General features: G+C 36.8%; 7 protein-coding genes across 16 annotated transcripts; 3 read left to right on the top strand and 4 right to left on the bottom strand.

Annotated features, from left to right (window-relative positions):
• Positions 1–1,438: 1,438 nt before the first annotated feature.
• Positions 1,439–8,797, bottom strand: CLEC12B (C-type lectin domain family 12 member B). 2 transcript variants are annotated; one of them, XM_045555279.1, is made up of 6 exons: positions 8,615–8,797; positions 6,716–6,817; positions 4,896–5,114; positions 4,255–4,409; positions 3,934–4,049; positions 1,439–1,630 (listed from the first exon to the last, which is right to left on the bottom strand). In XM_045555279.1, the coding sequence occupies exons 1-6, from the start codon at positions 8,718–8,720 to the stop codon at positions 1,480–1,482; spliced, it is 849 nt and encodes a 282-aa protein (XP_045411235.1). In that variant the 5' UTR covers positions 8,721–8,797; the 3' UTR covers positions 1,439–1,479. The 2 variants fall into 2 exon arrangements, with proteins under 2 accessions (XP_045411235.1, XP_045411236.1); XM_045555280.1 differs by having other exon boundaries at positions 1,439–1,543.
• Positions 8,798–19,914: 11,117 nt separating this feature from the next.
• CLEC1B (C-type lectin domain family 1 member B) lies at positions 19,915–26,317 on the top strand. 3 transcript variants are annotated; one of them, XM_045555276.1, is made up of 7 exons: positions 19,915–20,103; positions 20,689–20,787; positions 21,768–21,887; positions 22,044–22,195; positions 23,790–23,896; positions 24,380–24,479; positions 26,072–26,156. In XM_045555276.1, the coding sequence occupies exons 1-7, from the start codon at positions 20,040–20,042 to the stop codon at positions 26,075–26,077; spliced, it is 648 nt and encodes a 215-aa protein (XP_045411232.1). In that variant the 5' UTR covers positions 19,915–20,039; the 3' UTR covers positions 26,078–26,156. The 3 variants fall into 3 exon arrangements, with proteins under 3 accessions (XP_045411232.1, XP_045411234.1, XP_045411231.1); XM_045555275.1 differs by lacking the exon at positions 24,380–24,479 and having other exon boundaries at positions 19,917–20,103; positions 26,072–26,317; XM_045555278.1 differs by lacking the exons at positions 20,689–20,787; positions 24,380–24,479 and having other exon boundaries at positions 19,916–20,103; positions 26,072–26,317.
• Positions 26,318–32,826: 6,509 nt separating this feature from the next.
• Positions 32,827–47,690, top strand: CLEC9A (C-type lectin domain containing 9A). The gene is made up of 6 exons (XM_045554352.1): positions 32,827–32,917; positions 34,365–34,445; positions 43,223–43,369; positions 45,115–45,266; positions 46,466–46,587; positions 47,551–47,690. The coding sequence occupies exons 1-6, from the start codon at positions 32,827–32,829 to the stop codon at positions 47,681–47,683; spliced, it is 726 nt and encodes a 241-aa protein (XP_045410308.1). The 3' UTR covers positions 47,684–47,690.
• Positions 47,691–52,174: 4,484 nt separating this feature from the next.
• CLEC1A (C-type lectin domain family 1 member A) lies at positions 52,175–73,150 on the bottom strand. Of its 2 annotated transcripts, XM_045554344.1 has the most exons (6): positions 72,842–73,149; positions 61,569–61,667; positions 60,023–60,199; positions 56,488–56,639; positions 54,372–54,490; positions 52,175–53,192 (listed from the first exon to the last, which is right to left on the bottom strand). In XM_045554344.1, the coding sequence occupies exons 1-6, from the start codon at positions 73,050–73,052 to the stop codon at positions 53,042–53,044; spliced, it is 909 nt and encodes a 302-aa protein (XP_045410300.1). In that variant the 5' UTR covers positions 73,053–73,149; the 3' UTR covers positions 52,175–53,041. The 2 variants fall into 2 exon arrangements, with proteins under 2 accessions (XP_045410300.1, XP_045410302.1); XM_045554346.1 differs by lacking the exon at positions 61,569–61,667 and having other exon boundaries at positions 72,842–73,150.
• Positions 73,151–76,632: 3,482 nt separating this feature from the next.
• Positions 76,633–93,211, bottom strand: CLEC7A (C-type lectin domain containing 7A). 5 transcript variants are annotated; one of them, XM_045554347.1, is made up of 6 exons: positions 92,918–93,211; positions 91,166–91,264; positions 90,033–90,170; positions 87,993–88,153; positions 87,466–87,584; positions 76,633–77,835 (listed from the first exon to the last, which is right to left on the bottom strand). In XM_045554347.1, the coding sequence occupies exons 1-6, from the start codon at positions 93,018–93,020 to the stop codon at positions 77,703–77,705; spliced, it is 753 nt and encodes a 250-aa protein (XP_045410303.1). In that variant the 5' UTR covers positions 93,021–93,211; the 3' UTR covers positions 76,633–77,702. The 5 variants fall into 5 exon arrangements, with proteins under 5 accessions (XP_045410303.1, XP_045410304.1, XP_045410305.1 ...); XM_045554348.1 differs by lacking the exon at positions 90,033–90,170; XM_045554350.1 differs by lacking the exon at positions 87,466–87,584 and having other exon boundaries at positions 77,758–77,835.
• A 17,802-nt stretch (positions 93,212–111,013) lies between these two features.
• On the bottom strand, positions 111,014–121,449 carry OLR1 (oxidized low density lipoprotein receptor 1). Of its 2 annotated transcripts, XM_045554343.1 has the most exons (6): positions 121,246–121,449; positions 118,184–118,285; positions 116,679–116,924; positions 113,030–113,169; positions 112,594–112,709; positions 111,014–112,284 (listed from the first exon to the last, which is right to left on the bottom strand). In XM_045554343.1, the coding sequence occupies exons 1-6, from the start codon at positions 121,331–121,333 to the stop codon at positions 112,140–112,142; spliced, it is 837 nt and encodes a 278-aa protein (XP_045410299.1). In that variant the 5' UTR covers positions 121,334–121,449; the 3' UTR covers positions 111,014–112,139. The 2 variants fall into 2 exon arrangements, with proteins under 2 accessions (XP_045410299.1, XP_045410298.1); XM_045554342.1 differs by lacking the exon at positions 121,246–121,449 and having other exon boundaries at positions 118,184–118,493.
• Positions 121,450–126,897: 5,448 nt separating this feature from the next.
• On the top strand, positions 126,898–136,140 carry TMEM52B (transmembrane protein 52B). The gene is made up of 5 exons (XM_045555274.1): positions 126,898–127,461; positions 129,576–129,619; positions 132,202–132,240; positions 132,765–132,934; positions 134,211–136,140. The coding sequence occupies exons 1-5, from the start codon at positions 127,408–127,410 to the stop codon at positions 134,453–134,455; spliced, it is 552 nt and encodes a 183-aa protein (XP_045411230.1). The 5' UTR covers positions 126,898–127,407; the 3' UTR covers positions 134,456–136,140.
• The last annotated feature ends 8,039 nt before the right edge of the window (positions 136,141–144,179 follow it).

Here is a 144,179-nt window from a genome sequence, read left to right as displayed (position 1 = left end):
TCTTAAGGGCTGCTTCCTCTTCTAGCATAAAGAGCCAGGAAAAGAGCTATATTTACTCTTCACCTGCCACCAAAATTCCCAAAGTTAAGGTACTTAAGGTCTACAATATGCTACATTTCTGTCACCTGAATTAGAAACTCTATTGTCATCAGAAATATAGGAAAGAAATCTAGATACATATTAATTCTGTAACATAGTCATATAAACATACCGTGACAAAATGTACAACTTTCCTTTGGTCCTACTATGATAAATTCAAATGTCAAATATATCACAAATGAGGGCCTAGAGGTGAGGAATCAACCTTTTTATAGAGTCATAAAAGAATTTATTTTATTTCTCACTGGCAACCTAGAATATAAGTACTTAGAAACAAATAGTCCAAAGTAACAAAATGAATATATCACATTTTTCTCTTTACTTTGTATTCATTTGGGAATGGACACTTAGACTGCTTCCATGTGTTGGCTCTTGTGTATAATGCTGCAATGAGCATAGGAGTTCAGGTATCTCTTCCAAATTGTGATGTCAATTCCATTGGCTATATTCAATTCCATGGGATTGCTGGCTCACATGGTACACACAATGAAATATTATTTGGCCTTAAAAAAGAAAGAAGTCCTGTCATCTGTGACAATATGGATGAACCTGGAGGATATTATGCTAAGTGAAATAAATCAGATACAGAAGCATAAATACTACATGATACCACCTGTATGAGGAATCTAAAATAGTCAAACTCACAGAAGCAGAGAGTTGAATGGTGGTTGTCAGGGGCTGGGAGAAGAGGGAAATGGGAGGTATTGGCAAAAGGGTACAAAGTTTCAGATATAAATATGTCCTAGAGATCCGCTGTACATCATGGTGTCCATAGATAGCAATACTGTACTGTATAGTTAAAATTTACTATGAAGGTATTAATAAATCTTATGTTAAGTGTTCTTGTCACACAAAAATAATAATAATAAAGAAGGCAGGAGGAAACATTTTAGAGATAATGGATATGTTGTTTATGGCATCGGTTATGGTGATTATTTCACATGTGTATACTTATCTCCAAACCCATCAAGCTGTATACATTACATATGTACAGCTTTTTTATATCAATTATACTTCAATAAAGTGGTTAAAAAAATACCTAAGAATGAGGCAAGCAAGTAAGAAGAGCAAGCCTGGTGGCCTCAAAGCAGCCCGGCCCAGACCAGACCAACAAGCAGGGTGTATGGAGGGAGAGAGAAGTACACAAAGCCAAAAACTGCTGAGGACAGATTTAATTGGGAAGGGTAAAATAGGGCCATAGAACAGCTATGCCCCTAGGTCCTGGGGAATAATTATAAGTCTTATTAATAAGAACATTATCAGACAACAAAGTGGAGAATGTTCTGTGAAACAAGTTCATTTGCCTGATGGTTTAAACACAGTCATTTTTTAAGCTGTTTCACAAGTCTCTTACTTCCTGGAGAATTTGCAAGAAGCATATTAATCCAAATCTTCAATCTTCATTAGGGCAGCTGTCTTCTCACAAATCCAAGAAATTTCAGCACTACAGCGAGAAATATAAATATTTCCTTTTTGAAAATAAGCACATCCTCGGGATCCATTGATCTGGGCAAGTTTTTTGGTACTAAATCTGAAAATCAATTGATTTAAAATTAAGTCTAAACTTTGCACTTGAAACTTGATCACCATTTAGTATTCTCAGTTGCCCTTGCAACCAATGTCATGTACCTGAATATTGAGAGACTTCTGCCTCCACAAAGCCTCAAAATCCCTGAAGCTGGCACATCGGAATTCTTTAAGTTAATCATGATCCCAACCAAGTAGAATTCTTTAAGAAGAATACTTAAATTCTGGGCTAAGAATGTGTATTTTCTCTATTAACATGGAGTGTATTGATAAAAATCTACCCATCCCAGATTATATTATTATAGAAGTACTAGAATTCTTTACTTTGAAACTTTATGAAGAAAAACAGAAAAATAAAAGCACACTCTATATAAAAGTTATTTCACTTTACTACGAACAATATAATTTTGCATGTATTTATATATATGTGGGGGGTAAAGAGAGAACAAGACCGAGGTTAAGAGAGGAAATGGATGACTATACACCGTGGTTCTGGTAATAGGCACCTATTTCTCCACCAAGAAATAGTCTCCTTAAGTAATGTCATTAGAAAATTATGGTTGTCAAGTCTGAATCTTTTGTGTGCCCTACATTGCTTTTTTTTTCCAAATGACCTGCTTTACACTGCCATATTTTGTTCTTGCCTCATGACTAGGTTTACTAAACCTTCATTTTAGCACATGCACTTGCTTACAGTGGCCTAAGGAAATGGCTATGTAACCCTGAACCTCAGTCTTACCAACCTGAGTATGATGCCCTGGTTGATCTGACAGCTGCATGTCTCAGGGGGTCAATGTCTGTAGGCCATGAACCCTGCTGTAGGGGCCGCCTCCTCCACTTCGATTAGAGTGGATGGGGCAGGGCCAAAGACAATTAGCATCCCTTTAAGACAAGGGATACATCTTCTTAGGTTCCAAAATGCAGACTGAGCTCATTACGTGATGTCATGGTACTGCTCCTGTAAACCCTCAGTTTTGTAGCAACACCTCAGATTAATTTTAATCATTTCGTGCCCATGTTGCTCCAGTTATGAGAAAGTAACAGTAATTTTTGTTTGTTTGTGTATTACTCTGCATGTGATTTTTGCTGTTATTATTTGTGTGAAACCAGACCAGTTAATTTGTTATGACTAATGGCAACTATACAGTGGGAGATTGGTGTTTAATTAGAAATAGCCATGACAAAACTTTGGGTAATGGATGAACATAAAGTATATCCAGGGAGAAAAAGAATAGACCTGTTATTGTTTGTTTTTCAAGGAATTTGGTGAGATACAGCTGAAACATAGTATCTTTGACAGAAGATGGGTGATCATAATTCAGTTTAAGAAAACTTTGACAACATGCTTTAAAGATTAGAACAGGAGTGGGGGGGTTCAGTTAATGATTTGTTGGAGGAGGGAGGTAGATTAAAAAAAAATCATTATACCCAGAAGGATCAGTGATCTTAAATTTTATCTAATATAAAAGATATATTTAAAAGATGAATAAAATTGTCATTTAAATATAGTTATGATGGGGCTATTTCTCAAAATTTGGGGTTTTATAGTCTCTAAAAGAATTTTGCAAAACTATGGGCTCCCTTATCCATTTTTAAGTTGATGTTTATTTTTTCATAACTTTAAATAGTTTTAAAAAAGTGTAATTTTCCAAATGTTATATATTTTATATGTACTTTAAATATTTTCATCAAAACCTTAAAGTGGCATATTTAGTCCATTTTAACTCATAAAAGACATGTGACATAAATTCTAATTGGCAAGTCCTCAATATGAAACTAATCAGTCAATTCAGACTTACTGTCTGTTAGAAAATGGCTGATAATTTTTCTATATAAATGAATGTAAGTTCTTATGACAACCACTACCCTTCTGGATTGTAAGTGATTGAAAAACCAAGATAACTGAGCGACTGAGCACATGGTCCCTACAGTGTCATTCATGAGCTGAGTGACTTTGGGCAAGTTGTTTAATCTCTCAGTGATAATATTTTTACCCATAAAATGGGGATATAACAGTGCTTTCCTCAAGGTTTAATATTTATTAAGTACTTGATCATACTCAGTATTACATGAATCTGTTAAATAAAGAAATGAATTTAAACTAAAAGATATAGTTCAGTTCCTTGCCATAAATTTCTCACACAGATGAAATCAGGTACCCATCTTTTCAATATTTGCTCCTGGAGATCCTTTTGCTTTGTATGTTGTACTCTTCTTGTTGCATCCATATTTAGAATTATTGAAATAATTATTAATTTTCTTGGGGTCCCACGGAAAGTTCCCCTGCCCCAATACTTATAGACTTACAAGGATGGAGAGGGAATAGAGCCATCCTCCCATAGCCAGCTTCTGCCAGAGGGGTCCCATGATAATCCCAACCAAAAGAAAGAAAACAAAGGTAATGGCTGTGACTTAAGAAAATCCTGAGAGAGAAAACAGAGAAAAAATGTTATGTGAGAGCCACACTGCAGTTTGAAGAGGTAAGATAGATGAGAACCTTCACTAAGTTCATTTATTAATTCTCATTCAAAATGCACTGAATTCCCATAATGTGAATCAGAAATTTCATTTATTTACCTTTCATTGTATGGATAATTTCTATAACTAGGGAAGGAGACTCAATCCTACCTTTTCTTCCAAGCTGTCTATCTTCACCAAGGTGGAGTTCTTGTCTCTGTAGTTCTTTCTACTGTTAGCCCAGGTTTTCTCTTCATTTGTTGTAAAATAATAGCAACTGTTTTGGTACCATTGCCATGTCTTAGGACAAGGATTACACCTGTGGTCTAAAAAAAAAAATTACACCCAATAGTACAAGCTCAACAACTCTGGAGCGACTGGAGAAGGCTTTGGAAACTAGATCATTTAATTGAACAATAGAGTCTGAGAGCCAGTTCCCGGAAAACACACTGCTTTTGGAGCTTCTGAAAATTAAGTCACCCCTGGTTATAGGATAGGGCAATGGGGATTCTCTTTTCAGTGCTCAGTCTTCTGGCCTCAGAATTACTAGCTATGCTTTTAACTTTTCATAACAATAGGATCACTCACAAACAGTTGATAAAATGAATGGTTGAAGTATCCAGATTAGAATCATTCAAGATACTTCCTAAATTTACTTGTGTTTTCAAAAATATTAACTTAATGTGTAGATTTCCTTGTACTATCATTACGGGTCATTGAATGACATAGTTGGAGGTGGCTGGGACACATGGTCAACTTAAACCAGGGCAACAGATCCCATTTGACCAGTCTGCAGGTCTGTGTCTCATTACCTGAAGTGTGACTGATGAGCTCTTGGCAGAGTTTAATGGCCATTTGTCTCTGCTTCTTCAATGGATTGGAGATCTGCAATTTGAGAAATTCCTCCTCCACAGGAAAGTTATTGCCACTGCCAAGTTGCTGGGATAAATTGTCCTGCTGCTGGTGGATGATTTTCTGAAGTTGACTCAATTTCTCTGAATCTGAGTTCATTTCACTGGACATCTGTAAAACTCCAATACATAACAGGAGACAAGTTCACATATTCTTCCATTCTCATTATAGCAATAGATAATTCTCTTGACATAGAAATATTTCTTAAATTACTCAATAAATATTAATAGCTCTTAATATTTGAGATATCATGGAAGAAACATGCCAGATGACTTTCTATTCCAAAGTGTTTATAGCTCATCTTTATAATTTTATTTATATTTTAATTATTGTCCTATATTAAAATAATAAATTAACAATTATATACCTCTGATATTTCATTTACAGCAGTGCCAGTCACTTTGCCATTCATTTTGGCAGAATGATTTTATTTTTGTTTTATTTTATTTGGAGTTGGTTGGTATAATTGTTTTAATAGAAACAGAATTATTTGGGACAATAGGTATCTCAAAGTATGATCTAAAGACTACCTGCATCACAATTACTTGGGGTACTTGTTTAAAAATTAAAAATAAATAAATAAAGCAGATCTGAATGAAACACCAGATCATTTCTTGTTCTGCATCCATAAAATCTGCATTTTTAATAAGCACTTCAGGTGATTCATCAGCATAATCAATTTAAGGACCATTGCACTAAAAGCACTGCATTTTAGATGAAAAAGTTCACCCTTCCATAGTTAACAAATGAACACATATTATTGTATCTTTGTTTATTTTTAAATATACATCAGTGTAGAAGATCAACTGCTTGCTAATCCTCATAATGATTGCCTACTGAATACCTGTTACTTCAGCTATTAATAGAACATTATATTTCTTTTCAAAAAAAAAGCAAGCTACATCATTCAATTCTTTTTATATGTCCAAAGAGGTATGTCCACATCCTAATTATCCATTAGATCTTACACAGATAAAAAGAAATGAATATAGTAAAGGAGATGTATCATTCAACAAATTAACTTTCTTGACTGCAAGTCCCCTGAAAGTGAATACCATGCCAATTCACTAGTTTGTATATCATAGACTTAACAACATTCTATAAATTGTGTATTCTCAGGATGTTTTTCCATTTACTGTTAGTCCAGAACTCCCTACTGAGGAGTGGTGCTTCCATTGTTATGTGGACATGGTCCAGTGCTCCATCTACTTGGTAAGCTGTATCAGGCCACTCCTCCTCCTTGTCTGTATGTCTTTGTCACTCATAGAAATCAGGCTATTGCTGCTACTTAGAAGTTTTCTCTACACTAGAAAGGTCTTGAGTGAGCAGATTAAGCTAGACTTGTGCTAAGCCTTAGAGGTAAATGAAATCGCGTGCGCTTCCTTGAATTTATCTCCCTGGGTTATTCCTCACCATTGGAATGATAAGTGGATGTGTGTTTAGGCTCCTTTTTCTAACCAGTAACTAGAAAAATAAGAGCTTTCTTCCCAGTCCAGTTTAGCTTATCAAGATAAAACAATAAACTTAGGGCACAATCCTCATAATATTAAAGTATGTCTCTTGCTGGTCTATCTTAAAGATAGGAAGAATGGGAGATACGTGGTAGCAGAATATTATCGGATTCAGGATGCAAGCACCTGCCTGTAATCTAACAGGAATTTACACAGTTTGCAAATGTGTTTCCCAGTCACCTTTTTTGGTTTGATGCAAATATACTCACACATAATCCCCAAGGTCACCGGCCCAATCAGCAGCAGCATCAGGCAAAGAATCAGCAGGCTCAGGGCAGTGCGGCGCCAGGTGGGAGACAGAGCTGGGCGCCCTGCAAAAAGCCAGCGGAGGAAATGGCGAAGAGAACTGCTCTGTGCTTGTCACACTTTGGGTTGTTTATTTCTCCCATTTAGGAAACGTCCAGATATTAAAATTTCTCTATTGCTTCTTCAATACCCCTATTTAGATAATACCTAATAAGAGGTGCAGTGGGGGCCCCACCGTCAGTTCCGCATTTCTCTACCACTCTTTCCTTTAAAAGTAAGTTTCTCCTAAGTTTTACCTTTTTATTTTACATCATCACCCACCATTCTTCCTTGTTTATTGACTTCATGAATAAGACATTGTAAACACTGTCTCTCTGGACGATGCTGACAATAGGAGAGACCCCGGGTTTTTGAGATTACAATCTCCATAAGGCGGTTGTTCAACCTGCCTTATAAAAGTGGGTTCTACTTTTAAAGGTGACTTTTATCTATTAAAAATAACTTTCATTTATTATCTTTGCTTTTTGGGGCCTAATAAATGAAGAATGAATACTGAGTAAAAGAGTGAATTTATTCTACAGTCTAACCTACAAACAGCAGAAAAGACCAGAAAGCCAGTGGATAACCCTTCAGACTTTAGCATCTTATTTTTTTCGAATACAAATGGTTCTCAGATTTTTTTCCCACCTGCCTATTTTTTGATTTAGGTCTGAATAGTATATCTAGCCCAATGTTTTAGACATATTAATAAAATCTCCAGGTTTACTATCGCAGATGCCATATCCACATGTTTCTCCCCCTCAGGGGTTAGCATTAGAATTTGAAAACAAAGCAAAACAAGCCAAAAACGTGCTATCACCTTTATCAGACACATGCAAAGTCTATTCCCATCAGCTTTTTGTATATCCTTCAAGTGACACACATACACACACACACACACACACACACACACACACACACAAATTAAAAAGAAATCTAGATAGCAGGGAAAACAGTTCTTATGATTCAGATGAACTGTTGACAGGTCTCCTGAAGGTAAAGGTTGTAGTCCTCTATATTAACTCAGAGTCCTGACCACAAAGACTGCTGTTTCTTCCACTTAGGCATAAGGAAATGAGCTAAGAGCAGCACTGAGTCTGGGCTCCATTATTTACCAGTTGTATGAACTTGGTTAAATCATTCAATTTCTTTCGGCCTCAGTTTTGTCTTCCATGCAATGGAGAAAATATTAGTGTTATTCCAATATTATTGTTAATTTAGTTCGCAATTATATTTTGATAAATATATGATATAAAGTACATAAAATACTATACAGATATTGTTATTATTGATTCAGCATTACAAATTGTAATTTCATCTGCCCTAAACATTTTTTAAACACTTATAAAAGAGAAACTAGCTCTTGTCCTTTCCTGATCTGCTCATTCTCTATTTTTTCTCTTTGGTTACCACCTAAAAGAAACATTTCCTCCACTCTATTTTAGAAGCCTCCAATCCGGTTTCTAAAAGAATATTCCCTTGGCATCTCTACAAGGTATAAATATCAAGGATTATATTTATAAAAAGAAATCACTTAGTCCCCAAACTCAATCTCCGGCATTTCCAGTCAAAATTTTTCGCTACAACACATGGCTTCATGAAACATGGTGATATCACACAATTTAAAGAGGTTCTGAAAGCCATGTATTTTCTTCTCAGCATTGGGAACATTCACTCTGCTAATATATTCCACAACTGTTTGCCCCCAATCTGGAGACTCCACGGCACACTTCTCTTTAGCGTTGGCATCAAAGCCAGCACCTCAAAGCATTTAGCACTTGTCCATTCCCCAAGGACACAGCTTGCTGTGTCTGAACTCCTACCTCTTTTTCTTAGGTTATTTCCATCCCAATTATTTCTTGTTCCAGCAGAATCCTGAAATGTGAGTGTTGCGTAGGTCACGTCTTTGGACACTGTAGAAGAAAGCATTACTATAAATTATGTAATTAATGTTTCAATATCTTCAGGAACAAGAACAGGCTGTTCTTTTCAAGGCTGGGGGCTTTTTTTTTCCCCTTCCCTTCTCCTTTCACAAGAGAAGTATTCTTTTATTTCAAAATATTAAGGGGGTGCAAATGTTTGTCTTACATGAATATCTTTCCAAATGCTTAAGTCAGGGCTTTTAGTTTGTCCATCGCCCAAAATGTTCATTGTAGGTGATAGGTAGAGTTTTACCCCTCCTCTCTTCTTGATTTCCAATGACTTTTATATCTCCTTGTGTCCATGTGTGCCCATCAATTAGCTCCCAATTATTAGAGAATACTTGTGGTATTTGTATTTCCATTCCTGAGACACTTCACTTAGGATAATGGTCTCCAGCTCCATCCAAGTTGCTATAAAAGACATTATTTCATTCCTTTTTATGGCTGAGTAGTACTTCATGGTGTGTGTGTGTGTGTGACGTTTTCTTGATCCACTCATGAATTGATGGGCACTGAAATTGATTCCACATCTTTGCAATTGTGAATTGTGCAGCAATAAACATTTGAATGTGGGCATCTTTTTGATAAAATAATTTATTTGCCTTTGGGTAGATACACAGTAGAGGGATTGCTGGGTCAAATGGTAAGTTATTTATCTATTTCTTTGAAGAAGAAATTTTGTTTCCCATAGAGGTTGTACTAATTTGCAGTCCCACCAACAGTGTATAAGCATTCCCATCTCTCTGCATCCTCACCAGCTTCCATTGTTTTTTGACGTTTTAATAATGGTCATTCTTATGAGGGTAAGGTGATATGTTATTGTAGTTTTAATTTGCATTTTTCTGATGATTAGTGATGTTGACCATTTCTTCATGTTTCTTGGCCATTTTTCTTCTTTTGAAAAGCTTCTGCTCATGTCTTTTGCCCACTTTTTAATGGGGTTGTTTGTTTCTTGCTGATTTGTTTGAGTTCTTTGTAGATTCTGGATAGCAGCCCTTTATTGGATGTATAGTTTGCAAATATTTTCTCCCATTCAGTAGACTGTCTATTTACTCTGTTGACTATTTCTTTTGCTGTGCAGAGCTTTTTGATTTAATGAAATTCCATGTATTTATGTTTTTGTTGCTGTATTTTCAAGGCTGCGAGCTTTTACATAGACAGTCAACAACTGACCCAAGACATCCCAATGCTCCTCTGTAAGAACAGAATGACAATCCATTTCTCTCAAGAGAAAGTGAAAGAAGTGAAATATTCTCCTTTGAAATTAGAGTGTTACAGGTCTCAAACTGTTTGCTCTTTTAGCATTGTTCCTTGCTGTAAGGCAAAGAACGGGAGTGTAGAGGCTGAGCAGAAATTGAAATATCGTGGGGAATTCCCTTGATCCTCAGGGTAGAGGCTGCTCTGAATGTTTCAGAAAGAAGTCAGGTTATCTTCTTTACATGTGTCTAAGGCTATCTAATTCTGTACAGAGACATCGGATCTAGTTTATACCCAACCCTAACAGATATCAAGCAGAAATACACACACCAAGACAGGAAGAGCTGTGTCACACACATAGGGCTGCTGTTATAACAAATCCAAACATGTGTGTGTGTGTGTGTGTGTGTGTGTGTGTGTGTGTGTAACAGTGTTGATAATCAGGATAATAGGGCATAGAGAAGAAATTGATAGCTATTAAACCTGGGGATGAATGGGAGTTCCCTTCTGGCATGGTTGAGAAATTTCCTAATGGAACAATCTTAGAATAATCCTCCTGCAGATTAAAGTGGATAATCAGGACAAGATTTTAAAAATAATGACCTGAAGTTTCAGGGGAGTGAAAAAAAGCAGGCCGATTAAAGAGAGAATGAGATTGGCACACGTTAAGGTGTTTTTTGTTTTGTTTTTAATTTATTTGTCATTTAATTTGAGAGCAGCCCACACCCATTGCCCTGCAGGGCAGCTTCAACTCCTATAGAAAACATGCAGTCTCTCAGGCATGAAAAAGCAGAAGATGCAACCTCAGCTACAAATAGTGCTGGAATAACTGGATATCCGTATGGAACACTGGATATGGGAGATCTCTAGAATGCTTTTAGGCCTTTAAGACTCTTTAAGCTATAATTTATTTACATTTCATTTTTAAAAATTTGGTAAAATAGACAACCTCTGTCTTCCTTTACTTTGGCCTAAAAATGCCCTGAATAGATAAGTCCAGCAAAATTTGAAGGAAACTCACTGCACAAGGATTTACACGAAGATACTATAAATTTCAACCACATAATGTGAGCAATAAAGAGTTGATAATTTTTATATAAAGTATTCTGGGTCTTATTTGGAACAGGAGAAAAAACAACACATTGCACATATAGTTGGTCATTGAATCACAACAGCCATGGGACTTACAGAGATCTTAAAGGCTTGCATCTACTTCTAGATGCAATCACTTTCCAAAAAATTGCTATTTTATATAAGGAAGTAAATTGTTGTTAAGAATCTGTGGTAGGCAGAATAATAGCCCCCAAGGATATCCATGTTCTAACCCCCTAAACCTCTGAATATGGCAGTTCATCATGACAAGGGACACTGCAGATGTTATTATGGTTACAGACCTCAAGATGAAGAAATTATCTGAGATTGTCCAGGTGGACCCAATTTAATCATGAGTTGTTAAAATTGGAGAACCCTTCTGAGATGTGGTCAGAGAACGATGCGGCAACAAGGCACAGTCAGAGAGATACAACGTTGCTGGCTGAAGATGGAGGAAGGGAGCCAGGAGCCAAGGAATTCAGTCTAGAAGATGGAAAGGTAAGGAAACAGATCCCCCCACAGAGACATCCCTGCCAACAGCCTTGCTTTTAGCCCAGTGAGACCTGTCAGATTTTTGACCTATAAAACCATAGGATAATAAATTTGTGTTGTTTAAGCTGCTAGAATTGTGGTAATTTGCTAAAGCAGCAATAGGAAACTAACACAGAACCCAAGAAAATGTTTGGGGACTATACACGAGCAAGGGAAGGAAGCAATCTCCTCTAAAGTTATCCTTTGAGGCAAGGTGGGAGAAAATTGGGGGAGGATTTGCCATGGGTTTTGTGTTTTCAGATGACTGGGGAGTGATCTAAAACCTCCAAGGCCAACCTCTGTGTGAAGATTCTCCCAGTCAAAAGTCTCCAGAAGGAGGCACACCTACCCCAGAGGTGTGAAAAAGTCACAGAAAGGCAATGTAATAGTGCACCCTTTAGTAACATTTGTGCATCATCTTCACACACATAAATGTACATATGTTGATTGTTCACGTTCATATGTTTTCAAACTAATGGAGTGTTCAATTAAAAAAAATGTTTGGAGCCTCTAGTTCATACATCAACAAAACTCCACTACCAAAAATGTGGAAATAAAGACTAAGTCTATGCTGATGTTTACTATTCTAGGTCAATTATGGAAAGATAGAGACCATGGAAATGATGAAAAGTTATATTAAACAGGTGATTACAAAAATTAAAATTAAAGATGTTTTTCTCTCTCACCTCTGGTCTTTCACTTTCACCAAATTTTGCAAACACAGAGTTTTTGTTCTCATTTCCCTGATTCTTTCACATACCCTAAAGTTTCCTAAGAAAGTACTAGATCTTTCAATATCTTCCATGTAACACCGCTCATGCAAAACAATGATGGAGAATCTCCCGTGGCTCCTGATTATTTTTAAGAGGGAGAAGAGTGATCATACCTCTCACATACTTCCTACTATTATGATCCTAAAGGGTTGTATCATCTATTATTAGTTATTATTTTATTAGTTTACAAATTACTACAATACTTTTCTCCCTTAAAAACTTCTAGCATCTCTGTAGCTCATTTTATCAGTCACACTATCCAAAAAAACCACCTTGCTGCAGTCATCTACCAAATTCTAGGATATTCATCCACATTCTTTTACTATTTTTTCAACTGTCTTAAATCTTCTTGTTCACTTCCACTCTCATGATTACCAGTGATTTCCATACCCATGTAGATGATAATTCCAATACCCTGGGTTCTCTGTTCTTGGAGTTACCTCCAATAACCTTGCCCACACCCACAAATCAGCTGTGCACCCCCACAAATCAGCCATCACCAAATGATCATACTTCAGAACTATGGTGTTCATTATTGTAGTCAGTAAGCACATATGGCTGTTTAAACTTTAGTTAAAATCAAATAAAATTAAAAATTTATTTCCTGAGTCACACCAGTCATATTTCAAGTCCTTAATAGCCACAAGTGGCATTGGTCACAGAATTGGACAGTGCTTTTACTTTCACCAGATTTTTGTGATGATTTCTATCTCTTGCTCTGTCTGGCATCATCCATTTTTCCAATTTTTTTTAATCTTTACTACTTCATTCACTGTAACCTACAAATATGATATAGTATCTCCCATTTTAAAAACAAGCAAAAAAAAATCTCTTGTTTACTACTTCCCTCCACACACACAGACACAAAAGATCATTCCAATTCTCTAATTTTCTTAACAATAAAAGGGTTCAAAAAGCTGTTTACACCAGGTGTATCCTCCTACTTTTCATGAACCCACTCTAATTAGGCTTTTTCCCTATTTTTATAAAAATGCTCCTATCAACATCATCATTAACGTCCATATTAACCTGCATATAACTAACCTTCAATGGCTATTTCTCAGGATTCATCTTACCCTATAAGCATCATTTGACATAACAGATTATTACCTTTTCATAAAATACTTTCTTCTCCAAAATAGTGTGTTCCCCAGGACACAATTTCCTTGGTTTTCCTTTCACTTCACTCACTACCCAATCCTCCCTCAGATTCACTAATTCCTCCTCAACTGAATGCAAAATGTTGGGTCCCAGAGCTCAGCTCTTTGCCCTCCTTTTTCTGTTTTTCTCATCCCCACAGGAGCTATTGAGCTCTCGTACACTCATGGCTTGAGGTAACAGCCACATATCAGTGATGGCCAAGTTTGTATTGATATCTCTATGCCAGTGCTCGATCTCCAGGATCATATACCTGAATGGATTCTTGGCATATTTACTTAGATATTTTATAGGATTTTCAAACTTACATCATAAAAATGAGTAACCCTTTCCAATGTGTTTCCCCATCTAATAAATGAAAGCTCCATATCTACAGTTCCTCATTCCAAAACTTGCAATCACCTTTGACTATTCTTGCTGTTCTTACAGGAATAAAATCCATCAGAAAATACTGTTCACTGTGGAAAATAAGGGAACACAGGTATTAAATGTGAAAGTGTTATTGATTTAGAATACATTAAAAGAAATTCTGAGTTTACATGACAGGAGGTTTTATTCTCACACTGTTCTTCAACAATCGTTCCCTTCCCACGTAGTATGCCTAAAATAGGGGTCCTAATTGAATAGTACCCAGAGAATGGCCAGAATGGGAATTCATTCAGAATTGTTTACCAAAAAACAGTAGGGAAAGGCGAAGATTAAAGTCAGAGTTACCGAAGACTGAAAGAAAACAAAATAAACTAAAAGCAGAATGAAAATACATGGCCACAAGGAGGAGACAGAGGATGTGAATATAGGATGGAATTTATTTTGAAATGTGTATTCATTCAATCAGGTGAGTGTACCTAATCAGGATAATAAAATACCCTGATTAAAATAAAGGGCTGTGAAGACAGACTGATTGATTCAAATCCTGGATGAATACTTACTTGCCCTGTGACTTTTGGCAAGTTACTGAACCCCTGTGCTTTATTTTTCTTATTGGTAAAATTGGCATAAATATAGTACATATCAAAAAGGTAATTGATAAAAGCATATAGAAGCAGCAATAAATGGCAGCTGTCACATTATTATAGCAGAAGTTTGAATTATTCTGAATTATCTTAAAACAGGAAGAAACCTGCGCAGTTGTCCAAGCACTTACAGTGAAGCTTAACAAACCAATCCAAATGAGCCCCACCAGGGGCTGCCCCAAGCCTGTCCAGTACAGCTCTATTACATCATTTTCCTTCCTTTATAGTAGTTATAGTGTGAAATTATCTTGCCCTTTGCTTTCTATGCTTCTTCACTATCTGTGTTCAACACCCTCTACTATAATATAAGCTCGATAAGAGCACAACTCGTGTGTGTTTCATTCACCACTTGCTCCCCAGAAAATAGAATCATGTTTGGGACATCCGCAGTGATCAATAAATGTATGTTAAAATAGCTGAGTAATGAATTGTCCCTGCCATGAAGTTTTATAGTGATTTTAATAGGAAAATACAACACCTTATATCTTAATATATTGTGACATGAATCCTCAGTTCAAATGTGCTTCTCTCAATCACAGCATACTTACTAAAACTTGCAGTCTTTTATTCAGATGTTTGCCATGCCTGTTAAACATTGCCTTCTCCTTTCTCTTCTTATGCAATCTCTACCTTCCCTTCAAACATTAACTCAAAATCTAACATATTCAATTTGATTATTATTTAGCTTTTTACTTACATATGTTTTATATGCATATGCCTGATTAACTCAGTGGTATGTATGGATGCAGTCTAACACATGTCTCCGTTCATTTTCCCTAATATGTGTAACAAAATTCTCTGCCATAGTTGTTTGATAGTTATTCATTGTTTAGTTCATTAACTTAGCAAAGCTCATTCTATTTTTGAGTCCACATGTTTAATATTTCTAAAAATGAAAGAAAAAACATTAATTTTACTTTTTTTTTGCATGATAGGAAATCCTACCCTTTTCCAAAAATAAACATAATTAACATGTGTGTGGAAGGCTGGTGTCAACAGTGAACCAACACTGGTTGGTTCAATATATAGCCATCACTGTATATTGATCAGTTATCAACAGTGTTATGCATTCCACTAATTTCCATTCTTACTGCATCTATTTTTTTGTCATCACAATCCTGTTGCCTTTTCCCATTCTTCAGCCACAAACAGAGATAATGGGTCTGGATAATAACTAAATTTAAAAGATATCATAATGTAGTGAAAGGAATTTGGAAACTGGATAGATGGTATTACTTTTTACAAGAAGTATGATCATAAAAATGTTCCCAAATTCCTTAAACTTCTCTTCCCACATGTGTAAAATCAGGATGATAACGCCCATTGGACATATATTTATTCATTCCTTCAACAAATATTTATTGGGTAGTATATAGTAAGTCCTCACTTAATGTTGTTGACAGGTTCTTGGAAACTACATCTTTAAGCAAAATGACCTATGACAAAACAAATTTGACAATGGGCAAATTGATATAAACAAGAGTTACATTCCTATGGCATATTTCTGGTCACAAAAACATCACCAAACTTCTAAATAAAGACTCAAAACAATTCTAATATTAAACAGTGAAATCAGTGTGATCTACACATAGATTTAAAATAATTATTTACTCAATGTTTGGTGAATCAGTGAGTGTTGGTGGTCATAGCGTGGTAGGTTGAATCAAGAAAATGATTGTAATGTGAAAATTGTCAGGAGTCCCTCCTCCCACCACAGCTCAGCAACAAACAATCGCAAATAGAGTGGGCTCTCTGAGTGCTTTCAGACCACAGCGCTTACTGTCATGCATTTGTATAATTATCGCCTACTTTAGGAGATTTTTAATAATCATTTGTATTCATTCATTCATTCATTCATTCTCCAATCTGCTTATTCCAGTACAGGGTGTCAGGTGTCTGGAGCCTGTCCCAGCAGCTCAGGACACAAGATGAGAACCAGCCCTGGCCAGGATGCCACACACACTCACACACACTCACACTGAGGCCCTATAGACATGCCACTTCACCTCACATGCACAGCGTTGGGATGCAGGAAGATACTAGAGTGCTCAGAGAAAAACCCACCCAGACATAGGGAGAATGTGCCTCACACACAGTGGCCCCAACTGAGGAAGTGATTTTTTTTTTCATAAAGGCTTGAAGGAAAGGACATGGAACAAAATGACATTATTGGAGAACCTGCTATGACTGCACAAATGACAGAAATTTAGATATATAAGACAGAGCACATTGGTACTTTGAGATAGAAGTCTGCCAACCTCTTCGTTTGCCAGCAAATTAATGAACTCCTCTTTCCTTCTCCTAAAAATAAATAAATATAAATATATATATACATAAAAGACAGCTCTATGTGAATCAGACAATGGTAAGTGTTATGGACAAGAGTGAAGCAAGGCAGAGGGACCAGAACGTGGGCTGGTATGCAGTGGGGTTGGGGAGGGATGTTCTAAATGTTAAAGGAATAGAGATTAGACAGCTAAAATCTAAAACTCTCTGCTTTGCAAGGCTTAGTATCATGGCTTTCTCCATAAATATTTAGCACCAATTTCAGTGTCTGAATCATAATTAATATTAGTTAAATATTAATATTTGCTTTAAAACAAAAGCTAATATATTTAAAGTGCCTCAACCTCTAAAATATGAAATGAATAAAATTTCTTATTTCAATTTCAGACTCACCAGGTAATTTGGAATAAAAGACTTTCTTCCAGCTATATTTCCTGAATCAAGAAAAGGAAGAGGAAATAAAATATTCAGGCAGAAATAAAATATGTTAATAATGGGCTTTGTGGGGTTGTTAAACGATACCTAGCAAAGTCCCTGGATTTTGGAAAGGGGTAAAGAAATGTTTGTTCTATCCATCTCTTTGTCCTGCGGTTCTCTGCTTCAGTTTTGCCGAACTCAGCTTACACGTATAGGGTATGTGGAGAGAGACCACAATTAAGATTCAATGGTGTCAGGGGCTCCTTTGATCCTGAGAGTCTCTATATTCACATAGCATGTTTCTACCACTGCAAAATCACATTTGGTGGATACAAACAAAGGCAAGTATATATTTTGTGGGTCATAGATCTAGAAATAAGACCCTCAGACTGTGGCTGGAGTTATCAAAGGCCCAAAAAGCAACAATAAATTACAATGAGAAGGAGGCAGGAACCCAAGGAAAATCCAGATATAGAAAAGGAAAACCATCTGAAACTGTGTTACTTGTTTCAGATTCCCCTGGTGTTAAATACACAGTTCCAACCATTAAAGAATCAACAACAGCCTGGCATATTCCTGGTGCTTTACAAGAATAAATGGGACATTTTTTATAATTAAATCAATTGCTCAAGACTTAGAGAATGTGGAAACCTCAACAAAGCAAGCTAGTTGTTATGTTTAAAACCTTCTTAAAGTTTATGTTAATTGAGTAAGAAAACAGTCACAATAATTAAAAAAATTTCTAAATGTCCTTGGATGTCACCTTTACATATCTGATTCAATTTAGCTGATTTAATTTTCAGAAGTACCTATTTGGTTACTAAGAGAAACAGTAAAGCTTTATAGAAATAGTGAACTATAACCTCTACATCCATTTTCTTTTCTCTCTGTTACTTAATCACAATTATTTATTCAATTATGTTTCATTGTCTCTGTATATTTTAGGAAAAATATACTAAAGTAAGGCAGTGACAAAAAGAACATAAAAGAGACGGGCTATGTTGAGAAAATAAGCCTCGGGACTTGATGATGAGTAGATGTGGGCAGAGGAAGACAGGGAGAGTCCAACCCCAGTCTGACCCCAATCTCCCAGGAAAGGCTGAGAATTGAAGGAAGGATGAGCAGTTCCCTTTGGCTAAAACAGAAGCTACACGCACAGAAGCAATGGTAGATGCGTGGTGGAATAACTGTCTGAATTTACCCAGCTGATGATTGGGAACAAAAAATGGGTGTGGAGATTTAAAGATTTTTTTTTTTTTTTTTTATTTCAGCTCATCATGGGGGTACATAAGTTCAGGTCATATACATTGTCCATGTCCCGCCCATCCCCCCAAGTCAGAGTCCCAAGCGCGTCCATTCTCATTGGAGATTTAAAGATTTTTTATTTTTAGTACTTTTATTAAATTTGGTACTTATTTGAAGTAAGTGAAAATTTTGATTCTGCATTGGCTTTTGGTAAAAACATTTGAATCATACTAAGTTCGAGTTTTCTATAATCAGGCATGGTCATGTTTGTTTTGTTTATTATTCTCCTCATTCTCAAAATACTTTGAGGTGTGTAGGGAAAGAAATTTTTAAATAGAATATTATTTTAAGTGAATTGACAAAGAATTTAGAATGAAGGAGATAGCAGAAAGGAAAAATGTATGTATAAGATATGCCACAGGGCAAGTTAGTTAACAAAATACCCGCCCTGGCAGCCCACATACTTACTATATTGAAAAGTCTAACATTTTATTAACTGAAGAAAAAAATCAAAATAAGATCATTTATAAGATAAATGCCTACTAGTTAGTCAGAAGAAGGGAAATTTTACTAGCCATGGAGGTTTAACAAAAATATCTGCCGTAAAACTACACACCAGCGACTCTAATGACTAAAAATAGACCATCTCCTCACCAACATTCCTACAATAAGTACAGCAGCTAGCTTTCTATTAGTGTCCTTATGACTTTCAATGTCAGCTAAAATAATAACTTAAAAGTCCACTTTATAAAATTAAATGTGTGCAGTACATATTGCATTGTGATATAAAGGGCAGTATGAAACCACTCTTTCTCAAATAGTTCTTCATGTAAGCACCACTATGCTTGAAATTAAATGATTTTATTCAATTAAGATATGTCCATTTCAGGGAATTCACTTTAAAGCGCAAGCATTACTGCAAGACAATACACAGTCACTAACTATTATTTCACTTCATTTGATTGTCTTCCTTTAATGTCTAAACCTAAGCAATCTGAGGCCTGTCTTATGTGAAGCCCACAAATTTTTGACAAACTGACTTATAAAAGATACAAGAATTTGCATAAATTCTAGGTCATAATTAAGAGTGGTCTCTTCCAACACAAGACCATGCAACATCTAACTTAGCCGCATTTCAAATCAAGTTTTATTAGACTTGCTCCTTGCCCCTCATGATGGCATAGACTGTATACCTGCTGGTGTTTTATACATGAATTTTCATTAAAAATCACTTCATTTGAACAATACAATTTAAACCCTGCGTGGGTTAAGACGTAACATAAACTTTTGTTCTTTAAAAGGATACACACGAGGGAATATCCCTTTATTCACAGTTGAACACAAGGAAACAGGAAACAAATGCCCTATCTACTCCTTTACCACAAGTTATTATTATTTTTGTGTTTTTGTGTTCAAGGTTCGCGTATCTCTGAGCAGCTATAAAAGGACTTCCTGGAAAACAAAAACCAAAAATAACATGTGTCCCAACTCACATGGTTCTATCCTACCAGAGAGAGGAAGCTCACACACTGGCACATACTGAAACTGCAAGAGTGGACACGACATTTTGTAAAGTCATTGAACCCTGAGCTCTCTTGCAGTACAAAGGAAGCCATGCAGGATGAAGACGGATACGTCACCTTAAACGTTAAAGCTCGAAAGCCAACTCTCACCTCAGGTAAGAATGCCCAGAGCCAGAAATTGCAAATTAATTAGTGAAATGGGTCAATCCTTTATTCTCTTTCTCTACTAGTGATAACACATACAGTTTTATTTTATTTTTTTCCTGAATGATGTTCTTTCTCTATGGCATGTGAGTAGTGTCTACAAAGGCTCATACAAACTTATTCAGAATATAAACATAAAATACATGAGCAGGGAACAGTTGAATGCTGCGGGGTATAGAAGGAAAGATATAAGGGGAGAGAATGTTTGGAAATTCTAATGTCAGCAGATGGTGTGATTTTTCCATTTTTTATGGCGGTGGGCAAAAAACAAAACAAAGACAGACACACCAGGCCTGAACACTGGCTATGGTTTGGCTTGGACAGGGACAGTCCACTGTGGGTGGGGATGGATGTGTGGCATGGGAGTGGGTGGTGCTTATTGCTGATGGTCAGCAAGGGAGCACAGGTGAGATCTGCCAATCCAACGAAGCTGGTTATATTACCTGGAAAATCTCCAGAGGGCGGAGGTGGAGTGACCCTGCTCCAGGGGTAGGCCATAGTGTCTGCTCCTTGACATGGTTGTTGTATGCCTACAGTTGAGCCTGCTTCCTCCCCCTGGTGGCGTGCGGTGGCTTTGATTCTGCTGGTCTTGTGCCTGGGGATGGTCGTTGGCATGGTGGCTCTGGGGATTATGTGTAAGTATTGACTCCGTGCCAAAGATTTGCTCGAGGAAGGCAATGCTGATGAATCATGGTGGATCTCACTGAGCCTCTTAACTGTCACTATTTGTCACTATTACAATAGTTCTGTATATAGCTGTCAAGATAGTCTCAATAAAGGAGAACTCTGACCTTTCCCTTCTGATTAAAATCGCTTTTAAAATTTTCTTATGAATTAAAAATTATTTATAAGAATTTGAAACTAGCCTTTAAAATCATCCTCTGTATGAATCGAAACTATCTTTTCAAACATTTTTTTCCTCTCTCTCTATTACGTATCCTAAAAACCAGCCAAAGTGGAGTTTTCTCAATTTCATAAATAAATCCTATGTCACCTTCTCTGAAATTTTGCTCATTTTATTCCCTCTACCTAAAATTTCCTCCTTCGCATCTTGTTTACTGAAATAATTAGGTTTTATTTTTCTTGTAAGTCTCATGGCCCTCCATGTTACATTGTGGTCTGTGTAGTTGATTATTTTTCATAAGCTATTTAAGAATCTTTCATTTACCATCTTTTATTTACCTGAATATCACAAGAACTTTAAGCATAACAAGAAGTTAATATGCATTCTTAAATGAATAAATATTTTGGCATTACACAAAGAACAGAAAATAGCAGAGGTCATTCATCTTTATGAACTCTGCTGAGAAATCCATATTCAAGGAAATGTCAAAACAACCATTTTGGGAGTGTTATTTGACCTTAGGCTTTTCTTATTTGTAATCAAATAGATCATTTACTATTGGGGGTGGCCTCCTGGTGTCACTTTTGCATATTTATTAATTTGTTCTTTATATTCCCCTTCTCCCTTACCCCTTTTCAGCACTCATTTACTCATGTAGCTAGTGAACTCTCTCTATTGGCAATTCTACCGAAATGAGACTTCCTTGAAGGATCTTTGCATCATTCTCAAAATCTTGATTACAAATTGTTATTATCTAATTTTTACATCTAGCTGTCACGCAGCAAAACTACCTACAAGCTCAGAATGAAAATCTCTCAGGAACTCTACAACAATTAGCAAAGCACGTCTGCCAAAATTTATTGAAACAATTGGAAAAAGAGGGCACTTTCAGTAAGTACGGTTTGGTGACCTCTTCTTCTTCCCGACTCCTGAAGTATTTATGTGATAGTAACCCAGGGAATCTTGAGATCAGCAGGAAATTGGAATGTGGGGAAAATGTAATCCCGATTAAAATAAAAGGGTTCCTGTGCTTGGTTTCTCCTTTAGGCCATAAATGCAGCCCCTGTGACACAAACTGGAGATATCATGGAGATAGTTGCTATGGGTTCTTCAGGCGCAACTTGACGTGGGAAGAGAGTAAGCAGTACTGCACTGACATGAATGCTACTCTCCTGAAGATTGCCAATGAGAACATTCTGGTAAGGAGATTCCTATGTCAAATATTTTGGAGGCATAGGGAAAAAAATTTTAAATGCATTGCTTGAACTTTTGGGGTTATTTTTACGTCTTCCTTATGTCTTTCAGTTTATGCTAATGTAACAACTTTATCAAATTTAGTAAGAATTACAGAACTCAAATACTCAATCCAGTCATATTCTACAGAATTGCTATAGTTGATCAGTAAAATTCCCTTGTACCTTCCTGAGCGCTAAAGTACACAGTGGGTCAGACTTGAAGAGTCAGCTCAGTGATGTTCATGACCATTCGTATTTCCTGCTATTCTGACCTGCTACACCATCTACTTTCTCTTTTTCTGGGCTCAGACTTATAGAGAAGAAATTCAGTTAAACAAATGAACTCTTCTTTCCACTAAGGCAAAATAGGGGGATTCCCCAAAATCTCAACTCCATTACAAAAAGATTAACTGGAGACATATAAGCATGTCCTGAATGTTAATACCTTAGGCTGACACCAGGCTTAAGATTTATAACTAAAAGAAGTAATGTAATTTTTTGAGAAATGAAGAATAGTTGAATTTCAGATAGAATTTCAGGTAGAATTTATCTGTCAGGTCCTATAGCAAAGTATATAATGTGTATATATTTTAAAGAAAAGATCAGGAATTAACAGAAAGGTTGTTGGTGGTTCAAGCTTTAAGAAACAAGCTGTCAAAAGTGACTATCACACAATACCTCCTGAGCAATGCCATTTTGACTCTCACATATCTGTCTAGAAGCTCAAGTCTAGACTTTTATTTGCCAAGAATGCATTCACACCTGTTATTCTGGCAGGCCTGAAAGTGTAATGAGCATTTGGCCTCCTTTTAATTCTATTACCTATAAATTGATTGATTGATTCATCCATTAATTCAACAAATATGTGCTGGAGCTATTCCAGGGCCTGGACCTATGCAGTTAATAAAATAGAAAAAAAAAAAATCCTTAAACTCAAGGAGCTTATATTCTAGTTAGAGCAACAGGCAAGGAACAAAACAAATATGTACGGTAGATAGTGACAATTGCTGAGTTTAAAAAAGTAAATCAGGAAAGGTAGATGTATGTTATTTGTAAATCTCTTTGAGAAAGATATCATGTACTTCTTCTTTACCCAATCAACTAAAACAAATTAATACTTCTATATGTAAGATTTCATAGGCAAGCTAAGCAATAAAACCAAACCAGGTAGAGCTTAACTCTAGGGAATATAAAGTTTGTCAACAATGTATTTTTTTTTTCTTCTATAATCGTTTACCATTTATCCCATTTAAATCAATTTGTAGTCTATTTGGAAGTCTGATCTTCAGTTGATTGAAGATATAAGTATATATTACAAACACATAAGATTATCATATCAGCAATTTTGTGTACAATTTTTCCTGCATCTTACTGTTTTTTTAAGTTCTAAAACAAGTCAACTTGGTACAATTTAAAATATCAAATCCATTAATATTAATATATACATATAAACCAACTTTCTTTTTGCCAAAAGTCTTACCATGAAGCCTTGTCTTTATGTCATTAGCTACAACTGTGGAAGCATTCTGACCACCATGTTTATTTATGTCTGCAATAGCAATACCTCAAAGCCAGGACTAGTTTAATTCGTTGGATTGGATTGTCCCGCCAGAACTCTAATGGTGTCTGGATGTGGGAAGATGGCTCGGTTCTCTCCAAAAATATGTAAGTCACTGGACACTCAGCATAAAAGGCACTACTAGAAATTTGTATTCCTGAGATCTCTTTCCTTTTGAATACAAGTTGCTTAAAAGTTGGGAGATGTCTCTATACCCTGCTGTGTGTTATATAAGCAGCAGCTGAATCACTCACACAATACTTCCAGCAAGAGAACACTGGTAAGAAGACAATTCTACTTTCCCCTCCCCCCCATCCTTCTGTATTTATCCAAGCCACAATCCACTTTTAATCTTGATATTTTTTCCACTCATTTCTACATTCAGCTTTACTGCTGGAGCATCGTGCTTGCGTGCGTGTGTGTGTGTGTGTGTGTGTGTGTGTGTGTGTGTGTGTGTGTTTATCTTGCTCTGATTCTCTCCACAAACTTTAGAACAAAATTTTCATCCTCATTATTTCATGGTTGAAAGTTATTTTTCTTTTACTTTGACTTTTCAGTATCATTTTGCCTACTCTTCTATCCACTCCAAGAATTAGGTACACTGTTGTTCACAAGAAAATTCCAGCTTCCATGAAAGGCGACTCCATCCTTCCACGGACAATGCAGGCAAAGGGGCTGATCGCGTTAAGAGTTGAGTGGTTTACTATGGCTTTCCAACCTCTAGTCTCAACACCTTTTGTTCACCTCATATATCCAAACTGCAGTCTGTCTCCAATAAAACCTTAAACTGATAGCCAAAATTTGTACACAATCTGATGATTACCTAAATTATTAATTAAGATATTCTACAAATCCGTACTAAGTATTCGTTAGGTAGGTGGAGCCCAGGATACTACAGCCACAGCAAGCTGCTTCACAAACCTTGGGATTTATCATCCATCACTTGCTACCTCATTCACAGTGTAGCAGAAAAATTGGCGTTCTCTCTCTTCTTTCAACAGATCAAAATTCTGGTGTTGTCTTAAGGCTTTCGTACTCACTGCTTCTTTCTCCTAGAATGCTCTGCCTTCACACTCCCTGGCTGGCTCCACCTCATGACTCCATTCCTTGTTTAAACCTCGCTTCTTCAAGTGAGGCCAACTCTAATTACCCAAACGAAACTAGCCTCCCTTCCACCCTCATCCACAGCCTATCGCACTGTTTTGTTACTTCACAGCTCTTACCACTCTCTGAAATGTTTTTGTTTATTTATTTATGGGATTCTTACAATAAACCCCACTGTTATATAAAAATCCCCAACAGAAAAGACCTTGTCTTTGTTTCTTTCTTTCTTTTTTTTTTTTAAAGAGACAGGGTCTTGCTCTGTCACGCAGGCTGGAGTGCAGTGGCACCATCATAGCTCATTGAACTCTTGAACTCCTGGCTCAAGTGATCCTCTTGCTTCAGCCTCCCAAATAATTGGGACTACAGGTGCACCACCATGCCTGGCTAATTTTTCTTATTCTCTGTAGAGATAGTGTCTCACTGTGCTGCCCAGGCTAGTCTCAAATTCCTGGCCTGAAGCAATCCTCCCACCTTGGCCTCCCAAAGTGCTGGGATTATAGGCCTGAGCCACCACATCTGGCCAACCTTGTCTTTTATTTTAACCAATCTATTCTTAGCATGTAGAACAACATTGGCACATAGTTGGTGTTCCATAGATAGTTGGCAAATAAAGTAATAAGTATATTCCCTGTCCTCTCGTTGGAATCAGTCTAGTAGGGAATATAGACAAGTTAACAGGCAATTAAAATACAGGGTGCTGTCTTAGATCTACCAGCCTACAACATAAATTCTAGTTCAAAAATATTTAATCAACTTACTTTTCCCTTAGCTTATTCCCATCCTGTGCAGCTACTTTCCTTACAGGGCTCTCCTATCTCCTCTCTGTTCATCTAAATCCTGCTCTTTCTTCAATACTGAATTAAAGTCTGATCTTGTAGGTAAAGCCTTTTCCCGTCATTTCAGAGCCATATCCCCCCCTCTTCCTATGAACTCCTATTGTACCCAGGGTTCCCTTGCTCCTTAATCTTATGCTATATGAAATTGCTATTAGGCTTTTCAAAAAACATACATACCTTGTACTTCCAACCATATTGGAAGTTTCTTCAATGAGAATCTATTTTTTTTTACTATTTTTCCCATAGTCTCCACTTTGTACAACAAAATACTATACACAGAGTTTGATTACCGATTGTTTATTTAGTTTTCAAAGGAATTTATTCTACCTTTTCCATTCACAGGTTTGAACTTTCTGGAGATGCAAAAGAAAATATGAATTGTGCTTATTTTCATAATGGGAAGATATACCCTACTTTCTGTACGAACAAACTTTATTTAATGTGTGAGAGGAAGGCTGGCATGGCAAAATTTGATCAACTATTTTAATGCAAAGAAATGGACATGACATCACAGACAAGTACTTGACTGCACAATAAAAGATCTGGATGAAGAAATCCCTAGCCATAAAATTGCTTTTTTCATCCTTTCTTCTGCTTGGAATCATTTTTTATATTAACTTTACTATCAAAACCACTTACCTAGTCCCTTCTCTGAATATCCAGAAGGCAACATGCAAGTTCATCATTTGCTTCCCAATTACTCTATTTTCCATTAATTTTCTTTCTTCTTGTCTTTTGTTCCTAATTATATAAACATAATACGATTCACTGCATCTTCTGATTTACACATATAAAATTAAAATTAGGACAAGAAAAGTTAGGGCTTAATTGACTTAAGTTGTGCAAAATATCTAAGCTTGAAATCTTTGCAAAATATCTAAGTTTAAAAGACAGCATAAGATAATAATAAGAATACTAAACTTGGAATCAGTAGAATAATTTAGACAACGTGGTCACTTAATTGAAGTACAAGCACGAGCCAATCATGTAGTCTCTTTAACTTCCATTTTTCTCATGTTTAAAATAGGATAATAACATTCACCTTTTATACCGTACAGCTCTACAGCCTAAAATAAAACTGTGGAGTGTTAACTATAGCAGAGACTCCATGGAAGCAGACACATGACTTCTCTTTTACTATTCTGTGGCCAGCAGCAAGCACAGTTCCTGGCTCACAGGAAACAGAGAAATGTTTGCTTCTCATTACATGAGATAGTTCATTAGAAATATCTCATTCAGTAAAACACTACATAAATACAATTACTATTTTCAAGTCCACCTCTAGGGAAACTCAACAGCAGTAATTTTCTGTGCAAATGAAAGAAAATAACATTTGCAAGGAACCTCATAGGGTTTGTAAAATCAATAAATGCTTCTTAACAGGGCTGGTAGACATGAAAATAAATGACAGTGCTTTATCTAGTTCTTTTCCTAACAGGCCTGCATTTGGTTTTCGCTGAGAAAGTCAGGACATATTTATAGAATGCCTGGAGAGGCAGCCTTTGACAGGATCACAGGAAAAAATTGCATTTCTTTTCCACAGCTTCCCTTCTTCAACTACTGTGAATACAATTTGTAAACATGATTCTCAAACATCTCAACTAAGGAGTTTGTTAAAGCACAAAGATGTTCAAACACAAACACTGGCGGCCCTTACTCAGAAGGCTGAAGAGACACAGAGACCTGTGTTTTTAACAAGCACCTCCACGTGTTTCTGACACAAGTGCTCTTCAACACATTTTGAGAAACATTACTTTAGACCTTTCTCTCTAAGTGGCTTTGAGTAAGTAATTTAGTCTCTTTAAAACTCAGCTTTCCATCTGTGAAATGTGTTTGATATCAGTACCTTACTCATAAGGTGATTATGAGGATCATTTTATATAATTATATAAAGTAACAATCAGAGTACTAAGCGTGTAATAAATACTAAATACATGTGTTGCTTTTATATCGTGTGTGCTAACACCAAAGGCACTTGAATCTTTACCTTGTTTTAGACTATCAATAAATAAGCAGACTTTGAAGGCTGAGGAACAATAACAGAAATCCCTCAGATTTTGTTCACCACTTCAAATGTCCAGAGATCTTGGATTTGGGCAGATGGTATCGTTATTTTCTTATTTTTAATTGTTTGTTTAGAGAAACCAAATAGGAGCTGATAATTCAGAAAACTGTCTAAAGATGACCCATATTTCTGGACTATATTGTTTCATCTCCCCAAAATGGAAGAGCATATATTCATGCATCACTGTGGCACACATAGACTTAGAAGAATAAGGTCTGAGTGCATGGCAAAAACAGCATTAAAAAGTGAAAACAATTCAAACTGTGCCTACAAAGATTCTTTATTCTGGTACTCACATCTAAAGCACCTGACACATGAAATCAGAATAGCACAGATATTAATAGCACACACTCTGTGATCAGACAACCTAGTTCCAGAATTATTTCTTTAAGAGATGAGGTATCACTACGTTGCCCAGGCTGTCCTTGAACTCCTGGGCTAAAGCAATCCTTCTGCCTCAGCCTGGGATTATAGATGTTCACCACTACACCCCGCCAGACCACTTAGTTTCAAATAATAAGTCTTCCACCCACTATCTAAGTGAATGTCAGCAAAATCTGAATTTTCTGCGCCTCAATTTACAATTAAGTTACAGGTATACCTAAAGGTCCTGCAGGTTCAGTCCTAGATATGCCAATAAAGCAAATATTGCAGTAAAGTGAATCACACTAATTTTTGGGTTCCCCAGTGCATAGTAATGTTTACACTATGCTGTAGTCTATTAAGTGTGAAATAACATTATGTCTAAAAAAGAGTGTACATACCTTAATTAAAAATATTTTGTTGCTGAAAAATATTAATGAATATCTGAGTATTTAGCTAGTCATAATTTTTTACTGGTGGAGGGTCTTGCCTTAATGTTGATGGCTGATGACTAATCAGGGTGGTGGTTGCTGAAGGTTGGGGTGGCCGTGGCAATTTCTTAAAATAAGACAGTGATGAAGTTTGGCACATCAATTGACTCTTTTGCAAAATTTTTCTCTGAAGCATGCAGTGCTATTGATAGCATTTTACCCAAAGTAGAACCTCTTTCAACATTGGAATGAATTCTCTCAACCCCTGCCACTGCTTTATCAACTACATCTATGTAATATTCTACATTCTTTGTTGTCATTTCAACAATGTCCACAGCATCTTCACTAGAATTAGATTCCATCTCAAGAAACCATTTTCTTTGCTTGTCCATAAAAAGCACTTCATCATCCAGACAGTTTTGTCCTGAGATTGCAATAATGTGGGCCCGTCTTCAGGCTCCACTTCTAATTCTAGTTCTCTTGCTGTCGCCACCACATCAACAGTTACCTTCTCCACTGAACCAATGAGTTAGTTCTTGAACCCCTCAAAGTCATCTATAAAGGTTGGAATCAACTTCTTCCAAACTCCCATTAATGTTCATATTTTGACCTCCTCCCATGAATCATGAGTGTTCTTAATGGCATCTAGAATGGTGAATCCTTTTCTGAAGATTTTCAATTCACTTTGCCAAGATCCATCAGAGGCAATCACTATCTATAGCAGTTATAGCTCTACAAAATGTATTTCTTATATAACAAGACTTGAAAGTCAAAATGACTCCTTGATCCTTGTGTTGAAGAATGGATGCTGTGTTAGCAGGCATAAAAATAATATTAATCTCCTTGTACATCTCCATCAGAGCTCTTGAGTGACTAAGTGCATTGTCAATGAATAGTGATATTTTGAAAGAAATCTTTTTTTCTGAGTAATCTCAACAGTTGGCTTAAAATAGTCAGTAAACCATGCTGTAAACAGATGAGCAGATGCACTGTCACCAGACTTTGTTGTTCCATTTATAGAGAACAAGCAGAGTACATTTAGCACACTTCTTAAGGGCCATAGAAATTTTGAAATAATAATTGACTATCGGCTCTAGCTTAAAGTTACCAGATGCATTAGCCCTTAAGGGTCAACCTATACTTTGAAGATTTGAAGCCAAGCATTGATTTCTCCCCTCTGGCTGTGAGAGATGGCATCTTCTTCCAATATAAGACTGTTTCGTTAACACTGAAAATCTGTTGTTTAGTATAGCCAGCCTCATCCATTATCTTAGCTAGATCTGGATAACTTGCTGCCACTTCTGCATCCACACTTGCTGTTTCACTGTGCACTATTATGTTAGGGAGACGGGTTCCTTTATTCAGCTTCACAAATCAACTTCTGCTAGCTTTAAACTTTTCTTCCTCAGCTTTCTTACCTCTCACAGAATTCACAGAATTGGAGAGAGTTAGGGCCTTGCTCTGGGTTAGGCTTTGGCTTAAGAAAATGTTGTGGCTGGTATGATCTGCTATTTGGACCACTAAAACATTCTCCATATCAGCAATTAGGCTATCATGCTTTCTTATCATTTATATGATGATGGGAGTAGCCCTTTTAATGTCCTTCAAGAACTTTTCCTTTACATTCACAACTTGGTTGATTGTTTTGTGCCAGAGACCTAGTTTTCAGCCTATCTCAGATTTCAACATACCTTCCTCACTAAGCTTAATCATTTCTAGTTTGTTAATTAAAGTGAGAGATGTGTGACTCTTCCTGTCACCTGAACACGTACAGGCCAGCCATTGTAGGGTTACTGGTTGGCCTGATTTTAATATTGTTGTGTCTCAGAGAATAGGGATACCCAGACAGAGGGTAAGAGATGGGGGAATGGCTGGTCAGTGGAGCAGCCAGAACTCACACTCATTTATCAGTTAAGTTCACCATCTTATATGGGGGTGGTTTGTGGTGCCCCAAACAATTACTACATTAACATCAAAGATCACTGATTAGAGATCACGTAACAGACATTTAATAATGAAAAAGTTTGAAATGTTACAAGAATTACCAAAATGTGACAGAGAGACACAAAGTAATCACATGCTGTTAAAAAAAAATGTTTAAAAAATGGCACTGATAAACTTGCTTGATGCAGTGTTGCCACAAGCCTTCAATTTGTAAAACATGCAGTATCTTCAAAGCACAATAAAGCAAAGCACAATAAAGTGAGACATGCCTGTATTCTCTACCAACGGTAGTACTTAATTCATAGAGATATTGAGGAAATTAAAATCATTCATGTGAAAGTTGTTTAAAATTGTACCTAGAATGTAATGTACAATAACAGGTAGTATGATTAAACCCATCAAAAGTAATATGAATAATATATTAATCCTTTATTGGGAAAAGCCAATGGCTCCCCCAAATAATTTTTTCAGAGAATACAATATATTTGAAAAAAAATCATATGTTTCCAAGCCTGGTCTTTAGGGCTGATAAAATTTGAGAGCAATTGGAAATTAATAACAACTTATTGAACTTCATTTCTGTGTTCCTGACATTAGTCTCAATGCACATTTTGTATGCTTATAGTTCCTTCCTATTTTTCTATTCAGAATAGAAATTATCCCATTTTAAAGGCTATGTGGGGTTAAATCACATTATTTTTTCAGACCAGAATCTCTGGTTATATGAACATCATATGAAATATTTGAGAATGTGCTGCATATTCTCCATTTGCCCCTGGAGATTCTCTCCTCCCCAACCTGTGCTTTAGGAGGCAGAACTCAAATAAACACATTAGCTGGGAAAACTTGGCCTCCGGCTCCCAGTTAATTCAGCCAATGGAAGGCACTGGCAGTGGTCAGTGTTTAATCCATTGGTTCACTCCCTACCACGCCTTGGTTTGGCAAAGGCTGCATGTTCTATGTCTTTGTCCGTGGCCCTTGTCAGGCAGGTCACAAAGTTTCAATAATCACCCTGCACTTGATCCTTAGGCCTAGGAGTGGTAACAGCTTCCCAACTCTTTTTTTTTCCTTTAATCCTTTCTAAAGCTTTATAATCAGTCCTTTTACAAAAGGTCCTTATTCCACCTCTCGAGTGTGCTATTTGTTTCCTTCTGGGAGCCTGATTATCATAGAGGACAATGACATAGAGAGCAATGATCCAGTGAGACACAAAACAAAAGAGAACATCACAGTTTTGCAGATTACTGGGACTTGCAGACTATGTTACTGAGACATGACCTTTGGCCATAAGGCCAAGTGGCCAAAAGCTGAATGATGATTAAAGTATAAAATTTCTCAATACCAATACTGTAGTTACAGGATTTGGCAGAAATGGCTATCTGTACAGTAAATAATTCATGCTTTCCTACTAGAGTGAAATTGTCATGAAAGGCTTGCTGCCCGGGCAAAAATTACATTTTTCTAGCTCAACCTTTATATCCAAATATGGGCATGGCATTGGTGGATGCAGATGTGACACACGTTCTGTGATATGGCTTTCAGGAAGCAGGTGTGGATTTGCCATTGCCTATTTTCTTTTCCAGTGGATAAAAGTAGAGGACTTCAATGTCTCACAAGAGGGAAGAATCCCAGGTCCCATTTGGAGGAAAGCTATTTATTCCCACTAACCAGGATAACAGGTGTTAAAATGTTATGTGAGTGAGATATAAACTTTTATTGTGTTAAACAACTGACATTTTGAGGTTTACTTATCATGGCAACTAGCATAATATACAGTATGGAAATTGATTTTAGGGATGAAATCCCTTCCTAGCTTTCTTGTTTAAGGCTGCACAGTCATCTACCACTCTTCACATCCTAGTTTGCCCAATGTGAGCTATCTTCAGATTTTCATTATCCAGGTCATCCCTATGCTTCGTGTCCTATACCAAATATGTGTGCATTTTTTGGGTTTATATCTTTTTCTTCTTAACTGTGATCCAGTGCTATCAACTGCAACATCTGCTGCATTTTGGAAACCAGAGCAAAAATGTTCTATCATTGGCCATTTTGAGTTCAGTTCTTTCCCATTTCTCATTTCCTCCTTTACCAAGTTGGGCTTTGGGTTAAACTTCATAAACTTCCACTTTCTGGATGAAGATGCCTCTATTGTACCCTTAAACCCAAACATCTTTTCTACTATTGTGAAAAAGTAACCAATTTCATTTCTTTCTCCAACCTGCTCCTAACCACAAGAGGTGTTATTTGTGTCAGCCTCCCTTGGGGACTGCTTCACCTGTCAAAGTATCTCAGACATGCACGAGGAAGAAACATACGCCTCTTTGCAGTGGGATAATCCAACACCAAACCCTAACGAGAAATGTCTGTCTGCCACCAAATGTTCAGGTAAACAGTTCTAATTATTTTGTATAAGACTTTTAGAGTTTATGTTTTGTTTTCTTTTCTATCATGAGCCTAAAGATATTTCTTCTAATCTGAGAAAACCTTCCTAAGAGTATTATAATGTGCAGGAAATGCTAAATGAAATCAGTGGAGAAGGAGTAAGGAAAGGTGAAAAAGGAAAAACAATGGACTTGACAAATATGTGGTATGTTCTTTCTCTCTCTCTCTCTCTCTCTCTCTGGAAAAGCAAAGAATTCCTAGATTTGAAAAATAAGTGGAAAAGTCATATAATTTTAATTATTTTAGCTACTGCCTAAAACACTCTGCAAAATTATCTGATAAATACTAAGAAATAAAAAGAAAACAAAGGTTGAAAAATAGACAAGATCTCATTGGCCTGGAGGTGTCTGCTATAGTGATCAGTTCTGTCTTTATTACTTAATGTCTGTATTAGTTTCTTTTTGCTAGTGTAACAAATCACCATAGACTTAGAGAATTAATACAACACAAATTTATTAACTTATAGTACTAAAAGGCAAATGTTAAAATGGTTTGCACTGGCCCAAAACCAAGGTGTTGGCAGTGCTCTAGGGAAGAATGATTTCCCTTATTTTTTCTAGTTTCTAAAGCTCCATTTGTTGCCTTCCTTTGCTCACAGTCCTTTCTTCCATCTTCAAAGCCAACAGCACAATATTGTCAAACGTTTCTCTGCCTCCATCATCACATCATATTTTGTCCCTCTAATCTCCTGCCCCCTGTTTGTAATCCCCAAATCCTTGACTTAATGACATCTTCAGAGTCCCTTTGCCACATAAGGTAACATTTAGAGGTTCCAGGGATTAGGACATGGACATCTTGGGCAGGGGCATCATTCTGCCTACCACAATATCCAAAGATGCATTTTATCTACTTTTCTCTGATTGGTATTATGAATATAACAAATCACACATTCTTCATTTTTTTCTCCCTAAAGAGTTAGAAAATTGGCTGGAAAAATATTTCCTTATCCACATTGCATATTTAAAAGGAAATATCTTTGAATTAATCATATTCAAGTGACACTGGAAAGAGATGGGGAGATGAGAGACAGCATTCTTGCCCTCAAAAATTAAAAGCTTGATACCTGGCTCATGATAATCCCTAAAAGATTGTTGGAAAAGAATACATATAATTAGTTAGTAAGCTGTGACATATAAATAAGGATAACAGAAGTATATTATTAAATTTGTTCAATTTACCACTTTCCTAATCACATGTATTTCAAATTACAACTGTATTTCTAAGTATTCTCTTTTTCCTGTTACACACAGTTAAAAATTCCAGGCCTCAACAATTCTCCAGTAGGAATGCCCGATGTTAATTCCTTCTGTTTCTCAGTCTCATCCCATCCCTACCCAACCCTTCATCTACTTTCTCTAACACAATTTCATTGTCCCAATTTCATGTTTAGGAACATGGTATCTTGTGATGGGGATTTCATGTATTTTCTGCATAGGATTATTAACAACATCCATTGTCTTGGGCATCAAATGTAAGTACAAAATGATATCTTCAAAATAATCTACATACATATATGTATTATATATTACATATAGCTTTATACAGAATTATATATATATATCTTTATACATAAAACTTTGTAATTTATAAATGAAGAATCAGTTAAGAAATATCTGCATGCATATAAATGGTATAAAATAATGCCTTCCAAATTTAAATTATAGGGCATTTATTTGATATAACTCTGAGCAGTTGGCTGCCACTGATAACTTTCAATGATCAGTTGCATGTTATTTAACTCAAATCTAATGCCATAGGTCTCTGGAAAAAACAATGCAAATAATTACTTATATTCTGATTCAACTTGTGAGTCATGTTAGCATGCCAAAGCATACAATTTCAAAGATTTTAGGGTATACTCTTTTGTTTCTAATATATATTTATTCTAAACTTGACTTTTTCAGATTAATGTGTTTCACTTTTTATTAGGCAAGATGCGATTTAAAATGTTTAATGCAAACCCGAGAGCTTTGTTTGGACCATATTTAACCACTTTGCTTTATTCCTTTTAGTTCAAATTGGAGACATGTCTTCCTGTCTGGCAAGTGAAATTTTTATAAATATAATAATTACAGAGTGGCAGATTCCAGAAAAAGAACTAAGAACCTCTAACATCACTCATGCTAGCACTAAGAAAATATGCCTAGAAAGACAGAGCTGAAAGTTATTATTTGGATAATTTTTCTTTTTTGTTTGCTTTGGCATATTATTTCCCAATCTACAAAGCATCAGCTGGAAAGGAAGAATTATGATTTCTGAGAATGAGGAAGGGAAAATTCCAATTTGCTTTCACAAAGTACAGGAAGCTTTCTCTTGTTCATGTAATTTTATGAGGGTAATTTTCCTGCTGGTTTTTAGAGTAATGTTTTAGAATTATTAAAAGCTCAATCCTGTAATTGTTACCATGTCTATCTCCTCAAATAAAATTTCACAACCCAGCAAAAATGTTAGAAGTTCCAGAAAACTTTCCTTATTTCTCTCTACCCTTCCTCTGTAGTTTACTTTAAAAAACTATTTTAAGCAAATGCTAGTCCATTTTTTAAGAGCTCACATATTCAATATTTGTTTATCAAACACACTTGAAATAAATCAATTGAAAGAGACCAAACAGATAAGTCAGTCAACATCTAGTAATCCAGTTTCTCCTACAAAAACTGAGGATTTTAAATGACATATTGCCAAGCTCCATTCTAACTCTACAATATTTAACTTGCATTGCAAATATCAAAAGATATGATCATATTAATTCTATATAATTAATTTCACAGTTGTTTTACAAATATTAACTATTTGGAGTGAAAAGATAAACTTCAAGTACAAAAAGCATTTTCAATTGAAAACAGAATTAAGATGCAACATCTTGCAGCACTATTATCAAGTGAATGGGATATATAATTTGTTTTTTAATATTAAAATAAATCTATAGTCTACATTTGGCAACTAATACATAGCCAAAAATCATATAATACATACTAAGGATGTTTATAAAAGTACACTGTACATTTTTTATGTTCTTAAAAAGCTTGCTATCCAGTGTATACATAAATTTGTCTTCTTCTCTAATACAAGAAATCTGTTTATATAAACCATAACAATCATGTTCCTAAGAAACTCTGAGTTATCGTAAACTGTATTAATTTTGACCCAGCAATACCACTTTTGAAATTTCTCCTATAGATAAACCTGCACATGTAGCAATATGGAAAAAAAAAAACAAGATTGGGAAAAACTCAGTTGTGCACTATCAGTAAGAGACCATTTAAATAAACAATGGTATATCCATACAATAGAATACCATGAAGCAAAATTCATAAATAAATACAAAGAAAGAAAGAATGTTACATCCAATTCTCTTAATGAAAACTTGCATTGAAAGAAAATGTCAAAACCTATATTTAAATTATATACATATGTACCTTAGAAATGGAACTTTTCTGAAAATTATATCTTTTTATTCAAAATTATCATTACATGAATGTAATGAATATACTTATCACATATTGTTCACACATATTATTAAAAGTGAGTTTATACATATCTGACAATAGAAGAACTGGTAAAATTAATCATATTATATTTACATAAAAGAATTGCAATGCAATTGGTATTTAGTTTATATAAATTGCAATGCAGTAATTTAAAGAAGTCTTTTAAAACCATTGTTATTGACATGGAGATATGGTTATGCAATATTTTCCCATGATAGAAGCAGATTTTAAAAAGCCATCTATAGAAAAATATATTTTCTTCCTAAAATTGTATGTAAAATATATGTAAAATATATGTATATATACATATATAGAAAAAAGTTTCAGTAGATATAAACTAAATACCAAAAACCCTTACTTAAGTGGAAGGTTTCAAGGTAAATAGACTTAATTTCTAGATTTCTTATTATTTTTCATTTTTTGCTTTTTTTTGCCATCTTACTTATGCTAATTGATTTTTATTTTAAAAACTCTTTAGTGTAAAACATTTCCTAAGAAATCAGATTTTTAATTTGTTTTCACTGTTTATTTTCACTTTCCTAATTCATCAATTAGGTATAATGTATAATATCTTATAACAAATATTTTTATTTTAGGGGTTTTGAAAGTATTTTGTTATTTTTCCCTGGTAATTACATTGTTTAGTCTTTATTCTTCACTTGCTGCAAATTGTTTACAACCTCAACCTCAATAAAGGTGCAGTATTTTGCTTCCTATTTATGGTAAAACTCTAAAGAAAGGTCTCATTTCCCTTTTTCCAGTTTTATTACAGTTTTGTGTAGTACAAGCTATTCAGACTATTCTGACAGTATTATAATAAACAAAGCAATGACAGTTTTTAAAATATAGCTAATCTAGAAAAAATCCTCAAAATTTAAAATTTTAGTATTATATTTCAAATTTCTAAAAGGAAGATTATTATTTTTCAATGTTTAAACATGCCATATTCTTAATGGGATAAAATAAAGACCATCACTGTCCTACTTTCTACTCTAGTTAGCTCCAACCTCTTGTTAAGAAAAGGGAAAATAATTCAAGCAACTGTCAACCTGGGTTTTTTGTATTATCCGTAGATGAACAGAGTATAAACATCTACTTTCTCTAATCCATGGCTCTTACTTTCTGGTATTTTCTTCTCAGCAGCAATGCTGATGAGTAAAACAGATCAGAATATGCAGATATGTAATGGAATGTTTTATTATGTATGCTGACTTGACCAGTTAATGAGAAGATGAACAATACGCAGATGCAAATTGCTTTTTTTCACATGTAAATTGTATTCATCCACTTCATGACAATATTTTCTATTAAGTGCACAGCCAAGTTATATCCAAGTCTCCCTCTGAGGCAGAGCCAACTAGATCTTATGTGGACCAACTTAAATAATATTCACTTCATTCGCATTATTCTAATAATCTGTTACCCTAAAGCGGCACCATGAAAGAAGTGTAGTTTGACTAGCACAGTTACCATGAACAAGTTCAGCCTGTCTTGAACAGATTCCTTTTTTGATCTTGGTTACTTCATTTTTGTGGTTAAAGAAATGAAAGTCATCTTACAGTTCTGCCTATTTATTCTCCCTTTTGTTTTTCTATTTCTCTCTAAAAGACCTGATTATTACTCCTAAAGGCCTGATAGGTATGGGTATTTTTTAATTTTTAATTCACTAATTGATTTTCTTGATACTATTCCCTCTTTCTTTTATAACAGCATGTCACTTAACAGCTGCAAGTATTAATATACAATAAACTTATTTTAAACAAATTATATAACTCTCTTCTGTGTAGTAAGTGCAGCAGGCATAGCTTCTCAACGAAAAACTAATGGATGTGGTGAGCAAGGTCACAGAATACAAAGTAAACATACAAAAGTCAATTGTGTTTCTATATACTAGCAATGAACATGTGGACACCAAAATTAAAAATGCAGAACCATTTATATCTGTTCAAAAGAAATGAACAAATGTAAATAAAATATTTAAAAATGAACAAATACGAAAAAATATAAATTTTCCTTCAGTTGATATACAGCTTTAATGAAATTTCTGTCCAAATCTCACCAAGATTTGTTATAGATAATAGACAAGATTATTCTAAAACGTATATGGAAAGTCAAAAGAACTAAAAAACTTAAAACAATTTTAAAAGCAAGAATAAAGTAGGTGGGATCAATCTACCTGATTTTAAAACTTATCACAGAACTATATTAATCAAGGCTAGGTATATTAGTGGGCAGATAGACAGCAATAAAATGCAAGAAAGAATCCAGAAATAGACTCATACAAATATTCCCAACTGATTTTTGACCCAGGTGCAGAATCAATCCAATAGAGAAGGATATCCTTTTTAACAAATGGTGCTGGAGAATTTAGATATCCATAAGAAAAAAAAAAACTCAAAATGGATCATAGCCTTAAATATAGAGCATACAACTATAAAATTTTTAGAAAATATAGGATAACATCTTCAGTCTAAGGGTAGGTGAAGAGTTCTTGGGGCTTGGCATTGATAGAATGATTAATAAAAGGAAAAAATTGATAAGCTGAATGGATCTCATCAAAATTAAACACATGTATTCTGCAAAAGACACTCGGAAGAGGATAAAAAGAAAAGTTACAGACTGGGAGTAAATACTTGTGAACCAATATCTGACAAAAGGCTGGAATCTAGACTCAAAACTCAACAGTAAAAGACCAAACCATCCAATTAGAAAATGAAAAAAAGACATGAAAAAACATTTCACCAGAGAGGTTATACAGATATTAAATAAGTACAAGAAAAGATGTTTAACATCATTAGCCATTATAGAAATGCAAATTAAAACCACAGTGAGATAGCACTACACACCTATCAGAATGGATAAAATAAAAACTAGGGACAACATCAAATGCTTGTAAAGCTACAGAGAAGCCAGATCACTTACCCATTCCTGGTGGGAATGTATTAATAAAATGCCTTAGCCACTCTGGAAAATAGTGCAGCAATTTCTTAAAAATCTAAACTTTACACTTCCTTACAACACAACAATTGCATTCCTGAGCATTTCCCTCAGATAAATGAAAATTTATGTTCACACAAAATCCTGTACACAAATGTTTATAGCAGCTTTACTTGTAATGACCAAAACCTGGAAACTACCCAGATGTCCTTTAGTGGATGAATGATTAAACAGATTGTGGTAATCTATATCATGGAATTCTGTTTAACAATAAAATATGGATGAACTATCTATTTATACAATAATCTGGATGAATCTTCAGAGAATTATTCTGAGTGGATAAAGCCAATCACAAAAGTTTACATACTGTAAGATCCCATTTATATAATATTGTTGAAATGAGAAAAATTATAGAAATGAAACATAGGTAAGTGACTGCCAGGAGTTAAGGAGGGGTGAGGGCAAGAGGGAAGTGGGCATGCTTATAAAGGTACAATAAGATGGGTCCTCATGGTGCTGGAGAAGCTGTGTGTCTTCATTGTATCAGTATCAATATCCTGGCTGTGGCATTGAGCTACATTTTGGCAGATGACACTGTTGGCAGAAAAGTTCATCAAGGGCATGTGGGATCTCCCCTCATTATTCCCTACAGCTGTATGTTAATCCACAGTTTCCTCAAATTAAAATTTTAGTTAAAAAGTAAGGACAGGAAGGGTTGGTAAATGGGTACAAAAATGTAGTTGGAATAACATCTAATGTTTGGTAATACAATAGGATGACAATAGTTAAAAATTTAACTAGTTAACTAAAGGAATGGATTTATGATAGAATGTTCTCAATGCAAAGAAGCAATAAATGTTGAGGTGATGGATGTCACAATTACTCTGATTTGACCGTTATAGATTGTATGCTTGTATTAAAAAAATCACATGTATCCCATAAATATGTGCAACTATTATGTATCTATAAAAATTTAGAAAATGAGTGCAAGAAACTTTTGTATGGTGGATATGTTCATCATCAAGATTGTGGAGATGATTTACAATATGAGCATATGCTTGAAAATGTATCAAATTGTACCCTTTAAATAGGTGTAATTTCATACCTCAGTAAAGCTTCAACAAATTACAACAGCTATGACCTGCTCTACACTACCCTTAAAAAGAATTTAACACATCTACTGAGCTGAAGAGTAAATTAATGAACTAGAAGATAAAGCAGAAGTAATATACAAAATGCAGAGGAGTTGTAAAAAGATGGCAAACTATAGAAAAGAGGGTGAGAGACACAGCATACGTGAGGAAGATTAGCGTATGTGTAATAGTTGACCCAAAAGTATTAATAAAACAGAGTTGGACAAATGTAATGTTATAAGACATTTTGGATAAAAATTTTACAAAATTTATTAAAAACATGAAGCTACAAGCTTAAGAAATTCTATAAAAATCAGACAGGATAAATAAAATCAATACTCATGTCAAGAAAAATATTTAAAAGATAGGAATTGGTAGATAATTCGTAACATAATTTTTAAAAAGAACTGGCTTAATAAGCTAGCCCAAAAAGTAAGAAAAGAAAACAAAAAATAATATAAAGAACAAGATATTGAAATAAATTATAAAGCTAAAATAATTAAGGTCATGTGGTGCTGACATATGACTAGAGAAGCAGACAGATTGAATATAATTAAAACGGAAATATACCCAAGTAGTTTATTAGAAATTTGGAGTAAGTTACAGATGGTAACTAAAAGAGTATGGAGGAGTTATTCAGTAAATAGCATATGAGACAACTGTGTAGCCATATGGGGATTGAGGATGTACCTTCCAATTTACAACACAAGAAATTGCAGCTACGTGAAAATGCAAGTGTAAATATATACTTATAAAGTATAAATCTTACATATAAAATTCTTTTACTAAAAATGACTTTAAAAATATTGTATGTATGTGAGATAGACTACCACAAGCAAAGCCAAAAAACAAACTGGAGAAATGTAACTGATGCTCATATCATATAAAAATCTAACATCACCAATATGGAAGTGCACTAACAGTATGAGACAGCAGGGTTGGTTGCTACAAAAGCCTCACTGGACCCAAAATTACGGTGCTTACAAATCTACAGTTTATTACAAGATAAGGATACATTTTAACAACAGCATTAAAGTAAAAATATGTGTCAGCCAATGTCTGTCTCACAAGGAGGGGCCTGGAGAGGTCAGGTGCAAGCACCTTTCCTTGCTCTGTGAGTGTCCTACCAGGACACACTTTCTCTCTTGGATCAGGAACTACTGACACGCACATAGGAATCCTTAGTACCAAGGAGCCCAAAATGGATTCTCAGTGGGGGATTGTTATGATATATTAATATTTTGCTGATCACATAAGCATATTCTGCTCGGGAACCAAGTTCAGCAGAAGCATTTTCTCAGGGTCTCCTAATCAGGGCAAAGCATCAATCATATTGTCATCAATAAACACTGCTGACAAGCTAGTATAATCTGGCCCCCAAATTCTCAGACCCATGATTACAAAGCTACACTGTAAATCTATATGTTTTTTGCCTTGTTTAGAGGTCAGTGCCATGTGGGAACTCTAGAAACACTGCTCAGGCTGATTCTAAGTCTGCCGAAATTAATTATAACAGCACAGTAAGACAATAAGGAAAAGACTAGAAATGGGGAAAAATTACAAAGGATATACTCATACACTTCACAGAAAAGGAAATACATCTAACTTATATATATATATGTGTGTGTGTATATATATATATATATGAAAAGTTTCAGACTCAAACATAAAAAGATAACTGCAAATCATATGATATTGAGATACCATTTGCAACAACATTTTTGGAGGGTAATTTGGAAACACCTAATACAATTTAAATGCACACAAACTTTGACCTAGCAACTTATTTTAAAAATATACTTGAACATGTATGAGATTATGTATGACTAAAGTTCTTTATGCTGTATTTCCTTCTGTAGTATAAAAAGATTACAAATAATCTAAAAGGCAATGGAAAATTACTAAAGTCAATCATGATGCTTCTACACAATGGAATCCTAAGAATGAGAAAGCTCTTTATGTACTGATATGAAACTCTGTCCAAGTATATTTTAAGTGATAAAATAAACGGTGCAAAACCATATAAACATATTTTTACCATTTATGTAAAGGGGAAAGAGGGAATTTTATATTCATTAGCTTTCATTTGTAAAATTTCACTTCATTTATAAAATTCAAGGTAGAATAAAAAAGAAATTGGTAAGCCTGGCTGTTTTGGGGAAGTGAAATTGAGTGAATAAAGAAACAGGGTGGGCTCGGTGCGATGGCTCACACCTGTAGTCCTAGTACTCTGGGAGGCTGAGGCAGGAGGATCACTTGAGGTCAGGAGCTGGAGACCAGCCTGAGCAAGAGCAAGGCCCCGTCTCAACCAAAAATAAAAAACAATTATCCAAACACTGTGGTGTGCACCGGTATTCCCAGCTACTTGGGAGGCTGAGGCAGGAGGATCACTTGCCCAGGAGTTGGAGGTTGCAGTGAGCTATAATGACAGCACTGCACTCTAGCCACTGGGGTGACAGAGTGACACTCTGTCTAAAAAACAAACAAGGTGGCAAAGAAACGTATTTCTCTGTGTATCCTTTATAGTTTTTGATTCTTGAACAATGTAAATTTTAAGCAAAAACCTAAAATAATGCAAATTCAAGTCTCAAAAATAATCAGTACTTTGCAGTTGTCTTTAGTCTGTGTTGAAGAATTATTGTGTTATAAAATGTAAGTATTTTGTTAGAAATGATTGCTGTTGTTTGAAGTGTTCCAGGTGTCCACTCTTGCTATGAAGCAGCAAGAAAAACTCATGCAACAGGACAGAGCATTGCTAAACTTTACACAATGGAAGAGAAACGATCCCCTTCAGATGAAATATTGCCTAACCTTGATGAAAAATTCTCTTAGTTCAGGTAACCGATATGAAATAAGTTTCTACTCTGCATATCCAAATGTATGCATCAACTCCTCAAAAGAAATAGTGACACATTTTATTCACTGCCAAATTGTTAGCCAGGATTTTATAATAGGAGAGACATAATTTTGAACAGTTCAACTTTATTTATAAGCTCCAATAGTATATGTGAAAACCATTAAGGTTCCCCAAAAATGCAACTAAAGGAAATATCAAATGCTAAAGTGCTCTGTGTGCAATTAGGAAGTCAGATTTAAAAAAATAAAAATTATCCAGTCACCCAAATTAGTAAGTATATCTTTAAGTCTAGCTCCAAATTTCCCAATATATTTAGTTTAGACATTACTTTAGATTCAAGTCTAGATAATTTTGAGAAGAAAAATTCATTTTGAAAATGAGAATATTTACCATAAAATTATTATAACAATGCAGGATTCATCTTTTTTAAAAAATTCTATAGTTATTCCAGTTTAATTTTTTATATTCCTTATAAGCATTTTAAACCATAAACAGTCTATTTCTAATTGTTGTTCTACCTGTTTGTCAAGTATCCTATGGTTACTTAATTAGCATCTATTAATACTTGTACATACGGTTTAGAAAATTAACTTCCCTGTAGTAGATGTCATTTACATAACTGCTAATGAGAGAGGTCAAAAATCTACTCTAGTTCCTTCTGATTGAAATTCAATCAAGTAAATGTTTGACAAACTCACTTTGTGGCCCAACAATGTTTTTATATATAGCAGGCTTTTGCAAGCTTGAGTTAGGCCCATCTCTGAGCCACTAGCCTTGAAAACAGTGACAATATCTACTGTGTTCTCCAACACCTCAAATATCATCGTCAACATTATTTATGGTATAAATTTAATGACGTTCAGGATACTTATTAGCATGGATGCCAAACCAGGGATATAGAATAGCCCTAAAAAACTCAACATCTGCGCCATGGGCACTAATACTGTTTCTTGCCCTAAAAAGAAGGTAAGAAGGTCTCTCTCCAAAAACCAGAGTTCTGGAAGTTTCAGTCCTTCCCTTTATAAAATTGTGCCAGAGCCACCTGGTCAAACTCTTGCTCTTTGATTCCCCTTTTATACATTTGATCATCCTTCTTTTGTGAATACATTCTTTCTTAAGGCAGGTTCTATAAAACTGATTAAAAATTAAGGCTTACTTATTAGAGTCCTAAAATAATGATGTTGTTCATTTACATTCTTCTTTGATTTTCCTCACCTACTCATTTTCAAATCACTCCTTAAGGTACATTATTTGTTTTTCCCATTATATAAGAAATATTTTCTTGTTTTACTCTCAGACTTTAAACATTAACTTAAGACTTATTACTTAACCCATCAAATAGGCCAGGACATGTCCAGCTAAATTGGGCCAGTAAGATTAACAGACATAAAACAATAAGTAAACAAGTGATGACTACAAATGTTGTGAATTCAAAGAAAGGAAAGATTGATACAACCAGAATAATCAGATAATCTTTATAGAACAGAAAAAATTCAGGTAATTTTATCCCCAAATTAATTTTATTTTAAACTAATTTAAAGACTCATTGCAGGTAGAAATTGCTATATAAATCTTACTGTATTCTGCTTCAGAGAGCTGAAATTGATAAGTGCTACATCATGTGAACCATTCTGTTAAAGTGTTCAGTTTCTCTAAGGGTTATTTTGGGAAAATATGCTACTGATATTTTACAATGATAACAAAGAAAAATGTTTGTATTCAAAGCCTGTAATTGCAGCCCTTGTCCAGACAGCTGGATTCAGAATGGAGAAAGTTGTTACCATGTATTTGAAGATTGGCAAACTTGGCACACCAGTAAAGAGAAATGTTCAAAGGCCGGTTCCACACTTCTACAAATAGGCAGCAAAGAAGAAATGGTAAACACTATTTTATGGTCTCACATTATTCTGAAAATACCATGTTACTTGTTAAAAGAAAGCACAAATTCTCATCAGATAGAATTCCTTAATATTCTTTAACAGTGGTATATTTGTTAAAAGAAAGGTTTAAAAGAGACCTTTAAAGTAGTAATTAGTATGGTTTGTTTTCCCTTTCATAAGAGAAACATAAAAACAGTATGGTTATTTAGAAATCAAGGAGACCATGTTAGTTCTGTGTCCTTCGTTAATAAAAAAGGGTTGGGAATAAGGGGAATACCATTTTCTGGCATGCTAATCCACTTCAAGATATATGTGCATTACAATTGCACATATATTTTAAATGTATTATTTTCAATGCTGTAGGGAAATATAACCTACTAGTCTTGTAATTATTAAGAAAAAATAAGTATAGAAACTGGGGTGATGCCATGAAATGGATAGGTCTATAAAAATAAATACTTGCCAAATGAAATATTTAATTGGCATTAAACTGAGTTTACTAACATCTTACTTAACAAGTGAACAAGATGTTTCCCTGATACCATTCTATCCATAAATATCTATGAAATAGGATGTATAACTACACATTTATTTCTGATCCTATGAAAAATGTATACCTGTTATATTCAGTAATTAGAGTGCATTTCTACAAGAATAAGGAGAAAACAATTTGTTAAAGATATGCAGTAAACCAAGAAGACTAGAACTAAATTATTACAACTATGGGTTCAAAAAATTAGTTTCTGTGAAAACTTGATGACAAAAATTAGAAATGTTTCTTTTAACAAAATGTGTTTACAATTAAGTTGCTTCTGGACTCTCCTAAACCATTTCCCATATTGAAGTATACTAGATTGTGTGGTCTATGATGTCAAGGATATTTTTACTTCTGACTTCTGATAACGAAGGTTTAGTATAACACTTACTTTTTTTTGACAAATACTATCTGCCAGACTCTCAGTCTGCTGAAACAATACTAATACCAGTTGCCTATTGTTTCCATAGTCCTTACCACCACACTTTATACAGCATTAGAAAAGTCTATAAAATGTATCCTCACTTTTTTGAATAAATACTCTCTCTCCAACTCCCAAGTTTCCATTAATTTCTAGCTAGGCAAAATGTCATACTTTATATTTCACTGTAGTTCTTTGTTTGTTTTTCTCAGTTCACAGTTCAGGCCTTGTTTCTTACAGGACTTTATCACTGGCAGCTTGAGGAAGGTCAAAAGAAGCCATCATTACTGGGTGGGGCTGTCTCAGGGTGGACCCGCCAGCCCTTGGCTTTGGCAAGATGGCTCTGTGCCTTCCCCTGACCTGTAAGTCTCTGAGGGAATGTCACAAGAAAAATTAGAAACATGAGGGAACTCAAAAGTGTATTTTACTTTATACCTTAGATTTCCTCCAGGAGGCATAAGCAGTTTGATGATTTTACAGAATGCCGACTGGAATTAAAGCTAATGTAATTAAGAGTAGCTTCAATGCTTCTAAATCTTTCTCCTTCTCAGCCCTGCTGTTATCCACTAGAAAAATCAAACCAAAATTTGAGTCTCTGAATGAACAATGTAATTATTGAACACATTCTCTTTGTATCACTTAATGTCTAGAGAGTGTTAAGGAAAAGAGATTGCAATAACTTTTTTTTTTCTTTAAAGAGATAGGGTCTCCCTTTGTCACCCAGGCTGGAGTGTAGTGGCCTCATAGTTCGCTGTAGCCTGGAACAACTGTCTCAAGTGATCCTCTGCCTCAGCCTCCACAGTAGCTGGGACTACAGGCCCATGACACCATGCCTGGCTAATTTTTTTTTTTTTTTTTTTTGTGGAGACTAGAGAACCTCATTATGTTGCCTAGGCTGGTCTCCCACTCCTAGTCTCAAGTGATCCTCTCGCCCTGGCCTCCCAAAGTGTTGGGATTACAGGCATGAGCCACTGTGTCCAGCCTGGAATAACTATTAAGCAATTTCCATTTAATTAAGCTTTTCAGATAGAACTGGGAAGATTGGTGAACAAAATCAGGTGCCTTAGTATTTTGGGAATTAGAGTCAGGAAAGAGATTCTAATTTGGAGTAATTTTTTTATGTGCTGTTTGTTCACATTAACATTTTTTTTTTTTTATTGAGAGAACACAGCTGTTACTGAAGGAGAATGAAACCACCATAGGAAGGTGTCATATTAATACAAAATAAAGCAAAGCAAAAAACTACACACTTCTCATTAGTTACCCACAAGGGCATCACTATAATCCCAAAATCTAACCTCAGAAACACTGACTTGCCTTTGCAGGTTACAAATAGAGAGATTCCAATCAACTAATCAGCTTTGTGGATACCTCAGAGACAATTCCTTTTTTTCAGCTAACTGCAGCTTTTGGAAGTATTTTATCTGTGAGAAGTATGCGTTAATATCCTCTACCTGAAAGAAATGGTGATCAAAGTGATCTATTACTAGTATTTGGAACACACCGTGGAAAAACTCGTCACAAAAAGCCTAAGAGCAAGTACAGAAGTAAATCAATGTGTGGGCAATGAAACTAGCTCCTTGGGACTCAAATCTGTTTTTGCATTTGCACTTGGTAATATTCTTCAATACTTTCTTGATTTCATTTGACATGGTTCAAAATTCCAAGAATAAAATTGATTTAGAGCTACTGAGGACAAAACCCTGAAGAGTTGAGAACAAACCAAAGGAAATCACTTCTATTTTTTTGTGTTGTAACTCCAGAGTAAATGTAAATTCCACCCAGAAATCTATAAGTCATTGGGGGAGGTGGTGTGGTTCTAGCTGATTGATATTTTTTTTAAATAAATAAACAAACTGGGCCTTTTAAACCCACTGTCTGCCCATTGTCTTTTCCATGTATTTTCTAGGCTTTCAGACATTATGTTATCAGACTGATAGAATGGGGGGACAGAGCTATGGATTTCTAAACTGGAAGGAGGGTAAGCTTGTATCAGCAGACTATCAGACAATGTCCTTTTTGGGACTTCATGATTCTACTAGAGAGATAAACTACTAGAATTTCACACAGGTGAAAGAAATAGTTAAGATGCCAGTATCAGTGTGTCCTCCAGGAAAGAACAACCACAAGCTCCCCCTTACTGACCATCTTCACCACTCAAATCAAAGGGCTCATGGTCTGGACTCTCAAGGTTAACACTCCAGCACTTTTAATGCATTTCTCAATGCCTCAGTTTTCTCACTGTAAAATAATAGGACTTCAAAATATTGTTCAAGGATTACATTAGAGATATATGTAAGTACTGAGATGTGTCTTGCACACAGTCGAACAGTCTATCAATGCTCCATATGGTAGGTACATCACCAGTCATCTCTAGGCTTCAACCTTATTTGTGAATTCCAGGTAAAAAAAAAGATCCCTTTCTCTGCTCATGTTGCAGGGATATGGAGAAGATAAAGCTTATATGTAAAATGTCACCAGCTCCCTGGAGAGTATCTGTTTTAAAGTTAGTGAATCCTCTTCAAGTAAATCTGTAAGCAAACCAATAGACAATCTGTGTCCTAGGTTTGTAAGCTCCTTGAAGCATGGACTATCTTGTTCCCAAGAGACAGTTATTATGAAAGTACCTTGTGATCCACAGGAAGAAAAGATTCCCTAACTATTATTATTATTATATTACTTTTATACCACTAATTATCACTAGGAACAATACCCTACCATATAGTAGATCCTCAATCAATATTTGCTAAGTTCAGTATAATTTTATTTAATACTTCATAGCTGACATAACATTAGATTATCATCTTTTCTTCCTGAGAATAAAGGCATCACTTAAATAATTAAATTAAAAATAAGACCCAATTTACTGAGGCAGTGAAAACGATTTAAACGAAACTAAAAGTCCTTTTACCTAAAGGACTTTCTACAATGGGTAAGGTCCTGTAAGGAGGGGAAGCACATGTTTTTTTCTTTATTTACCCCTGATCTGGAATTTAAATAATGGGAGTTTCAATAAAAGACATTTTCTCTAGGTTTTTTCTTTTCTTTTCTTTTCTTTTTTTTTTTTTTCACTGAACCTGTAAAAGGAGAGTAGCAGAGAAAACACAGTACAAGTTGGCTCCTGTGTTTGGTTTTCACAGCTGACAGCTGGCAGCTGAATATAATATCCAGGAATAAAGAAGAAACAATAGCAGTTTTCAGTAGTAAAGACTGTTTGTCTTCAAGATTCTTCAAAGTATTGTCATGGAGCTATGTTTGGAGAAAGGATAGGAAGCATTTATAATTCTTCTTTAAAAAAGTACAATGAAGCAAAAGGCAAACATCCTTCAGCTGATGTCATCCCACCGATATATGATGCAGTATTTACAAGTTAGAATTTTATCTGCAGTGCAGCTGACATACACTCCTACCAATTTCCTCAGCAGCAATACCGCTTTCCACAGAAATGCTGTGGGTGGAAGATTTTCCCTGCACGTTGTTTTTGGCCCAGGATACCCAGGATTTTTAAAGGCAGTTTGCACTGGGGTAACCAGTTTTATATCCTAGTCCCACCTAATGACTTGGTTATCTTTGATCCACTTCATTGAGTTCCAAGTTAGCTTTCAAAAATGGAAAAGAAAAGGAAAAAAAGAAACTATCCTACAAATGTCAAGAGGCTTTGTTATATGGTAAGGTTAAAGTACATTAACTGTACAGAAAGAACATTAGAATAATAATATTGGGAGAATAATAATAGATATTATTAGTCTAAAAATTCATTCATACAATGAACCTTGTACAAAAGTCATGCACACTTTAAATCAGATTATGTTGCCGTTTGTATTCTTCAAAAACTACAAGAATCCCTCTACAGAGGATGTGACTTACAAATATTAAGGCCATCCTTGAGACAACCCACTAGACTCTTCTACTTAGTTTATAATCTACTTGCATCCCCAAAATAAAACCTCCCCATTACCCTTCTCACACTTCCTGCTGCTACGGGGATCATGACCTGTTTCCTGTTGATAAATCCTGAGAGCTTGTTCAATATCCTCAGGAAAAGAAATAGCTCACTGTGTACCCTGGGGAATTCAGCTCTACCAGGAAGGCTGAGTTCCTCATTTGACTTTTCCTGCAATTTCTTCACGATTACCTACGCAAACAAGAGCCTAGAAGGGAAAAATATTCTCACGTAAAAAACCAATTATGTAATGCTCATCTCTGATTCTCAACTGAATGTTTTTCTCAGCAAATCATATTTTAAAATTCACTTTATAATTACTTCCTAAAATGAAAGAAAAATGAAAAATGAAAGTTAAAAATAAAAAATAAAAAAGTTCATGGAGAGAATGTTACACCATACTCTTTTTCTGTTGTTTTGAAATGCTTGTTCATATTGTAACAATATTGTGAGTTTTGTTATACAGACAAGAGAATTGAAGGCAAAGATGAAGATAAATAAGTTCAAGAAAATAAAGTGCGTAAATAAATGCCATTGTTTTTCCTCCTCACCATCTAAAGTGGCATTTTTCCTTAGCTCCCAGATTTGCAGTGAGGATACTATTCAACATTCACTCTCCAGGTAGATAGACTCTTCAAAGCAATGGTACTTAAAGAGACACTTGTCATCCCTCCTTGAGCTAGGCTGTAGTTACATAGGATGCTGGGAGTCAAAACTTAAATGAGTGCCACGTTCTTACTTACAACTTAGTCCACAAAAACACTTGATTTTCTGATGTTAACCGTATTTTCTTTCTGCAGCAGCAAGGCTTAAATAACGATTGCTTAACTACAGACTTAATATTCATTTCTTGTTATGTAGCTATTATATTAACCACTTGCATTGAAAGTCTACATTCATCATAGAAAATATTTGGCAATAATATTCTTAGCTACTCAATGTAGGTACACCCCTCTACAATTTGTTCATAAATACAGATCTCTAAAGAAAGTTATTTATGCTTGTTTGTGTCCCCCTGTTTAAAAACGAATCACTACATCCTTGTTTTATATTTTCTTGATTTCTCTTACATTTTATATTGCAATTTATATTATGAAACTAATTTCACATTTACCTCATTTCAACTAACAGTAACATTATGAGGAAATTAAAAATATTTTCCCTTCACACTTAATGAAATAAGCTCCACCAAGTAAAGTGATTTGCCCAATACGTAAATGAGTAAGAGGTCCAAAACCCTCATTGGCTGCCAACAAATGCAGTTCTTTTTGCACAACACAAGAAATCAACAGAATTTGTTCAATACTGAATTTTTTTTTAGCTAATCAACAGAAAATTAAAAGGAAAATTCTCAAGGAAGAATCTGCAAGTAAGCTTTGCTAAGTGACAATCTTACAAAATGAAGTCTTATGAAAACAAACACAAGTATTCTTTTTATCATGATTGCTTTGTCATTTCACTGTGAGATATGTTTACTGAAAATAAACTGAAGCACCCCAGTTTCCACTGTTGAACAATAAAGATTTATAATATATTATCCTTTCTAGTGTTAAACCGCTAAAACTGATTTATCTGTAAACCCATAAAGTCAGTGGTTGCAATGGTGCTATGTGCAATGATTCCTGTTATGTTTGTGCATGTGGTCATCTTGAGAAAGAAGTGCCTAGCCAGGGAGCCAGCTATGCAGATGGCACTGTCTCACCTCCATTTCCCATCACCTGATTGGAAATCATGTGCCCTATTGCTGCTCAGTTTACTCATCAACCATGTGTCGATGCCATAAACTTGCCCTGAAAGATTTCATTTTAGGGAAGTGTTAAAACCATCCTCTTGAAGACAACATGTATTTCGAGTACTTCTTACTGTTCCCAAATAATCACATAATGAGTACTCTTACAGAGTTCCCACATACTCTCAGTAAGACACAATCAAAACAATGATTGTTATCATGATTTGAAAAGCATTCCCATGCTGAATTTTTCCCCGAGTCACAAATCCATTCTAAATTCATATACTTCACAGTATTTACATTTATTATTATTAAATCTTCAGTACCTGAAAGATATAAATATGGATCAAATGGAAGAGAACAGGAACTAAAAGCAAACTATCACAGGTGCACATTAAGAAACTGAATTTTTCTGGTCTTCAGTCTCTCTGAAAGAAGTATTGGGGACAGTAATTCTGATACGGAACTGAGTTGAAATATTTCTTTCCCGGGAGAAATTCCTATGGAAAGGAGAAAATTATTGGAGTCTTAATGGACATAGCGAGGCATGTTTATAACACTCTGAGATTCTCAGAACAAGAGATATCCCAGTTGGGAAGCAGGCCACGGACATAGCAGATGGGGTTTTTATTGGGAAGGGAAAAGTATGAACTGAAACAAAAAGAACTCCTTGTGTATTTGGTGGCACAATCTGGGGAATAACTGCTAATTTCTCATGGATTTCTTGACTATTGGGACAAAGGATGTTACTTCCATTTGTTTCTCCTACTCCAAAAAGTTTCTCACTTCTCCAAGTGTAAGGAAGACGTAGAAACAGGGACATGATATTAGATGCTGAGAAGAAAGAAAACTAGAAAGTTAACTATAAGTCAAAAAGGTAGATTACAATACGATAATGATCTGGAACCAGCTGGTGGTATATAAATACGACTCCTCATGACTGGTAACCCAAAGTCAGAAATGCTGGTGATCCTGAACAGGACATATGGGAGCCCTTCTTGTACTACTAGCAGAGAGACTCTCTTTGCTGACGATTGTTTTCCAAGGCCTCAAGTATCCCCTGCATTGGTCTTGCCTGGCTTGACTCCTTTGTTGGAAGGTGCAGCTGGAGAGAGGATCACCTCCATCTGAAGGCTCAGGGAAGCTAATGGAGCCTCTCGGGCTTCACCAGTGCCGCTCCCCTCTCACATGCACACCGCCTCAACTCTCTGCAGTCCTTTGAGAAAGCCTTTCCGTTGAGGATGGTCACACAGTCTCTGCTTCTTAGAGTGGTGACATCTATTACAATATCAAACCTTTAAAAAGGGGGGAAAAGTTAATTTAATCAACATTTATTTCTAAAATGAAATATTAAGTACCCAGAAAGTACACAGGAGTCTTCCTAGGGTGATATTTTTTTCCCATTTATTTTTTATTTGTACCTGTTCATGGAGTGTAAGTATAATTTTGCTACATTGATATACTGCATTGTGGTTAAGTCAGGGCCTTCAGTGCATCCATCACTGAAGCAACACACATTGTACTCACCAAGCAACTTCCTTAGGGTGATAAAATTATAGAATAGATGCCCAGGGTGAGTCTACTGGGAACATGGGGTCACCAAACTCTTTCTTTGCAGCCCCTCAATTTCCATATTCATTCTTAGAAACAGCAGGTCACTCAAACAACAGAAATCATTTCTAATTAAAACTAAGATACATGTTCTACATGATTTTTCTACCATTTAAAAAGTTGTCTATCTTTTCAGTTTATTTAACATATATTTATTAAAATATAAATGATTACATTGAATATGTCCTGTGAATATGCCTTGTCTCCTGGGAGAATAAATGCTATATGGCATATATGGAAGGAAGGTGTCTGTTCAAACATGGCTTTAAATGTAACATACAGAAATTACATTTTCTTATTTCAAAGGATGCCCTTGGATATTCCTATCTAAATGCTCACATCATAAATAAAACTAGTGTTTTATAATATTGCTGTTTATATTGTCAGCAAATCTATTCTCAGACACTGTATTTTTAAAGATGTACTCTCTATTTCACTCATAGAAAGCCACGAAATCTGAGGTCTTATCCTATCGCTGGGTATTGACAAGTTGTGTGACCTTAGGCAACCACTATTATAACCTGAGCTCCTGGGCTTCATTTTGCTCATCCATAAAAGGTCTCTTTCTCTCTCTCTCTCTCTCTCTCCCCTTCCCCACCCCATTCACAGGGAATCTCAAACACACACTTATAAAAGCAGCAAGAGAACCGTCCCTGATATTTTACTAATACTATGTATCCGTCTCCCTCACTGGTTATAAGCAGTTCAAGAGTGAGTATTATGGTTCAAACATCTTTGGACATCCTCCTGCAAACACAGTATCCAGTACAAAGCAAATGTCTGATTAATGCTTGTTGAACCCTATGACTGAAACAAAATCTTTTTAATAAATGCCTTTTCTATAAAATGTTCTGAAGGCTTACAGTTCAAGGGAGTACAGGGATCCATCCATCCACAGCCAGGCCTTGCCACTGCCGTTGCGGGAAAGCCCTGTCCAATAAGAGTAGAAAAACTCAGAGTAGCTCTGAGGCATGGCAAACTCCTGTGAAAGGCACATAAGAAAACCTTGAGCTTTAGAGGTGTTATTACATACATGTACACAGATGTGTGGGGCCGGCACTTTTCATAGAAGAATACACGAATCCTGCCTCACACAGATGATAGTACATGGAAGAGAAAAAAGCATTTGTGCTGAGGTCAGTTAGAAATTTGTCCAGGTTGAACTTATTTTGTCTCAGAAAGTATGGAATATATATCAATATTCTTAAACCAGGAATCATGTCAACTAAGATTTATACATGACATTATTTTCAAGGCACAGTTAACACTAAGACTAATACAAAAAATATGGGAGAAAGATTTATAAAGAGATGTGGAGTGATTCATGGAAATGGAAGAATATGGAAGAAAAAGTGTAGGAATGTAGTAGTATCGTTTACAAATACCTGTCAAAGGAATTGACTGGGAATGAGAAAAGAATAGTGAATGTACTTTAAGGCAAAAAAAAAAAAAAAAGTAAAAGAAGGATTTGAAAGGATGATTTATGTCTCAGACTAGAAAGGGGAGGAAGAAAAATTTTTAAATTTTCATATATAGTATAATATGCACACATATCATCATATACATGACAATTCCTTTTCTAATATCCACATTGAACATAAATCCATATTTGAAAGGTCATTTACTTCCTTCTATTTAGTCATACTCTGTACTCGTAATATCTTTGACATAGAAATTATCTAAATTTATCACAATTACCCATTTTTATGTCTTTCTTTTTATCATACAATGATTTGGACAAGGACATATGCTTGCTTTTATTGTTATATCCTCAACCCCTCAGATAATTAATGGTACATATTGATTGAATATGAGATTATTAGATATATAAATAAAATTATTACTCAGCAACAGTCATAGAGTAGGTAGGTGAAAAGAACTGTAGTTGAAAATACTGTTTCCAGTTAAAGGGGACCTCTTCAATTTAAAAGTTCTAAAAATAAATCATATGAAAGTGATTTAAATATATGTAAATATATGAAGTTTGTGAGAGAAAATAACCATATAGCTTTCACAACAAAATTTCCTATCATTGCACATAGAGTAGTTCAATAATATACCTAAGTCCTCATTATGTGCTGGAGGCAGAGGAAACAAAGAAAATAAGAAAAATTAGGAAGGTTTATGCCAGGACACATTGTCTTAAAGAAATTGTTTCCTTTTATGCCTAAATTGAGTTATCAATTAAGGGTAAAAAAATATTTTAGTAGATGAGAGAGACTGCAGAAGTTCATTGATCATAGATTTCAGAAGTGGGTAGAAATTTAGATGTAACTGGAATAACGTTAAGAATTTATATAGTGAGCTGGGCATTTAATTCAATTAAATAACCCTTCATCGACAATCTATTCTGTGCAAAGATCTCTGATGAATTCTGGAAAAACAATAATATATAAGTAACAACCACATGGTTTAGGAATTCAAACCAAAGGCAATAACAAATATGAGAAAAAAGGAGAATAATCACACCATTTTAATAGTATACTTCAATTGTATGCATTTAATATGTCAATTTGTAATGTTATTTGCCTTGACCAGTCTATCTTAAGCTGTAAACTTCTGGAAGGCAAGACACATATTTGCTGATTATGGTAATGATTTAATTATTTTTCAATTTAATGCTATGTCACTTTTATATTGGAAGAACAGGCAGTAGTATTTTCATCATTCTGACATTGCATTTGTTCCTTTCCCACACAAACCAAAAGAGGTAAGAAATGAAGGCATTTTCCATTTGCTTTCTAACTGAGGGGAAGTTTGAAAAGATTTTTCTCATGTTTCTAAGAGGTGGGCAGAGAACATAATTCCTTTTACATACTTCTGGGGATCATTCAAAGCAATAGGCATAAGACTTGGGTCTTCACTGTACTAAGTGGGGAAATCTGTGGACCAATACCCTTGATCCTCAGAATCTTGTCTAGCTTCTTTAAGGTCTCTTTCTGAGCATCCTTCAAACACTGAAAAGCCTCAGGATCTTACCAGCACTTCTTGTGTGTTTATCTTCAGCATGGTGGAGTTCTCAGCAGTGCAGAAATGTTCACAGCCTTGCCAACTTCTACTCTCTTTATAGAACTGGTAGCATTTATCTCCATGCCATTTCCATTTTTCTGGGCAAGGGCTGCACCTGTGTCCTTGGAAAGAAACCAATTTTACCCAGGTCTGCTGTGTTTCCTCTCTTGAAATTATATAGTATTTGATGTCCCAAGAAAAAAACTGATTCTTCTCTTACTGAACTAATTGCCCAGGCAACGATACCTATAAATATTTACAAAAGATCCACTATATTCCAGAAATTATAACTGGCGCTGAGCATACAGTAGAAATTAAAACAGACACTAACTGCTTACACCTAGTATGAAATCTAGTAATGAATGACTGGAACTGCCTTGCCACTCACGAATGTAATTCAGCATCTAAAGAAATTATTCAATTTCATAAAGCTGTTCATATGTTCAGAAACTCAAAATGCATTGTATTCAAAAAACAAAGCTTCTAAAAATTTGCTCTTCAAAATCCTCTTATGTAACAGTAAAGGGATTTTTAAAAGTATGGTATATACCAACATGATGTGAGTCTTTACTCACTCTAAACAAAAATAAATAAAATTTAAAAAAAATACTAAGATAAGCATGAAATCAGAATGGTAAATCTCCATGTGTCAGAAATTAACCTGAGCGTCCAAGCCAGAGAAGCATCTACATGGACTACATGGGTAGCAGTTGCAAATACAGGAACTGGGCCCTGAGAGTCATGGTTTTAATATCTATGAGGGTATATGGTCTTGGTATTTTAGAATTAGGGACCTGTAATTGAGTCTCTTGTGGATTTGTGGTGGGGTAGGAACTGCAGTCATAACTCTAATGGTTTCATTGTTTTAAAAGCAATCAGTGTAAAAATGGTAACATATTAAAATTTGAGTAGTCAACGCACAGATAGCTATTATGTCATTGTTTGTTTGTATTTCCTTATATATTTGAAATACTTTATAAGGTAACACAAAATTTTAAGTAAATAAATTAGGAGGTTATCTTTGTCATGTTACAATATTCCTACGTTGCTGTAGAACTCGATAGCATTTGTGCTCTCTCAGTTCTGCTTGCCTCAAAATTCTGCAAGAAGGAATATAACAAACCTGGACAGACTCAGGCAGAAATAAAGGGAGCTTCAGACTTCCTAAAACATAGAAGAATGGGAATGATGCTTACCTAAAAGGATTGTTGTAATGAGCAATAAATAAATTCAATAAATACTATAAACATATTAGTAATTATACTAGCTTAATGGCTATATAAATACTAGCTGAGTAGATGGCTGGATGGATAATGGGGAAAAGCAAAAAATGAAAACTAGCAGAATAAAACAGAATTAACATCTAACCCAAACTGAGAATTTTTATGAGAATAAGGAACATCACTGATACATTTGAATGTAGATTTTTATATTTAAACTAAATATGGTTTGTGTGCGTAGCTTCTCTTTTTGTTTATTTTTATACAGCTAGATGAAACTTCCAAAGACCTTTGGTTTCAGAGAAACCTGGGTTATTTTTTTAAAGATATAGAACCCAACAAAAAAAAGTAGGCATACTTGGTTGTGAGAAAAATAAGAAAAGATAGGAAATAATGGCCAGTGAGATCACTAGTCATATGGTAAGAATCACTTAGAGAAGTGGAAATGTGGCTAAGGATATTATTTACTAGGTAACCACACAATCGGGGTGTTTGCTTACAGTGGGACGTGGTGGGTGTATGGAGGACTAGGGAACTTGGTCCTATTGTAGAGTTCCCAAAAGATAAATAAAAAGGGAAACTATCACAAGAGCAAACAGACAATCTACAGAATGGGAGAAAATATTTGCATGTTACACATCCGATAAAGAGCTGATAACTAGAATTTATAAAGAACTCAGGAAAATCAGCAAGAAAAAAATCAAACAACCCTATCAAAAAGTGGGCAGAGGACATGAACAGAATCTTTTCAAAAGAAGATAGACTAATGGCCAAGAAACATATGAAAAAATGCTCAACATCTCTAATCATCAGGGAAATGCAAATCAAAACCACAATGAGATATCACTTATCTCCAGCGAGAATGGCCTTTATCAAAAAGTCCCATAACAATAAATGTTGGTGGTGATGCGGAGAGACAGGAACACTCACACACTGCTGGTGGGACTGAAAACTAGAACAACCTCTGTGGAAAGTAATATGGAGATACTTCAAAGAGCTACAAGTAGAACTATCATTTGATCCAGTAATCCCATTACTGGGCATCTACCTGAAAGAACAAAAGACATTCTATAAAAAAAACATTTGCACTCAAATGTTTATAGCAGCACAATTCACAATTGCAAAGATGTGGAAACAACCCAAGTGCCCATCAATACATGAGTGGATTAATAAAATGTGGTGTATGTATACCATGGAGTTCTACTCAGCCACAAAAAGCAATGGTGATCTAGCACCTCTTGTATTATCCTGGATAGAGCTGGAATCCATTCTACTAAGTGAAGTATCTATCACAAGAATGGAAAAACAAGCACCACATGTACTCACCATCAAATTGGTATTAATTCATCAACACTTAAGTGCACATATAGTAATAACATTCACTGGGTGTTGGGCAGATGGGAGGAGGGAGGAAGGGATGGGTATAAACACACCTAATGAGTGCGGTGTGCACCATCTAGGGATGGACACGCTTGAAGCTCTGACTCGGGTGGGGCAAAGGCAATATATGTAACCTAAACATTTGTACCCCTGTAATATGCTGAAATTAAAAAAAAATTTTAATTAAAAAAAAAAAAGTGGAGACTTGAAAACGTATTTTACTTCCTACACAGGCATGCTAAGGACAGCAGAAGCGAGGGCTGACTTGAATAAAGTAAACCATCATGAAATCAAAAAGTCCAGGAGTATGACAGACAGACAGACAGACAGACAGACACATACACAGAAGGACTGAAGTGATGCTTCTAGTCTTCTCTATAGTATTTTTGTCCAGGTGTAGTTCACCTACCACCGGCAATATCATCAACTTTGCTCCTTATTAAAATGTATATTTTTGGTACTCAGCCAAGTCATACTGAATTAAAATAACTAGGATTTGATTCAGGTTACCTGCATTTTTGAGCTTATCCCTGTATGATTCTTAAAATTTGAGAACTATAGTTAAGAGTTAGTTAACTTCTTAATGGGGAGGGATCTGTAATACATGCCAAGGTCAAGTGACACATAACCCCATAATTTATTTACTTGTGGTGTTAATTTGGTTATTCCAAGTTAATTGTTTTTATTGTTTTAAGTGTCTGCATTTGAAGAATCCTTTCTTGTACTGTAACACAGACACATATGAACGGCATGATCCCAATAACTGGTCATGATCTTGAAGCCCAAACGCTTTATTCAGTTTACCAGACCACTTAGTTGAATTACACATGAATCCCAGTTATACTGACAGGAAACTGAGCTCTATGTTGCCAGATACCCTGCCAGAGTGACCAGGACACACATACCTCCAGTTTTGTTATAGAGCTCCCGACAGAGTTTTTCAGCCACATGCTGCAGAGTTTCTGCAAGCTCCCTGTTCTGGGCTTGGAGAGATTGCAGCTGTCGGGAGAGGTTCCCCAGTCTTTCTTCCTTTTGAGAGATGCTATCTTGCTGAGTATTGGAGAGCTGGTAGAACTGAAAAACTAACCAAAGTGACCAGATCAGACTAGACAGACTATTTCTACATTTCTATTTCTCTTTTTTTCCATATGAGGAAAACAAAACAGTATATTGCTTAAGATCTCAGGCTCTGAGATCTTATATTGCTTGTATTCAAGTTTGGATTTCAGTACATACATAGTAAATTGTATCAACTTGAGTAAATTATTTAATAATTTCTTTAAGTCTATCTAAAAATGAAAAATGTAGAGTCATAATAGCACTTCCTACCTTCAGGAATAAATTCCCAAACTGTATCTACAGCTTCATAAATATTTTTTGTACACTCTCAAATTATTACTCAACATAAAACCACAAATCCATTTATTTATTGATCATTATATTGAATATCAACAACGTACCATATATTGTTACTCATTCAGTTATTAAAATAGTCTTATTTCTATATTTATTTATAGAATTGCAATTAAGATCAATGAGAACAAGTAAACTTCTTAATGTCACTTAACTAGAATATTTCAACATTGAGGTTTGAATTTCAGGTTTCTAAATCTAAGCAGAGAAATGCCTCATGAACCATCAGAGTTGCCAAGAAGAATGGTTGCAAAACAATAGTTGTAGCATAACGAAGTAAACATTTTGAGATCAGGAGGAAATAATAAATTGTTTTTCAAATTTAAAAGTTACCAGCACAAATAAAAGTTCTAAAATTTCCTATAAAAACTCAATTTTTGACATCAACACCTGTTCATCGATGTGAATTTTTGCCTTGAACCACCTTCTTCAACTGTTTGGGAAGCTCTGCTGTAAGATATGTGGGGCAAATTCACCCACTTCCTTTTTGAAGCTTTTGAACTTGTCCTTACTAGCTTGAAATTTAAAGATTTTTATGGATACATTCTTTCCTGTTTGATTTCCACAAGTTTTTGCAAAATGAGTCTATAACGTCCTGGACTTTTTAAAAAAATGTCACAGTAATTAAGGAGCTTATCTACTCTCCTTAAATTGATGGTGTGGGATAAATAAAAGCTCTTCCCTCCGCACTAGCCTTTTGAGCTGCATACTGACAGCACAAACCACTGCCACTCTGTTTTGTGGAATGGGAGAAAGCTGAAGTGTGTATTTATTTAGAAATGATTCTTTTAAATACTGACATATAAACAGACAAAAATCCACATAATCTCAAACAGAAGGTGTAATTCTAGTTGGCAAGTAATTGTTGTATTTTAATGCTTCTTTTACTACTCATCATTTAAATAGTTGCCATTAAAAAACGATACAATGAATTATCTGTAGACTCTAGAAGTAAAGAAAAAAATTCATAGTAAGTGTTTCTCATCCTAGACAAACCTTGGAACCAGGATCCTCCCCCAAGTCAGAGCGCAGACTTACACACAAGCCCCAGGACTGCCAGGCCTATCAGCAGCACCAAGCACAAAGTCAGCAGGGTCAGGCCTACCGGACGCCAAGCTGGAGAGGGAGTCCCGTGCTCTGCAGGGAACAGAAGAGAAAGCAGAGTCTGGCTTTTTCTTCCTCTTAGAGTTAAGCCGGCAGCAAGCGAGAGGAGTAATTTCTGGACAGAACAAATTATGCAGGACAACGGTAACCAGGGGTACACAATTTACCCTCTGTCCTCAGAAACATCCTCATAAGGCTCAATGCTGAGCCTCACCTAACACAACTAGGTTCTTTCACAAGCCCCACTCATTTCTATCCGCCTGTAGTCCTACTTTGCACTGAATCACATTATGCATTCCCATTATCTTTGTATGGCTGTTTACAACCCATTTGAATTCTAATTATGAATTGCTTGAGTTAAGATGGGGGGGTTCTGCTACCTGTCATGGGATGTTACACCACAGTCAGGTTGGAAAGTAAACTACATTATACTGTGTTAATAAAAAAAAATCCATTTAATGAAATTTTATGGTTTGTAGGGCATGATTCACCAGGCCTTTTAAAGGAATTTAAGCAAAAACAGGTTAGAGTTCAGTCCTCGAAAGACTCATGAAAATGTCTGAAATGGAGCCTGAATATACCTGAACCTTACCAATGAATAACTTTTCACATTACCAGGGGAAAAAAATGAAATTAATTTGTTGTTACTCTAGCAAGGTACACACCCCAAGTTCCATATAAGCATCTTTAAAAGGCAAATTACATATCAGTAATGGGACATGACCATTTTACTGTTTCTCTTTGGGGCTTCTTGGTTGAAAGTCCCTCTTTTGTAAGAATGTTGTTTGTTTATTTGACTTATATTAATATTTCTCCAGAAATATAAATAAATGTGATCAATTTCTCAAAAATGTATCTAATAAATTATCTCAATTTTTGCACCTGTTAAATAATTTAAAAAATTATAGCAAACACCCTTTCCTTGCACAGCAGTCCCACAAGTTTGACTTGCGACTGCAGAGGCTGCACTGTAAGTCAAGAGTAGACCCATCGCCTCGTGAGGTCACCTATCTGGGTCTGAATGACGTGAGATGTCTGACAGGGAAGACATTCAATCAGGTGCAGGCAGCCTCTAGCATTATGATAAAAATGAAACAGAGAGTAAAACCTTCAAAGAAACTCTGATCTCTTCATGACCTGTGAGTTCCACTTCACCGAAAATTCAGGTCAGTGGCTGGGCGCGGTGGCTTACGCCTGTAATCCTAGCACTGTGGGATTGCTTGAGATCAGGAGTTCAAGACCAGCCTGAGCAAGACCCCATCTCTACTAAAAACAAAAAAATTAGGCAGGCGTCATGGCTTATGCCTATAATCCCAGCTGCTCAGGAGGATAAGGCAGGAGGATTGCTTGAGTCCAGAAGTTGGAGGCCACAGTGAGCTATGATGACGTCACTGCCCTCTACCCGGGGCAACAGAGCAAGACTCTGTCTCAAAAAAAAAAAAAAAAAGAAAAAGAAAAAAGGAAAAAAAGAGAATTCAAGTCAGTTTCTAAAACAGATTGAAGAAACATAAATTCTTTTCCTCCTAGCAAGTTCCTCTACATAATACATTCTAGGCATAGAGATCTGTACTAAACATTATTTCCAAATGGGGAACTAATCATACGGATGTTTCGAGATTTCAGAGATACAAGTGCATCTGTGGTCTCACCACCAGGGTGACTTTACTTTTCCACATATCTCTTAGCACCATTAAATACATGATCTTACTTATTCCTTTTGGCTTGTTTCTGTCTTACTCCAGCAGAAAGTAAGTTCCTTCTTGGGAAAGACTGTTAGATCTATTTAACCACTATTGTAGCCCAGCACCTAGAATAGCAGTTGAAATAAGTTCAATTAAAGTTGAATGAATGAATATGTCCATTATATACAAACATCTGTGTTATATGCCTAGCTACTGCTACTCATACCTATTCATATTAACACATGCCTCCAAAGGCATAAATATTTTGAAAATCCTGCTCATTTTTATGATTAATATTTCCCTTGACAAAATTAGAAATAGGAAGGTAAAGGAAAAGAAAAACTATGGAAATTAACCAAACTATTATCCCTTTAAAAATCTTCTTTCTTCTGCATAATACTGGGGACATGAGAGGTGTTGATTTTCAGCCCAAAGGACCAAAAATATTGAACTTATACCCTTACTGTGAAGTGAGGGACTGGACTTTAGAACATTTTTCGGCAACAATTATATCCATTAAAAGAACAAATATATAAGCCTTCCTGAGATTAACTCTAGGACAGAGAAGGAACTATATTATGTCTTCTGCTAAGGAATCAAAAATTATCTCCCAAGGAATCATCTTTCCCTGATCAAATTTTCACATTTGGAAGTTTTTCTTCTCTCTTTCTCCCTTACTCAATATTCACAATCCCTCTGTTTTATCTGAAGACACAGAGAAACACTATCCTAAGGAGTTCATTTCCCAGGAAACCAAGCTTCCATGATGGAAAGACTATGAAGTTGAATGTTTCACTTTTTCTTTTTCTTTGATGTTATTTTTCCCTCTCGGTGTTTTTCTTCTAACTGTGAGTCTAATGTTTCTGAGTTTGATTCCAAGTGCTCCTAATCATACTGAGGCTTCTCTCCAGGGACCACCCCCACCCAAACATGAGACAGATTTTCACAAAAATAAGCTGCCTGGGAGGTGCTTGAGTTTGGTTTGGCTTTATTGTGGTTTTACTTTTTGGAAGAGAACCCTTGTGTTGTCTCCTTAGGCACGTTTACAAAGAGGTGTGGACAGCCTAAGGAATGGTATAAACATCCCTAGGAATAATAAGATATATATAGAAAAAAAATACCCCTTTCCTGTATCCTCTTACTATATCCATACTATAAAAGGCTAGAGTGCCAGGGTCAAGTTTTGAATACAAATTCCTTTTTAGTTATATGAAACTTTGTGGATGAGAAGAGTTGTCATACTTGAGCAGTTACTCTTCATTAGGCATCAGAGAGGGAAAACTTTGTATTCCACCAAGCCCAAGGCTTACAACAAATTCAACAGACATTACCAGTCTATCAGTATGCCTCTGAAATGCAAAGAATATTGAAAGCTGCAATAGATACAGAGTTTAAATAATTTGCACAATGCAAACTAGTGGCAGAGCCAGGATTAAACTGCCATGCTTAACACTATACTTTGCATACTTCCCTATGAACCAGGAGTCACAGAGAAATGGGGACAAAACTGGTGATGACATAGATATTTCAGAAAATATTTCCCTGATTCTTAGATCACTGTACTTTTCACTATTTTTAAATAATGAGATATTGCTAACTTATAGCTCATGTCTATATATTTTTGATATATTTTTAAATTTAAATGACTTTTCAGCAACTTCTCTTTGTTTCCTCAATCATTACATATGGTACATAGCATACACCTTTATGTGAACCTGTCTGAATTCAGTAGATTAAGGCTGCTTTTTCTGTTTTCATGAAAATGCAGGTTTCCTTTCTCTTATGAATCTATTAATATTTCAAGTATCGCTATTTTAATTATCTCTAAATATTAAGGGGTATTATCCTTCCTATTATTTGAAAAGAGCACACATCTAAGAACATATGAGCTATTTCCAAAATAGCATTGAGTTTCCAATTCACAGTAATTAGAGTAAAATTGAAGTGAGTCAATTTTATATTCCAATCAATGGATTTTATTTACTGAAATATAGTTCAAAATAATATTATCATTAATGATAAATGCTAAAATTCCTTGGGTTACTGAGACAAATGCTTTATGTGAACGTTCTCATCTTTACAAACACCCTATATGGTAGAAATTATTATCCCATTTTACAGGTGGGGAACTGAGGCCTAGAAGAGTTAAACACCTTACTCAGGAACACACAGCTACTGATAATAACATTTGTTGAGTTACTGAATATATACAATTTAAGTTCATTGGAAGTTCTCAAAAATTATTCAAGAAGGCAACTATTTTTAACCTTTACTTGGATAACAAACTTGAATCACTGAGGAGTTAGTTACTTAACTTGCCTAGGGTTGAATAGCTGGTAAGTAATGGAGCTACCTACCCTAGCACACTGACGCCAGACCTGAGCATTTTTAATAATTTCCTATCCTCCCAACAAATCTCACAGTAATATTGATCCTTATATGACAGTCCCATCTGGGATTATAGAAAAACTCCAGTGTCTGGCACTTACAACTTTTCACTTCTGTGTTGAGAAATATTTTAGTAACAGCCACCTTAAATCATATTAATACATTTTTCACTCTACCAGCAAGATAAACTTTCTGAAATATAAATTTAATCATGCCTCCTCTCTTCCATAAGGAGATAAGTTTCCCAAGACCCATCCCTTTTTAGTCAAAATTTCTTAGCTTGCTGTACCAGGCTTCTTATAATAGGACCCCAGCCAATTTTTTAGCCCCATCTGTCCAGATCGTCCTCAGATATCTCCTCCCTTTGAGGACATACCATTCCTCAGCCCGGTGGCCCTCCTTGACCCCTCATATTAGACCCTGCCGATGACTCCTGAAATTATCTTATCCTGACCTAAATCTAATCCAAAATGAGCACCTCATCTTTATACTTAGAACTCTTATCTTTCTTACTTTTACTCCTTAAACATTCTACCTCTGACACATGCACCAAGCTAGTTCTAGCCGCCCCTCTCTGCTTTGATCTCTGCACTTGTGGTTCTCGCTATGACAGAGCCACCACCCAGGACCCTGCCTGGAAAACCTGGACTGAGCCTCCCAGATCCAGACCCCATGGCATCTCCTCTAGCAATTCACAAAACTAAATGCAGTCAGTAACACACTCATTCCTACATTGGTTCTGCGGTCTCCCACATAGACTGAATGGCACAGAATGACATTTTATTACTAACTATTCATTCAGATTATTCCTCCCACCTCTCTAATCACCTCAAAATCAGGGTCTCCTAGTGCCTACCATAATTTTTAGCATTTAGTAGGTATGCTTTAAAGATTTGTTGAATCAATTAGAAGTGATTTATGTCAGAACTCGGTGATGAGGAATTTATGCTGTAGTTGAGGAAATGAAACAAACAAGCTGGATAAAATTCAGTAGTATTGTAATTAATGTGAGTAGGAGAAAAGAGGAACTTGAATTTATGATTAAATATGTTTTTCAAATTATTTCACCAAAGTAGTTTTTCATATCCTTTGATAGGATAACAGTTAGTCTCCAGCAGGAATCTTAACCCATCAGTTATTTCATTCTCTCTCCTGACCATATTGGTGCTTTTGTTGTTTTGTTTTGTTTGCCTTTCCTACAAGCCTTAGATAAAACTTAAAAAAATTATTTTAGACTATTAAATGTATTTCACATATTATGTACAATGTGCATAGTGCTACCTTTTCTCATGACTATGATACATGAATAATACTTTTGAGCTTTTAGAAATCATTATTGTACAAGGAATATAATGATTACATACATTTTACATTAAAGGACTTCTGTCATTGACTTTTTGGTATTTTCACGCTTTGCTCAGTGAAAGGAAGCTGCTGACTGACCCATATGTTAATGTTTCAGATATGCAATTATCATTCAAGTGATGTTTGTCAATTTAAATGGGATTTCAGCATGTGGTAATTTGCTCATTTCAATACAAATTTTTAAAAATTCCAGTCTGCTCAACAAATCATATAGGTAGGACAAAAAGGGTCATTTTTAAATAGGTAGGTTTTTTTCTGTTCCCTTAAATGTCTATGAAATTTTTCACTGATAATATTTGAAATAATATAGTTACCTAAGTATATTCCTAATCCCTATATATTATTAATTACACTTTTATGAAATTACTACATTGAGACTTCTTGATTTGTTGCTCTCTTAAAATCATCTCTGTATTTGATGTACTATGTATTATGATAAGGACAAGAAAAATGGGGTAATTATAGAAAGGTGTAGAGAGTGATCAAAAATATTAGATAGGATTAGTGTTAATTGAATGGATGGATATGATCATGGATTAGAAGGACAAATGAAACTCCTTCCTTTTGAGAAATTATATTTTTTCCCGTAGGGAAATATATAAACTATCTCTACAGGCAATATTTTTTTCCCCGTTCATTTGACTTTCCATTTCCAGAAATGCAGTTTCTCATTGTCAGCTGAGCTTTCTGATCTGTGTATGTTTTTCATAAGAAAGGGATAACTGACAAAGCTCAAGAAACACAATTTGCTAACGATCTTCTCACTTGAAAGTCACATACACACACACATACACAACCCCCTATGTATGAGTCAAATTTTCACTTAAACTTCAAACTCCAAAATAAACATTTCTGTGAAGAGTTCTTGCAACACACAATGGCAAAAGATAAACTCTTCTGACTTGGATGGTTTTTGTTTTAGGAGTCTATCTAAACACAGCTGCTACAATTTCCAATAAATAAAGAACAGCATAAAGCCACCTGTATTCGGATTCCTCCTTGGAAAAAGTGGGTCCTTCTCCTAGTTATTAGAAAATTCCACACCAAATAGTAAGGTAGTTTTCTCAAATCATAGGAAATAAATACAGCATCACCACATTTCACTTAACGTGACTCCCACAACTGAACATAAACTTGTTTCAGAGTGGAAGCAGAAAACAATTAAAATTGCATCAAATGACATATGGATGGAAATACCTTAAAGTGGGCAATAGACTAAGTAGTGGAGTGTCAGACTTAAGCTCTCCGGAGTGAGATGTACCCCGGTGACCCTAGTTTGCAGGCCTGCTTTTCAACACTGAGCTCCACGCTGTCTGTGGGTAACTCTTGAGGGAGGGAGTTTGTCCTTCCCACCACCCACTGCACAGGCAGTTTCCGACTCCAAGGCGCAGCTTGCCACCTGGCGGCTGCCCCGGGGCCCCAAAGGACAGTTTCTCAGCAGCAACAAGGTCCCTGACGAAGGCACAGGCCCCGGGCAAAGGCTCCCGCCGGGCAAGTGGCCAGAACCCATTCGCCTCTCTCCCCAGGTCGGGTCCCTCGAATGCAAGCCGACTGCTTTACACATGATAGTTAGCCAACAGTTATTCATGGCAGTAAGAAATATTATCCACATTTCACACGGAGTTTGGAGGACGGGTCGAGGACACAAGCTCTCCTTAACGGCCCTCTGCCCGAGTCCCAGCCCGGCTACGCCCTCCCGGGTACCTCCAAGCCAGGGCCCCAGCCCGCGGGGGCGAGATGATGGGCGTGCACAACTGCGCATGCGCCGCGGCCGGGCCGCCCGCTTTACGGCCCGCGCGAGATGGTCGCAAAGCTGCCCACGCTCCCCCCCTCCGCTCCGGCAGCCGGGAGAACCGCGACGCCGCTTACCGCGCGATTTACGGGGCGTTCGCTCCCCGTGCTGCTTTGCAGGCTACGGTTGAGTTAGACTCTCCTACATTTTAAAAAATAATTTTAAAAATTTCTGGCTCAACGCTGTAATACCTCAGTAATAACGCTTTATAGCTTAAAAAATAGAGAAAGGAAAAAAAGAAAATAGTTTATTTTACTATTTAACCATCCAGTTACTTTTCAAACCACTGCTATCAAAGATAATTGATTTTCTTCCTTACTTCTGAGACAGTATATTGTTTTTAGTCTTCCTCTTAACCTCTCTGCAGTATTTATTGTTTGTTATTTCTAAAACTCACTAGTCACTACCATTGACTTTTCCATTACTCTTGAATCTTGTCTCTTGACGTGTTGGATGCCTCTCTCCCCCCGAGCCCTGCGCCTGCCACTCCGTTCTCAGTAGCCCCCGTTGGAATCCTTTGCTCTTCCTACTGCGCAGTTGTCCATATATCCTAAGATTCTCCCCTTGTCACTCTTCTGTTCTTTTGTCTTTTAATTTTACATTCCCTCTCTCAGTAATCTCACTCACTCCCATACATTTAAGCTACTACTTATTTAATTACTTAAATACTTCATTTGCTTTATTTAATTTCTATACCAATAATTCATATATATATATAAATATACGTAGTTCAGAATTCTTCCCCCAACCCAAATCCTACATATACAAGTGTCTTTAGACAACTACAAATGCATGTTCCTCCTCCTACAGGCCCCACAAACTCAAACTGAATTTGTCACCTGTTCCTCCTGTAGTTTCTGTCTCTGTTAATGGCAGCACCATGTTACATCAGACAGAACCTAATCAACCTACCATTCATCTCCCTTTCCTGTCTTCTCACATGTAACCAATCACCAATTCTTTAAACCTGTATTTCCTCAACATTTTTCATCTCTGATTCCTCTTCCTTGTTTTTACCATACTGCCTCAGTTCAGTTTTATCTAATCTTGTGCTTGGATTAGGGAAAAACTGAAAATCAGTGCATCCAGTTTCATACACTTCAATCCATTTTCTTCATTGCAGCCCAGAAGGTCTTCCAAAAACATAAAGTTGACTGTTTCCCCATGCATAAATCCTTCATTGACCTCATTTTAACTATTGAATGGAATTAAAATAGTATGGCATAAAAGGCCCTCCTTACCTGGCCAGACTTACTCTTGCCAAGCTTCCCTCTTTCAGCATTTTACCTCAGCTACACATACTGCCTACAGTTCTCCAAAAATGCAAAGTTACTTAAAAATCTCCTGGTTTTCCTCTCATGTGTCTCTCTGCCTGTAGTGTCCCCAGCCCCTTGAACGCCCCACTCTTGATTCCATGTCATGTGGAACATCTTAAAACCAACTCATCTCACTGGTCACTCCCTCTGTCAGATATTTCCTGATCTTCTCTACTCCATTAGGTAGAAATAACCAAGCTCTGAGTTATGTCTTCACATGCTTCAGCCATAGCATCTTAATTACACTTATAGCTCAGTTGAGAATTGTATTTGACTTTCAGTTTCCTTGTAAACAGGGATCACATTATATTTGACATTGTATCCTCAATGCTGGGATACCATGACCCCAAAGATAACTTTGTCTCTCATTTTCACTTTCTATCTTCTCAATTGTTTGGCATTTTTTAACACAAACATGATGGTTATGTTGACGTAGTAAAAATTTAGAAAATAAATGAAGGTATAGGATTCATTTTTGTTAATTCTAAAGAAAAAATAAACATTGCTCACTCATAATTGTGCCACAGCATTATGTTGAATCTGAGTGCTCCACGTTGCCAAAAATTCTCAGTGATTTCTTCCCTGTTATTTTTAACAGCAAAAGTATATCAGATATATTTACCTGAGAAATAGACTGCTATAGTGACATTCCTCTAAATATTTGGATTATCACAAAAAGATGAAAACAAGATATCATACATGTAGGGTAAGATAATGCTTTCCAGATGTTTGCCTCCAAGACACTTCTTTGTAACCTCCACTCCTACTGTTTCAATTTCTATTTCTTACAAAGAGGTGCCAGATGTTGCAGTTAGTGTTTTATCTTGCTCTGCTTCCCTCTCCACCCTTCAGCCTCAGCAGAACTTCTTTGTACACACTGTTCCTGATTATGCTGATCGCTAATCCTTGAGAGAGTTCCTGTCTCCAGTCAAAGGTGAAAAATGAAGTTATACACAAGCCACTCAAAACCACGGCCTAACAACTGACTCTTCATAAGGTTTGTTGGAGGAAAACACTTTGAATCCTATTACACATATCCTGTGGCTACAGAAACTGACATTCCCGCTGTTGTCACTTAGCTTCATAACAAAGAGGCTGGAAATCCCCAATGTCACCTAACTGCTTTACTGAGTGGTTTAGTTAAAAAAAAAAAAAAAAGTCATATCAGTGGGTCTCAGGTAGAGGATCACTCAATGAATAGAAAGTGAATGGAAACATTTAGTAAGGGAAAAGTTATTTGAAAAAGAAAAGAAGGAAAAGAACATTTTTTAAAAAAAGATATGTCCAGATTTACCGAAGTGAAGAAAAATTGGATCTGGTGAGAAGGGAAGGGATATATTAAGATACAGGCACTGAGTGCGCATCTTTGTAATGTAGACTGACACAAAACTGCTGAACAGAACGCTTTAGGAATTCTCAAGTAATGGGATATTGAAAGGAACTCACATTTCAATAATGTACCAAGTACTTTACATACTTTATCGCTCTTAGTACTCATAGCCACCTTATAAGGGAGGTTTTGTTACTTTTATTTAATATTGGTTCAAGTTAATATGAATTAATAGGCATATAAGTATATAAAACAATGCCTGGCACATAATAAGCACAATACACGTGTTTGCTGTCATTAATATTTTATAAATGAGGAATGTGAAGCCCCAGAATATTTAAGTAACTTGTCCAGGATCACACAGATGGCAAGGGGCATACCTGGTGTTAGGCCTAGAACTGAGTTCTGTCTATGTTATGGTGTGAGACAATTTCAACTAGAACTCAGGTCACATTTCTGCTTTACAGTGGCTGAGTGGCCCAGGAAATATGATCTGTCTCTGCGTGTGAATTATGGAATTGACTAGAACTGAAAAAAAATTATTACTATGTCATAGGGTGAATAATTGAAAATAAAATTATGATAGCTAAGTGTAACTAAAATACTTTTATAATATAATTCCATCTTCTCAATAATATTCTGAGATTAATAGAGTGAAAAGGAATGGGGATTGGATGTAACTGAATATGAGGCCGCTATTTAGATTATCAAATCACAGAATTTCAGAGCTAAAAGGACTTTAGAAAGCATTTGTTTTAATCACCCTTCGTTTCACAGATGACAGAGCTAAACACTTGATGCTGACATGAATCTCCCAAGGTCTCACAATGTCAAGATGCAAAGTTATTATAACAAAATACCAGGGTTAATATATCTACTTGGAAATCTTCCTCTAAACCCAGAAGTTCAAAACTAGCAAAAAGGTAGCCTTTATAAATCGAAATTTCCAAATCAGATAACGATGGTAAACACAACAGTGCTTGATTTAGTCTTCATAGGAAAGTGGCTGGGAGAAGGGATGTTACTTTAATTATACAGGCAATTTCACCTTTGTATGCTGTACCTGTATGGGAAAAACAACACACTCTCAAACTGCAAACCACTGTGCTAGCAATAGAATTTCAGAAAAACCAAACATCTGTGTATATACTGAGTTTAAATTTCCAGATGTTCACATCTGTGACCTTAAGTTGTGGAAAGTACAGTTACACATCACTGTAAATTATGAAAACATTTCCTCTCCTTCCTCCGTTTTATGCATTCCTAGGAGAGGTACCTCATCTTGTGCATTTCTCAAGAGCTCTGGTCTATTTGGACTCCAGGAGACAGAGTACCTGTGTGCCCGGGCTCTGGCCGCCGGGTTGCAGCAGAGGCTCGAGAATGCAGGCTCATGGTGGCGTCCCCATCATCATCCAGCATGTCCCTTGTGCTGCTGAACTTGGCCTGCATCGGGTTCCTGCAGGAGTGAGGGCTAAGTGCGATCAGATTGCCCCAAGCCGCCTGGCTACTGTGAGCTAGTTCAGGAAGCAAGGCACTGAAAGGCATTCCTAATGTTCTCTCCCAGCAAGTAGCAGGGGAAATCTCTGACTCCAGTTCCTGCCTGGAGAGGCCCAGCCCCTCTCCTGTGAGCTTGTACTCTGAGTGCCAAACTGGTCAGGCTCAGGGGAAATAGCGTGTTTGTCCGTATGGGCGGTCTCTGTCTGAGCAGTTATCCAAAAGGTTGCCCTACTCAAATCTCTTTGTTATCTGTTTACACTTCTCATGCATGTAACTGCAGTGCAAAGAAGGCAAGACCTTACAGTAGCCCTCTGGTTCCTTCAGACTCTGCAGATTGATATTCATAACCAGTCGGGGGACACATAGCCCCATTGCTTACCCACCAGAGTGCGTTTAACACATTAACTGTCATGTGAGTTGTAGTTAAGTCACACTAGTTTTGAGCCTGGGGCCTCGTGAAGCATATGTAACTCACATGTCTCTTTACCTTGGGAGCCGGTTGGTGCACAGGCAACTCACACTGCCATGCTGCAGCATACATGTTACATGATGGGTGGCCTCCTCGGGCAAAACCCTGCAGTTGATTCGTGAAAATCTTACTTGTTGATTTTTTTTTTGTTACAATTAATATTGGCAATTTAATTCTAAAAATGTGGATTCAATGAAACGAAGTCAATAACAAATTTTTTATTAAATTAGAAAGAATCATTTTGTTTTTGAAGTTTTTATCCTATCATCATAAGAAAACACTGTAGCCCCAAGGAAACATTTTTTTTTCTAGTGTGGCAGTCAATGTGTTAACCTCTCTATGCCTTCGTGAAAAGAGAAGAGACCATAGGACCCGACCTCTTCCTTTCTCCAAGGGCAGAGGGTAGAACATCATATACATGAAATGTCAGCACAAAAGAGTCCTCCTGAGAGCATATGATTGACTCTACTCTCATTTTACAGAAAGGGAGATTGAAGCCCAGGTAGGTAAAGTGATCGGTCCAAGCCACATTATTGATTAGTGACAGAATAAGCTCTCAAAGTGCTCTCTTGTCAATTTAATGATCTTTCTTTTTATAGTATCTGAACTTGATTTAACATTTTATAGCACATTTGGTACACCATGATCATGAGGAATTAGACATTTCACTAAGAGTCAGAACTTTTAAAACTATTTCTAACCACCATGTGGCTTTGGGAAACCAATTAACAATTTGTGCTTAAATTTCCTAAACTGAGAAGGAAATGAGAATATTGTTTTAAATGATGTCTAAAAATTCTTCCTGAATTAGTACAATAAAATTACATTATTCTACCAAAATTTTTCTAGATGTTGGATGATAGCTGGGCAAAATCGAGCTGCTAAATATAAAGAAGTGTGGAAAATGCTTGAGTTGGGGTAGCCAGACCCTATAAGAGATCTATCAGGAAGTATATACTGTGGATTCATATATGTTTCAAGCTCTGGGTTATTTATCATATTATTCTAAATTTGAAAAAAAAAAACTCAAAAGATCTTCCTCTTGCATAGTGCCTTGTAAAACATAGAAAATCAAAAATTATTTGTCCATTTGCATTGAGTTGAATATTAACCAGCAGTATAAGAAAGAAGGCAGTAAAAATTTTGAAGACAAAGGTATGTAAAGCACATATGAAAATGAAAGAGAAACATAGACTATTAAAAATTGCAACAGCTGGGGTCAGAAAAATGCATTTAGGAGGTGCCTCTAATTAGGATTCTAATAAAATAGCAATTAGAACTATTTCCCAAGCTTCAGTTATTCAAGTAGATCCTTAATAATTTTTGACAAACAACCCACATTAACATTTGCACTATTTTCCATAAATGCTTATTTTTTTTCAATAACAAAAGTATTTTTTGAAAATCTACTATATGGCAGGTGCTATTCTCAGATTCTTGGATACATCAGTGTAAAGCAAAGTTCTCTGTTCTTTTAGATCCTGCGTTCTGTGGACAAAGGCAGATGATATATAAGAAAGATAATAAGTAAATAATAGAGTATATTGGACTATAATAAGTGTTATGGCAAATATGTAGAGGGTAAGGGAGATTAAGGATGAACTGAGAGGTTGGTAATTTTAAATAGGGTATCAGAGTAAGCTTCATTAAGAAAGTGATATTTGTACAGAGACTTGAAAGAAGTGAGAGAACAGGCCCTGCAGATAGTCCAGGTAAAAGTCATTCAGGTGAAGAGGACAGGAATCCCCACGACCTGAGGTGGAAACACACCTGATGTGGCTGAGACACAATAGAGAAGCCAGAGTTCGGAGTGAAATGAGTGGAGAGGGGAGACATGGAAGATTTACTCAAAGAAATATAGGGTCTTATATATAATTTTAAAGGTATTTAATTTTTTGTGTTGTTTTGCTTTCACTCTGAGATATGTGAGAAATCAAAAGTTTTAAGTAGAGAACTGACATGATTTGATTTGAATTTAATGAACACACTCTGTTTTGTTTGAAAATCAACTGTTAGAGGGACAAGGGTGAAGGCTAGGAGATAACTTCAAAAATTATTGCTATAACCCAGGCAAGTGAACGTGGCTTTTCAGCAGGTGTTTCCTCTAACACTGCGGATCCCAACCCCTAGGCTGCAAAACTCCATGGCCCCCCTTGCCCGGTCCCTCTGCCTTCCCCTTCCCTGCCCCCAGTGCATGGAAAATTTGTCTTCCATGAAATTCAGGAAAGTGGGGGATGTGCACACAGCAGGAGGGGAGCTGAGCAGCAGGTGAGGGAGGGTGAGAGAGCCAAGCTTCATCTCCATTTACAGCTGCTCCCCATCCTCGCATCACCGCTGGAGCTCCGCCTACCCCAGCACCTGTAGGTGGAAAAAATGTCTTCCATGAAACTGGTCCCTGGTGCCAAAAATGTTGGGGACCACTGCTCAAACATGACCATCATTCATCTTCTACTAACCCCACACACTTAGGTTTAGCTAGCAGCTCTTTTCCCTTTTTTCTCTCTTGGAAAGTGTGGCTGTCTCCTGTTCACTCACATGTACGTTTCCATGTAAGCTGCAGTACAAACGTGTGTCAGCAGGTTGGGTATGGCAGGCCTTGGGCCACCCAGAGCCAGCTTACTTGACACTGTCACGCTGGTCATACGCAGGCCTTTACTCTAAGTCATGAGTTATTGTTGCTTGGCCTGTCTGTTCTAGACTAATACAGCTTGATTTTCAGCATCTGGAATGATTTTCCTTGATAATCATGATTTCTTAAACTCATCCACCCCATCCTAGGGACTCAGGAGGAATCAATTAAACCAAAAACAAAATTAAAATACTTGGCATCTCCTCAAAACTCCATCCTGTGCCTTAGTTAACTATTTAAACCAGTTCATCAGGTTTACACTCTCAGCCTGAATTCGCTCTTCCTTCTCTACATTTTTTATCAGATAGTGACAACACAATTTGTATATTAAAAGACGAAAGTAAACTTCACAAAAATCTCTACCTTCTTCTCTCAGATTTTTAAAAATTTTAAGATCCCAAATTTATGCTTCAGTACAGAACTATTTACTACACACACCTTTCCCCAGTACCAAATTCATCATCGCTTGTGGGGAGAGGATGAATTGTGATAGTGATTGTTACACACAAGCACATCATTTAGAGGTCAAACATTCTTTTTATTGAGGTGAAATCCATATAACATAAAATTATCCATTTTAAAGTGAACAATTCAGTGAACTTGACAAAATTTCTGTTTACATGTTAATTAACTGGAGAGGGCTGTAAATGACTCCCCAACAATATAGAAATCTCTATTAGAAATAAAAATAGCACCAGTAGGAAAGTTTGAAAGAAAATGAGACAAATTATCACATGAGGAAACATAGTTACATTCTAATCATACCTTTTTATAGTAATTACTGAGGAATTGGTAACAATTGAAAACCAGCACATCATAAAAATAATAAAGCATGTTTTGCATTTCTAAATGTTAATACTTCTGCCAATGAGATTGGTTTCTGTTGTATATTCACTATCAGATGTTACTGATTGATTGATTGACACTATTTAAAAAGGAGAAAACTTTCCTATAAGAGCAGTTTCCCTACAATTTCATATTACACAGGATATTATTAGTCAGAGATATGGCAAACATACTCTCTGGGCCATTTATTGATAAATAAAAAGTTGGAGTCACTGCTTTTTGATGATGATGATCCTAATCATGATCATAATGATGAAAATAATAAAACACAGGGAAGACTTTTTTGCCATTTCTTCATTTAGCTAGTTGAAAGTATATTTCGCCCTCTACCCATGTCTAACATACTGCTAGAAGTTGATAAACAAGTCATGAAAACACAAAGTGTATACTCCAGTGACACTTTTTGAGGACAAAAAACAACTCTGGTGGAGCCAGATATTAAGACTGCCTTGAAGCTGCAAGGACTGTGGCTTATCCTAAGTAAATATTGAGTCAAAAGCAGAGTGAAAATTCAACTTGGCTGTGCTGATTTTATGGTTAGGGTTCTATTAACTAGAACAGGATACTACTGGCTTGCCTACCTATAGAGTTGACAAGTACAGAAATCACAGACTCTCCATCCTAAGATTAAAGTTTGCTGAGCTCCCTAATCATTTTCAGCATTTATTTTGACCTCAAATATCACTCTTTGCTGTTCTGTTTTCTGTCCTCCTTACTGTCTTACATACTTCTCTCCCCTACCTTCACCCTCCCCTTACGTTGAAAGCTTCTTCTCACAAATACTGTATGAAGGCACACTACAAAGTTGGTCATAAATGATTGACATGTGAATCCATACACAACTGGCAGATGAATTTTCCTGGGTAGCTGTGCTTCTGATTTGAAATCTGTTAAAATAGAATATAACGAGGTAATTAGAACAAACTTAAGGAATATGGTCTACACAGCGCTCAAATAAATTGTTAAGGGTATTGATGAAAAGAATTCTAAAGTGTTTATATTAAAACTTATATGTGAAATGAATTTTGAATTTACATTGTATTAATTCTCAAGTGGTAAAAGAATAGTCTCCATTATTGAGGCAGAAAAATGATTCAATTATTTTCAAGAAATACTATTAATTGCACAAAATTAAATAAAGCTCTTAGCAAGGTAGAAAAACTATTTGATATTCTACAGAAAGTTCTTTACTTATCTTTAGCCTATTATCTAGGTGTGTGTTTATCAACTCAAGCAACTGTTTAGTAAACTTAACTGTTCAGTATATTTAGTGAGTAGACCAAGCAGAAGAGTTAATGTCTAAAGGGATCTAGAACTAAATGGAGAGTCATAGATACCAAGGTCATTTATAGGCAGAGCAAATAGCCCCACATATTTTAATGTATTCTAAAGGCAAAATTATATTACAATATATTGCTTGACAATTATGATAATTACTATGGGTAAATGGAAGCATGGGACTGTTGTATTTGCTCTTGGGTCTCCTGAAGGAGCACTGTTAATTAGTCAAGCTCAAAGAACATCACTGAGCCTCAGTGCAAAAGCCGTGATCTGATACTCTTCATCTTGTGTATCTATCTCTTCTTCTTAACCCTGAGGTTGGAGGAGCAAGAGAATTCTGCTCTAGAAATGACTAAGGCTAAGAACAACTACTTTGATCCAGGCCTCAGGGAAAACTCATACCACCATTCTTCTCTAAAAATTTTCCTTAACATCCAAATGTTTTTTGGGTATGGACATAGCTAGGTTAAGTTACTGCCATCCAGGAATCTAAGGAGTAGTGATAGCAAAATATTAACTTGGGCCCATGCTTATGATTATAGAAAGAATTCTTTAGTTGTATGTTTAAAATAGCAAAAGAAAACTTAAGACAAACAGGAGCTATGGCAAAAGGAGGACATATATTTTGTAGGTTGTTTGTTAATAAATTCACTGTACTTGAGCTAGTAGAAATAAAATAGTTAAATGACACTTAAAAAATGTGATCCTACTTGGCAGTTTGTGTTAACATGCAATGGTGCCTGCCGGAAGCAAATGTAATGCCACTCTGTGAACTTCAAATTAGTTCTACAAATATTTTAAGATACAATGTCAAATACACTATCAAAACTAACCAAGACTTGAAAACAAATCAACATGAATGAAAAATAAGAGAAAAATAGAAACAGATACTTGTGAGTGTAAGTAAGACATTGGAATTATCTGACACTGATGTTAAAACAACTATGGTAGTGTATTCTGGAAGTTAAAGGACAATATTGAGAATGTTTGGAGAAAAATGGGAATTATAAATGGTGACAGGGTAGATTTTAGAAATAACCAAGCTAAAATTATACAACTGAAAAATTCACCAAACAAAGCATACAACTTAATAGAGGCTTTTAATAGCAGATTAGCCATAGAAAAGGAAAAATAGATGAACCTGAAGATATGTGAGAAGTAAATACAGTTTACTCTTGAACAACATGGGTTTGAATTACACAAGTCCACTTATAAGTGGTTTTTTTCAATAAATGTATTGAACATTTTTTGAAGATTTTCAACAATTTGAAAAACTCACAGTTGAACTGTGAAGCCTAGAAAAATAAAAAAAATTAGGAAAATGTTAGGTATGTCATGAATGCATAAAATATATGTAGATACAAATGTATTTTATCATTTAATAACAATATATACACAAATCTGTTATAAAAAGTTAAATTTATCAAAACTTATGCACACACAGACTGTATATGGCATTATTCACAGTTGAGAGAAATGTAAAGATGCAGCATTAAATCATAAACTGCATCAAATTTACCATAATACATTCTGTACTACTGTAATAATTCCAAAGCAACCCTCATGTTGCTATTGCAGTGAGCTCAAGTGTTGCATGCCCAGACTTAAAATGCTCTGTGACATTAATAATCTTCTCATGAGAAGTAAGAAGCAATCTCTTATGATTCTCATATTTTTTCATCATGTTTAGTACAATACTATAAACTTTGAATAACATCATTTGACTCATACCAAGTGCCACTAGTGATACTGGAAGTGCTCCCACGAAACAGAGAAAAGTCACAACATTACAAGATAAAGTTGAATTGCTTATATGTACCATAGATTGAGGTCTGCAACTGTGGTTCCCCACCGTTTCAAAATAAATGAATTCAGCATAAGGATTATTGCAAAAAAAGAAAAGGAAATTCATGAAGCCCTTGTTGCAGCTATGCCATCAGGGGCAAAAATCTTGTACATTTTTTGAAATACATTTTTATCTTATATTGAGAATGCCGCTTTTATGTGAGTTCAGTGTTGCTATGAGAAAGGCATATCTATAATTTTGAGGTAAGTCCTGTCTGTGCCTATTTTGTTAAGCATTCTTATCATAAAAGTGTGCTAAATTTTGTCAAATGCTTTTTCTGCTTCTATTGAGAGGATCATAGGGTTTATGTGGTGAATCACATTTATAGATTTGCATATGTTGAACCATCCCTGCATCTCTGGGATGAAGCACACTTAATCATGATGGATTATTTTTTTGATAAGCACCTGAATTTGGTTTGTTAGGATTTTATTGAGAATTTTTGCATCTATATTTATATTTGTCTGTAGATTTCTTTTTTTTGCTGAGTCCTTTCCTGGCCTTGGCATCAATGTGATATTGGCTTCATAAAACATGCTGGGAATGATTCCTTCTTTCTCGATGGTATGAAATAATTTCTGCAAGATAGGTAGCAGTTCTTCATTGTAGGTCTGGCAAAATTTGGGTGTGATACCGTCTGGTCCAGGAAGTTTTTGTTGGAAGATTTTTTTATTGCTGCTTCAATTAAGGTATGAGATAATGATCTGTGCAGGAATTCTATTTCTTACTGATTGAGCCTAGGAAGGCTATGTGTTTCTAAGAATTTGTCCATTTCCTCTACATTTTTAAGTTTATGTGCATAGAAATTTTTATAGTACTCAGAGAAGATATTTTGCATTTCTGTGGTATCAGTTGTAATTTCTCTTTTTTCATTCCTGATTGAGATTATTAGAGTCCTTTCTTTCCTGGTTTTGGTTAATCTAGCAACAGGCCTGGCAGTTTTGTTTATCCTTTTAAAGAACCAATGTTTTGTTTTATTAATCTTTTGTATAGTTCTTTTGTTATTGATTTCATTTACTTCCACTCTGATCTTGGTTATTTCTTTTTTTCTGCTGGGTTTGGGATTGGCCTACTCGTCCTTTTGTAGTTCCTTGAGATGATTCATTAGATTGTTGATTGTGATCTTTCTATCTTTTGGATATAGGCATTTATGGCTATGAATTTTCCTCTCAGGACTGCTTTAGCTGTGTCCCATAGACTTTGATAACTTGTGTCCCCTTTATCATTTAGTTCAAAGAATCTTTTGATTTCCATATTAATTTCCTCCTTGATCCAATTATCATTCAGCTATAGGTTGTTTAGTTTCCATGACTTTGTGCAAAGATGAATATTTCTGTTGGTGTTGATTTCTAATTTTATTCCACTGTTGTCTGAGAAGATGCATGGCATAATTTCCATTTTTTTAAAAATTTTTGGAGACATGTTTTGTGGCCTAGGATGTGATCAATCATATAGAATGTCCCAAGAACTGATGAGAAGAAGGCATATTCAGTGGTTTTGGGGTATAATGTTCTGTAAATGTCTATTAGGCCCATTTGTTCCAGAGTTCTGTTGAAGTCCATTGTTTCCTTACAACAAACCCACACCCAACATCATACTGAATGGGAAAAATTGAAAGTATTCCCACTTAGAACTGTAACCAGACAGAGTTGCCCACTTCTATTCAACATAGTACTGGAAGTCCTAGCCAGAGCAATCAGCTAAGAGAAGGAAATAAAGGGTATCCAAATGGGGGAAGAAGGGATCAAATTATCACTCTTCACTGAGGATATGATCTTATGTCTAGAAAACCCTAAAGATTCTTCCAAGAGACTACTGGAATTGATAAATAAATTCAGCAAAGTCTCAGGTTACAAAATCAATGTACAGAAATCAGTAGCATTCATGCATGCCAACAACAGTCAAGCTGAGAATCAAATCAAAGACTCAGTAACCTTCAAAGTATCAACAAAGCAAATAAAATACCTAGGGATCTATTTAACTAGGGAGGTTAAAGACCTCTACAGGGAGAACTATGAAACACTGAGGAAGGAAATAACAGAGGACATAAACAGATGGAAAACCATACCATGCTCATGGGTCTGCAGAATCAACATTATTAAAATGTCTATAATACCCAAAGTGATCTACAGATTCAATGCAATCCCTATTAAAATACCGACATCATATTTCACAGATCTAGGAAAAATAATTCTGCACTTCACATGGACTCAGAGAAGACCCTATATAGCCAAAGCAACCTTAAGCAAAAAGAACAAATTGTGAGGCATCAATTTACCAGACTTCAAGCTATACTCCAAGGCTATAGTAACGAAAACAGCATAGTACTGGCACAAGAACAGAGACATAGACCAATGGATCAGAACGGAGAACCCAGATTTAAAACCATCCTCATATAGCCATCTGATCTTTGACAAAGCAGAGAAAAACAGACACTAGGGAAAAGAATCTCTATTCAATAAATGGTGCTGGGAAAACTGGATAGCCACATGTAGAAGACTGAAACAGGATCCACACCTCTTACCTCTCACAAAACCAACTCACAATGAACAACAGATTTCAACCTAAGGCATAAAACCATAAGAATTCTAGAAGAAAATGTTGGGAAAACTCTTAAAGACATTGACCTAGGCAAATAATTTATGAAGACCCCAAAAGCAATGATAGCAACAACAAAAATAAATAAATGGGACCTGATCAAATTAAAAAGCTTCTGCACAGCCAAGGAAACTGTCCTCAGAGCAAATAGACAATCTACAGAATAGGAGAAAATATTTACATGTTATGCATGTGATAAAGGGCTGATAAGTATAATCTATAAAGAACTTAAGAAAATCAGCAAGAAAACATCAAACATCCCCATTAAAAAGTGAGCAAAAGACACAAACAGAAACTTTTCAAAAGAAGATATATTAATGGCCACAAACACATGAAAAAATTCCCAACATCTCTAGTAATCAAGGAAATGCAAATGAAAACCACAATGAGCTATCACTTAATTCCAGTGAGAATGGCTTTTATCAAAAAGTCCCAAAACAACAAATGCTGGCATAGATGCAGAGAGATACAAACACTCATACACTGCTGGTGGGACTGCAAACTAGTACAACCTCTACGGAAAGTAATATGGAGATACCTCAAAGAACTAGAAGTAGAATATCATTTGATCCAGCAATCCCACTCCTCGGTATTTACCCAAAGGAAAAAAAGACATTCTGTAAAAAAGGACACCTGCACTTGAATGTTTATAGGAGCACAATTCACAATTGCAAAGATGTGGGAACAACCCAAGTGCCCAATACAGGAATGGACTAATAAAATGTGGTATATGTATGAACTAATACCCCTTGGATTAACCTGAATGGAACTTAAGACCATTCTTCTAAATGAAGTATCACAAGAATGGTAAAACAAACACCACATGTATTCACCATCATTAAATTGGAACAAATAGATCAACAGTTATGTGCAAATATGGAAATAACACTCATCAAAAATCAAGTGGGGAGGAGAGGAGAAGATGGATAAATTCACATCTAACGTGTAGAATGCACACTATCTTGGGATGAGCACACTTATTACTTTGACTCAAACAGTACAAAAGCAATTTATGTAACCAAAACGTTTGTACCCAGGCAAATATTCTGAAATGTAAAGAAAGACATACCTATAGACTCTAATATAATTTGAGAAACAGTGAAGTCATTCTATGACATTTTAAAGCAAAAGGAAGGTACAAGATCTAAAGCTGTAGAATTTAATGCCAGCAAATGATAGTTTGATAATTTTAGAAAGAGGTTTGGCTTAAAAAATGTCTAGAGAACAGGCGAAGCAGCTTCTGCCAACCAAGAGGCAGCAGATGAATTCCCAGACATCATCAAGAGAAACTTGAGAAGAGCTATCTGTCTGCACAGGTTTTTAATGCAGACTGAAGTGCCCTATTCTGGGGACAAAAGTCACAAGATACATTTATTAGTAAGGAAGAGAAGCGAGCACCAGGATTTAAGGCAGGAAGGGATAAGTTTACTGTTTTGTGCAAATGCAGTCAGGTTTGTGATCAGGACTGTCCTTATCTATAAAGCTGTTTACCGCCCCAGTGCTGAAGGGAAAAGATAAACATCAGCCACCAGTCTTTTGGTAGTACAACAAGAAGACCTGGGTAAAAAGAATATTTTCCCTGGATTGGTTCCAGTGTTGCTTTGTCCCGGAATTCAGGAATTACCTTGCCAGGTAGGGACTGCTTTTTAAAATTCTTTTGATATTGGACAATGCCCCTGGCCACCCAGAACCCCAGGAGTTTGACAATGATGATGTTGAAGTGGTCTGTTTGCCTCAAACACAATGTCTCTAATTCAGTCTTAGATCAGAAGGTCATAAGGACCTCTGAGTCTCATCACACAGGGTACTCTACGGGAAAGATTCCCAACACTACGGAACAGAACCCTCATAGAGGGAACATCATGAAAGTCTGGAAGGATTATACCATTGAAGATGCCATTGTCATTACAGAATAAGTTGTGAAAGCCATCAAGCCCAAAATAATAAATTCCTGCTGGAGAAAACTATGACCGGCAGTGTGTATGACTTCACAGGATTAATGACAGAGCTAATCAAGGTAGTCACGAGAGATTGTGGATATGGCAAAAAAGATCGGGTACGAAGAGTTTCAAGACACGGATTTTGGAGAAATTCAAGAGCTCATAGACACCACACCAAAGGAATTAACAGTCAAAAGCTAAACATGGATTTTCAACTGTGCAGGGAGTCATTGCCCAATCCCCATGTTGTTCAAGGGTCAACTGCACATAGACTAAAGAAGAAAAAAAACAATACGGAATGTTGTAAATGGGTCTATAATGAATGTAACTGGAATCCCAGAGAAGGGAAGAAAGGTGGGGAGGAGGCAAAATTTGAAGGAAGTATGGCTGAGAATTTTCCAAAGTTGAAGAAAGAAATTAAATTTGAAACATGTATTACCTTCAAACACATGACCTCTCAAAAAAACAACAATAAAAGATAAATAATGGAATAATATCTTTGAATGGATGAGAGAAAAGCTCCAAACCTCTAATCCTATACTTAGTGAAAATTTTTTAGAAAAGTTGAAATGGCAATTTTAGGCAAACTCAGAGAATTCAACCCCATAGACTTCCTCTATAGGAAATACTAAAGAGCATTCTTTAGGCTTAATGAAAATTTCTAGAAGTGTAGGGTAGGAGAGGAAGAAATAAATAAGAAATAATAAAAACCATAAACATGTAAACAAATCTACATATATCTAGTGTTTTCAAGGGCTTTTTATTGAATACAAGATGCCACCAATTGTGTGTCATTTATTTAATCTAATACTGTGAAATAAAATTCACCCAAGATGAGAAATTTAATATAAGATCCTGCAGAAGTTGAAAAACAAAGAGCTATTTTGATGCAGGAGTAAATGAAAAATTAAACTGCCAAACAGAAAAGAACAAGAAAATGTGCATTTCCCCATCTTGCCACCAAGTGGACTATGAGAGGGAAAAAAATATATATGCCCTGAGAAATTGAACCACAAGCTGGTACTCATACAGTTCTTCTACCTTCATCCATAATAACAGTGTATTCCAAAACAAACTAAATGGAGTAATTAATGTAAATAGTCTCAGGTTTGTGGTGCCCCTCTTTGACTGCTAATCCTTCTTGGCCTACAGTGATTATAAAAGGCCACCAACTGTAAGATATATACTACTTTTACAGATCTTAAAATGTGGAAAAATATGTGTCAGCATTAAAATACATAAATATAATAACAATAAATTGGGAAGGGAGTAAACAGAGTAAAGGAATGTTCTATAACTTTTATATTGGTCAGGTAGAACATAAAAATACCAATGATTATTAGACTTTGATGAATGAAGAATACATGCTATAATTTCTAAAGTAACTACTAAAAGATCAGTAAAACAGTAAATTCTAAGTTAAAAGAAGAAAAAAATTAAATATTAAAAATTATTAAATCAGAACAAAAGGAGAAAAAAAAGAAAGAAAAAGTAACAATGCATGGGAAGATATAATAATTCTAAATCTTTATGTGCCTGATAACATGGCTTCCACACATCAAATAAAATGTTTACAGAACTATAAGTAGAATCACAGTGGAAGATATTAACGCAATTCTCTTAGTATAGAAAGAAGAAGCACGTAAAAATCAGAGAACTACAATCACACAGAAAATGTTCTGTGATCTCAGTGGAAATAAGCCTGAAACCTAAAACAAAGAGATAACTGGAAACACATATGTTTGTAAATTAAGAGATACATTTTTTAAAAAGTCATGTCTCAAAGAACAACTCACAATGGAAATCATAAGGAAAGTATTTTGAATTGAGTGACAATGAAAATATATTGAAATAACAGCCTTAAATGCACATACTTGAGAAAAAGAAAGGCTGAAATTCATGACTGAAGCATCCAGTACAGAAGTTTGTGAGAGAATAGCAAATTCAACACAAAGAAGTTAGATGGAAGGAAGGAAAAAAGATGAGAATCATAATTAATGAAAGAAATAAAACATGGAGAGAGAATCAACTAAGTCAAATGTTTTTTTTGAAAAGGCTAATTAAAGGGAAAAATACAGCTACTGAGATTGATGAAAAAAGAGAAACAGACTCATGTGCACGTCCATTTATACACTATTTATACACACTAATAATAAGAACTTAAAAGGGGGTATAATATCATATTCCGCACATATTAAAAAGAAAATGAATGACAATTGCAGTGAAGACTTTAACACACAATGAGGAAGAATTTACAATCACGCAAATGTGAAAAATGTTTAAAATAGCTTTATAAAATGCAAAGTGTTGTTGCTTTTTAACTTGTAATGGTATGTATCACACATGAAGTGCAAGACACTGTGCTAAATCATTTTACTTTTATGCCCTTTATTTCACTATTCTTTCTCTTCTTATCTATGCATAAGGAAAGTAGGACTCAAAGAAGAAAAGTGACTTGTTTTTAATGTCCCCCAATTAGTGTGGGCTAATCATTAACTCAAGCTGATACCTGGCTTCGCAGCCCAGGGTCCCAACCACAGCGTTACACTGAGTCACAGTGACTGATCCTTGACTGGACACCCTCAAACAGATGCCAGATGCCCTCCTGGTAAGAAACCCAAGGGAACACCTGTGTTGATAGCACTAGATGGCCCCTCAATTCCTTCTGAGGCTAAAAGTCCTTCTCCACCCTCTTCTTCTTTTCTTCTGGTCCACTCTTCCTCTCCCTCCACCACAGTGCATCTTTCTCTCTCTCTTTCTCATATATGGTCAGCAGTTCATGTTCTTAACTGCTTGACATGCTTTCACCTCTCTGAGAAAGAGGATGAAGCTTTGTCTCTCCAAATACTTACAAGTTAGAAGAGAATGTTGATCCGTCCTCCCAGAGCCACGGTCCCTCAGTCTGAGGGCGAGAAAGCCCTATCCAAAATGAATAATCAGGCTGGGAAGACACTTGCCTTATTATAAATTCCTGTAGTGAAACAGAAATGCAAACACATCAGAGACAGAAAGAGAGAGATTGATTTATATATGTGTAATATCATTGCTGCTCTTTTATGATGACAAAGGGAAGAAGTTTTTATTTAAAAATTGAGATACAAACTCACAAAAATGAATAGTGGCCTGATTATTGTAGTCCTGCAAACATGGAATGTGTTTTAAAGGATTTTTTAAAAGTGAAACTTGCTTATTTTTTACATTAATTAATTAAAAATAAATGCTTATACTATGTACTTTACTTGCTTAATGCATGTTATTATTATTATGAGAACATTTAAAATGACTTCCTCTTAGGGAAAATTATCATTACCTGGCATCTCCTTCGATTTCCTGCTCAATACATACCGCAGATAGTTATATAACTGAAGTCTACACTTACCAATTCTTTTGAGCTGTCTATATTTAGGAGATTAGAGCTTAGCTGAGAGCATTGTCTTTTACTGCTATTCCAGGTATCTAGTGATGTTCTAAACAGATAACAGCTCTTCTCATGTAGAATCCAATTAGGGGGACAGGAGCTGGAAGGAATTCCCGGAACTCCTGGAAACAAAAGTTAAGTACCATGAAGTACATAGCATACCAATTCACTCTTTTGGTACAAGCACCATTCATCTTAAGAACACTTAATAAATAATCAGTGAGTTGCTATTTTATATTTCATCTTAATTCAAACCATAGGGATATGATTTTACAGAAGAGAATACATTCAAATTTCCCTATTTTATTAAAATTTAAAAGTGATTAACTATAAACATTGTTTTAGAGAGCCAACTGTCCTTTTGCCAATGATCCTGTCTTCTTCTTCTTCTTTATTTATTTAATTTTTTTGAAACAGAGTTTCTGTCTTTTTCCTGGGTTAGAGGGCAGTGGCATCATCATAGCTCACGGCAACCTCAAACTCTTGGGCTTAAGAGATCATCCTACCTCAGCCTCCCAAGGAGCGGGAACTCCAGGCGTGCACTGGTATGACCGGCTAATTTTTCTTTTTCTTTTCTACTTTTTTTTTTTGTAGAAACAGGGTTTCACTATTGCCCAGAGTGGTCTCGAACTCCTGGCCTCAAGTGAGCCTCTTGCCCCAACCTCCCAAAGTGATAGGATTATAGGCATGAGCCATTACGCTCAGCCCTATCCTTTTCTTCTTGACTTTTCTTCCATTCCTTCAAATTCAGCCCAGAACTACCTTTCTCATGATAACTCCCCAAAACAAGCCCACTGAAAATCAATCATTAAGATACACTATAATTTCATGTGACTTATTTTATGATGTGAGACCCATTTCAGAATGAGAATTTCCAAATTAGAAAAGTATAAGAGCAATTATTCCACATGAAAGAACACCTCTGTTATGTATTATTAGCTACTTGATAAAAATAGAGAAGAGATGTGGGTCCAGAGATGGAAAATGGTAGCGAAAATATTGTCATAGTAGATTATGATGCAATTAGAAGTAAAGGTCAAGTGCACATAAAATTGTAATTAAATCAATGAAATTGTATCATTAGAAATAAATTTAGAGTTTTCAGGAATATATATATATATTAGCTCTATCTATTCTGTATGTTTTTTTTTGTTTTTTTTGTTTTTTTTTTGAGACAGAGTGTCCCTTTGTTGCCCGGGCTAGAGTGAGTGCCGTGGCGTCAGCCTAGCTCACAGCAACCTCAAACCCCGGGGCTTAAGCGATCCTACTGCCTCAGCCTCCCCAGTAGCTGGGACTACAGGCATGCACCACCATGCCCGGCTAATTTTTTCTATATATATATATATATATATATATATATATATATATATATATATATATATATATATTTTAGTTGGCCAGATAATTTCTTTCTATTTTTAGTAGAGACAGAGTCTCGCTCTTGCTCAGGCTGGTCTCGAACTCCTGACCTCGAGCAATCCACCCGCCTCGGCCTCCCAGAGTGCTAGGATTACAAGTGTGAGCCACCGCGCCTGGCCTATTCTGTATGTTTTTAATTTAGGTTCTTTATTCTTGGTAACATTTTCCTTTCTTTCCCTTTCCCTGCCATTCTTCCTTTCTAATGTTATATTACTTATTTTAACTGTATCACTTTTAAAATGTCAATTCCTTAAGGGGAGACAATACTTTTCTTTCCTTTGCATCAAATCATATAATTTCCTGTAGGTCTAAGCCCATAGCCAGTGATAAATCAGTTACTGATTTAAAAAAAAAGGTCCAACTTAGAACTGTTTATCCAAATGCATGAAGTATTTATGATGTTACCTTGTTGTATATACCACAGGACACATTACACTAAGTTAATACTGATAAGTGTACATGCCTTAAATGTACAATCACTGGATCTAAGCATACTGTCTTCACGCCATTACCCCAGGCCTTAGCATCAAGAATTAACCCTCTTGAATCAAGATTCCATTATGCCTTTAACTGTGCCCTTGCCTGTGGTTTCGAGAGCCTTGGTAGGATCCACACTCTCTTCTAAAGATGATTGTGTGGGATGACTGTGGTTCTCTTTAATTCTTGGTAGAAAGCTGTCGTTTTCCAATGAGTTGGTCTTTGAATTGGATCTCCACATAGCTTCATATACCAACAACAATAATAGTGACAGAAAAAAGAAGTCATTCTGCTATGTTTGAAAATTAAAATACCCAAACCCATATGTTATTGGAATCTAAAGGGATGCATTCTTGATTAGTGATAGATGATCTATTGCTAATGGAGAGGTAAAGATGATAGATGGATAGATAGATAGATAGAATAGATGGAAAGAAATAAATAACTTCCATAAAGGAAATGTAGTAAAAAAGAGAAAAAGAAAGCAGATAGAGAAGAAGAAATAGAATCACAAAGGCAGTAAGAGGCAAATGGCAGTCAGTTGGAGCCATGAAAGATTTGAAATGGTATTAATAACAAATCTTCCATCTTTCTTCTGTTACTTAAAAATAAGAGCTCATTGAGAACCTGCCCAGTACCTACAACATAGAATGTACTCAATAAACATTTGTGATATATTCAAATTTCTGATATATTCAAAGGAGTTTATATTAAAAAGCAGGACTATAACTTCATGGGAATGTGTAGGAAAAAAAAGAATAAGAAGAATAAAAAAAAAACAGGACTAAAACAATTTCCTTCAATCGTGAGACTCATAAAAATAGCTTATAGTCTCTTCAGTGAGTTTATTTCATCAGAAACATAGCACCATATTTTACTTCATTCTTCAGCTCCATGGGTTTCTTTCTTTATCCTTTGAATTCCACAGTTTTGAAACCAACTATTTAAAAGAAGTGGTACAGCAACATAGTTAGGAGTATGAGTTTTTTAGACAGATCACCTAAATTTCTAATCACCGTCCCATTGCCAAATATTGTATGACCCTGGAAAATTAAAATAACCTCCCAGTTGCTCACTTCCCTTATATGTAAAATGGTAATTAATAGCGCCAACTCAATACAGTTTATGTACAAATTAAATTATATTATGCATGTCAAGCCCTTAACAGAGTACCTGGCACATAATAAGTGCTTACTAAATGTCTGTTGTTGTTGTTAATCTCCCTCAACAATACTCACCCATGGTACCCAGGACCACAGCTATCACCAGTATTATCAAGCACAGGATTCCCAAAGCCGCAGCAATGAGACGCCAAGGAAGAGATGCAGCACATGTTCCTGAGGAGCCAGGGAGCAGAAATTGCATAAAAAGGATGGATGATGGATTGTGGAGCACTTTGATTCTACAGTTCATCAAAATCTGGCATATTCTAAAGTGAATTACTAACCACTGGGGCCTAGATAAGCTAGTCATCTAGGATTAGCCTGAGTTTTCTTCACCTATAGGATACCTCTTCTTCAGTTGCTGCAACTGTAATTTTGACACATTGCTTTGATATCTGTACACTCTTTTTTTTTTTTTTTTTGAGACAGAGTCTCACTCTGTTGTCCGGACTAGAGTGAGTGCCGTGGCGTCAGCCTAGCTCACAGCAACCTCACACTCCTGGGCTTAAGCGATCCTCCTGCCTCAGCCTCCCGAGTAGCTGGGACTACAGGCATGCGCCACCATGCCTGGCTAATTTTTTCTATATATATATTTTAGTTGGCCAGATAATTTCTTTCTAGTTTTAGTAGAGACGGGGTCTCGCTCTTGCTCAGGCTGGTCTCGAACTCTTGACCTCGAGCGATCCACCCGCCTCTGCTTCCCAGAGTGCTAGCATTACAGGCGTGAGCCACCGCGCCCGGCCTGTACACTCTTAATTTCAGCTCCACATTGATGTCTATAGGTTTTGACACTACCAGGATCTCTGAAATCTTACTCATTCTTAGAGGAGACAGCTTAATGCAGGGGAAATAGCACTGATTACTAAGGGTAACTTTCCCTTTTTATTTATTCGTTGCATAGCCCAGAACAAATTACGTCCTCTGTTTTCTTCATTTCTCTTGTGAAAATGGGGCAATAATATCTCAAAGGGTTATTGTGGGAATTAAATGAGATAATACATGTAAAAGCACCTAGTTTAGAGACTACTAGCACATTACAGGTTTGTTGTTATAGAATGCTGTTTTTCCCCACATATGCATAAACACACGTGCCTCCAGACCTCTTGCCTCATCCAGTTTTTCCACTCTTCCCCAGTAGGTTGCCCAAGAAAGGAATTGCGTAAGTGGTGAGAGGAAAATAATTGTGCAATGTGAATAACCACAAAGCAGAAGAAAGAAAATTCTGATGTACAAACACATGAATAACCTCTCTCTTAATGATAATAGGGAACTGATTTTGTATTAATACCACACAGAGAGAATATATCTCTGCTTTTCACTGAGAATAAACAGGAAGGGCATTTCATTTTCTTCACTGGTACACAAAAAACTCCCTTTGGTTAAAAAAAAAATCCAGATCAATCTCCTACCACAAAAATGCATGTTGCTCATATGCACTTCTTTTAAGTTTCCTTGGCCTCCATTCTATAATCTCCTCCTTTATGTCAAACAAACGAGTCACTCCTATAGAAATTCCCTTATCGTTATACATTATCATCACACTTATTACCAGCTCCTCACTGATTGTCTATTTCTACAGAACAGATAAATTGTATTTTCTGCCATCATACATACATACTTAGTTCAAATACCAATAATTAGTCACTGAATAGTTTCCATGAAAAAGGGCTAAGGGTACATTCAAATGATCTTCAGTGACTTCTGAAAACCGTTAAAAATATATCAATGATACCTCTACAAATCACAAGTCTCTCAAATTTTCTCCACTTAAGTGTTTTAGTTGATGAAAATGAGAGTGCTAAAGGCAGAAATAGTTTTTAAAAATACCTTTCTCTGAGACCACAGGTATCCTGGTGATGCTTTGAGAGTTGAAGCGTAATTGAGTATAACCATCTTCATCCAAATTGTCTACATCAGAGCGATATTCCATTGTTCTCTAGAGTCCCTGAGTAGACAAAGCATTTGAGAGCTCTTTCCTTTCTGCTTTTAAGATGACTGCTGTGGACAAAGGAAAATCTATGAGTCGAATCATGTGGGATAGGCATTCACTGAGGTCTAACAAGTTGAGCATGAGTAGTCCAACCAGATACTCAAAAGCAGGAAATGAAAACTGTGCTGTGGTAATTTCCCATCTGTACCTTTAGATCCTGTTTCTGAGGCTGCTGGTTCTTAGGAAGCAGTAAAGGCAGAATAGTGGACAGGTCTTTGTTTCAGACTGAATATAACAAACATTTATAGATTAATGTCTTATGCTGCCTTCATTAGTCTCACAACTGAATGTGACATCATTAAGTGACTGCCTATGTAAAACTATGAAACAATATTGGTACTTTGAGTTCACCATCACTTTGTTGTAACTACACATTCGTGCATTTATTCATGTATTAATACTTGTTCATTCAGTAAACATTTATTGAATGCCCACCTTTTCAAGTGGTACAAGCTGGGGATACAAAGAAGAATGAAACCTGTGAAGAAGCTAATTGCCTAATAGAGAAAACCTGCAGAGAACTACATGAAGGATGCCATAAGGAGGTGGGTGCTTTGTTGTAACAACAGAGAGTGCAAACAAATCTTTTTGGGATTTTTCGGGGATTAAAAATACAAAATAGTAATTATTTATTGAACAATTACAATGAGCTAGATACTACGTATTATGTGTGTTTTCTCATTCAATTTCAGTTTTCCAAGTCTATATGGTAGGCATTATCATTCCTATTTTCAAATGAAGAAAATAGACAAAGAAAATATAGTCCTTTGCTCAGGTTTAAGAAGGTAATTAAAATATTGGAGCAAGGCATCAAACCAAAGTCAACTCTTGCTGCAAAACTCAAGATCCACTACACTGCTTCCTTCATCGTTCCATACACTTATGTTACAAGTAACTGCTTATGGAGCACTCTGGGACTGAAACATTATGCTAAATGTTTTATTTTTTCTCTCTTCTAGTTTCCATAGCAATGTCCCAATCATGAGATGTGGAAAACACTCATCATTGCTGGAAACCATAGAGATGTCCAACCTATTTACCTGACTTTGAAGCTAACAGAATGCAGGAGACATCTGACTGTTGGCAAAGATCAGCAAACCCAGACAGTAAAATGATGAGGGACAGAGTTCACTCAGCAATCCTACTGCAGTGGGGAAGAGGGCTCGGCATGAACAGCACTCAACTTCCCCAAAACAAAAGGCTGAAGACATTTTAAAGGCTGGGGTGTGCTAAGGAAGAAGCCCTGAGCGGTTGTAAGGAAAGTTAGTCAGTGTGACTAGGCCATTTGGATTTGTGAATTGGCACTTCCCCAGAGTAGAGATAAACTCCTCCTATCTTCATGACAGGAGGCAATGAAGTAAGTTGAAACAAAGCACCCAGCTAGGTTGGCCCTCATCCTTCATCAGCAACTGGGAGAGAGAGCAAGAGTTATTTCTCTAAATGTTTGCATTGCAAAGCTCTCAGGTCCTTGAGAAGACAGTTCTGGGTGGTAGATTCACTTCTCAAGGAGCAGAGAAAGGATTTAACACTGCAAGGTTTCTAAAGTGACCACTATGGCCAGGCTTTGAGTGGAACAAAAAGTAAATTCTCCTAGCAACATGGAGCTTCCAAAGGCTGCCATTTTAAGTAGGGCCTGGGGTCATCCCATGGACATGGCCTTAAGCTACTAGAAGTCATGCTAGAGTTTGTCAATTCTCTTAGTGCAGAGGTTTGGGAGGAATTGTTACATGCTGAGGTTTCTGCAGTTCTCACTGTCTAACACATGTCAAAATGGAAAAGATCTCAGTGAAGAGTAAATAAATGAGTTTCTTGCCTTACCCAGTTGGATACAAAAATGTTAACAAGTTTTTGCAGACATGTTGCAAGGTAATAGTGTGGATCTAATTTCAATATTCATCAGTCTTCCATTTCTATAATGCAGTGCTTGGAAAGCAGGGAAATGAGGTTCGGGACACACTACACCACAATATGGCAACTTGGGATTTGAGAAAACAGCAGAAGCAGGAAGTTCGCTCTCACCATTTCCCTGTCTTTCTCTGCTGAAGCAGGTCACAAGACTCTCATCTGAGAGGAAAGAAACATCCTGTATCTGAAGACACAGAGACACCAAGAAAAATCTGAACAGGCCCTGCTAAGTTGCCCCCAGTTTATTACCATTAGATCATATCCTCTTGTCCAATGTTGGGGAGAAAAAATAACATCTTTTCCTCACCCATCACAAGGGTCATGACTGAGACCCCTATAACAAAAGACAGATTAACAGAAGAAAAGTATACACGCTTTACACGATGAGAGAGGCTTCTGAAATGAAGACCCAAAGACCCAGGGAAAACTGTATTTTTATGGACAGTCAAGCAGAAGTATAATTGGAGGACAAAAGGTTATGATCTAAGGGTAATAAACTGGGGTGAATTTGGCAAGTCTTATTTGTTCAGATTTCTTTTCTGTCTCTGTATGATGTTCCTTCCTTCCAGGTATAGGGCAGGACACCTGCCATGTAAGTGTCATCGGGGGAGAAGGGAGGGAGAAGATCAGAGAGTGACCGTCCTAGGTCTTAAGGCCTGTGTCAAGGGAGAAGCGCCAGGGGAACTTCAGTTTCCACGGCCTGCTCCAGGAAAGAGGGGCCTGGAGAAAGTCAGAGATACCTTCATGCTTCTGCAGTTTTCTCAATTTTCTTTAGCTTAAAATATTCAGTATGCCAAGGTGTATTTTGGGGTATTGTGTTCTAAGCCCTGACACTGAACATACTTTCCCATGACCGTACACTCTTCATCAAACCTAAACATAAAAATACAGAAATTTCTCTGTTTTTTCAGGTATTCATTTCCTTATAAGGGCTCCTGTGTCACGTAAAACTTCCATTAAAAAAATGGTATGCTTTTCTCTTGCTAATGTGTGCTTTTCCATGAGTGCCTCAGCAATGAACCTAGCCATGGGTGAGGAAAAGAAGTCTTTCCTCCTCTACAGAGGGAAACCACGGTCTTTTTTGCAGAGTGAATAAGTTGGCTCAAGGAAGAAGGGTCAGCCTATTAAATAGAACTGGAGAACAGTAGTGAGGGGCAAATCTTCCAGGCAGCCATAAGTAGCTGTCTTCTTACTATCAGTTCAGGCCCCCATTGGGAGAATCTTTCTCTGTGTAATGGCTTTTTTCTGTGACTACTGCCCCCTATTTAATCTCAATCCTACAAAAACAATAGGCTCTCTAAATTGTCAAAGAAGTTTTTCAATAAAAAACTTTAGTCTTCTCCTTTTTTCTCCTTTTTGGAGTCTTTTTGTCTGAATAAAACAACTAAACATTAATTACACAAATCATTAACAAACAAGAAAAACAAAGCCTTTGGTATTTCAAGGCAATTGGGAGTGTGGAGGAGAGATTGTGTATTCAGAGAAAAGTACCCATCATTAAACATGAATGTAAGAAAGAGCTGTAAAACAAACCAACCAAACCAAAAAAAAAAAAAAAAGAAAAAAAAAAACACAAACGAACGAACAAAAAAACAAATAACAATTTTCTAATTCATATTCTCAGCAAAATTTGATGAAAACTTGCATTTCATTAAGCAAGGTTGTTTTCTAAGAGAAATGATTAATCTGGGAAAAAAGTTCTTAGAAGTGCAAAACACATTTTATAAACTAAAAATACAATTAATTGAACCAAGAGGCAGATTGAATATTACATCAATGAAATAACTGCAAAAACTGTATTCAGAAGAACTGAGTCAATATGGCCACTCACTGTTACATATATTAAGCTATTGTCAACAGTACTGTTTGCTCCCAAAATTAAATCTCAAAAGATAATATTCTTCCCAAACAAATATCTATTTTGGTAGGTTTACTAGCTAGACCAGGAAAAGAAAACACAGGAGAGTCTGAAGTATATGTCCAATGTGTCCAACGTGACTTTCTGGAAAATTGTTATATACAAATGAATAAAGAAAAGTAATTATCAAAAAGACACCTGCACTCGAATGCTTATCACAGCACAATTTACAATTGCAAAGATGTGGAATCAACCTAAGTGTCCTTCAATTCATGAGTGAATAAAGAAAATATAGTATGTGTGCATATATAAAATATAGTATGGTGTGCATATATATATATGTATGTGTGTGTATATGTATATCAGCCATAAAAAAGAATGAAATAATGTCATTTGCAGCAACTTGGATGGAACTAGAGACCATTATCCTAAGTGAAGTATCTCAGGAGTGGAAAACCAAATACTACATGTTCTCATTAATAAGAGAGAGTTAATAGATGGGTACACATGGGCACAAAACAATATAAAGGACATGAAAAATCTAAAAGATGGGAAGGGTGGGGGGTGTGGGATAAAAACTTACCTCTTGGGTACAATGAACACTATCCTGAGGATGGGCACACCAAAAGCCCTGACTTAAGGATTATATAAGATATCCATGTAACAAAAACACTTGTACCACCTTAATTAATATATTGAAATAATTAATATATTAATATATTGAAATAAAAATAAATTAAAATAATCTAAAAAAGTCAGAAGGAGCAAAAAAATAAAAATAACTAAACATATGCATATATAGAGATAAATGAACATATGGATTAAATAGAAAACAAGATTATTAAAAACAAGCTAAATATTCACTAAAAACCATTGTAGAAAAAATGTTAAGTCCTCAGAAGATAGCAACGCTCCAAAATACTTCCCCATTTTCAAAAAAAATACCATAAAATTTCACCTCCAATTTGAATGCTATTAGTAACTTGGGCCTCCTTCCTCCCTCCATTCCCTCCTTTCTTCTTCCATGCATCTATTAATCAATTAAATGTCTACTGAACATTTACTACATTCTCAGAAGCCTGGATACAAAGAAACATGAGGCCAGATCCCCATTCTAATTGGTTTCACATTATCTTTCAGGGACAAAAGACATGTAAAAATGACTTAAATTACTTTAGTATCCCTTGGATTGGGCCGAGCACAAAATTTACTCAGCTTTGCTCACAGCACTTTGCAGTGTTTAATTTTATGTAGTTCTCCCACCTTCCAGGCCAGGGATCCCTGGCTCCCAGTCCTCAAAACCATGCTCCTCCTTTCTTCCTTGTGACTTTGCTTGCAGCATTTAACTGCCACAAAATGGGCTGACATCTGCTGGGCCACCAGGGACTTCCTTCAAGGAGCAGGACTCACTGCCCGGTGCACAGCCATCTTCTGCACAGGCCACTGGTCTTCCCCTAAATAGCCTCTGAAGTCTGAAATTGAGGATGGAATCTAAACTATTCCATATGAATTAAACTTTAGTGACATTTTGAGAGCTATTAAAAGCAAAACAAGACAAATCAAACACCATAGTGTGAGACATTGTCCTAAAAACTTCCGTGGTAGTTTAACTCAAAGCTGCAGAGCATATTGGCAATCAGTTTTAAGTGGAGGAAAAAATAACTTGACATTTCCTTTTTCTCAGGAAGTCAGATTGTAAAGAGAACCTAAACTGACAGAGACAACAAGTAATCCAGATTGAGAAAAATGCAGAAGAAGGGATTTTAATCGGAGTAGTGAAAGGAGGAAAAAATAAGTGAGTATATCCAGAAGAGGTGTTAAGTGATAACAAAATGGGAGAAACAGTGTAGAAGACAGACACGGGGGTTTGTGGTAAAGTAGGAAACCTAGCAATGATGATGAAAAGGAAACGGGGGAGCAAGATGGCCAAATAGAAACCTCCAGCAATCATCCCTCCCTACGAACACCAAACTCAACAACTATCCACGCAAGCAAGCATCTTCAGAAGAACCAAAAATCAGGTGAACTATCATAGTACCTGGTTTTAACATTATATCAAGGAAAGAGGCACTGAAAAGGGCAGAAAAGACAGTCTTGCATGGCCTATGCCACCCCTCCCTTATCACCCCCTGCCCCCCTTCCCCTGCTCCAGGCAGTGCCAGTGCCAGCAGGCCCAGTGAAGGGAAGTCTGTGTGCCCAGGCCAGGGAGAGTGAAGCGACTGTGGGGCTTTTCTTTGAAACTCAGGGCCGCCCTGGCACAGGGGAACACAGCACAGGGTAATAGGCCGCCAGTGCCCATGGAGGGAGCTTTTAGACCTGCCCCACCAGAGGGAAATCCTCCGCCCTGAAATCCAAGTTCCTGCCAGCCCCATCAGGGGATGAAAAAAGCAGCCTGGGGCCTGGACTAAACTCACAAGGCAGTGGGCCACAAAGACTACCATCCTTGGGCAACTCCGGCAGCTGGGCTGGCCCAGAGCCAGCGGACTTGGGGTGCAGGTGACCCGGTGAGACACCAGAAGCAGCGGCCAAGCCTGTGTCACCCCTCCCCCAACTCCAAGCAGCACAGCTCAGGGACAGTCGTCTTCCACTTGGGGAAAGGAAAAGGAAGAGTTTAGAGGACCTTGTTTTGCAACTTGGGTACCAGCTCAGCCACAGTAAAATAAAGTACCAAGCAGACTCCTGAAGCCCCTAAGTCCGGGCCTCAGCTCCTGGACTGCACTTCTGGTCTCATCCTGGGCCAGAAGGAAACATGCTGCCCTGAAGGGAAGGACCCATCCTGGCAGGATTCACTATGTGCCAACTAAAGGGCTTTTGGGCTTTCAATAAACATCAGACGTAGTCAGGCAGCAGTCACCATGAGCTTTGGGTGAGACTAGGCTGGCTTCAGGTGTGACCAAGTGCTGGTGGCCATGAGGAAGTGCCCACATCATTCCTCCCCCAACTCCAGCAGCCCAGCACAGAGAGGGGAGAGAGCAAAGGACTTTGCCTAGTAATCCAGGGAACTCTCACATATATTACCGAAGTCCACCAAGGCGGTACCGCTAGGAGTCTGCAAGAGTCACACGGCATTACTGGGCTGGGGGGACCCCCAGTGCTGATACGGGAGCAGTGACCAAAGACTTAGACCACAACACTCAAGTCCATTTGAGTATCTGGAAATCCTTTTCAAGAAGAACTGGTCCAAACAAGCACAGACTGTGAAGATTAAAATAAATACCTAACTCTTCAATGCCCAGACATTGACAAGCGTCCATAGCATCCAGAACATCCAGGAAAACATGACCTCACCAAATGAACTAAATAAAGTAGCAGTGATCAATCCTAAAATGATGGAGATGGGTGACCTTCCAGACAGAGAATTCAAAATAGCTGCTCTGAAGAAGCTCAATGAACTTCAAGACAATGCAGAGAAGGAATTCAGAAGCCTGTCAGAGAAATTTAACAAAGAGATTGACATAATAAAAAAAAAATCAAGCAGAAATTCTGAACCTTAAGAATTCAATTGACAAATTGAGAAATGCATTGGAAGCTCTCAACAGCAGAACTGACCAAGCAGGAGAAGAAAATAAGAAGAAAAAGGAAATTCAAGTAAATACTAAGTTAGAAAAATACTGAAACTTTGGGGATGATTTCTAAAATTCATTTAATAGAATTTTTCTCCTAGTTGTATTCTTACAAAGGAGAAGGTGTAATATCTAGTATTTAAAATGGTCAGAAAAAAAGGAGGGAGGAGAAGAGAGAATATTTTAAAAAAAAAAAAAGAGGTGGGCACAGAAAACTTACAAACATGCTAGCTTGACTGGGAGAAGAAGGAGTCCTGGGGTTCAGTGCGATAAACTGGAAAAGGCAGGGACGAGGCAGTTGATCAAGGACTTTGAGTCCCAGCTGACCATTGGAAAAGCAAATGTTTTCCTTTTGACTGGAGAAGACAGTTTCAGTAGACCCTTGAGCAGTGACGTGTAGGTAAAATCTACCTTTGAAATAGACCTGCCCTGTTGAGGGTAAAAATACAGACACGTCAGAAGAGGAAAAAAAAAAAAAAAAATTAGGAGGCAAAGCTCTCATGTTGAAAACAAATGCGAATAAGGAGTGGATATCGGAGTGGTCATCTTTATGTAAAGGACACACTAAAATAATTCAGTACAGTGTAAGAGGAGCCACAAGTGAGGTTTTGTGAAATGTTATGATAGGAACAGACCCAGGCTTGGGAGACCTGGAAGTTTACATAATTTGGGGAGTGGAATGAAGTATAGTTCATATAATTGAAGGGCTTTCTTAAGAAAACTAATACAAAATGACAAATACAAAGTTATTAGGTTCCCAGCCAGTGTGTTGGAAAAAGCTGTTGTGAGAGAGGGTGTGAGTCAGCCCTGAAGCTCAGGCACCATTAGTTTCAGGGTAAATCCTCTTCTAGTGACAGCATAAGGATAAAAACAATTATCTCCAAATGTGGAAGTCAAAAAAAAATGGCATAGCAAGCTAAATGCGGCTCTGTGAATTTCTTTGTTTGCTTTAGGCTGCCTGTGTGTTGTCCCTCTTTATTCTACCCACTGTGGCTCTTCCTTTCTCGTTGCATTCTCTGATACTGTAGTGACCATCTACGTTTTGGTCAAGTATGTTAACTATATTTTCTCTTTTTACTATACTCTTAAACTTAGCATCCTCTTTAAATATGGCAGAATGGGCCAGACAGACTAGTTTGTGATGGAGGACAAACAGGAAGGTCTCTAGACTGTCCCAGTACGGATTCAACCAGGGCATCTCTAATGTTGTTTATTTTATATGTGGAAATTTCATATACAATTTCATTTAGGACAAAAAAAAATTAAATTTAAAAAAAATCTGGAAGCTATTCACCTGGTATATTCCATTCTTTTCTTTTTTTAAAGAGAGGAAACAGCCCAATATAGGCAAATTTAATTTGCATAAGGAGAAAGAAAGCTTCAAGTCACTAGTTAGAGCTTCTAATTTTAGAGTCTATGTTCTACCTAATAAATGTAGCATGTGGCCTCATTGCTTCTAACTTTGTCACAGATTGACTAAGTGACTTTTAAAAAAAAAAAATTCAGAATATTCCAAGGGTACAAATGCTTTGGTTATATAAATTGCCTTTAGATGTGTTGTTTAATTTTCTGTGCTTGCTTTCTCACCAGTAGCGTGGTGCTGGGTTTTAAATCTCTGTTGAGATCCTTGTATGGTAAATAAGAGAAGTGCAGGAAAACTGATGAATGAAAATAGATTCCCTGCTGTATGTGACCTGAGCTAAGCCAGTATGAATTAATCAAAATGATTTAACAAAATCAGGCGGGAGTGAATGAGGTGATGGTGCCATCTGCTGCTATGTTTTAGGAATTTCAAGGTAAATTAGAGGAAGTTAGTTTATGTATTCATTTGGGAGTGAAGTTGAAAAATTTCTTCAGGCTGTTCCTAACTCGTAATAAAAATGTCATTTTCATTCTGCTGAAAGGCATCTACATTTCTTCATGCCTAAGGAATGATGGTTGTTAGGAGTTACTTCTGTTATGAGCATGTGCTGGATTCCTTCAATAATTATCATGTATGTTTATTCTATTTTTAATTTTATATTTATGCTGCCATAAATTCCCAGAGGGAAGAGAATTTGTCTTGTTTACTACTAATCGCCAGTGCTTAGACCAGTGCTTCAAATGAAATGAATAGAATTGTATGTGTCTATCTATCTTTAATTTAACTGTTTATTTTTTTCCTCCATACCAGATTCTAAGAACAATGAGAAAAGGCTCTATGCATATTCATTAATGTCTACCTTGTTAGCACTAAAGAAAAAAAGTATTCACTAGACAGTTATTAATTCAATGAACAAATGAACCCAAGAAATGAGAAAAAAATTCTAATCCATATGTTTTTGTCAAAGTAAATTAAAATAACATAGAAATCAAAATATCTAAAACTATTATTTTGGTTTCTAAGTTACAGAAGTTTACAGTAAGCCTTTTTAAAATTACGTAGTAGGCATCTTAAATCATTTTCGAAACATAACACACATAGTAGGCAAAATATAATGTACAGTAGGCATCCTACATCATTTTATAACAAAATAATAACATAGACGTAATATTTAGAAAATTGCCTATTTTAATTTTTTAATATTTGGGGTTTGTTGTAAATAAATAACTGTATAATGCTGCATAAGCACGTTAGAAAATACCTTAGCAAAAGCACGTGATTTGACATTTATGAATATATTAAGGTAAATTCGTGCTGTCAGTATTATGGGATGCTTTACTGAACTTAAATTATTTATATTACTATTGAATTGTTTATTTCTGAGAGTTGAATTATAAATTATCTGTCAGCTGTGCCATTGATAGAGTAAAAGAACTAGAGACGATCTGAGGCATGTGACTGTTTATTGGAGTATAACATGGACCATTAAGTTTACATATACTGGAATCGAGGGCCAGTTTAATAATTGTCAAAGCCCTCAGATTTCCCTCTGGTCCACATACAAGTCAGAGGGATAAAACTCCTGCTTAGAATTCTGTGTTTGTTAACTGTGCCAATGCTTAACACCTCACTCCTCTCCCACTTTTTAAAAAATTTGCTCCCACCAAACTAGTGGTCCATCAGTTTTCTGGTCCGTGGCATCCTTTACAGGTCTTGCCCACCACAGGATGAGGATGATCGTGGAGGGGTGGGAGTTGAGAGGATTTGAGAACTAAATGCAAATGCAAAGGAGGTACATTTGGAGATATTAAGATATAAAGGTCATATATTTTAAGTTCTCTCATTTTGCTTGCTACATTTTAAAAACTTGAACAACACATTCAGAAAAGTATACACATTCTGCCAAACCAGAATATCCTAAGGTTTGCTGTATGAAACACTTTAAGGTAATCCAACATTGGAAATTATATTTGCTTATACACCATCTACTCCCACACTGACCCAAATGTCTTGCAGGGCCCTAATAAACCTCAGAAAAATATCTCCAACAAAAAAACTGAAGAAATGCTGAACACTGCTTTTTATGGTCAGGGTAACAAATGCCAAGTCAGGATATGAAACAGGACACTGTTTCAAAAACAACACAAAAAAGAATCCTAAGCAATGTTTACAAATACAGTTAAACTTACGTTCCTAAGTCCTTTAGGTTATCTGGTCAATATGCTGTGAAAGCTCAAGGATATAATATCTAAAATGAAAATATTTGTAGGACCTCAAAAAGACAAAAAGATGAACTAATAGTATTAATAGCTGACATTTCTCGAACTCTTGCCAAATTCTAGGCACTTTGTGAAGAACTATGTAAACATTGTCCCATTAACTCCTCAAATATCTATGAGGTAACCACTAGTGTTTCCTCAGTTGAGGAAATTGAGGCATCAAGGAGGTCAGTAACTTTCCTTAGGTAATAGAGATATTTGGTAATTGACTGGGATTTGAAACTTAGTCTAACTTCAGAGCCCTTATGCTAAACCATTATGTTTATTAAAGAAATGCATCATAAATAATAACTTATTTATATCTGGAGTCAGCAAACTTTTTCTGAAAAGGGTGAAAGAATAAATATTTTCAGATTTTTCAGGCCACTTGCAGTCTTCTCTGTATATATATATACTTTTATTTTTATTTAAATAACCATTTTAAAATGTAAAAACCAGTTTTAGCTCACAAGGCATCCATAAATAGGCTACAGGCAAAGAACCGTAGTTGTAGCCCTGATTTAAATACTATCAAGAATGGCAACATTTATATAGTTAGGATCAAGAAGCAGTATATGAACTAATAGAAAGAGACACCCCAGGATAGATTAGATCAGGGCAATTGCCTCTGAATCTCAGTTTTAAGAAAACAGTGTACTAGTATGGGTAAAGATAGAGGACAGAAATAGGAAGAGTGAAAGGACAGTGACTCATAGGCACTGTCAGCTTGGCTAAAGAAGATAGCTCCGTCATCAGCTTTGAAATAGAAACTACCAGACAGAAAGTCAAGAAATTCATCTTTCAGTCTTGGACTACAATTTTTTCCAGTGATAATTTCGGCTCGATGTATCTTTGTTCAGTGGTATCAGTAGCTCCAGCAGAAAGACAAACTTAAGTACCCAATTACAAAATATTTATCTTGGATGTTTGCTTATAGCCAAGATGGAGTAACAAAGACTAAATTTATTTTCCAGCCTAAAACAAACAAACAAAAATGGGCTTGCATATAAATCAACAATTTTCAAAACATTTGATATCAAGTAACAAAGGATGATTCCTGAGAAATAGAAAACAAGCAAGGTAAACTCTAGGGTTGCCCCAGATTACCACATTTAGGAAGTTTGCAGGCCAGACACAGGGGAGGGGAACTGAGCAGGGTGCTGGTAAACTCCCTGAATTAAGGAAACATAACTAAGAGTGTGGGAAGACAAAGGTAGTCAGGGTTCACAGGAGAGTACGAGGGAGGGATAGACTATTGAGAGAGAACCTCAGAGGTCTCCAGAGGGTCCTCCTTGAGAATTCAGCAGAGTACAAATCAAAGCGAAAGTGTGAGGAAACTACCACAGGGGCAAGGAAAGAAACATTCCAACTGACTAGAGGAAACAGTACCCAGTGCTCACACACAGCAGGGAACAGTGCCCTTCTCCAACAGCAAGGCTGGAAAAGCTTATATTTCATGAGTCATGGAGTAGAATACTCAGAAAATATTGCCTTCATAGTGGAGAATAATTCTTTGGTACTATCTGGCAATCAAAAAAGCAATAACCAGAATCATCTCACTGCTTCTATATAACTTAAATATGTCTCACAATAAAATTCAGGAATACATATAGGAGCACAAACAGATCTAGTATTGACCAAAATATGTTTAGTCTGGCTTTCAATCAAAGATTAGCAGGTATGGAGCAAGACACGGTGGCTCATGCCTGTAATCCTAGTATTTTGGGAGGCTTACTTGAGGTCAAGTGTTCGAGACCAGCCTGAGCAACAAGCAAGACCCCATCTCTACAAAACATAGAAAAATTAGCCAGGCATAGTGGCACATGCCTGTAGTCTCAGCTACTTGGGAGGCTAAGGAGGGAGGATTGCTTGAGCCCAAGCGTTTGAGATTGCAGTGAGCTATGATGATGCCACTGCCCTCATGCCCTGGCAACAAAGTGAGACCTTGTCTCAAAAAAAAAAAAAAAAAGATTAGGAGGCATGGAAACAGTGAGAAAAACATGATCCATAATGAATAATAATCAAAATCAACTCAGAAGTTAAAATCAGAGGACATGGACATTAAGATAATTAATGTGTTCATAATACATTTATGTATTTTAAATTTACTAGAAACATGGAAGATAGTCTTTAAAAAAGCAAAACACATTTCTAGAGTAAACTACAAAGGATAAGATAAAAATACGCTATATGGTATTAATGGCAGATTACACACCTAGAAGGAAAAATTAGTAAACTTGAAGATAGAAGAAAAGAAACTATCAAAAATGAAGCTCTGAGAGAATATAATTTTAAAAGGAAAAAAAAGAAAGAAAGGAAGAAAGAAAAGTAAAAATAAAAGAAGAAAAGAAGCAAGGAAGAAAGAGAAGAGAGAAGAGAGAAAGAAAGAAAGAAAGAAAGAAAAGAAAGAAAGAAAGAAAGAAAGAAAGAAAGAAAGAAAGAAAGAAAGAAAGAAAGAAAGAAAGAAAGAAAGAAAGAAAGGAGGGAAGGAAGGAAGGAAGGAAGGAAGGAAGGAAGGAAGGAAGGAAGGAAGAGAAGAAAGAAAGAAAAAGAAAGAAAGAAAAGAAAGGAACATTAAGTTGCTATGAGATAACTTCTAGCAACATGCTATATGTGTATTGAGTCCCTTAAATGTGTGGGGGAGGGGGTGAATGTTGGAGCAGAAAAAAATATTTGAAAAAATAGCAGCTTAAGTTTTCCCAAACTTGACAAAAAATATAAATTGATAGGTCCAAAAGCTTAATAAACCCTAAATACAAGAAATATTAAAAAAAACTACACCAAGGCACATGATAATAAAAAATTCATGAAACCTGTGACAAAAATAAAATAATTACAACATCTAGAAAAGAAGAGACAGTTATGTACAGAAAAACAAAGGTAAAAATTGCAGAATATTTATCATCAACATAAATAAAGTGAGAAGAGTATAGAATAAAATCTTTAAAGTATGAGGGGGATGAAAAATCTGTCAACTTAGCATTCTATACCCAGTGAAAATACCTTTCAAAAATAACAATGAAATAGTAATGCTTTCAGACATATGAAAACAGAAAGAATTCATCATAGACAGAATTTCAGTACAGAAAACATTAAAAAAATTTTTCAGGTAAAATTAAAATGCCACATGATGATAAAGTGGATCTAGAAAAAGAAATCAATAGCATTGGAAATGGTGACTACATGCATAAGTGCATAAGATTTTTTTTCTTATTATTTAAATGCCTTTAAAAGATTATTTACTACTTAAACAAAAATAGTAGCAATGTATTTTGGTATTTATAACATATATAAATGTAAAATGTATGACAATAATAATATGAAGACTGGAAGAAGAGAAATGGAAGTATATCATTGTAAGATTCTTATCCTATACATAAAGTTATATGATACCACTTTAAGGTAGACTGCAATAAGTTTTGATATATTTAAATCCAGAAGTAACTACTAAAGTAATCAAACAAAGAGAAATAGCTAATAAGCTAACAGGGGGATAAATGAGATAGTAAACAACATTCAGTTAATCCAAAGGAGTACAGCAAAAGATGAAGAAAAGAACAAAGGAGAGTTGAGACACACTGAAAACAAATATCAAGATGAAAGATTTAAATATAACTATACAAAAATCACATTAAATAGTTTAACACTCAAACAAAAGACAGGAATTGTAAAATGATATAAAATAGGAAGACCCAATTATGTGTCACCTAAAAGAAACACACTCTAAGTGTAAAGACAAAAAATAGATTAAAAGTAAAGGGATGGAAAAAGATATGCAATGCTAACATTAATCAAATAAAAGAAAGAGTGGCTATACTAATTTCAGATGAACAATTTATAGCACTGCATAGCTATATTCAAAAGAAGAAAGGCCTCAAATCAATGGACTCAGCTTCCATATTGAGAAACAAGAAAAAGAGAGGAAATTAAAACCTAAGTAGAAAAAAGAAATAATAGCAATCAAAGCAGATATTATTCAAATATAATAAAAAATGTAATAGACAAATTCGGTGAAACAAATAGCTTTTTTGAGAAGAAAAATTAAATCGATAAATGTATAGCTAACCTGATTAGTTTAAAGAGTTTAACAATGTCAGAAAGGAGAGAAGTGGCATCACTAAAGATTCTAGAAGTATTAAAATGATAAAAATATTTTAAATGTGTGCCAATAAATTAAATAACTTAGAATAAATAGATATATTCTTTGAAAGACACTAACCACCAAAGCTCACTGAAGAACAAATCATTTGAAAAGCTCTACATCTGTTAAAGAAACTGAATCTGTAGTTTAAAACCTTACAACAAAGAAAATGCCATACCCAGGTGACTTCAGTGGTATATTGTATCAAATATTTAATGAAGAAATAGTACTAATTCTACCCAAAATTTTCCAGAAAATTGACATAGAGGAATACTTCTCTGAAACTCAAGCCAGACAAAGCCATTATAAGAAAAGAAAATTCCATTTAAAAATATCCCTCATAAATATAGTTACAAAAATTCTGAGCCAAATTTTAACAGATCTAGTCCGTTAATATATTAAAATGATAATGTTTCTTAATATTAAAAGGCTATTTTAACCTTCTATAGTTAATCAGTGTAATTTATCATGTTAAAACTAAAAAAAAATAAAAATCGTATGATCATCTCAATAAACATAGGAAAAAATATTAACAAAATCAACACTCATTCCTGATAAAAATCCTCTCAGAATTCTAGGAATAAAATAAGCTACAGTTTACACGATACTTAATAGTGCAACACTGAATGATTTCTTCCCAAGATCAAGTTCAAAATAAGAATGTTGTTCTTACTACTTTTATTTGGCATTGAATTGGAGGTTCTATTCTATAAAATCAGGAAAGAAATAGAAATAAAAAGCATTTAGTTTGGAAAGGAAGGGTAAAAGTATTTTTATCGACAGATGGCATGATTATCTATGTAGACAATCCAACAGAAACTACAAAAAAAAATTGCTAGAAGAAAGAAATGAGTTTATTAAGGTTTCAGGATATAAGATAATATAAAAAATTCTGTTGTATTTCTACATACTAGCAATGAACATTTGAAAATTAAAATTACAAATGTAACAATGCCATCTATACTAGCATCAAAAATATGAAATATATAATGATAACCTAATAAATATTTAATATGTAAAATACCTCTACAGAGAAAACTACAGAACATTACTTAGAGAAATTAAGGACAGCCTAAATATATGGAGAGAAATACTTTGTTTAGGAGTCAGACAAATCAATATTTTAAAATATTTCAATTCCCCTCAAATTGAACTATAGATTCAATGCAATCACAAACTTCCAAAAGGATTTTTGTAGAAATTAATAAGCCAATTCAAAACGTAACATGAGAAATACAGTGACACAGATCAGCCAAAACAACTCTGAAAAAGAATAAAGTTGAAGAACTATCACTCTATGACTACAAATTTTATTATAAAACTATTACAAAAATTATACAATGTATTATGAAACTTTAAAATTTATTATAAAACTATTCAAAATACTGAGGTGATGTAAAAAATACAAAAATAGATCAGTGGAACAGAATAGAGAGCATAGAAATAAATTGATACATATATGAACAATGGATTGTTGAGAAATTTACAAAAACAATGCAGAAAATAAAGAATAGTCTTTTGTTAAAAAAACATTATTGTTAAATATTCATATGCAAAAGAACAACTTCAACACGTAACTCACATATTAACTCACAATAGGTCACAGATTTCAATGTAGAATCTGAAACTATAAAAAATCTAGAAAAACACATGGGAGAAAATTTTCATGACTTTGAAATAAGTGAGTTCTTAGAAATGACAGCAGAAATGTAAAAACAGATTTCATTAAAATTAAAAACTTCTGCTTTTCTGAGTATACTGTTCAAAGAATGAAAAGATATGCCACAGACTGAAAACAAATTCTCAAGACACATGACTGATAAAGGGCTTTTATTCCAAATATATAGTGCTCTCAAAACTCAACAACAAGAAAACAAATAACCCAAATAAAAATTCTCAAAAGATATATGCAGTCACTTTATAAAAGAAAACCTACAGGTGACAAATAAGCACATAAAAATATGCTCAAGATCATTTGCCATTAGGAAATGCAAATTAAAACTGTGATGATATACCACTGCATATAAATTAGAATGGTTAAAACTGCAAGATGGACCATACCAAATTCTGGCACCAATGAGGTGGAATTGCAATATTCACACACCATGGTAGAAATGTAAATGGTACAACTTTGGAAAACAGTTTGGCAGTTTCTTAAATAGCTAAACACACATCTACTGTATGATCCAGACATTAGACTCCTAGGTATTTACCCAAGAGAAAAGACATCCTGTGTTCATACAAAGACTTGTACATAAATGTTCATAGCAGCTTTATTTGCAATGTCCCCAAAGTGAAACAACCCCAATGTCATCAACAAGTAAATGGATAAACAAATTGTGGTATATACATTCAGGGTAATACTCAACATTACAAAGAATGAGCAATTGATACAATCAACAGGATGGAGATATATGATTCTCAAAATAATTATGGAAAGTGAAAGAAGCTAAACCCCCAAAAAGCATACTACATGATTCTGTTCATATAAAATTTTACAAAACGCAAACTGAAAGCAGATTTGTGGTTTTCTGGGGAGAAGGCATTGGGGAGGGACATGATGAAACTTTGAGGGGAGATGGACATGTTCACTATCATGATGGTGATGGACATGTTCACAAGCTGTGAGAACTTATCAAATTGTACACTTTAAATATGGTCAGTTTAATACATGTCAATTACATCTCAATAAACTTTTTAATAGAACACCTCTTGTCTTCCGCAGAATGATAGGGGTATGTGTATGTGTGCGTGAGTGCATGCATGCGTGTGTGTGTGTGTGTGTGTGTGTGTGGGTGTGTGTGCACATACAAGGGCTGTCTGGAAAGTATCCAGCCATGTATTTCATAATATGTTCTCATTATGTTAGCAATGGCTGGATACTTCCTGGATACACACACATATCTATATATGACTGTTGTTAGATTATGTGCAGCAAAATGAAAAGGTTTCCTCTGAAGTAGAATAGGCTGTGAGGGGAGATGGAAAGGAAGCAGAGGCACTGAAAATAGAAGGGGTATTTCAATTCCATCTGTTCCTATTTAGCAATATTTGCATACCTGGCTCAGTTTGTTCTAGAATTGAATGTTTTTATTTTTTTGATTGTGTATGTTTCTGAATTATAGCACAGCACAACAGAGTTGAGAAAAGGTCATCTACAAAGGGTATGTGCTTTGAGAAAAAAAAAATTCTACTGTTTTTGCTTCTGGGCCATACATCCTATGATGATAACAAATGCTATTTTGAAGGGTTAAAGAGACTAAGCTGTTCTTTGGTAGAGAAAAGATGAAGAAATAATAACTGATTCAGGAAGTGATAATGGGTTGTGTATTACTTCACAGAAAAGACCATCCAATTACTAATTATTAATACTTCCCAGGTCTCCCCAATTGTCCCCAAATATATGTGTGTGTGTGTGTGTGTGTGTATACATATTAATAAATGGTGGAGTCTGGAAATGGATCACAATTTAAAAACCAAAGAGCAATGGCTTTTAAAGTTAACAACAGTTTCTTGGTTTCAGTGTGGTCTTTGCCCTTCTCTGTTTCTTCATGTGCAGTTTCCTAGGTATATTTCCTCTTTTTTGCCTTCTGCCTGAAGTTGGGCAAGTCTCCATGTTCTGTCTTCTGTGTAGTTTTAGGAGGGTGAGGGGATGGTGGCACAGAAGTAGAGAAGACTGACTGCAGAGGGTTCCCAAGCTTGGAGAGCAGTCAAATTTTAAAATAGAAAAGGGAAGAGGGATTGAAGGCTGGCAGGAAGGGTTGGGACAAACTAGATGAAAAAATATAGATAGATGGAAACAAAACTTTTGATATAAAGGTGCAAGGCAGCTGCAGCCTTGGTCTCTGCTGAGTTCCCCAGCCAGCTAATAACTGGCAGTTCTCAGGGCTCTCATGCTTGACACCCAAGTGACAGAGAATAGCTCAAATTTCAAAATTCAAAGACCTTCTTTTCTTCCAGAGTCTTCAGATTCACTGTGCTGTCAATAGATTTGCCGCCTTCTGACATATACTGAATGCAGCTAAAATGCAATTCTCAGCAAAAACAGCTCCCCGTTGTATATATGCACAGGTGCCTGCAGGGTACCTCTGGGAAACAGCACCTTGGAGTCTAAACCTGCAGGCAGAGAGTAAAAAACAGATTTACTGCCACCTTGTGTCAGGAACTTAGCCTTGTCTTAAAGCTTCAAATCAGTATTAGATGTGGGAAGGAAAACTCCAGAGAAGATTTGAATGGGTAAATGAGCAAATCCCATTGTGAGAGAGATGAGGAAGGAGACAGTCGGAAATTCCCTAAGCTTCTCTCTGGCAAGAAGAGGACTTCGTTGGAACACAGCAATAACTTCACCAGCCGCTTCAGCAAGGAATAGGAAACTTACAAGTGGGGCAGCAAAAACAAAACAAAACATAAAACCAGGAAACTTACAAGTGGGGTGCCAGAGGAGAACCGTCCTCCCAGAGCCATGTGTAGTTGGGTTTCCTTAGAGACAGTCCTATCCAGAATGGGAAACTGGAATGGGAAATTGCTTGCCGGATGAAGTCCTGTGGGGAGTAATGTTTCTGAGTTGATGGTGGAATCAATATGGTGGTTTCAGAACCTAGAGGCAGTTAGCATTAGATTCATAAAACTAAAGAACCAAAAGGGATCTTTGACATCCCTTTGATGGTTTTACAGAAATGTTTCCAGAAGCGTAGAGATACTACATACCTGTCAATCCAAGGTCATGGACATCATTGGTGGCCAAGTTAGGCTAAAAACCAGGAATGTTGGCCCTCAAACAAGTACTCCTCCACTGATGGTCTAAACCAGATATATTTACCTATCAACCAATACTCATCAACAAACATCTATAAACACTCACCAGGTCAGCTGTGTTATTAATTTTCAGCAACTGGGCATCCAAAGACAAGCAGTTCTCTCCACTCTTTTCCCAATCAAATGGGCCAGAGGAAAACAGGTAACAGTTTTCTCCATGCCAGATCCAATCTTGAGGACAAGGAACTAGGAAGGGAATTATATCCAATCAGTCAGTTATGTCTGAGTAAAAATATTTCTTAAATCAATTGTCACCTTAGTCCTCTCACAAGCATACCATTTCTTCTTAATTAGAATTATATCCAGACTCTGCAAATACCTAAGTAGTCTCAAAGTCTTTACTTCTCCAGTTTTTGGAAAAAAAAAAAAAAAGAAAAGAAAAAAGCATTCTGATTTTAGCAAACTAAATTTACTTCTCATTTAGCATTTTCACTTCCCCCGTTAAAAAGCAAGGCAAGCTGGGATGTAATTTTAGAAACTGATCTATTTTTTAAAGTTATGTTTGGAGTAACAAAAGTGAGATATGGGGGAATGGCTATTTAATAGCCATTCTGCTATTAAAAAGTTATGCTTATATATTTTAAAACTTCACATCTTTGAATAATGGAGTTGGACTTAAATATCATGCCTCCTGCTTTTCACCATGTGCTGTCCAATACAGTAGCCATATGTGATTGTTGAGTACTTAAAATACTTGAAATGTGGCTAGTCTTCGTTAAGATGTGCTGTAAGTGTAAAATACACATCTGATTTTTAAAACTTAGTATGGAAAAAGAATGTAAAATATCCCATTAAAATTTTTATACTGATTAGTGTTGAAGGAATATTTCAAATATCTTGGGTTAAATAAAAATATATTACTGAAATTTATTTCATCTGCATCTTTTTCATTTTTTAAATGTGGTTACTAGAAAATTTAATGATACATACATGGCACACACTATATTTCTTTTGGATGGAGTTGTTCTAGGGAGAATCGTATATCGATGCAAAGTGAGGATCTCAATTTCAATAAGATTTCAGAAAACAGGAAGTTTTTCAGCAGCGAAATTCCCAGAGAGTTCAACAAACCCAACTCAGGGATTAGGCAACAGGCAAAACATGCCAATGTCTATACGTTTATGGATGCTTTCAGCAACTTCCAAATCATCATTATTGTCATCATCATTGTCATCACCTCTTCTGTGTGTTACTAACACTACACTTTGAATCTCTTTAAAGGGAAACAAAGCACTTTGGTCTACACTGTGACCAAATGGTGAAAAAATTAAAATCTTTGAGAAAGGTAGCATTTTAATTTCAATTTTCACTGTGGTGCAAAACCATCAGATAATTATATAAGAGCAGGCTTTATCAAAGAGGAGAAAGTAGGAGGGCACTGAAAAATGAAAGAAGAAAGTGAATGAGAAAGGGCATAAAAAAGATCAAGTTTGAAACAACGAATTCAAGCTGCATCTTAATTTGCCTAATCCCATTATATTATGTAAGTGAAAAAAAACATAGCTTTTTGTAGCCTAAAGGAGCAGCCTAGGCAAGTTTTCCAAGCAATGACAAAGCAAGAAAGACACATCTCAAAATGTGGTATTTAAACCAACTGCATATATATATATATATATGTATATATATATATAATTTAATAAACACAAACATCACTATATACTAGAAATTGTCACAAGTACTTTATATGTATTAATTCATTTAACCCTTATTACAACTCTATGAGATAGGTTACATAATTTTCTTTATTTAACAGATAGGGAAAAACAGGATTTGAACCTAGGCAGTCTAACTGTAGAGTCTGTGTGTTTAATCACTGTAACACATTACTTCTCAAACGTCTCAGAACCATTTGAGGAAATATTTCTCAGTGTCCCTCAAGACATTTTGATACAGAATCTTGGGGCAAATCTGGAATCTGCTATTTTTAACAACCTGCTTGCATACAGTAAAGGCTGGGAGCCACCACTAATTCCAGTGCTAAACGTAAAGTTTATTCCTGCGAAGACTCTGCATCTCGCTAGCTCGATGACCTCAAGTAAACATAGAGTAACTGCTCAGAGTCACTCCCTTCTCACATATACATTGAGGACCTCAGACTTGTTAGTAAAAAAGATACAACTTGCCTCAACTTTGAGAAAACTGGCATACTTTTTCCATATGGTATTTTAATATTATTAATAGTATTTTTTTGAGAATCTTCTCAAAGCTGCTTGACGAAAAGCAGAAATTTATTTGGTATCTCCACTAACTGGCCTTTATCTGACACTGTCAAGAAATGGAACATGTTACCTGGTATATCTGCCAGAACCAGACATAGCACTTATTATTTTTATTAGTTGTCTATGCATGGTATTTCTGGGAGATGGTTCTGAACAGTCGTGACGTAGATTTAATCCCTTACAACTGATAAAGACATAACTGTTTTACAGGCCTGCCTGTGAGATAAACCCTTAGCTGGTATGTTGCTATGTCTGTTTATATAAACATTCCTATCCTTGATATATAAGCCTCCTCCCTGTAAGACTTCTTCAAGGTATTGTATTCATTTATTTCCTTCCAAGCTCCCTCCTTAAAGAGATTAAATACATATTTTATGCTTGCTAAAAGTCAGTTTGTCTAAAAAAATTTGCTTATTTTGGAAATTTAAATGACTCCATAAGTTGTGAAGAGATTTATAAACTGCAGAACTTTACACAAAACTACTTATCAATATTATTATCATTTAACCTTATCTTTGTCTCAGGTTTTTCATCTATAAAATAAAGGGGTGGATTCTTTGAAGTATTATTATATAGTCTTCATTCAAAGAAATTATGTGGTAGAGTAAGTGAGAAGTACAAGCAAGAAGATGGAAAAATCTCTGTTTATTAGTGGTAGTTAGTTATTAATACTAATACTAAGCACTTCCAGTGAAGCAATGTACCTCTGAAAGTGATTCCATCTCATACCACGTAACACTCCCTATGGCTAAAGCATATGAATGATTTAATTATACACTGTAGAAAGACTAAAGAATACAGACGGCTTCTGTAATAATATCAGAGTACATGTCATCATTTTCTTATAGAGGCTACTATTTCTGCCTGACTCTTAGATTCTGAGTCCCTTTAGATGGCTGAGATCAACTCAGCTCTTCTTATATAAACAGACTTCCTGGACCCCTTACATTTTTGTCTAATCTGAAGTATCTCCTTAACACTTGAAACCAGCCTACTTCCATTAATTCTATTTAAATGGAGGTAGTAAACTTTAAGAAATAGTGCCAAAGAATGAAGCTGATGTGGAGGCAGGGTAGAGAGCTGCAAGGACAAGAAGACCCCTTAGAAAAAGAAACCCAATGATTAAGATGTACTGAAATGGAAAGAGTTAAGTATCTATGGCAAGGGGCAAGTATGGGAAAGTTCTTCCAGAAAAATCTCATAACTAGAATTTTAAAAAGAAAGAATAGGCTCTAGTAAGGCAGAAAAACTTAAATCCACCAAAAGGTGTGCTTAATTAAATCAGATATCTCAAAGATTTGGCATCAGGTAGGGTGGGGATAATAAAAATTGAGAACTTCTGGTGTAGAACATTATGAATGAATAACAATACATATATCAATATGCCAATTTTGTGCCTAGAGATATTTCCAAAACATAGTGAAGATTGAATGGAAAACTGCCAGCAACTCTCTTCACATCCCCTATCCCCAATACCTGAAAAGTTTGCTCCTCTCTTCAGAGCTTCTTGGAGATTCAGGTTCTGCTGGCGAAGTTCCATTTGCTCCTTGGATTTCTCATCCAGCTTCCGGGCGAGGGTTTCGATCATTTCCTTGAGTTCTCTCTGTGATTCCTTGGAAGCTTCTTCTGCCTGTCGCTGGGCTAAGCTCCGTCCCTCCAGTATATTTTCCTGGTGAGTCAGGTTTGCTTGCTGTTGCTTTAGGAGGTCAGACACCTGGCATACTAAATGATGGCTGAATTAAGACTCCATTTCCAATCCCAATAAAAATCCCCACACTGGATTTTGAAGAAATGTGGCAATCAAAATACAGACTCAAATAATCTATTTTGACAACAGATAAGCTGTTAGAAAACAACGAAGAGTTACTCAGAAATTATGGATTTGGAAGTTATTCAATATTCCTGCTGTATTTTTCTCTTACTGTCAGGAACTTTTCAGAAACTTCTGATTTAAAAAAGAATTACCAGGATTTTATTTTTTAGTAAGAGTTACACACAAGTTAAAAGTAATTAATCACCAGATAAGTAGTATACCCATGGAATAAATAAAATACAGACAACCTAAAATAGACACCCACTAGACTCAGCGACTATGAGTAGAAATTGTCATTAGTAATTTATGCTACTTGTGTCCTAATTCCTCTGTTATATCTCCTCCCATTCTGTCTACCCTTCCAGACTTCCTAATTTTTTATTTAAGAACTGCGAGACTCACCCCTTTTTTTCAGACAGCCACCCACAGAATTATTATAAGTGACTGTGTCACAAAGTCTCCATGCACTTTCTTCTTTTTGCTTTCTTTGGCCACAGTACATTTTAAGAAGGGTGGAGATGACTGAAGGTTGTGAAATCAAGCAGGAAATGCATGTTAAGGGTCAAATATCTCAGTTCTAGAATTCTGATGGAGTAATTCAAAGCAGACCACTTGTTTTGAAGGCCAGATTTGACCCTGTTGTAAGGTAATCGAACCCTCGGAAGACCTTTCCAATCACTGCCACTGAGTCAAGGGCACTTCTCCCAGTCATTAGGAAAGGCCCTCAGACAGTGTTCACAGACTGAAAATAAAATAGTTTGTGAACTTGAATAATTGAGAAGCAAATAGCACTTCAAAGGCCAAAGGTCAAAACTCAATGAGAGCTAAATAATTTTTTTTTTTTTTTTACTTCTGGATCTCTCAGGTGATCTTGTGGCTTAGTAATTTTAAATTATTTTCTTCTCCATCATTCTAGAATTTAAATAGGCTCTATCCATGAAGTAATGAAAACAAAACAAAGCAAAACAAAAAAAACCCTACCATTTATAATCTTCATTCATGCCTCTATCCATTTGAGGGATGAACACTATGTACCCATTCATCTTCCCACTCTAAAATCATTTTGCCTAAAATGAATCTAAAAATGCCGTGTGTTATGAAACAAACTTATAAGCCAGTTTATAAACGTCATATCTACCCCTCATCATTTCCGTATTTCAGCACTCACATTGTATCCCCAGCAGTACAATGGTCACCACTGATCCCAGGCAAAAGATCCCTAGAGTCACAGCAGCCAGGCACCACCATGGAGAAGAAAGACACTGAAGACCTAGAGTGACAGAAGATAGAATCAGAAAGGCAAAAAAGGATGGACGTGCAATCAAATCCTTCTTTGGATCATGTCTGGACTTGGTGCTCTGTATTCCTTGCCTCTGGTCCTCCCAGTGGCTCTGCCAATAATGCATTACACACAGTTACAAATGAAAAAGAATTTAAGTAATTTACCTGGCCGGGCGCGGTGGCTCACTCCTGTAATCCTAGCACTCTGGGAGGCCGAGGCGGGTGGAATGCTTGAGCTCAAGTGTTCGACACCAGCCTGAGCAAGAGCGAGACCCTATCTCTACTAAATATAGACAGAAATTAGCCAAACAACTAAAAATAGAAAAAAATTAGCTGGTAGTCCCAGCTACCTGAGAGGTTGAGGCAAGAGGATCGCTTGAGCCCAGGAGTTTGAGGTTGATGTGAGCTAAGGTGACGCCATGGCACTCTAGCCCTGGCAACAGATTGAGACTCTGTCTCAAAACAAACAAACAAACAAAAAAGTAATTTACCCATGGTCACATAACTGGAAACTTCAGAGCCAGGATTCAATACCAGATATCTGACTCTGAATATCTGATTCTAAAGCTAATACTTTGTCTACTCTTCCTACAGTGACTCTTCCAGAAATTCTTAGACCACAGAATTTCATCCACAGTTCAGAGAGCCTAATGTTTTTAATATAGATTGTGTGTACACACATGTGCACATGTGCACACATACACAGTGTGCTTTATAAGTAATGTAGACAAATGTCAGACATCAAGCAAATAAGCTTTAGTCAGTTAATCAGCTGAGATTTCCTCAAAGAATTTTATGCATACTTTTATGCCATCCAATTTTTATTCAACTAAAATTGCATCTTGGAACTGGGTTATTGAGTAAAGAAAAATAGGAATGAAATTTCAGTGTTCATCTGGCTTATATGTTAAACGAACATTATGTTCTATACTCACGCCAACGTGGGCCTGTTTTTATAAAAGAAAAATGCACCACTTTTATAAAAGCAAATAAATCATGTAGCTCACAGACATATGAATATCTAATTATGTATTCCACCCCTAAAAAACCAAAATACAGATATTATGGTTCAGCAGGAAAACATTCCATACAATATAATTTGTTTTCCTAACCTTGTGAGATAAACAAATAAGGCACTGATATTGTTACCCTCTATGTGCACATTAAGGAAACAGGTTCAGTGACTTGCTTAAGATCATCAGATGCTAAAACCCAAACATAGGCCTTTAATCTAATTGTCAGTAGCTACATGACTTGAAACATTACATAACAAAATTTCCCATGTGAATGTGTCATGATCCAAGTCAATCAATGGTCAACTATATTCACAGGGTTTTCATGTGTCAAAAGCACTGTGTTAAACTGTATAGAGATTTAAAAAATAGAAATTGGACATAGAGGAATATGGTTCATTCTCTGATTCAGTAGTTATTGGCTTCTAGAGTGTGTGTATGTGGCAAGCTGGCAGAGGAGAAGTAGAAGATACCTGGGTCTCTTGCAAATAATTGCCTAATTCTAGCCTTATGGGCAAATATCCCTGTGTAAATCTTTCAACCAACTTTTTCCTCTGGTCAGTGTTCGTTCCATACTATAGGACACCAAGTATGCCCATCACCCTTGAATGACGAAAAACTTCTGAATTGTTAGAAGAAAAAAATCACAGGACTCACACCTGTGAAAGAAAGGTAAATTTTGCTATTTTCCATGGGCCCCACTTTGTCCTGTCTCCTTGGTAGGCAAAAACCATTAATTCAACTGCCATGCCTACTGGTGATTTTCTAATCAGAAAGCAATCAGATTCTTTGTAGTAGGTAACTGATCTAATCAGGATTCTGAAAGAAGAATCAATTTCATAATTACAGCAAAAGTCAGGCACTGAATGAATATTTACTACACAAATAGTGAACGATTGAACAAATGATTACTGTTAACTTCTAGCTCTACTTATAAATGCCAGCACTATTTTTATACCAATTTAGTTCATTAGCTCAAATGTTAAATCATTTTATGCTCACACTTATTTTCCCTATTGCGAGAAATTTCTATCTTGTTTATGGAAACATGATATAGAGTTTCTTTATCTAAATTTCTGAAAATACTCATCTGTCTTGCCCTCCTTATGTTTTGTTCATTTTTCTCAGAATAGATATAAAATAAAGGTAATTTACCCAGATGGTTTGTGAAGTTGGGATTATGAATTAATTTATACCTATGCAGTTTAGTTTACTGTATGTGTTGGAAAGAAATTGTAATTTTTCAAGGCAGTGATACACAATAAGATGTAACTTATCTGACTGAAGGGCACACTTATAACTTCCACTCAAACTGTATCAAAGCAAATTATGTAACCAAAATGTATGTACCCTGTTAAATTCTGAAATTAAAAAAAGTAACTTACATTAAACCATACTAAACATCTTTGAACATACTTTGGACAATTCATAAGACATTTTAGGTTGTTGCAGTACCTCAGAGACACTTATAAAAATCATCATTGTACACAATGGATAAACTCATTTCCTGAAACTTCTGATGTGATGGATTGGATTCTGAACAAATGGACACAATCTTCGCTCTGCTACTGGTTAACTCCATAAATGTGGGAGATTTTGGTAGTTCTCCTGATCCCCAGTCAGCCCTCCATAAAAGGGAGATAATAACAGTGCCAAACTCAAAAGTGTTATCGTGCAGATTCAGAGAAATGATGCATTTAAAGTGACTAGCAGCGAGAATAACCTATAGTAAATGCTAGTGTAAATGAATTGTCTTTGTCATCATTATCATCGTCATCACCATTATATCCTACTTGGTTTTAAGTAAACAATATTAATTCTATTACATTTTCCCATACTTATGTGCTTTAGCTTTCTAATCCCATTCTTCAGTGAATTTATATTTTGGGGTTAACACTGGGATTCTGTTACTGTACACATGTACCCACCCCAGTACCTTTAGCTTTCTGTCCATTTGACTTCTCGTCAGGCTGGTCCTTCATAGTCTTGGTCTTGAAGTCATCAAAAGTCATTTCCAAATTCATACCAAGAATGAGAGAGAGTGAAGCAGTCAAGAACTTCAACAGACTAAAAATGTGTGAACTTCTGCTGGAGTATTTAAATAGCTACTCTTATCTAATAGAAGAGTGACTCAATCATTGGTAGGAGGAAGGGGAGGCTTTGCTTCATATTGGGAAGTTGGCTGACGCAAATTCTTGTGTTATGTCTATTGCAGGTGGAGAAAGTGGTGATTCTTATGGTGTTTCAGAATATTTCACTAAGTAATTTATGAAAAGGAAAACTGTATTTTCCACGACCATTAGAGAAGAGGCATTGTACACATTCTTCAGATAAAGAAACTAAAATTCAAAATGAATACGTTGCACTAAATTTGTGAAAGAGTGTACATTTGGACCAGACCATTTGATTCCAATGTTTATATTTATTTGTTTGCTAATTTCACTTTAGGAGACTGTCACTATATGTTGTCTTTTATAAGGCATACATTTTCCTCTTTAATTTTCACTGTTTTAATCGGCAATAGACTTAAGAATTTTGGGAGGAATCACATATGACTCCCATTTCCAGCAGTGGTGTCCTGGATAATTGGAGAATTTGATGAGGTACTGATTCACGCAGTGGCAGTATAACATAGCAGCAGAAAGCACTTTGAGACTATATACAGCTAGCTTCAAATCTTTCCATTGGTCTATTTGAAATTACTTAACACTCTGAATTTGTGTATTTGTCTATAACTGGTGATAAGGTCTACTTGATCACGTAGCTAAAGGGATTCAAATGAGATATTGGGTGAAAATGACAAGCTTTGTACTTGGAGCATAATAAGAACTCAATAAATAGTAGTTATTACTATAGTAGTAATATTCAGCACAGTTGAATTACCCAGCACAGAATACATTTTAGTCAAACCAGTGATTGACTTATGTCACAAAGACTCTTCCATGGGATCTCCATAAGTGTGTCTCTATGTATTCACTGATAGGATATTCACCTATTTTCCCTTTACAACCTCCTAACCAGAAATATCCTATTGAAGTTATATGTGTTTTGTTAAAAAAAAAAAAAATCTTGTGCATTATATTAGGGATATCTTTATGAGCAAAATGATATGATGATATCTGGGATTTTCTTTAAACTACTCCAGGCAAAAAAACAAGAAGGAAAGGACAGACAAAAGAAAAATAAAAATGGAAAAGTAAATAAATAAATAAAATATCTAGGAAATGATTAGGAAAAATCACCAACATTACAGCCTAATTAGGATTCCGTTTCCCTCCTCCTCCCTGAGTTTTCTGTATTCTCTTCTTCTGTGCAAGATATGTAAGACCAAATTTAAAAAGTTTATCTGTCATTTAAAATTTTGCTCTGTTACGCAGTTCACAAAAAAACCTCAGAATGTAGAAAATGCATGCTAGTCAAATGTTTGTAGCAAATCAATGTTTCCTATCCTTATCACCCAAGCCTGGTTTCCTTAACTGGAGTGTCAGAAGCAAGATCCTGAATGGATACATTTCTATACTCACAATGGTGACTTTCACATAAACAGAAGCTCAAGAGATTTCTTTTAACAATAAATTAATAAATGCCAAAATGATATCACACTGAAAAAGACACATTATCATTTCCACAGTGACTCTGTTATTTCAGATGCCATTAATATTACGCAGCATAAAATGTTTACCATTTTAACCATTTTTAGCTGAATTGTTTAGTTCCATTTTACATTGTTGTGCAACCATCCCCACCATCCTTCTCCAGACCTTTTCATTGTCCCCAGCTGAAACTCTGTACTCATTAAACAATAACTCCTGTGATGGTGAATTTTATGTGCCATCTTGACTAGGCCATGGGATACCCAGAGACGATGTTTTTGAATACTATTAACATATTAATCAGTAGAGTAAGGCAGATTTCATTTCATGGTGTGGGTGGGCCTCATCCATACGTTGAAGGCCTGAAGAATAAAATGACTAACCTTAAGTAATAAAAAACTCTCCAGCAGACAGCCTTTGGCCTGGAACTACACCATCAGCTCTCCTGGGCTCCCCCTGCTGGGCTTTGGACTGGAATTGTTCCATCGGCTCTCGTGGATCTTGTTTGGCAGCTCACACTGGAGATTTTGACTTGCCAGACTCTATAACTACATGAGCCAATTCTTTATAATAAATCTCTTTCTATATATGTATGTATCCTACTGATTCTGTTTCTCTGGAGAGCCCTGGCTAATACAAATCACCATTCCATTCTCCTCCCCTTGCAACCACCCTTCTTCTACTTTCTGTCTCTATCAGTTTGACCACTCCAGGTACCTCGTGTAAGTAGAATCACACATTTGTCTTTTTGTATCTGACTTATTTTATTTAATATAATGTCTTCAAAGTTCATCCATGTTGTAGCGTGTGTCAGAATTTTCTTCCTTTTTAAGTCTGCATAGTATTCCATTGTATGTATGAATCACAATTTGTTTACCCATTGATAGACATTTGGGGTTCCCTGGTGTTTAAACATCAAGGGAGATAGTTTCTACAAGCCTTGTGTGGCAGAGCACTGGACAGACTTAAAAGACTTTAGGAGGCTCCCATTGTCCCTGCCTCCTGGTGTTAATGATCTTGTGTAATCCCTTCCCTTGAGTGTGAGTGGGATCTGCGACTTGGAGTCTGGCAAAGGTGATGGAATATATGTGATCACGTATATGTGCTTACAGAATGAAAAGTGACTTATTATGCTGAAGTCTCTTTCTCTCCCTCTCCTATCTCCATCTCTGTCTATCCCTCTGTCTACGTGTAAAGAAGCAAGCTTACATGGATCCTACAGCCACAAAAAAATGAATTCTGCCTGAGGGAGCTTGCAAGGGAATCCTTCCCCAGGTGACACATCAGATGAGAATGCCACCCAGCAGCCACCTTGACGGCAGCCCTGTGAGACCCTAAGCAGAGGACCTAGCTAATCTGTGTCGATCCACAGATAATGTGAGATAATAAATGTACGTTGCTTTACATTACTGCTGACATAATTTGTGGTGATGTGTTACACAACATATAAACCCAATACATCCCGTGATAAACTGAATCCTCCTGTCTTATTTAACTTCTTTAAATCTAATCCTCTTAGTGACTTTCAGTGCTTCTGAAGCTGCCAGTCAACACCTATGCTGTGATCTTGGCTCATGAGACAGAGACATTTCCTAGTGGAGCTCCCAGGGGTTGTAAGATGAAACTTCTTCTCCCATATTATCTATTTGTGGAGGCATGGCTGTGGCTCTACCCACTGCTCAGATCTTTATAGCTTGAGGTTGATGCCTCAACGTAAATTAATCCTGGCCTCTATTTTATTGAGGCACAGAGAGGAAAGAAATCCACAGTGGGCCACCTGCCTTAGGCAAGGTCAAAAAGAGAATAATCAAAGGAATCAGAAATAAGTAATTTCTTTGGCTACACTTGTCACAGCAGTTGTATAACAATTCCCTGAAGCCTAGGTGTAAAGGTCTGTGCACACGCACCCTCCACTTGTTCCACTCCAAGTCCTTAACAACCTGGGTATGAGCTAATGATTCACAGGCTTAATGGAACTACACAAAATTGTATAGAATTGTAATGAGATTGCTCCCCTCTGCCTCAGCTACCTGCCCTTCTGTACCTGTCTGATGTGTACTTTCTTCATTCTTCTCCCCTGAATTCTCTTTCTTTTCTCATCATTCCCTACTAGAAGGCTTTGATAGGGACTGAACTCAGAGTTACAACTGCCACAAGTCATAATCATGTTCACTACAATGATTTCCCCAGAGAATAATCTGGTGAAAAAAAAGAAATGGCCATAGTAATTCTAAGAAATAAAAGCCCCAAGAAGATCATTAACTGAACCCTATTTTGTTCAAACCTGTTAGGAGGCTGGAGGGCAAAAAGATGATGGCAATCACATGGCAGGAAAGTGCAACGGGGGGAAAAGTCATGCTAACTGGCAAACCTGTTCAGACAGGTGAAGGCTACCACGGCTGGGAGAAGAGATGGCCAGGGTAGCAAGGCAAAGGATCCAAGAATTGGAATATCAGGAAGGCTAAAACGTGGTCTGGGAAGCGATTGGTATAAAAAGCACACAAGAGACATGAAGGGTGGTAATTATCCAGCATATGAGAAGTAAAGGTCATTGGTCAAATTCAGTGAAAATTAAAATAATCTCAGCTAAGGTATCAGGACTGTTATATATATTTTATACATATTAAATTATTTAATCTTTATAAGCCTATAAGTAACTATTGTTATTATTACCCCCATTTTATATATAATGAAACTGAGCCAACAGAGAGCCCTATTAACTTGCTCAAGGTCACGCAGTTCATAAGTGACAAATCAGATGTTTACTCCCAGGCATCCTAGCTGGGCCCTTAGCCATGATGCATCACTCTCTCTCTGACAAGAACAAGAGAAGGAAAAGTTCATGACGTTTCGCATGTACATGGCACTCTTAATAGAAATATTCAATTCAAAATGCTTTCTTGTCTCTGATTTTGTGTTCTCTATGAAACAACATCTAAAGTAGGTCACGTGGGCATTCCACTCATGCTTTATACATGGGAACATTAAGGATTGGAAAAACTACATAAGAATTTTAATGGAGGGCAAGAACTAAAGTCCTGCTTTTTTTGTCCTATAAAATACCTTCCACCTTGCCAAGTTTTCCACTGAAATTTGGGAAACATTCTTCATCCTCACTCCAACTGCCTTACTTTAAAAAAATAAAGAAAGAAAGAATGTCAATGCTCATTTAGTTTTGAAACTGATGGATTTTAAATCACCAGTATCATACCAAGCTATTCTTTCACTATTTGTTTGTCATAACTGGGAAAAAAGATTAGATTCTCCATTCTCATATTACCTTGTCATGTTGTGTGTGAGGCCCCGAGAGTGTGACCAAACCCACCCACTAGCCTCCCCTCCACAATCACTCGGTATAATTAGACTTTCAGAATTACGAATGGTCTAAAAGGTAGTTTTATTGAATTCTTAGAAGACAGATATATCACTGTGAACTAACAGCTAATTTTCTTACAAAATATTTTGCATTAATGGATTACCCACTTAAGTATAAATCATTTATATGGTATTTATAGATATATTTCTTTACAAGTATTCTGTGTTCTTTCCATGTGTACTTATTTTTACTCAGAACTTAGGTTTTATTTTCTTGAGTGGCAGGGTTTATTTCTCAATAATACCACCGCTTTACCAAAGAGAGAGGAACAAAGAAGGGAAGAGAGGAAAAAACAAAGAAAGAAACAAACATACAAATCTTGGAATCCAGTTTAAAAAACTCTGTCTGACTGTGTAACTTATCTGTTTCAGTGGGAACAGAAGTCAGTGTGGAGGAGGATGTCATTGATACCATCTGGAAAGTCTAATCTTCTAACCTGCTTTCTCCGAAGATGGGATGACTTTCCTGCTCTTTTGGCAACCTCTCAGTCCTACCCCAGTGGTTAGGGATAAATGACCCAGAACCAGGAGAGTTGATGATCAACATAGGGGAGGGGAAGGCTTCAAAGAGCAAGAAGGGGGTGTTAATCATGTGGACAGGGGTGAAAAGAGATTGGCAGGGTGACTTTCAGTCTCTAGCAGTTGCCCTGGAGCACTCTGGTGAAGGAGAAAGACTATTACTAGTTTTCTGATGAAGAAGAGAACATATTTGGTCACCAGCAATCTGCTTTGGACCTTCCTCCAAGCCAAGTTTCTCATCGACTAGAAAAATATCTCATTCAGAGGACAAATGGGTCCTCCTTGAATGTCCTCCTTTTGGGAGCAGTGGGAGACAGTTAAAGATGTAGGAAGAATTGATAGTGGAAAGAAAGGACAGAAAGCAAGTGTGGAGACCACAAATACTGCAATAGAGAACGGAACCAGGAGCCACAGGGAGAGAAAGGCCATAGAGAACCACAGCCAGAGGGAGTGGGAGGAGAAAGACAGAGAGAGAGGGAAAGCTGATTAATTGCTGAGAAAAGTTTCTCTCCTTAAGAATTCTAGGCCAGGAAGTCAAACATGGCACAGAGCACAGAAAGGAGAGAACAGACGCCCAGCGAGTGACCCTGGAGGAGCAGGAGTTCAGCCCGATGGGAGCCCGAGCTCTCCTCCTGATGGCTTCTGTCCTTGTGCACTTCATCCTGGTGAGTTTCATTGTGAAAAAGCAGGAAGATGGCATGTTTTTCCCTCAGATAATTCTCAGAAGAATCTGGGAGGGAATGGATTGGGTCGCGGGCAGGGCAGACATGTGGAGAATGCAGGAGGTAGTGGAGAGACGAGTAACTACAAAGTTTTCTTAGTATTATGGGGTTACCCAGATGCGTGTGTGACTGTTGGCAATGCCAAGGAAAAGGGGCACAGAGATTAGGTTAACCATGGACACAAGCAGGATAGCTATGGCACTTTAGAAGATTCACGTAAATTTCTCTTTTAGCATTCTATCATCCATCCCTCAGAATCCCCAAGTAATTTATAAAAACTAACTACATTACAATTCCACTAAACAGAACTTCCCACATCAGCCCTAATATGATTTTTAGCAGTTTAGATACTTCCAGTCCAAAAATGTTAAGAGAGGGAGGACTCTTTAAAAATACTTTAGAAACTTATCTATCGGGTACAATGAACTCTATTCTGGTGACTGGCACACTAAAAGCCCCAACTTAAGTATCATACAAGGTATCCATGTAGCAAAAACATTTGTACCCCCTTAATATTTTGAAATGAACATAAAAATACTTTGGGCCCTTTATTTCTCCCTACAATGAATTGGAAGCCCCTGAATAATGTATTAGCTGAGAAAGGGGTAACTGAACTAAGGGATTCTGGACAATTGTCATGAAGTTAGTGTAGCTATGAAATCTAGCAAGGGGGAGAGCAAATGAAGAAGCCGAAGGGTGTATTCCTGTATAGCTTCTGTGCAGAATGGACTGTTTTCTTCCTATATACCAGTTAAACTGATATCTGAAAATACACATTTTTATTTTTATTATATTTTCTTATTGCTTCCTTTTCTCTTCCTTGTCCTTCTCTTTCCTTCATTTCTCTTTTCTTTTCTCTTTGCAACAAGCATAAAAAGTGGCATTTTATCCACTATGCACTATAGGCTTCTCTTAATTTTAGTGAAGAAAGTGGAACAAAGTATCAGAGTCGTTTGGAGAAAATACACACTTTGTCATCTTTAGTGGCCATCTATTTTAAATAAAAACAAAAACTGATAACCAGGAGTTTCTCAAATGTTATCTGCAGAGGATGGCTGGGATGTTAACACTCCTATAAATTCCTTTCACCTGATAGGTCTTGAGTATGTGTATTCTCTGACCCCCTGTTGCCCCACCATAAACTCCCAACAGGTACAAATCTCTGTGCCCTTTTAAAGGGCCTTTGTTGTTGATTTCATGACATATCAGGTCATTTTTTTTCATTCATGGTATTGGATGACCAATACAGCTTCTGTAATTAAGTTTACCTACAGGGATCTCTGAAGGAGGAAGTCAGCCTGAAATATAAGGTAGAAGAAGGAGTGGAAGGTTTCTTTACAAGGAGTAGAAGGGATTTGATAGTAATGTCAAGGAGTTGTTAGAGCAAACTAGTCCCCAGTTCTATTAATTCATTCAACATAGACTTTATATGATAGAGTTTGATTTGAATTCTGGCTCTATCAGTGGGTGTGTATAGGTGGTCACATTACTCAAAACTCTGTGCCTTAGTCCCTAAACCTTTCAAAGTAAGGTTAAATATAACCACAAAGAAGGTTACTGTGGTTAAATGTCATGAAATACTAAAAATTCTTAGTCTGGCTGGCATTTAGTAGCCATTTAATAAATAAGCTCCTCCCACCACCTCCACCTGTCCCCTTCTTTTCCTGTATGGTAAGTTATTGTCATACTCAGGATGAAAAAGGGTGGCAGGCTGAAATTCAGCAGGGCAGGAATTAGGAGGACAATAATGATATCCTGAGGGACAGATCAGGAATTTTCAAGGCCAACATTTTGGTATAAATGGCTGCCTCTCATGCTCACTCACACCCCAAAACCAGGTTAGATATTTGCTCTTCCAGGTTCCCTCACCTCAAGAGCAATAGCCTGCAGGCATGGGGAGGTGAAGATAACAGTCCTGAATGTGGACTGACCCTATGACCGTGTCCTCATCTTTACCAGTTGATCTAACACAGCGCAACCATGAAAGATGATTAGTAGGCAGTTGCGCAGAGCAGACGAGACGATTTCCCTGTCTGAGACTATTTCCCTTCCTACAGCTTCCTGGGTCAAGATGTGAAGAAAACTGTGGCAATCCTGAGCAGTAAGTATCAGAGTTCAAGCTGCGAGCAAGGAGGAACAGACAGAAACATCAATACCCCAAAAGGGGTCAAAATGTCATTAAATATCTATGACTTCCCTTTACTTATTTTTACTTAGATGGGCATCCCCTTACTAATCTCATAGATAGGTTGTCACAAAATAAAGACATGTGTTTGTGTCATCCTAAATTCTCAAAATAACACTGCTGACAGCATTTTTGCCAACATTCCCATCAAAGCAACTCAATTAATCTCAATTTACATAGTCATAGAAATTTGCAAAAGATTTTCTTAGCTATGCTTCTCAGTGACTCATCAGGACAGACTGGACTCAATATCTGCTCACTGGGTATATATATTTATTTGGGTGATTTCCACTGAGTCCAGTCTGTCTTGATGAGTCACTGAGAAGCATGGTAGCATTGCTACTTCAAGTCTGAAAAGCATCTTCTAGTTTTTAGTGTATGTTAATATGTACCGAAGACTTCATTTAGGTATCGCTTTGATGTAGTTATCCATTAATCCAAACCTGTCACAATTAGGTCTTATGTAGACACAGAGGACATAAGATAAAAATGTAAAACATTCATTTCACTTAGAGGAACTATAAAATAAAATTTTAAAAAGTAGGGATAGTTTGAATAAAAGACTTGTTCAGGCTGAAGAAAAACACATGTTTAATCATGGAAGGGTTTTCCAATAGCCAAGTCTGTTAAACTCAGGGAAATGGGGATGGTGTCAATTACTTGTCACGTGCATGTTGGTTGTTGGCTATGTGACACACTGTCTGAGGTTTTAGACAGCTACCACCCTAGGGAGAGTCCTAGGAAGGATCAGAATCTAATTAGACCTAGAGGAGCTCTGAACACATGAGGAAGCTGAGAAAACCAAGAGGAGGCATTGTTGAGTGAAAAAACAAACTGTATTTTCTAATATATGTGAAAATAGACTCCATAGATTTCAAAACATGGATGTATCAGAAAATATTATTAAATGACAAAATTTACTAATCCTTAAAGATACGCAAATACTTTGCTTCCCCTTTCCCTCCAACCTCTGATCTTATTTTACACTCCTATGCAATCCATAATTTTTTCATTCTTCCAGAGCAAATTTACAACTGCCACAGTTAATTCAGAATATTTAGTTAGCTTTCCTGGTGGTGAAGTTGGCTTCTACTCCCCGCACCTTCCTGTTTAGTCGCAGTGGATATGCATGTCAGTTTTGGTCCTGGATGTGAAAATTTAGGGTCCTCCTTATGGTGGGTGTAATATTGTGAAGTGTTCATGTGAGGACCGGTCTTCTTATTTCCTGGCATATCATTCCTGAAATCCTTGGACTCTCCAAAGTAGTGTCTTTTTGTATGCTAATGAGTTGACTGGTGGCTGGCAGCCCCTGGGTAGCTTCAAGAATGAGTCTGGTCACCTGAAAGACCAAGGAGGATTACAGCGTGGGACTTTTCACCCCCACCAACATGCAGGGAAGGGAGAGGAGCTGAAGATTAACTTGCTCACCAATGGGCAATGGTTTGATAAATCATGCATACATAATGAAGCTTCCATATAAACCCAAAAGGACGGGGTTCAGAGAGCTTCTGGGTAGATGAACACTTGGAGGTTCCTGGAGGGCTGTGTACCCGAAAAAGGCATGGAAACTCCACACCCCTTCCCACATGCATTGCTCTACTCATCTCTTCATCTGTGCCCTTGGTAATATCCTTTATAATAAACTGATAAATGCAAATGTTTCCCTGACTTCTGTGAGCTGCTCTAGCATATTAATGCAAACCGAGGAGGGGTCATGGGAACCCTGACTTATAACCGGTGAGTCAGAAACACAGGTGAAACAACCTGGGGCTTGTTGCAGGGAGTCTTGGGGACCGACCCCTCAACCTGTGGGATCTGACACTATCTCCAGGTAGATAGCATCAAAATTGAATCGAATCACAGAACACCTAGCTGGTGTTCCCTGTGGGGGGATTGCTTACTTGGTGTATGGGGCATACCTCCCTGCATACCACCTCTGGTGTCAGAAGTGCTGGGAGAATATAGCAGGAAGAAACTGAGTTTGTTTTTCCTACATTCTCAGTGAGAGTGTTGCAACAGCTTGTGAAACATAAGTTACAAATTTGATTGTGTTGCTTTCATACTTATAACTGAATTTTTCTTTACATTTACATTTTATTGACCTTAAAATATATGAGTCTTAACTTTCACATCCATTTTCAAACCCACTCTTTGTAAACTTACATTCCAAGTTCTCTCTTTGTAATTTTCATCATAACTGTTCTTATAGTAGTTATGTATACATTTTCTATGAACACTCTTCATGATACTACCTTAGTCTGTTTTATAATGATTTACAAAAGGATTTCCACAATGCCATCTACAGTATAAAACACTATTTAAGACATCCCATGTCTCAAAGATTCAACTAGCGACATTGAAGTATAAATAATAAAACCCATAATGCTTTTATTATAACAGGCATCCTATCATATTGTAACTCATATTTCTGAGCCTAGAGTTGTAACATGCATTGACTATATTTTTTAATGTAAAAACTTTATTCTTTTTTTTCACAGTTGCCTGACCACAGACTGGGTCCATCTCTGGTACATATGGTAAGTTTCAGCTATAGTATCCAGAAAGATACTTTATTTCTCAGGAGCATTAATTTTTTCAAGCTTTTACATATATTGTCAGCAGGGGAAAAAAATGACAGCCTGCACACTTACTTAGCATCTCATGGAGTAATATTTCTTTACCTCATCACCAACCTATGTGACAATATGTCAGGATTTCCTTTTTCAATACCACCTTCTCGGCCAACATCGAAAGATTATTGTGTCCTTCCCTCTGGGTCTGTTCTAGAAATATCTATACAGAGGAGATGACTTTAGTGAAGTCAAAAGCAGCCCCTCCAAACCACCTTCAATGTCTTATTATTTGTTCTCGTGAATTCATGTAGTTTTGCTGACAAAATAAGGAGGTCCATATGTAAAGTGAAAGCCTTACAAATAAAAGCTTATAATTATTCTGTAAAATATTCAAACAAGAATCAAAATGCAGATGTTAAAGACTGATTATGCCAGAGCTGGGAAACAAGGCGGATCCCAGAGCTGCCCGTTGCCGTGGGCTCCTGCAGGTTACTCGTGGCGATCGCTGCGCTGCTCTTGCTGTGGGGCCTGACTTCCCTCTGCCTCCGCTGCTGCTGCCTGAGTCGCCGGCAAAATGGGGAAGAAGGGGGCCCGCCCCCCTACGAAGTGACCGTCATCGCTTTCGATCATGACAGCACTCTGCAGAGTACTATCACTTGTGAGTACATGGGCCTTATGACACGGGAGAGGGACCCAGATGTAAATGATCGATCGAGAGGGTGAGAAGGTATATAGCACCCCTGATGGGCTGTGATTGAAGATTCCAGGACTCTGGGTTGTTTTCATTTCCAGAAGCCTCATGATGCAGTGACCTGGACTGTCACTGACGCTGCGTCCTCAGATACGTGTCTGGCTGATCACAGGGTGAAAAAAGAAGGGAAATATTGGAGACGACCTTGGAAGTGTTTTGTAGAAAGAATTAAACAGTTTATGAATAGTTATTTTGCTAAGAGTTATTTTAGATTCTGAGCAGAACCGCCTTTCAAAATGTCTTGGAGTTTGTGAAAACCTAAATTTTCTAGTTATACTATTTTATATTTTTAAAGACATTAGTGGTATGTACTTTCAGTTCTTTATTCTTCAGATCTACACTAGATTTTGTCCCCAACACTACTTTGATGATTATAAGTCACCTTTTTCTCTTTCTGTTCTATTCGTTATAAATATATTCTTTCCTAAAATTGGGGAGTAAGTACCAGACAGAATACCAGGTGGCAAAACACTGTGATATTTATTTTTGAAAAAGAGAATGATTTGAAGCATTGTTCACCTTTTCTACTTCCCATTCTCACTGTCATCTTAGAAAAAAGATAAGACCGAATAAATATTACTAAGGAGTCTACAGTATCGGTGGATTGATGGGAAAGGATCTAAGTTTGAAAGAGGAAGGGATGGGGTTGTAGGATGTGGGAACACAATTTATATTATTTGAGGATACCAGAGAAGACAGGTTCTTCTAGCAGAGCAGTACGTTGGTCTCCAAACAAGCTTCACGGGTTTTTCATAAAATTTGTGGCAGGGAGTGACAATGCATTTGGACACTTGTTAAAAATGAAGGGGCATTAAATGTCTGGGGATGTCACATGCTCTTTACTATTATTATTTAATTTTTTTCTGAGATAAGGTCTCAGTCTGTCTCTGGGGCAAGAGGGCAGTGGCATCATCATAGCTCACTACAATCTCAAACTCCTGGGTTCAGCCTCCTGAGTAGCCGGGACTAAAGGCACACACTACTGTGCCCAGCTAATTTTTTCTATTTTTGATAGCCATGAGGTCTCTCTCTCTTGTTCAGGCTGGTCTTGAACTCCTGACCTCAAGCGATCCTTCTGCCTTAGTCTCCCAGAGTGCTCCCAGAGAGCATTATAGGCATGAGCCACCATGCCTGGTCTCACATTCCCTTTGGTTCCTTACCTCTGCCCTCTCTTTCTCCGCAGCCCTGCAGTCAGTGTTTGGCTCTGCAGCCCGGAGAATCTTGGCTGTTGCTCACTCTCACAGCTCCCCGGGCCAACTGCCCTCCTCTTTGGACACCCTCCCAGGGTATGAGGAAGCTCTTCACATGAGTCGCTTCACCGTAGCAAGGTGTGGGCAGAAAGCACCTGATCTACCCCCTGTCCCTGAAGAAAAACAGCTGCCTCCAATGAAGAAGGAGTCTTCTGGAGTAGAACGCTCTTCAGACTGATGGGAACTGAGATTTTATAAACAGGGGTTTAGGTATCCCCTAAGTCTGTAGGGATTCACAGACAAAGGGAACATTTTCTTTTCTAACTCTCAGAAGTTTTAGGATGGCATCTAAACATCATCCTGTGGAAAAGATGGGTTCTATAATAACTCCTTATTTTCAGCCACTTGTATTTTCTGATACAGAATGCTCTAATAGGGAATTCTCATTCTTTATCCAATGGGCAAAATTTGCAACTAACATCTAGCTATGTTGAATACTACCAAAGCCTAGCATCATTGTATCTTGAATTCCTTCAACTGTTGACTACTTACAAAATTTCTTTAGCCATAAGATACTGCAAGTTGCTTAGATTGTGGTAAACTTGAAGAGAAAGACAGCAGTGTCAGCATAGCCATCAACTTCGTGCACCGATGCATGCGTCTTTCCTCCTGAGAGAACAGTCAATTTTACACGGAGTGACAATGGTCATCTTGGACATCATATAATACCACCTGGATATCTAAAACCCAGGGGTGGGATTTCTGGCATGGGCTAAGAGAACACAGTATAGTATTGAAATGTCAAATATCAAAGTCTTTCTTTCATTCTCCTCCTGTCTACCTGCATTATGAAAAACTACATGCAATACATTAATAGTTCAATTAATTCTTCAGTTCCTCGGCCCGGCAAACGGGTAGAGGTGCACACAGCAGCAGCCACGTGCTCATGCACCCTTTTTTAACACTAAAAGAATAGCATTGCTTTGCTTCTTTACTCTTCATGTTTCCACCACTTAAAGCCACAACAGGTCTCTAGTGACACACGGTCCTCTCTAGTGGTGACCCTCACTGCCACCTAGTGGAGCCCTGGTAGAAAACATACTTTCCTTTTGGCATATCTACACAACTTCCCGGTTTTTGGAGCACAAACAAGTGCAGGACTAAGCCTGGATGGGACGGTTCCCATGGCACCATTCTGCTGTGTAGTGCTAAGCCACTAACATACTGCCTCCCAAAGTTCTGCTATTGGAAAGTCAAAGAAGTGAAGTGCACTTGGGGAAAAACTACTCACCTTGGGTAAGTCACTGAAATCTTTGAAGCATAGTTTTCTCATCTGTAAAACAGGGGATAACAATACTTCACAGGATTGTTGTGAAGATCAGAGAAGCTATTAATAAGTATATGTGACATGATTTGCAAAGTATTATGCACATGTGTTTGTTATTTTTCTTACTATAGTCATTTAATCTTCACCTACCTGCTATGATTCTGCTGAGAGTTATGTTCTGGTTTGTCCGTTTGCCAGCCTGCTGTGCTATTGTTAAGTCACACCTGAAGTGGCTTTATCTTATCAATAAATATTTGTTGATTAAGGTAAACAACAAAAGGTATAAGTTATTCCTCTTAATATGTTCTGTGTAGAGGTAAGGGATATTTGAGAAAACTCATTGTTTATTAGGCAATTAGCTCCAGTACTCAGGGAGGCAATACAGACCAAGAGATTGGATGATCAGTGTTGCACCCTATTAAATGCATTCTTGGAATGCTCACTCAGATCAGAGGGAAAAAAGTTCTGAGCATAACCTGATAGTGACCTGAATTTATCCTGAGTCATTTATCACATCGCCTTGGGAAACTGTTGAAATGTATTAATTGTTAATAGCAGCTGAAGCGGCCTTGTTGCACCACTGCCAAATAAATCATTTAGTCACCACACATTCCATAAGGTATTCCAGGCTCTTTCATCCTTCAAGACACCACTGACTTGGTATCTAAGACACCAGTAGGACTGTGGGTCCTTACTGTCACCTTGTACATAATGTCTGATACAGGGCCGGGCCAGAAAGAAATATGGGACCTCTGAGTACGGAGCTATTAGTCTCTCTCTGTAGGTGACCTGAGAGACTGGCCTCTGCAAATTCAGAAATTATATACAGGAATACTTGCAGCAAACAAGGTTTAGGATGACAAACCCAGCAGTGAGACAGATCAGCAGAAGAGGTGTAGCTCAGGAAATCCTCACTAGGGAGTTGTCTCTCCATCCTAGAGACAGAACGCATAACCAAAGAAGGTTAGTGAAAATATCAACATTTTCATTTTTCCTTCTTCTTAAATAGATACTTAAGATTGCTTAAAGGCTGGCCCACCCACTGGGGGCTTGGGTCCTCTTCTTCCCTGGGGCACCTCTTTACTCTGGTATGATGCACCTGAGGTTTTACTCCTGACTGTTTCAATGAGCTGTGAGTAGTTAGAGGCACATCTTAGGCTCCCTTCCACTTCTCTGCCAATTGTTGTTCAGGTCACCTGGTCTTTTTGTTCAAAGGGGTAGAAGGGAGCCTCCAACTGGGGCGAGGACCTGAAAGAGGCAAACTCATGCATAGTGGTTAGGATCTGACCCACTTAGTTTGACATACTGCTTTGCTCTGCTCTCCTTACTGGTGGTTGTATTCCCACACTTACCCCAGGGAGCTAGGAAGGTCTCTCGCAAACTATTCCATAGTGGCTTAACTTAAGCCTGCTTCTAGGGGCTACCCTTATCTGGAGGAGGGCAAGCAGCAACACCTTATCCCACTTTAGAAGGAGCTTCTTCCTTCAATTTTGCTATATTTTCCTTTAAAGTACGATTCATTTTTTCCATTTTTCCCATAGATTGAGGTCTCTAGATGTAGGGCTTTGCTTACTTGCTGAGTTACTTCCGATATGAAGGAGGGTCCATTATTACTCTGCATAGAGGAAGGGAGCCCGTAGCTCAGAATGTGTTCCTTCAGGAGGATTCTGGTAACTTCAGACACTCTCTCCATTCAAGTAGGATAAGCCTCTACCCAGCCTGAAAAGGTATCTACTAACCCAGGTTTAGGCATCTGAGTGAAATCAATTTGCCAATCATTGAAAGGCTGGGTCCCCATATGTTGGGTTCTCTGTGCCGTGATTTGCTTTTCTGTCTTTGGATTGTTTTGAGAACACAGAGAGTAGCTCTGTGTTATTTGTTGGATAGTTTGATGCAAATGGGGTCCTCTTAAAATGAGGTCCCACCAAATCCATGAAGGTGTCATGCCCATAACGTGTACATCCATTTAGATGCCTTATAAGAGGCTGAACCAAGGTTTCAGGTAGGAGAATGAGTCCATGAGAATTTTGTCTCTACTTAGCTGTGCCGTATCTAATGTCAGAGTCCCAGTCTTTGGTTTTATAGGGGGTTTATTTTTATCTAAATCTAGCTGGGGTATCAAGCCCCTGAGGAACAGATCACCTTTAGTGGCCTCCTTAGCAGCTTTGCCAGTGGCCTGTCTTGGTCCAGTTTCAGGTTCCACAAGTCCCTTAAAAACCCTGAGGCAACACAGTCCAGCAGTGCTGTGAGGTCATCCTAGTCTCAGGATCCTGCCATTAAATGTGACTGGGTACCATTCATAATCACTTGCATAATATCATTAATGGCATGTAGGTTCTGCATGAATCTAAACTCACTGGTATGGGGAATTTAAATTCTTTCTGTACATCCTGCGATCCTGTCAGCCTATAATGCCTTGCTCGCTTTTTGGCAGCTTCTTGCAAATGTTAAAATGATGTGCAAATGTACTGAGGCCCAAACTTCAAAATGAACTGCTCTGCAGTGACAGCCTCCTGTATGCTTCACCAGGCCACGGCATTCAAAGGTGTCCCTCAGGAGCTTGGTGGCACCCTCGGAGGCGAGTTTTTGCCACTCCTGGTGCTCCCACTGCTCACCTAGGTCCAGTGTAGCCACCAAAAACGTCAGGGTCATCGGCATCGGTGGCAGCAGGAGTAGCATTGGCTCTGGCAGCAACTCCCCAGAGCCTGCCTCCTGGGTCCACAGTGACAAGTATGGCTACTTCCCTGCCACCTGGCCTCTTCCCCTGGCCTGGCTCGTGGAGCACCATGCACGGCTGCTGCTGGGGGGCCAAGGCAGTGGCCAAGGGGTCGGGTCTGGACCCCTGAGGGCGCTTCTGCCTGTGTGGCTTGCTGGTGGCAGCTCTCCTGTGTCAATGAAAAAGTCCACGAATTGAGTCCTCACTGTCAATTGTACCCAGGGCTCATGTGGGGATATTTGGACTGGAGCCATTAGTGAGGCATGGGGCCCTGGGCCCCCTCCTTTGTCATCTGAGTCTTGGACTTGAAAAACTATTTGCTGTCCTGGGAGTTTCTTGTTACCTGAAGTCCTTTGCAATTTGGGGAGTGTTCTTTCCAATGTCATTCCTCTTTACAATAAGTATACCAATTGTACTTCAATCTGGGGTGACTTTTTCTGCCCTTTCCCTTTGACTGCCTCAAAAGACCCTTGGTTGGTGCAGTTAACATAACACACATACCAGTTTCCGTTCTTCCCTAGCATTATATACTTTAAAGACAATATCAACAAGCTGTGAGGGATTCATGCCAATTGCCCCTTCCACACCCTATAGCTTCCTCCTTATATTTGAAGCACCCTGTCCTATAAAAGTCATATTAAATATGCACACATTTTCAGGGGCCTCTGGACCCGCATCTGTATATTTCTGACATGGCTAATAGATGTGTTCCAAAAATTCAGAAACATCTTCAATAGCTTTTTGTTGTCCGGGTACAGTGGCTCATGACTGTAATCCTAGTACTCTGGGAGGCCAAGGCAGGAGGATCACTCGAGGTGAGGAGTTTGAGACCAGCCTGAGCAAGAGCGAGACCCTGTCTCTACTAAAAATAGAAAGAAATTATATGGACAGCTAAAATATATATATATAGAAAAATTAGCCTAGCATGGTGGCGCATGCCTGGAGTCCCAGCTACTTGGGAGGCTGAGGCAAAAGGATTGCTTGAGCCCAGGAGTTTGAGGTGGCTGTGAGCTAGGCTGACACCATGGCACTCTAGCCCTGGCACAGGCAATAGGGCGAGACTCTGTCCCAAAAAAAAAAACAAAAAAAAAAAAAAACAAGCTTTTTGTTGTAATTCTTGGACCTTGTTTAAACACTTCTGTCTAACAACTCCCCTCCAGAGGCCTGCCAAAATGCACTTTCAGTAATGATTTATCCTCACACCATCTGCACTTGCATTAGAATCCCAATTTGTGTAAGTCCAATGATACCCTGCCAGGCGTCCTTGTGCAGTCAGGCTCCCTATCTGATATTTCCGTAATGGCAATTGCCCTGCCCTGGCTATGGGTGTCCTCTGGCCCAATTGAGTTCTCCACCAGGTCTTAGAAGGAGAGACCATTCCCACTTCCAAGTCACAACCCAGTGGGTGTAGGACTCAAGAATTAGGTCCAGTCACTCCCTCCCTGGCCCCTTTCATGGTGCCAAGATGGTGGCAGCAGCAGTGGGTGCCAGCAATTGCCCCAGGCCTGGCTCCGTGCAGGCTGCAACCCAGGCTGGCTGGGTGGCTCCAGTGGGGGGAAAGCTGCTCCTGTTAGTGCACTCCATGACCTCTACACTGGGGGTCCCAGCAGCACAAGCTCAGTGTGGCTGAGCTGCAGCACCTTCCTCAGTGTGTGGGGAGCTGGCAGCAGGGAAGTGGGTTCATGAGATCCGACCTGTTTAATCGCTCCCCAATTTTACCACACAGCCTTTCAGACTTTTTATTATGCAATTGCATGAAAGACTGTACATATGGGATCTCATCCTATTTACCTTATCTGTGACAAGATAATTCCAGTTGTAAGATAGTATAATAATTTAAGGTTCCATTCAATGGCCACTTCTTCTCCCACTCCAGCACATACATTGGCCACACACTATTACAACACCATTCTCTTTTAGACATAGACATATTAATAGCTGTAAGTTGGCCATTCAACCAAGATTCTCCCCAAGGGGCTTTCAGATGGAATAGAAACGGAGCCTCCCATGTTGACAAACAACAACGACTAACACAACATGACAAGTAGACAATACAGAGAATTTCCTGTGTAAATCATCTTAATGCCAAGGCCTTACCAAGTGAATGGGACCCAAATTCTCAAATGAGAACCAACATCTCCTAATCCAAAAGGAAATGAATTCCCCAGGTTCCCTAGTTCTACTCAACTGTGACTTTCACCCCAAATGGTGCCTACAAACAAATGCCCTGCCACAAGGCTGGAAGGTTCAAACATCTTCCTCAATACGTGGAATCAAAGGTCTCAATGTGCACACTGAGGAACTTACCAAAATGGCCAAGGCACTGACACACTTCCCAAATCTGTTTACTTTTCCTCCACAAGGTTCAGGTTGTGTGGATCTATGTCTAATTCAGGGAGGGAGAGATGGGAGTTTCCAAGAGTTAATCAGGCTCCAGCAGCTGCTGGTGTGGTCCCCTCCTCTCTCACCCCCAAAAGACATTGCTCCTATCAGCAAAGACCCATGGCTTGATCCAGGGCTGCTCCCCACCTCTTCTAGCCACAGCAGAAGTTGTAGGTTACTGCTCCACCAAGGCAACTAAGGGCCCACTCAAGGAAGCCAAACTTTGTTACTGAAAGTTTGGTACCTGTCCCCCTGGCTGAACAAAGAACAAGGACAAGTGGTTTGAAGAAAAAGAAAGAGAGGTTTATTAATTTGTCAGCAAATGAGGAGGATGTCAGACTCTCATTTTAAAGTATCATCATCTTCATTTTAAGCAGAAACGCAGAGCTTTTAAAGGGAGATTTCAGCTTCAAGCTACTGCTGTTTAGCATCTCTGGTGAAGACTATCTCGTGACCTCCACCCAGACAATTCCATTGAGCCATCTTCCCTGGTACAAAGAGCAAAGAATACTTCCCTGCCCCTCTGATTACTAGCCTTGGGCAGGAATGCATTTTTTAATTCCCAAGAAGAGCGGAGGGTGGTTACAGAGACAACTTGTAATACATTTTGTCTTTTTCAGGCCCTTACTTCTGTTACAAGAGGAAACAGCGGAGAAAGAGGGCATGTAGAACACTTGGGAAAAGTAGAATGAGGGAAAAAAATTTTCAAAGGTGAGAAAAAGCTTGGTGCATTTGAGAAATTTAAAAAAGAGTAGAGTAGCAGATTATAGGGAGCAAAGGAGAGAGCTCCAAAACATGAAGTCCAAGAGGGAGAAGGGTTATTGGGGGAAATGAGTCTAGACTATATTTTACATGCATTGAAAAGCCATGGAAAGATTTTAAACAGTAAGTCACTTGATGTAATTTGAATTTTAAGACAACTCTTAATGTTACAGGAGAATGGACTAGAGTAGGACAAGTATGAAAGTAGGAAAACGGGAATAGTAGATATGAGATGATCGTGGGTAGAGCTAGGTGTGGTGAGAACAGAAGTAGAGATGGAGATAAATATAGGGATTTGAAAGATTTATTAGGTTGGGGAAGACTGGAGGAAGACTAGACTTAGGGGTGTGAACTGAAATAAAATCTTAAGTCACCCGGCTGACCGAATGGATCCCCTCTTGGCCAAGGGGACCCCAGAAATACCCTAAAGCTGAGATGCTGGCCATGAGAAAGGAGATCAGACACACCTTGTCATGTCCCCTTCCCTTCTTGGAGATATCCTTTGTAACTCATTAACAGGCCTAAGACAATGCAAGACAAAGCTTAAACCACACCTGCAGGTCATCAGTTCACTCAACAGATCACTTGAGTTTCAGTAAATGACCCTGGCTTGTCCTTGATTAACAGACATCCTTATCTTAAGTTAAAACATTCCAAGACTTTGGACCAAGCTTCCTTTCTTTAATCAATTACAAATCAAAGAATCTGCCCCCACTTAGAAATGTCCTGCCTTTTTGGGCCAAACCAATGTATGCCCTCCACGTGTTGACTTAGGGTCTTATGTGTAATTCCTGTCTCCATGAATATATAAAACCAAACTGTAACCCACCTAACCTGGGCACATTTTCTCAAGACCTCTTGAGGCCATGTGCTCCAGGCTGGTTACACACATTCAGCTCAGAATAAACCTCTTTAAATTATTTTACAAAGTTTTGGTCTTTTTTCTGTTAACAGGGGAAAATTCAAGACAATAATTTGTAAAAGTGGGGAAAAGGCATTTGATGGTGAAATACATATGAAGTTAATCCAAGACAAGGCCCACTGCACTGAACAACAAGGAAAGCTCAGATGTTCCAATGAAATAAATCAAGTTTTCTTTGAAATTGAGTGAGTTAAACTTCAATTTGTGAAAAAGAAAAGAAAAAGAAGTTCCACATTGGACCTTTAAAATGTGTAATGTTTTTAAGACAATCCACTGGAGACAGTGCAGAGACTGTTGGATATGCCTCTCTGAGACTCTGGGGTCTGGACAGGAGGATATAAATTTGGAAGCCATAGAGTTAAATGTGTATTTTTATATATAGGCATAAATGAGATCAACTCTCCCCATCTTCACTCTCCTTTTTATCTGTCTTGCTCCTTCTTTAATTGTTCATTTTCTACTAGTTTCTTCCCTCATATACAGCATACAGGACTTTAGTATGAGTTGTATACTGTAAAAGGGAGGGCAGAACATGAAGTGGAAGAGGAAAAGTGGTACATTGTCAAGCCTTGCACTAAGCAATTTGGATGCTGAACTTGAAGACAATGAGAAGCTACTTAATGTTTTATTGACAGGTAAGTTTCACAATGTGGTGAATGTTTTAGAACTATACCCTGATGGAAGTTTGAGGTCTTAGCTGAAGTGCGGAGAAGGCAGGTCTTAATTCTAGCTAGGGGCATATTGTGAAAATCTTAGTTAAAATCATGAGAGTTTGAAAAGGAACATTTTGGAGGTGGTGGTGAAATGACAGTCATTATTTCTTCATTTCAACAGAAAATTCTAAGCTGTGCTTAACCTGAAAAAATAAGTAACAGAGTGGTTAGGAAATATGATTTTCACACGATTGTTCTCTAGGTCTTTCCTCTAATCCTAAGCAGTGGAGATTCACTGACCCCTCTGTATCAGCACAAATGACCTGGACACACACGAGCTCCCTGCAGCCTGGCAGTGCAGCACCACTTTGCAGCTTCCTCCGAGTTTCCTGGGGTGACTACGCTGGACAAAAAAAAAACACCTTCTCTGTCATCTTTTACTTGCCAGAACTGAAGCTCCTGAAAACAATTAGGGCTGTGTCTAGTGTGATGTCAGTATCTGAAGGAAAGTGTGAATACCTACACAGCAGGAGGAAATGACCCTGGTAGCACAAAGCTCCTAATCTGAGTGGGAGACCTGAAAGATGGACATACACAAGGGCAATGCAAAGTCTCCTTTCATGGGGAAGCGGGGGCTGCCAGAATGTTCACTGGACTGCGATGACGAGTTCTGCCTGTGGTTTGGAGACAAGTACCACAGTACAGGGTGCTTTGCAGTGTAACAGCCTCCATGAACAAATTTCAACAACCCTTGTCTGTTTTTTTTATACTGTCCTCTTAACTAACTACTTAAACTTTTTGAGTTGTTTCCCAGAGATGGCAGAATTTTTACAAGACATAGGAGCTGAGATTCCCAAGTTCCCTGTGCAACAATTCTGATGCTAAGAATCATCATCCCCCATGACCTGCCCCAAGGCATGTGGCCTCTCCTTCAAAAGCCCATGATCTCTGTTGGTCAGGGAGACGGATTTGAGACTATTTCTCCTGTTCTCCCGACAGACATCTTTCGCGTTAACATTCCTTTCTTCCTTGGCAATCCTTGTTGTCTCAATAACTGGATCTTTGTGTGGTGAGTAACTGGACCGAGGCAGAGAGCCCCTTGTGGTTTGGATAACAGCAGTGCCCACCTAGTCCAGGTCTAGGTCAGGAACTGCAGCATAAACTCTTATCGAGTTGGCCTTGTAGGTATGGCTCTAAAAG

This window comes from Lemur catta, chromosome 6 (genome assembly GCF_020740605.2).
Source record: "Lemur catta isolate mLemCat1 chromosome 6, mLemCat1.pri, whole genome shotgun sequence".
In the NCBI taxonomy this organism is placed as follows: domain Eukaryota; kingdom Metazoa; phylum Chordata; class Mammalia; order Primates; family Lemuridae; genus Lemur; species Lemur catta.
Note: the sequence above shows the minus strand (reverse complement) of the source record. Positions and strands in the feature narration are given on the sequence as shown.

Coding starts and splice junctions, on each gene's coding strand:
- CLEC1B (XM_045555275.1), top strand. CDS start 20,040: ATGCAGGATGAAGACGGATACGTCACCTTAAACGTTAAAGCTCGAAAG. Junction 21,888..22,043: donor GGAAAAAGAGGGCACTTTCA/GTAAGTACGGTT, acceptor TTTCTCCTTTAG/GCCATAAATGCAGCCCCTGT. Junction 23,897..26,071: donor TCGGTTCTCTCCAAAAATAT/GTAAGTCACTGG, acceptor TTCCATTCACAG/GTTTGAACTTTCTGGAGATG.
- CLEC9A (XM_045554352.1), top strand. CDS start 32,827: ATGCACGAGGAAGAAACATACGCCTCTTTGCAGTGGGATAATCCAACA. Junction 32,918..34,364: donor GTCTGCCACCAAATGTTCAG/GTAAACAGTTCT, acceptor TTTCATGTTTAG/GAACATGGTATCTTGTGATG. Junction 46,588..47,550: donor TCTGTGCCTTCCCCTGACCT/GTAAGTCTCTGA, acceptor TTGCCTTTGCAG/GTTACAAATAGAGAGATTCC.
- TMEM52B (XM_045555274.1), top strand. CDS start 127,408: ATGGGAGCCCGAGCTCTCCTCCTGATGGCTTCTGTCCTTGTGCACTTC. Junction 129,620..132,201: donor AACTGTGGCAATCCTGAGCA/GTAAGTATCAGA, acceptor TTTTTTTCACAG/TTGCCTGACCACAGACTGGG. Junction 132,935..134,210: donor TCTGCAGAGTACTATCACTT/GTGAGTACATGG, acceptor CTTTCTCCGCAG/CCCTGCAGTCAGTGTTTGGC.
- OLR1 (XM_045554342.1), bottom strand. CDS start 118,421: ATGCATTATTGGCAGAGCCACTGGGAGGACCAGAGGCAAGGAATACAG. Junction 113,170..116,678: donor GAGAGGAGCAAACTTTTCAG/GTATTGGGGATA, acceptor TTCCCTTCCTAG/TTCCTTGTCCTCAAGATTGG. Junction 112,710..113,029: donor TTAATAACACAGCTGACCTG/GTGAGTGTTTAT, acceptor TACTCCCCACAG/GACTTCATCCGGCAAGCAAT.
- CLEC1A (XM_045554344.1), bottom strand. CDS start 73,052: ATGCCTTTCAGTGCCTTGCTTCCTGAACTAGCTCACAGTAGCCAGGCG. Junction 60,200..61,568: donor GGCAGTCCTGGGGCTTGTGT/GTAAGTCTGCGC, acceptor CACTTTGGTTAG/TTTTTCAGTTCTACCAGCTC. Junction 53,193..54,371: donor TCCCTGTACTCCCTTGAACT/GTAAGCCTTCAG, acceptor CCCTTTTTAAAG/GTTTGATATTGTAATAGATG.
- CLEC12B (XM_045555279.1), bottom strand. CDS start 8,720: ATGCTTTCTTCTACAGTGTCCAAAGACGTGACCTACGCAACACTCACA. Junction 4,410..4,895: donor GCTCATCAGTCACACTTCAG/GTAATGAGACAC, acceptor TTTTTTTTTTAG/ACCACAGGTGTAATCCTTGT. Junction 4,050..4,254: donor TAGACAGCTTGGAAGAAAAG/GTAGGATTGAGT, acceptor TTTCTCTCTCAG/GATTTTCTTAAGTCACAGCC.
- CLEC7A (XM_045554347.1), bottom strand. CDS start 93,020: ATGGAATATCGCTCTGATGTAGACAATTTGGATGAAGATGGTTATACT. Junction 90,171..91,165: donor TGTGGTCCTGGGTACCATGG/GTGAGTATTGTT, acceptor TGGTATATGAAG/CTATGTGGAGATCCAATTCA. Junction 88,154..90,032: donor CAAGGCTCTCGAAACCACAG/GCAAGGGCACAG, acceptor TTTTGTTTCCAG/GAGTTCCGGGAATTCCTTCC.